At 33.5% G+C, this 140,699-nt stretch overlaps 1 protein-coding gene across 2 annotated transcripts; it reads right to left on the bottom strand.

The window, feature by feature from the left end:
• Positions 1-44,337: 44,337 nt before the first annotated feature.
• Positions 44,338-111,855, bottom strand: LOC143223196 (uncharacterized). Of its 2 annotated transcripts, none has more exons than XM_076450793.1 (10): positions 111,698-111,855; positions 96,946-97,078; positions 59,352-59,509; positions 58,999-59,071; positions 57,474-57,629; positions 56,068-56,266; positions 53,240-53,421; positions 49,200-49,287; positions 47,428-47,568; positions 44,338-46,699 (listed from the first exon to the last, which is right to left on the bottom strand). In XM_076450793.1, the coding sequence occupies exons 1-10, from the start codon at positions 111,730-111,732 to the stop codon at positions 46,584-46,586; spliced, it is 1,281 nt and encodes a 426-aa protein (XP_076306908.1). In that variant the 5' UTR covers positions 111,733-111,855; the 3' UTR covers positions 44,338-46,583. The 2 variants fall into 2 exon arrangements, with proteins under 2 accessions (XP_076306908.1, XP_076306909.1); XM_076450794.1 differs by lacking the exon at positions 111,698-111,855 and adding an exon at positions 99,494-99,666.
• Positions 111,856-140,699: the final 28,844 nt, after the last annotated feature.

The following is a 140,699-nucleotide window of genomic DNA, read 5'->3' as shown; positions in this document are numbered from 1 at the left end:
AATACATCCGATAATATTCTCAAAATTGTAATGTTAACATGAGAGAGTGATATTAAATAGTTTGTAAAAAATATTTTAGTTAATCAAAGTTGGTGCCTATGATTAAAGCTTTTATTTAGTCACTATGGCCACGTGAATTAAAGCGTTCGACTCGTAATCTGATGGTCCCGGGTTCGAATCTTCGTCGCACCAAACATGCTCGCCTTTTCAGTCGTGGGGGCGTATAATGTTTTGGTCAATCTCACTATTTGTTGTAAAAGAGTAGCCCAAGACTTGGCGGTTGGTGGTGATAACTAGCTGCCTTCGTTCTAGTCTTACACTGCTAAATTATAGACGGCTAGCGCAGATAGCCCTCGTGTAGCTTTGCGCGAGATTATAAAAAACAACAAACAACATTTAGTCACTAAACGATCACTATGAAGTATTTTCGGTTTAGATTTAAAGGTATCTAAGTCATGTATTCATTTAAACTATTGCTATTTATCATTATATTAATCTATTACAGAATGGAACCAAGTTACTCTGCAATTACTTAATAAAGAAAATAGTTTAACTTCTAACTATTGCTCTGAAATAAATAATTAATTAAGTTGGTTTCATTTGTTTTTATAATATTTTCTTTAGTGCTAACCTCATGATATCAACTTTATCAACCGTATAGTAACGTTTACCTTACCCTGTATAATTATCTACATTATGAAAACAAATTACAACGAATTGAATAGCAACTGAAACTTCAGTCTTTCCCGTGGGATTACTGTAACTTCGTGAACCCATTTGATCATTTAAAACTCCTCTAGCACGTAAGTAATACAGTCATTTCATCTAACACTAAATACTAATACCAATATGTTACGTTTTCTTTTTTTAATACGATTAAAACATGCAGGAAGATTAATTTTATTAATTTATGAATATGTGATATGCTATCACTTAATTAACCAAGGAATATATTGCATTGATTCCTTTTTCGTATATACAGTTTCACTTAGTTTTACTCATGTTGCATCTGCTATATAAGGATTCGTTAATCCCTACAAGTGAAACTCTTACTTTGATTAACACAGGTAATTCAAATGATATTTTATTGTGTATATCCAAATTTTCTAATCATAATAACATTGTTAGTTGTTGTTCATATCAGTATAACTTTTGTTATTAATACAAACAACTATTGCAATAACTTCAATCGAATCAAAAATATTCAAACAGAGTGGAATTGTATAGACTTTAAAAAATATTCTACTGAAAGTAAATTAACAAAATATAGAGAGTGGTAAATCATATATTGAATGAATACATTATATTCATATAAATTACAACTGGTAAAAAGCAGGAAATTGAAAGCTCTTACACTTGTGACATAAAAGTTTAAAGTTTACTTTGTTCGAAAAAGCCTTAAGTTGCTCACAAAAATGAAGATGTTTGATACTCAAACTGGCGTAAATAGAATATTCAAAAGCGTCAAGTTTCTGCGCAAAGCGAGATTCAAGCAGTATCAAATTAGATTAAAATCACGCTATCTGATTATTCAATATAGCATTGAAAATAGAAAAGGTTAAAACCTACATAAACAAGAATATTACATTTTTAGTCGTCCTAAGTTGATAAACAGAAGTGCATTTGTTAATTCTCGTACATAGTCGTAAGATGGCAAATATACACTCGATTAATGAGATTAAAGATTATAGGATATAAATGCATTATAGAAACAAAGAGTACGTCCATGATGAGTGCATTAGATGTATATGTGAAATACGATAAACTGTTATTTCTTATATTGATTTCTCTTGAAACGAGCACAATGCTCTTTTGTATACACTTTAAAATATATTATAATAATGTTCAGTTTGTTTCCGTCCTGAAAATGCGTATGTATCCTACTATTTAAACGCACGTGCACATGTACTTCAACAGCGGGATTAAATATGCTTTAAATTTATTAATGATTTTTTGTCAGTGTTCAGCTATCTCTAATTTCGATTTATAAGGCATACAAAAATATATGAAATACAACAGATAACATTGTCCACATGGGTTATCTTTAAGTTGTAACTATTAAAAATAATAATAACGTTACGTGATAACTTAATATAGTTTTAAATTTATTGCAGTGCCACCTATGGTCTTTTTACCGTATATCTCTTCTTCATATGTTTTAATACTGTTTTACCAAAGCTATAGACCGTATGGCTGTACCAATACCTTCACATTTATGCTGAAACTTATTTTGTGTCGATTTTGTATAATGAAAGTGTTTAATGAATCAATCATTTTGAAAAATGATAACTATACAATAGTAAAAAACAATAAACAGGTTATAAGATGTGTGAATTTCTTGATCTCACATTCCGTAATAAGAAAGTTTTTTTTTTTTTTTCAGTATCACATAAGCGAGAGTTCCATTATAGTATGATACAGTAAAATAAAGTTTCCAAATGAAATTGTACATTTTTTATAACTGTGTTGAACATTTTGTTATATCTAATACACAAGAGAAAGTGAAACTTCATCAGATATCACTGTGAGACTATTAGTGTTTTTCAAATAAATGTATTATAAATGTACTATTATTACTTATCCATAGACCATCACTTTTTATAATATAAAGTATTTTAGTCGTCTATAATATAAAACCAGTTCACATTTCAGAGTGTTACAACACAACTTGCCGTTTAAATGTTGTTGTTTTGAAATTAGCACAAAGCTACACAGTGGGCTATCTGTGCTCTGCCCACCACGAGTATCGAAACCCGGTTTTTAGCGTTGTAAGTTCGCAGACATATCGCTGAGCGACTGGGGGGCGCCGTTTAAATACTGTTCATTATACGTTTTTGGTCATCACAACTTATAATATTTCTCATTTTTACCCGTTAAAAATGACCCTTTGATTTTTAAAAACGAAGAACCAAATGTTTTACACTAGGATTACCTCTACAAGACTTCTTTGCATTAATTACCAATTACAAAGAAAATACATTTTTCTAAAACGTTTAAGATATAATAATTTTGGACCTGTAAAATAGTTTACACTTTTAATCAAAAAGCACTCTATAAATTATTTTCACACGATGTGTCATTTAAACACACGGTAGAAGGTTTTATCATTTCGGCTTAGAGTCAAAACACTTCAGTGTATAAGCATTACAAATCAACCAATATACATTATTGTATTAGTGTGCCTAATTTAAGAAACATTTGTCAAAATGTTCATCCTTTCGTGACACTTATGAAAAATAAACGATAATCCAACTGTTTAAATTCTAACGTTACTTATCGACGACAAGAACACTCAAGCTCAGCATCTCCCCGTGTCAACGCCCCCAGTGGGTCATCGGTATGTCTGCGGACTTACAACGCTAAAAACCGGGTTTCGATACCCGTGATGGGCAGATCACAGACAGCCCATTGTGTAGCTTTGTGCTTAATTCAAACAACAACGACGACGACCCAGTGTCAACATTATTTAGTGACCTTACTTTCTTAAGTCCTGGTATCACAGAGCAAGAGTAACTTAGTGGTTAGAAATCTAGATTATGTGTCAGAAGTGTTATGACTTGAACCGGGATGTGTCGTTGAATGCTTTCAAAACTTTCAGCCATGGAAACGTTCAAAAGTCCAATCCCGTTATTCTGCCATGAATAGTTGTGTAGGCGGGGGGTGATGTAAACTTTTTCTCATCAACCTAATTTTCTTTCATAAACGTATTTCAATTCCTTTGAGACTGCACTTCTGCAATTTAACGTTAGCGGTAATTGCAGCAAAACATTTTGTTTTTACTGAGCATCTCTAGCTGTTGCCAATGGTAACGTGCGCAGTAAAAAAAAAAAGACCTTAGCTATAAATGATTCTCATTAGATTACGTGTTTAATAGGACTTTAAAAGTCCGCACATAAAAAAAAAATTATTTAGTCAATACTCGACGTTGTAGCTTTCGATGTAAAGAATAAATAATTATATGTGATGTGTAGGTAGGCACGTGTGCCCAACAGATATCCAGAGAGAAATCACCCTTAAAGTTAGTTTGTAAAATTTGAATAACACAAGTTATAGGAGGCACATGATAGTTTATTATATTAGTTGATTGTGCATGTCCAGCTACACAAAAACAATAGCTTTAAGTTAAGATAAATGAATGATGAAAAGCAGTTGTTGAAATATTAAAACTTCGGGTTTTTAGACTAAACTTTGTTTGAACAACATTAATATTTAATATATCAGAAATCACTTCCATTTAAGAAAACAAAACCAGAGCTTGGTTTATTTACACTATATGTGAAAAATATTTAAATCAGAGGGACAACACATTGTAGTGCCTCTAAATCAGTTCCAGCAAATTGTATACAAAAAGCGAGAGTGAAGTACTTACATCTACCCAATCGCATGTATGTATTTTAACAGCTCATTTGGTCAACAGTTTTGTATTTGAAAATAAATTATAAATGTGTATATTGCATAAGTTCCCCCTTTTGTACTTAGTTATTGCGAATATAATTGTTTGTTAATTTCTGTTTATTCTACAGTTTCATATTTTATTTATTGTTGCTGAATAAATATTAATTAATTTGCGTTGTTAGCAACTTTATAAATGATAAGCTTTGTCTAATTTTGTATGTTTAAGAGATGAAGAAGAATTCAGAACCTAATATCCAACTAACACTTAACAACTTTCAGTTAAAACCTGAGTTAATGTATATGTTCAATGAAATATTATTGACCAACAGTAATAGTTAAATTAAACAGAGGGAAAATATGTTTCTTATAGTAAACATTCAAGAATTAAGTTTAAATTGAATGAACAATTTATATTTCGTTAGACCTGTATTATTCAAAAATGGTAAAATATTAATATGTCTATAAAGTTGCTCTATAAATAGTGTATTTGTAATAGAATAAGCAAGCATCCGTCAAAAAAGCGTATGTCAGCGTCACGTGAAAAACGCACGAGCCACTTGTATCGTCTATGTATCTTAGTCAGCCATTAAAAGCAAATATACTCAGTAAGGTTATGTAACGAAACATGGTACTAAGTTATACTGTTATGAAGTGAATGTTCGTTCATACTTCACTTTGAAAGGAAGTATACGAAAATGTTATTTATTTCGAACAAAATCTCCTAAGTACGTAGGCCAAAAATGATAAAAAAGTCATACTTACGCTTGTATTAAAGCGCAAAAAATCTTCTGTGTGTGTGTGCTAGTAATTTTTTATGCTAGTGATAAAACATATTGAACTGTCTACTGATTCAATTCTCTATTACCCATCCTACCTGATTTCTTTTGTTCTTTACCTGTCTCTTGTTTTATCCATATATTAGTTAAGATGACCAAATGATATCCACAGCTTCATGTTATATTTTGACTGACACTATCTTTAGATAAATATTTCGATATTTCCAAACTCCGTGCCTAAAAGCCAGATCGATAACCACCACTACTGTTTATATGTTAGTTGAAATAAGCTTCAAGCGAATAGTGAGAAATTAATTAATCAAGAGACGACAATCTGAAAACACAGCCACCCCATTAAACTACATAATTAATTAAAAGCAAATAATTTATTATATATATGGTACAACTAAGATTTTCATATAGAAATGTAATTTCTTCCAATAACTTATTTCTTTACATTTTATACGAAATAAAGAGAAACTATGCTACATTTATAGATAGAATTCAGATGATTCCTTCTTTTTAATTTTTTACGTGTTTTCCTTTTGGTTTTTATTTCAAATTTCAATTGAGATGAAAAAACAGTAATGACTTATTATTAAAGCTACAATACGCGTGAAACTAGGTTACAGCTTCTCAAATAAAACGTTTTTACATGAATTATTGGATAATTCGAAAACTGTGTACAAAACCGTTTGTATTTAAAATGGAAGAATAAACAACCAAATTAATAATATTCAAATGGGAAATCTTTTGTTATCTCTATATTAGGGTTATCTATATCTTATGTTAAGTTAATTATGTTAATTAGGTTTATTTAGAACTACACGTGTACATTGTAGGTGTTTGGTTTGTTTTGAATTTCACGCAAAGCTACAAGAGGACTATTTGCGCTAGCCGTCCCTAATTTAGCAGTGTAGGACTAGAGGGAAATAAGCTAATCGTCAACACACACCGCCAACTCTTGGACTACTCTTTTACCGACGAATAGCGGGATTGACTATTACATTATAACGCCCCTACGGCTTTAAGTGATTCAAACCCGCGACCGTCGAATTACTAGTCAAGTGCCTTGACCATCGGAGCTTTTAAGTGTAGTTTTAATTATTTATATATATATCTATGTTTTATGTCTATCTCTATTTTTTAGGTAAATACAGTAAAACATTTTCACGCTGCAAAGTTGAGTTTTGTTATTTCTGAAGGATAACCACGACATTTACAAAACTGCTAAATAAACATTATAAATGACTACGCAAATTCTGTATATTCACATATTCATAAGATCGACTACTAGTAACTTTAACAAAGAAAACTGTACAATTATCTACGATATTTATACGTGTTTCGTATGCTTAAATATAAAAGAGTTCATCTCTTGCACTTGCAACGCTAAAAAAAAATCCTTCAAGTGAACCATGCAATTTCCAAAGTTTCTGTGTTCCATGACAAAGCAAAGTAAAATATAATACTAAAATCCAAAACGTAGTATGATTCCCACGTTTCTCACATATATGTCAGGATGCCTCCAGATTGAAAACATTAAAAGAAAAACAAAAAAGGAGCCTATATCAGAAATTCGGAGAAAGAAAAAAAAATCTATAGAATAGTTCTCCAACAGCGTGCTTCTCGAGACGGATAGATTGCTCGCTTTCCAATATAAACCAATGCGCATTCACGTAGAACGCCTAGGGTCCCCAGCAAGGTACAAGACGCACGGCAAGAAAGCCTCATCTTTCTTGTGACATGTCTGCTTCGAAAACGTCGTATATCATACATGTGCCGAGTTGTGTATTGTTCGAAATTTGCTACGTACACGTATATAAAACCATGGATATCAGACTGCACTCTAATATAGCTCCGCCATCTTCGTTTCTTTCCAGGTATTTCAGATCACTAATGAAGTCCGACGTGTGGTATTAGATATTGCTATGGGACCACGTTCTCAGCCTCTTGACTCCGAAGTATTGCTGAATAACAAAAGCGTAATGTACGTTATCCTATAAGATACTTGGGTACTCGGATGTGACAAGAGCAATTAAATGTATATATGGTTTTGTTTATTGTTGATGCGTGCAGTTTCTCCTCTCTCTTAACTATTATTGTGCCTGGCAGCCACTCTCGCCAATGATATAATCAGACGAGTGGAATACGAGCGAAAGTATGTACCAGTTGTGATAAAGGCTGAATTTGGTATTCTTATATCATGAACGTGATATCTATCTGTAAACGAAACGTACGAGTTGAGAGTCTGCGCTACCTGCACGTGAAAAATAAAATTTTATAAAATGCCATCAGTCTCAAGTATTAACATATTATTGTTTTATTTTCCATAAATATCCGAGTTTGTCGGAAATATCTTCATATACAAGCAATCGGCGTCGAGTAAACGTTAGTAAAACTGTGAAAGAGTGACGTGAAATATAACTAAGATTGCAGCTTTAACAAAATTAGTGTGTTGTTTATGATATGTAAACCTTTCAAACGCTTTTAAAGACGCCTGTTCTCATGCTAACATAATACTATACGCATCAATCTAGTAATTTAATACCGAAACATGGGATAAATGAAGTTAACGTATGCTGCTTTAAACGTTAACGATAAAGTTATCGATTCATAATATCTTGTCACCCGCTGGTACAGCGGGAAGTCTATGGATTTACAACGCTAAAATCACGGGTTCGATTCCCCTCGGTTGACTCCGCAGATAGCCCGATGTAGCTTTGTTATAAGAAAGCACACATTACACAAATTTAGCAGAGAGAATTAAGTACAAATATTAAAAGTGTGCTATCTGTGCTACGTCCACCACAGGTATCAAAAGTGTTTTTTAGCATAATAAATCTTTAGAGTTACTGCTGAGTCGGGAGATTATTAAAATTTGTTTCGGAAAAGTCTGTTTTTGTTGTTAGTGTGTTGTTGTTCTTATTGTAAAGCCACATCGAAGTCCTGATTTTAGCGTTGTAAATCCGTATACTTAACGATGTTCTAGCAGGAGACTAGGAAAAGTCTCCGATTTATTATATTATATTGTGTACGTTACATATCACCATTTCAAATTACCAGAAATTTTAATTTTAATTTGGAAGTTAATTAAATGGTAATATGTATCAAATTTATGATATTTACCAACAAGATTAATACACACAATTTTCTTTCGCAGTACAAATATATTTTAATATGCAAACAATTATACAATTTATAATAAGAGACAAATGATTAGGTAGAAGGTGAGTTAGCGTCTCTTGGCTCGTTAGTTTATATAGTTTAAGGCGATTTCTAGAACGTTCAACAATGTTCAAACACGCTAGCGTTTTCGTAAAACAAATATTGTTGATTCTTACTCTCAAACATTTATAAAACGGAAGGAACTTGCGCAATACACATTTAACAATATATATTACGTGCATCAAATTGTAACACACGTAGGTATTAAATTAAACGTAAATGGTAAATCCGTTACTTACAGGGGCAAAGTTTGTTTTTTAAATCGGAAATTTTCTTGATATGTTTCAAAATAAGATTAAATGCCTGAGCAAAAGGAACTGGGGATAATATGGAAGCAAACAGAAACTATAAATTTATGGCAATTAACTAAATATTCCCAAAAACAACACCACAGTGATGCCTCGTTTGCTTATTTATAATGTGATTGTTATGACTTTCATTCACACTGTCTGACTTCTGAGATACGATAATGGTTAATTCTACACGAACGACATCTTGGTTATTTTTTAGTTGTTATAGTTCCCAAGTCAAAGCAATTTATTAATTTATATCAATTTAAAATATCTTGGATGGTTTGTAACTAGCAACTACTGTTAAATTGTTACGCCATTGTCATACACATTCTTGGCAGATTAGGGTAAACATTCACTAGGAAGTTTAAAGATAGAAAATTTTATTTTTCATGATTATGATTATGTTTATCGTTAATTCATTATTTCCTTTTATTGTTCTGTTTACCGGTGAATGTTGAATAGTAAATATGTATGTATGATGAAACTGACAACAGTTTCTCTAGTGGTGACATACAGATCCTAATAATGAGCAGAAGATTATGCAAATTTATTATCATATGAGTTGTATTCTCCTGACTTACTCAGTGAATAAATAGCCTACCTGAAGTTTCACTAAGAGAAAGAATCATGAGATAATTAGTGAACAATACAGTTAATGACTTCTTGCTGCTTATCACTCAACGTTGTCCTTAATATTGGAAGGTATTTGGGAAATATTGTGTTTTTTTTTGTTGTTTTTTTTGTTACGTTTAATCTTTGTGGTTCTTTTTCCTGGACCCGTTATTTCAAATGATATTGATATCTATGATATATTGTTTATTAACAATAGTGTTAAGTCTTGGCCAGACACGTGTTTATTAACTGTGTTTTGGTAAGTGTTGAATTTATTTCTAAATACTGTTATTGTTGAATAAATTGTTTGTTTTTGTTGTTGTTGTTGAACACTAATGATAGTGGCATGCTCATTTTAAACCATTACAAAGTCAATGTTTTATCATGCTAATACCTACTGAGCGTAATTTCTTCATTAGCTTACTTCATCTTTTTTTCTTTTTTAAAGCAGTTACCACTCATATAGTATATTAATGCAAATACGTTGCAACACCATTATTCATTTTCAATTTCAATTTCAACATTTTGCGGCATTCCTTCTACAGTCAGCTGAGCCAGAAATTGAAAAGTGTTTGCTGTGAACTCGGATAACATAGTTCTGTGCTTTCTCTTAGATATATGACATTCTTATCGAGCGTTTCTTGATGATGTCCTGTGACTCAGTAGCAAGTCAGTGGGCTTTTAACACTAAAAATCAGGTTTAGATACCTACGATTATAAAAGTACAGATAGTCCTTTGTGTACCTTTGTGCTTAACAGCAAACAAACCCTCAAACAACTTCAGATGTTCTAGTAGATGATCCTATTTCGCCTCTTCGCTGTGACGCTCGGCATGGCCAGGTGGTTAGGGTGCTCGACTCGTAATATGAATGCTACAGGATCGAATCCCCGTCACATCAAACCTGCTCAACGTTTTAGCCTTAGGGACGTTATAATGTTGCTGTCAATTCCACTATTCGTTGGTAAAACAGTAGCCCAAGAGTTGGCGATGGGTGATGATAACTAGCTGCCCTCCTTTTAGTCTTACATTTCTAAGTTAGAGGCGGCTAGCACAGATAGCTCTCGTGTAGCTTTGCGTGAAATTAAAAAAATAACAAACTTTTACTGTAGCGACATGAGTATTTACAAGACGTGGAACGCTTGAGTGACGGGATACTGTCTTTTATGTTGCAAAGACTTTGAACTGATATTTCTGTTTTAAAATAATTTTCATACTAATTTGTTTATAAGTCTTTTCAATAAATCATTTTAGCCCATTAATGTGCATAAAGTGTCATTCAGGTGAACGAACAAATGAAAATTTTAGTAGCGCCCTCAAACGGATATTTTAATTAACTTTATTGCATCCTATAAGTATATGCAGTTTTCACCATAGTTTGCCATAGTCCACTCTATAGCACAGAATGGTTCCTTTATTCAGACGTATTATGCCATATCGATCTTCGTGCTAAACAGCTTTCCAATACTTCAGTCACAAAGAATATTTCGATTTTTACATGAGATATGTTGCGGTTCCAGAGAAATGAGAACATAACTAGCAATATTGTATAAAACAGTGTAGCAGCAAAAACTAAACTAAAAGATTCAAGAAAAATGTCAGAATTGCAAGAAGATGGAAATCAAGTAAGTTAATTGAAGAAGAGTGAAGAAGATAGCTAATAGAGACATTAATAAAGTAGCGGAGATGAAATTTTTCTTATACAAAAATTATTTCCTAGAAAGAGGCCAAATGTCTTCTGTTTTAACCTCTCGCACCAATGTACAGTAATGTGTTGTCTGTAAGTCAGTCGGTAGACACTAAAATGACGTCACGTTGTAATTTATGCTGTCATGACTTCAGTAAAACGTACACGTGCCCTGAATCTCGAGAATAATTATGAACTCTGTTGGTTACAATGTAGCATGAAGTATGAACTTCAAAAGCAGGAAATAACAGTATTTGTTATTGTTAATTTTGGTTTTATTTGCTCTCGAAACAGAAAACTTTCGGGAGACCTACTGAGGTAAATCTAATTTAGTTTGCATACATAAAATGATCAAATTATTTGTTTTTATGGTTAATAGTACACTAAGTGTTAGTCTAACCTAAAGTAGTTCATTAAACTTTTGATCATGAAATATAATGTAACACCTTTTCTTAAAATGGATATAAGAAAATATATATTTTCGTTCCACTTATTTTGAAGATAAAATGTATGTGCTCATATTTTACGAAGTATACAAATATAAGTTGTTGCTATGGCGAACGTTTTCGGTATTAAATAAATTATGTCGGTGATAACTCAAGCCCCATTTGCAAGATTGCTTTCAAAGTTCTGATACATTTTATTGAAGCATACAGTTAGGAGTCAGTCACTTTCATTTGTTATTTTTTGAGCCATTAGATTATTGGCATAGTAAAATAAATAATGTTTTTACTGCAAATCTTAATAATCTAAAGCACCTCCTTTAGATTTATAGACGCCATTTTTGTTTTTTATTTTTTGCAAAAACGTGTTTTGTTAAAAAGAAATATTTTTAGCTGACTGATGGAAGACAAAAGGCAGACATATTTCAAATACTGTTCTATAAGCATATTTGTCTGTTAACCTGATCTTTAACGTTTTATGTACATTTAATTACTTTAATAGTAAAAACTGGCTTTTAGAGTTTTATCAATTGTTTTTAATGACGAACATTCTGTCATTACCAAAAACTGTAAGTTAATTATTAAACTGAAACTACTGTACTCCAAAAAAGAGGCAAGAATTAATTATTAAATTGTTCTGCAATCAAACAAACAAAAGAGTTAGAAGTAACAATATTTTAAGATAACAACATTTTATCTTTTTGCATTCTGTCCACCGTTTTGAGTCGAATCTGCTATTTTAGCATCTTGATTCCGTAAATTTGTCTCTGACTCAACAGGGGCACAGGCCCATGGAACATAAGTAATTTTAAATTATAAATGGCCAGAGTTACAATGTCGCTAATTATGTTAGTTTTCAATAATCACATTTAGCATAAAATCATGCTCAGGAACAAGAAAGGCCCTTCAACATTGACAAGGCTTTATTTCTATAGGGCATACTTCGGATCAGCAGTCGAACGGCCTTTATTGTAGTATCGGGTCCCATTCTTCAATCGTTACTGTTCCGAGCTGTCAGACGTCTCATATGGATTAAAATTTTGATGCCCACGTCGTCCAGGGTAGCCCTCCAGGTTAGTCATGTAGTTTCTATCAGAATATTTTACTCGCCGATTTATAACGTCAGTGGCTTCCTGTTCAAAGCAGTTTATCACAAGCCTAAGAGCGTCTGAATTATCTTGCCCTGTTTAGCCATATTGCACCCGGTAAAGATTAAAAAACACATCAGTATACAATCGAGCAGCAATTTTACACTTTGAAAAGACATTTATTCTATATTAAGTCATAATCAGTGGACTGACGAATACTAACGATCATGTTTCACAGACTGTGATCACCAACATAATTTCCACATTCTTTACCGGCTGTTAAATATACAAAACCAGTTTTTTGAGAACATGTTCCAATTTTATATTTATATATATGGGAACATTAAAATCAGCTTAAATATGTGCTTGTTCTCCATAAGAAAACCACAGCCTCCCACTAGTACGTAACGTATCGTATAGTGAAGTCACATCAAAACGTTGTTGCACAGGAACTTACTATGTATTTCCCATTGTTTTCATTATCGTGTAAATAATCTTATTTTTTAATTATTCGAATTTTTATAGTTCTCTTCTAAATAAGATAGGGCGCTCAAGTTACATTGTTTGTTTGTTTATTAAATTTCTTGCAAAGCTATCCCAAACTTAAAATTGGTAGATTTGAAGTAAAGCAGCTAGTCAACATTACTCACCCCCAACTTTGAACTATACCTTTACATAAACAAAAAGTGAAATTGATCGTATGTTCAGCGCAGAGTTTTGATGCTTCAACCCTCAGACTGTAAGTCAAGTGCTCTCACCATTATGCTATGTTAGGCCTCTCGCACAAGTTACTCAACTTTTTATTCCACTAGAAGCATGATGTAGATGCATTAGTAACTAACAAAACGGTATTGGTATCTTCCTATAAAAATATTACTCCTAAGGCGAATGAGATTATAGCTGAGGACAATCACAATCTTTATAAATAAGGCACGCTTCCTGACCATGTGCCACGGCTTTAGTTTTCTATGTATTCATTTACTGAACTGTATAGTCATATTTAAAGCCAGGTTTGCCCAAATAATATAGGGTGTTCAGATATTTTTGCGACTTGAAGCTTTTTAACAGTCTCTTCTGATTTTCTGGTTCCTTTAGTTAAGGATATTAGGTATTTTATATCTCTCGCAGAGTTTAGTGCAGACGTTCACCTTAAGCTAACAAACACATTAATAACTTGTTTCAGTTCGGATTCTCACGAATTACCATTTCAAAAGGAGTGAAAGTTCTGCGCATTAAACAAAGAATATTTACAGTATACTTAACTTGGTTTCAACTTATTTATATAGTTTAATTTAACTCAAGTATATGTGTGTGTTGGGAAGGGAAGTATTCAGGAAGTAATGAGAGCTTCAATTGAGGCTCGTCGTATTTACTCTCACAGTTCTACAGTTACTGAGAGGAGATTTTGTATTGTACTTCAGTGTATTGATTAGTTTTTCTTTCTCTAAATACTTGTGACTTATGTAGTGATTTTGACTCTTTTTTTTTCTTTCATTGTATAGTGTATCTCATTGTAGATTGACAGGAAACATACTTCAGTACCTGAACATTTTTAGGGTGAATGTTAGAGGAAGCGGTGAAAACAATACACAGAAGTTCACCATACCTGCACGAAAAAAATAGTTTGAGCTGTGTTTCACAGGTTCAGCTAATGGCACTTCAGTAGGTCAAACTGAAAAGTAAATGAAATTGAAGTGAAATTTCCTGTAAAAAACAAAGCAAAATCATAACCAGTATCATTGAATATAACAAACGTACACTAGGCGCATCCAATGTTTTATTTGTTATTTAAAATAATATTGATCGTACAGATAGAAATATTTCCAAAAAACGCTCTTTTTCTGCACATTTCTGAGTATTCCTCAGTACAAGGTTAGTTAGAATGCATAAAAATGCCCACTGTGCATGTAATGCTGTAGCGTTACATGTAATATGTGAAATGTAGCTATTCTCTTCTGTAGTGAAGTTGAAGCTGAAGAAAGTCGCATAGGAAAAGAGATGTAAATAGTAACCAATTTCCGAGAAATCAGGTGAGTAACTAATAGATGTCTGGTCTGTATTGGATACAAGTGTGAGCACTTTCACCTACACCCCCACCCATTTCATTTCTACAAGATCTAAATTTGTTTGTTCAACAACCAGATTGCAGTATATGTCAATGTCGGATCAGTGACAAGACCTTGACAATATCGGAAAGTACAACTGAGGTTTAGGTTCAGCTCGAAACCCAATAATTCCTGTGTTAAATATAAACCGCAAAATTAGATCTATGGCGGTTTAAAATTTTGTTCTGATGGGTAATCCAGAACAAAATACTTTCGTAGATTTGTCATTTGTTTTGGAATTTCGCACAAAGCTACTCGAGGGCTATCCGTCCCTAATTTAGTAGTGTAAGACTAGAGGGAAGGCAGCTAGTCATCACCACCCAGCGCCAACTCTTGGGCTACTCTTTTACCAACGAATAGTGGGATTAACCGTCACATTATAACGCCCCCACGGCTGGGAGGGCGAGCATGTTTGGCGCGACTAGGGCGCGAACTCGCGACCCTCAGATTACGAAGTGCACGCCTTAACGTTCCCCCCGCTAGTACAGCGGTATGTCTCCGGATTTACAACGCTAAAATCAGGGGTTCGATTCCCCCTCGGTGGGCTGAGCAGATAGCCCTTTGTGGCTTTGCTATAAGAAAACACACAAACACACGCCTTAACGCGCTAGGCCATGCCGGGCCATTAGATTTGTCATAATGATTTTAATCAACATTCTTGGCCAAGTGTTTCTGACCTGTCAGAATTCTTTTGGCTTTACGTTTTCAATCATGTCTTTCCCTAATTAAGATCAAGTTCATATTTCTCCTGAACATTTTCATTGCTTAAACTTTGTGTTGAAAATCCTGACCCCTATTTCCTGCTGAAACACTAGGAACATAAAGAGCGTTTTTCGTGTTTTTTTTTTTTTTTTAGTGATGTTACAGAGTGTTTGGTGTTGCCTTCTCCTTTTACGGCAGGGGTTGGCCTTACTTTTACATCTTCAAAGCCCATGAATGAAGACACATGTGAGGTCTGGAGTTAGTAACTGTGGTGTTAGCCTTTCAAACTTTGCAGCATAAAGAAGCAGCTCTAGCTATCTCACTATTAGCTCTCCATTGATGAATTTTAAGGGGTCAAGGATTTGGGTCACATAAGGTCATCATGTTCAGCGTGCCGATCGTTCAGCCAGTATGTAGTAAGACCATCCCTCAGTTGTTGTTTATAAAGTTCTTAAAATCTCATTATTAGTTGAGACAAGAGTGTACAATGACTACTGCTAATTAGCTGTCTGCAATTCCAAATTAGGAACAGCTGAGTGGAGATAAACCTTGTGTAGCTTTGCACGAAATACTTATGCAAACAAACAAACAGTTACAAACAATTTTATAACAAATAACTTGCTTTAAAAGCTAGTTAACTGCAAACTTTTTTTTTTCCAATTTCCTCCTATTTTCTTCAATCCGGCTCAAAAATTACATATGTGTAAAATTATCATTTGAGATCGATCTTTCGTTACTTTTAAGTCATTGTTCAAAGAAGCTTTTCGACAACAAAAAGCATCGCGTTAACCAAAGATGAATGATGTATGAAGAAAAAGCATGTTAAAAGGTTACTTGTTAATATTGTGGTTGCTCTCACTCCCACCCACCCCACTTCTTGCTTATCAGTCTCGAGTTTGGTAGATTAACAGAAGTGTAATGGTTTCCAACAGCTCAACCCGTAAATTACAGAATAATAATAAAAACAGAAAAATACTTAAGGACAAATTAACAATCATCTCACTAGGAAAAGTTTATCAAAAAGACATTAATTGTACTGTGTAAATACAGTAAGTGGCACTTCATAAAATAAGAGTTATTTTGTTGGTAGTAAAAACTGTTTCATGTAGAAATGAAGTTACAAAATATTCAAATATCCTGCAACATTTCGTTAATGGAAAGAGGAAATGCCTAACGTTTATAATTATTAGTGCGTGCCTATTAAACAAGAAACAACTTAACTATTTATGTTTACATAAATAACAATCTTAATCTATAACTGTAAGATACACCTTCTTATATTTTATACTTGATTTTCAAAACTTGTATATATTTTTATTTATTTGTTATTTAAAACTTTTCTACAGGTTAGGCTATCCATAACTGCCCAAGTAAAAAAAAAAAAAAAAAAGCTGAATATAACACTAGACATCACAAGACATATCACAGTTAATAATAGTTAACTGGAAACAAGCAATAAAACTTTTCCCTATATTTTGCTGTTATTTTCTGTAATGTATTTTTTTCTTTTTTATAAACCTAAAATTTTCATGCGCAAATTCCACGTGAACGTGTAGTCGTACACGCAACTATAGTCACGCTATTGTTTAGCAACCGGACGAGTTAAAGAAAGTTCTTATTAAGTAAATATAAGGATGTTATTTTCTTTATGAAAAGTAAATACAGTACATTATCATCATAAACCAAAATAGATATTAAACAAATCGTCAATCAGACGACTACAGCGATATAAAAATGGTTTATCTTGATTACTTCCCGAAAGATTGTTTTTTATTAAAAAAATAGGATACTTACGATCTCACATTGCGGATGTCGAATTCCAATTTTCAGCGGTATAATATAAACCCATAGCCTTACTGCTGAGTCGTTAGGATAAAATTTATTACAGCGCATTCTGTCTTATCTGATATTGGTGGAAATTGATTAACATCAGTATAATATATCACGTGATATTATTATACACTTTATATTACTTGACCAGAAATTGGCCTCTTTTGAGAAAAGCTTCGTGTAACAGCGGTTTCCCTTCCAACTTGGTCATACACTCAGATAATAAAGATGTGTACAGATGGGGATATCCTTTCATTTGTGCTTAATGAATTTGGGAAACAAAAGAACATGGATCAGATTGAAAAGTCACATCCGTCCGGAAGTAGACCTGTAATAAGTCATCCCCAGCATGGGAAGCAAAGTGTGGCGTCTTCTGACAGGTGGGAATCCACGAACACAAAGATCAATGGCAAAATTCGAGACCCAGACAACAGCACACAACAAAAATAAGAAGGAAAAATGTCTGGAAAAGCAAAACGCTACACAAACTGCTTCGACGACAAATCCGTTCAACCTCGTATTTCTCAAACACCTGAGAATGAAACGGACACTCTTGCTATTCTATAGAATGAAATGTTAGTCAAGTTGTCGTAAGTAATATTTATAGATTTCTATATGATTGGACAGTTGAAACGGGTGTGGGAAATCCATCTTATTATTACTGTAGATGGATTATGGAAAGCAAAGAAGAGGAGATGTATGCTTTGAAAAAGACAGTCTTATGACAGAACTTTTGCAATGAAACTATGTTGCAGAGTTTTTGTCAAGATGCACGGTCGACAGATAATAGGACGGACTTGGTGAGATGGACTGTAACAGAGTAGTGAGGCTTCAAAATCGTTTTAATACAACGTGCTGCATCATTGTCGTCGAATGCATATTGAATTTTTATTGACATCCAGAACTTTGAATTAAAATTAAAGTTGTGATATAGATATATGATTTTGTGTCTTTAATTGTTGTGAAGAAATACTAATTTAATGTTCTTCATCTGTTTTTAACGAAAGAAGAGAGAATTAATTTAAGAAACAAAACAACAGAAACCTTTCGGAAAATAATGTTTTGTCATACGTTTTGAAGAATTTGCTGTGAAAGGCATTACTGGTTGTTTTTTGAATTACTGCAGTATTTTTGTCTAGTTGTTGATTGAAAAGAAATAAAATTCATTAATATAAACATCAAGGCTTTATATATAAAACAAAAATATACAATTTTGCTGCTTCGTTGAGAATGCTTAACACTATACGTAGTTAAGATTCTACACGTAACATTGCATCCTGATATACCAAAGGCTAACCGTTAAACGAGTGTTGCTTAGACTAACATAGAGAGTAGATGCCATTGGACTTTCCGGCGGTAATGTGACGTAAAGATCAACAAAACATTTTGCTTGGAGAGGGTGAGAAAAAAGAAAAATTATTTCTTCATGTTGTAGGACATTTATGTTATCATAATACATTTTTATAACACATTCGCTGTTTTATTTGGCGAATAATACTCGTCATAATACCCACATGTTATTTTTAAAGATGCCCTCTGATATAACTATAATATTCGTACGGTACACACAGATACGTCATATATCTTCAGTTCATGTCTTTTTATCTCAAGCTTTTGAATTTAACGACCTTTGAAAAGAGCATAATCGGCTGTGTTTTTTCGCTCCGTGCAAGTCAGTGTACTCTAAAAAGCGCCAACACCATGAAATATAATCTTCGCGTTGATAAACGTGGTTTAATTTAATGTCGCGTCGATGAAGACATTATACAATTTTTTATTTCGTGTTGTACTAAAATAATCTAATAATGAAAACGCTGTAAAAAATTAATCTAGCGACTTTGGTTTTCAAAGAACTGAGAATTTCTTTGTTTTTGGATTTTTGGCAAAGCAACACGAGGGCTATCTGCACTAGCCGTTTTTAATTTAGCAGTGTAAGACTAGAGGGAAGGCAGCTAGCTTGTCATCACCACCCACCGTCAACTCTTGAGCTACTCTTTTACCAACGATATAATTGGATTAATTATAAAGGGTGAGCATCTTTCGTTTCACGGGGATTCGAACTCACGACCCTCGGATTATGAGTCGAGCGCCCTAACCACCTGACTATGACGGGCCACGTTTACAAAAAATAAAAATATATGGTAACACAGAATTACAGGTGGTTGAGAAGCTAAATTCGCAACCTGCATGACACGAGTTAGAATCCCTGTCCAATCGAACATGTTTGCTCTTTCAGATGTGGAGGCGTTATAACTTTACGATCAATCTCACTATTCGTTAATAAAAGGGTAACCCAACAGTTGGCAGTCGGTGCTGATGAGTAGCTGTCTTCCCTTTTATCTTCCGTTGCTACATTAGGGACGGATAGCGCAGATAAGCCTCGTGTAGCTATGCGCGAAATTCACAGCAAATCAGATCACAGTAGCTTTACAACAATGCATTGTCTGGTCGAACTTGGCGAAGATAATGCTTTTTATTCAATGCCAGAACTTCGCAGGTAAACTACGCTACAACATCTATATTGCTACTAGAAAATCGTACTGTACAGTGTTTGAAAATTCATTTATGCTTTATCGTATTTGATGTATTTAATATTCAGCTAAGTCATCAGGTTATTCAGGACGGTGGTATAAAGAAATGCATAATTTTATTTACTTTGCTGACTTCGTCATCATATTTTCTTAAGTTTAAGATTCTTTTTATTCACAAATATACCTAACATATTTTATTACTAACATAATTTCTTATTTAATTAATCTATTGGAAAACTATAAAACCCAAGGCTAAGAAAAAAATACGTAAAAATCATTTTTAGGTGTCGTGCGTCAACTTGTAGAATAAACTCAGCTATACAATTCCTCTTTTTTTACAGAATTAGCTTTTCCCTGTTGAAACATAAAAATCATCACATGTCTTCTTAGACAAAATTTTTGAAGCATGGTTGAAACACAGAATCAGAAATAGTAAAAAGTTTACACTGTACCCATATTTATATGTGTGGGGAGGTCGGGAGTTGTGTAAATAAGTGTTTATTAAGTAAAAATCATTCCCTTTTAACCATTCGTTGTAAATTAAAATAAAGTTTCTGCTGCAAGACCTTTGCACATTATGTACATAAATATTACATTATCCATCATCCAAGTTAACAGATTCAGTTACCAAAATGAAACTCCACGATCCGGGAGGTTTCAGTTTTGTTTAGTTTTTTAACTACGTGATGAAGCTACTTTAAACAAATTGGTTTATAAGATAATCATTATTTATATTTTGTTATGTTTATATGATTTTCTTCTTATTACTAGGAAACAAACCTGAATCATTACGAGCTGACTTGAGATTAAAATACATGAACTTCATTAAATAAACCTGCATGAACATTACTATAAATATAGTTTTTAATACTGAAAATTTTGAATTAACTTATGCCTTTGGGTACTAAAGAAATGGTAAACAACGTCACTATTAAGTTATACACACACGACGAAACAATGGATTATGTACTAACCATTGGAGTGAACACTTCAAGGGACTTCCCAGCAATGGCCCTGCATGGCTAGGTGGATAAGGCACTCGACTCGCAGTGATGACGAGCTACCTTCCCTTCACTCTTACACTGCTAAATTAGGGACGGCTAGCGCAGATAGTCCTCGTGTAGCTTTACATGAAATTCAAAACCAACAAACGGCCTCAAAACGCGACTCGCAATCTGAGTATTACGGTTTCAAGTCCTCATCACCAAATATACTCGCTCTTCCAAGCGTGGGAGTGTTATAATGTGATGGCGAATTCTTTAGTAAACAGAGAACCCCAAGAGTTGGTGGTAGGTAATGTAGACCAGCTGCATACCGTCAGCCAGCACCTGTAATCTTCGTGTCGCTTTGCGCGAAATTCAAACTTTAAGAAACAATCAACGAACTTCTAAAATTGTTTTCATAAAACCGAAAAAACATCTTCAAATGTTGCCAAAAATCAGAAAACATAAAATAGGTACCACCTTATTGAATCTAAACATTTTGGCATGTGAAAGAAGAGACGACCGTTCTTTAAGTAATTCACAAAGACGATTGTAAACGTAAACACTCATACATTGACCCAAGAACACGAATTTTTTGAAAAACAAACAAAGTATTGATACATGGTTTATTTTTGTAGAAATCAAATACATTGGCTTTCATCTCATCCACACATTAGGTGCTAAACATAACCAGACCAAAACAGAGTCACGCATGCGTATATATATATATATATATATTCGTGTCTGTGTTCGCACGATAGGCGGTAGTTTCCTTTCACAGTTCTAGATGTATTACCTTATAAAAGAAACACCTGGCCATTTTGGTTTTATTTTTTCCAGAATAACGCCAGTCCGTATATCAAATCAATAATTGTGGACTTCACAATATTTTTTAACTTCACTTTGCAGCGCTATCAACACGAAACGTTCTAAAGTTGTATTTACACGCATGGTTACTGCGAATTAGAATCGAGAAAACCAATTTTGGATGTTTGCAAAATAAAAGTTATCAGAAGTAGGTTGTATAATAACTAACTTTAAAACCCTCTTAACGTATATTCGATCAAAAAAAAAAAGGCCAACTTGTTTAAAATAAATTTTTCTCATAACTACATTTTCAAAGTTTCACTGCCACGTAGTAATTACAGTAATCCAACTGTAAAATAGCTATCATAAAATAAATAATGCGGCTTAAATTTCGATCCATCTTGAAACATTCTCTTTATCGTGTTTCCTTCTCATTGTATGTCAGAAATAACCCGTAGACTCTTTTTGTTTAATGTTCGCAACGACACCTAGCATTTGACAACAGTTTGGAAAACCATACTGAAGGTCATCAATTACGTTAAGCATATTGTATTTTACTTTTATTAAGCTTAACGTTGATGTAAAAGTAAAATGAAATAAAAAACGTAGTTCTTGTTTTGTGTGTTTTCATATAGCAAAGCCACATCGGGCTATCTGCTGAGTCCACCGAGGGGAATCGAACCGCTGATTTTAGCGTTGTAAATTCGAAGACTTACCGCTATACCAGCGGGGGACTGTTTTTATTTTAAAAGTAATTTGACTCACTGAAGTTAAATACTTTATATTTAAATCCCATGATCTATGTTTCAAGTTTAAGAAAAAATAACGTAAATACATTGGTATCGTGGTAATTATGGAGAAATTAATTAATTTTTTCAGGTTCCATGCTTGATAAAATGCATATAAAAATTTCAGCAAATAAAACCAGCATCACTTGTAGATAGCATATACTGAATTATGAGCATGTGTTTAGTGACAGTCAAAATCGTAGTAGGCTTATCTGTAAAGAAAACATGACTAATAAATGATAACATGTATAATATGTCATCTGTTGGGGATTGGGTGAGGTATATTAATTATCTGAGAACTAACAACAAAAAAGGAGAAAGAAGTTTAAGTTATGTCCAGATGGAACGACAAAAGAGCATATCTTGAAATAAAGCAACAGTCTCGTCTGCAAAAGTAATAACCTAGCTTCTCCTTACAGACTTTTATAAATTAGATATCAACGTTCTATTTTAAAAAAAAAATACGTCTACGGGATAATAAAGTTGTCTTTTCAAATGCGTTACCATGGCAATTTTTGTTATCTATATCTTGAGTTACATATTTAGAACGTTTTTGGAAATGTCTACCAAGGGAGACGAAACGAACATTAGTAAATACTTTATTGGATTACAACGTGCTTTGGTGTTAAATTAGTTGCTCTTGTTGTTGTTTTTTAAATATAATTCAATTATTATTTTTAGTTGCCTAGTAAACATGTGTGTATGTCTTTCTTATAGCAAAGCCACATCAGACTATCTGCTGAGCCCACCGAGGGGAATCGAACCCCTGATTTTAGCATTGTAAATCTCTAGACTTACTCCTGTACTAACTGGAGCCGTTAAACACTTTATTTCTGCACAGACAGAACGTAGGGTTTAACTTATGTTTACTAAAGTCAAAAGTAGTCAAATAAAAAGATAAAAATACTAAGAAATGGAGAGCACGAGGAAAGGTAACGTTTATGAGGTACATAGGCGCAGAAAAACTTCTAAAGTTATAATAAATAAGCTCTTGTAGACTGTCTTATTTCATATGATGTAAAACTCGGCTAAAATTGTTCTTCTGCGAGTTTTCTATTCATTATATTGCGTATTTTAACGTTTCAGTAATCCAACTAACTGGAAAGTTCAATTTATATAAAATTTATGATATTTGCCAACAATACTGATACAAACAATTTTTTAACACAAATGTATTTTAATATACAAATAAAAAACAATATAATTTACAGTAATGGTTATTACTTAGAGTTATTACAAATAATGGTTTATATAAAAACTTTCACAATTAAACATTCTCATGGCTGAAAGGGTTAGCATGTTCGGTGACATATATTGATCCCGCGATATTTATATTGCGAGTTAAAGACATAAATCATTAAGCAATGCTAGCCCTATTTATCTCTTTGCAAGATCTGCATTTTTTCTTACTTTGTTGGGCTTTTTAAAACCATGTGTTGAGGAATATGAGCTCTTAATACACTGTAAGTAAAAATGCAAAGATTTTCAATTAGTCATTGCAACTATACAGTCACTTATTTTAAGTACGGTAGCACTAAATAGTAAAGATCGACAAATAATTCACGCGCCGACAAATCATTCTATAGAATCCTAAGTGAAACAACCGACCACTTAAAGTATTAGTTACCACATATTATGCGCATATATATTCATAAGATGCTGAAAAAACCGCTAACATTTCCAGTATAACAATTCAAAAAGGTCTGAAATTTTCCCCTACCTTGGACTATCACTACAAGATATCTTTAGCTTACTAGTTTGGTATGTTTTATCCGCTATTGGTATTCCGATACAAATCTGCATATAATATAGATCGTAAACATATCATGTAATACTTAAATATCATTTCAACCGAACAGATGGCGCTACACGTCGGAGGCTGAACATGCGACAGTTTGTTTTTTGAGCAAAGCAACATCAGAGTTATCTGTACCAGCCATCTCTAATTTTGCAGTTCATATTACTCTTGGGCTACTCTTCTACCAACGAATAGTGGGGTTTATCGTCACTTTATAATACCCCTACGGCTAAAAGGACGAACACATTTGGTGTGAAGGGGATTCGAACCCGTGACTCTCAAGTTACGAGTCGATCCCCTAACCACCAAGCCATGCTGGGTCTGACACGTGACACTTCATAAATGTAAAGCACAGTTATGCTTTATTCATGTATAACATTATAAGTAAACAAATGAAACTATTTTAAAAATATGGATTTTAAAATTAATTACGGATCCTCTTATAAAAATAATTAAACAAGGATTAAAAGGAAAATTTATAAAATCTGATCCCTACTCTAACAGATTTATACACTTATCTGTAGGCTAAAGAGTATTATTAGTATATATATATATATATTCTCATTATATATTAAAATAAATATTTTCACAGGTCGATTTTGCGCTTAGAAATTCAATAGGGTGTTTTCTTTTTGGCGCATGAATTATTTAGAATTTTTAGCAGTCCTTACTATTAAATACTACTGTGCTTAAATTGATATTCCTATCAGACACGCCAAATGTATTATTTGAAAAACTACACTTATCTTATTTCTTGCTTTTATATTTAATTTAAAGATAACGGGTTGTTAGAGCTTAAGCTGTGACGTAATGGTTTGGAACAAGGTAAATGATCTGAAAATCACAAAGCACAATCCTATGGAATCAGCTTAGTGTACGAGACTTAAAGTTACCTATTATTTTACCAATGCCACTGGCAAGGAAAACTACCACTAGATACGTTTAGCACCTTATGTTTTTTAAAGCCATATTTAAAATTCATATTTAATTGCTTAATGGATTTGATCATTATTTGTGGTGTGACCAGGTCGTCTATAAAATCGAAATGAAGTCCTTTTAATCCTTTCACACGTGGTTTTATAGCGAAGATATTTATAAAAAAATATCTTATGATAACCAGATATTATTCATTTTCAGCAAAGAGCTGTTTCATGAGTTTCAGAAAATGACACAAATGATTACTTGTTTGTTTGTTTTGGAATTTCGCGCAAAGCTACACGAGGGCTATTTGCGTTAGCCGTTTCTAATTTAGTAGTGTAAGACTAGAGGGAAGGCAGCTTGTCATCACCACTCATCGCTAACTCTTGGGCTACTCTTTTACCAACGAATAGTGGAATTGACCGTAACTTATAACGCCCTCACGGCTGAAAAGACGAGCATGTTTGGTGTGACGGATATTCGAACCCGGGACCCTCAGATTACGAGTCGAACGTCTTAACCCACCTGGTCATGCTGGGCCCAAATGATTACTGAATTATTATTCCAGTTATTCAAATACAATTTGCATACAAAGCATTTGTAATGTTTCTAGTTTGGTTAAGATCATATTTACTTCAAATTGAAGAAATTTGCAAGAATTGTTACCCAAAAAAAAGATTAGATAATTTATAAAATGCATAAGGATATCTGTAGTAAGTGTCTACGTTTATCTGGGCAAATAAAATAAAATATTGAGTTTGACATCATAATTTAATGATTTCGATTTCGAGGTTTCCACTTGGGCAAATGTTTTTGATACTGTGGTGTTTGAGGAGTAATTTTGGACGATATGATGAACCGATCTTATTTCGTGCTAGAGTGATACGACATTTCATCTTCTATGATGAGGTCTTATTCGACCTGAAGACAACTTTATATGAAATGTCGAATCATAGTCCCATTCAATGTACGGGAAGAATCAATCCATTATATTCAAACCTTTATTACAAACATAATTTGAGTATATAAAAACGTTCTTCTAACACTTAACTTGTTTGTATACATATAAATGTATCAAAAGTATCTTTATGATCTGAAATTTATTTTCAAGTATTCTTTCTTGCTAGTTAACGTCTTGATTATGACCTATATAAAAGCAACTGAAAACTTGCCAGTCATGTAACGCTTATGATAAACTCCTCACGTCTATTGCTATTGTGTTTTATACATTCTTCGAAACAGCAACATCAAGAAGTTCATAAAAGAGTGGTTAACGCTAAATGTTGAGTCTAAATACTACACGACAAAAATCTGAAATAGCGAAATGATTGTAAATATAAATTTCTGTACAAACATTTAATAATTCAAACGCACATTATATTTTTATTTGGTTATGGCACCCGTCATAGCCAAGCGTGTTAAGGCGTGCGACTCGTAATCTGAGGGTCTCGGGTTCGTATCCCCGTCGCGCCAAACATGCTCGCCCTTCCAGCTGTGGGGGCGTTATAATGTGACGGTCAATTTCACTATTCGTTGGTAAAAGAGTAGCCCAAGAGTTGGTGGTGAGTGATGATGACTAGCTGCCTTCCCTCTAGTCTTACACTGCTAAATTAGGGACGGCTAGCACAGGTAGCCCTCGAGTAGCTTTGTGCGAAGTTCAAAAACAAACAAACAAACAATTGGTTATGGCGTGTATAGATAAAGTAACTATTAGTAAAGTTAAATCAATGGAAAAAACTCATTACAATTATTTATTTATCTATCTAGGCGCTGCAATCACCATTAGCTAAATGTAGCTTTCCATCAGACCAGTCCAGTATTTCCTATTCTTAACATACTGCGTCCATCCCATTTCTACTTCCTCCACTACATCGTTTCTCTGTCTTCTCTTTTGTCTTCCCTTAGATCTTTTACCTATCTTAGGTTGTCATTCCATTGTTTTTAATGTCCACCAACTATTGGAATACATTTCCACATGCTCAGCACATTTCCATTTAGTTCTTAGAATTAGCCTTACTGCGTCTATTATATTTGTTGTTTTCTCTATCTGTCTTGTAGTGTTATATAAAGTACTTTTTATTTCCATAGTTCTTTCCATAGTTTCTATCTTCTTCCTTATTTCTTTTATTAGTACCTCATGTTTGACCGACATATATTGAAATTGGTGATACACACTGATTCACGATCTTTTTCTCCAAAATAATGGAGACATCTTGATTCCCTAAACTTATTTAAATTTTAATAAATGGAGTTTATATAACATATGTAACAGTATCTCTGGATTTGTCAAGAAAAATCACGTTACAATTATTTCGTTAACATCATCCACATGGTCCTGATGTTGGACACCTCGATGTATGACAACTTGATTACAGCCATGTTTGTGAATTACTTCATTTTAACAAGTGATATTAAATTTATTCGTTGACATCAGAGTAATCTTGAATTTTTCAACTTATTTTTACCTGTTTAAGTTTAAACAGTATAAATAATCACTTTGATGTCAAAATGAGAAATTCAGTAACTCCAAAATATCATTCCTTGCTCGAAATATCTGGCAAATAAATTGAATAAATTGAGTCTCGATTAGTTTAACTTTGGGATTATTAACTATGTAGTCATTAAAAAATGGCAGTTTAGAAAAAAGATATTAGTATGAAATCTAATCTTTTGCTTTGTTGAAGCATTATCTGATACGGCTATATTAATTCATCTGCTTACAGTACGTTTCAACGACGAAGAATAATTAACAAAACAGTGCAAATGTCGTGTGTTTTGAAGTTTCAATAAAAGAAAAAAATTAATTACATACGAACGAGAAAATAAACGAAACCACTAAGTCCAGTCGTAGAACATTAAAATGGTTTATTTAGAATAACATTTCTTCTAATTTGCACTTTTTGAAACTTTATTCCATTTTGCTTCATATCTCAAAAACAAATCAAATAGTGAAGATACGATATAATAAATTAAACTTATGCTTAACGTTTTAACTTCTAGCTATATTCGCGAACGTGCACAACACACGATCTAAATACAAATTAAAACGATATTCTTTTGTTTGTTTGTTTTTGAATTTTGCACAAAGTTACTGGCGGGCTATCTGTGCTAGCCGTCCCTGATTTAGTAGTGTAAGATTAGAGGGAAGGCATCTAGACAACACCACCCACCGCCAACTCTTGGGTTACTCTTTTACCAACAAATAGTGGGATTGATCGTAACATTATAACGCCCCCACGGCTAAAAGGGCAATCATGCTTGGCGCGACGGGGATGCGAACCAGTGACCCCTAGATTACGAATCGTACGCCTTAACTTAACACGCTTGACCATGCCGGCCCATATTCTTTTGAAACGAAGATAAAATAACGTGGGTGTTAAGTAGTAATCTCGTGCCATTGTGCGAGATAACTCAGTCAGAATATATTGTTATAACGTCAGGAAGTGTTATTGAGGAGACAACAATTTCCAAATTTATTACATAGAAATGAGTTTTAAAAAGAATAACTGGGTAAAAGAAGTTATGATGTTAATCATAAAATAAAAATTATTATATTTTCACTTCTGAATAATAAAAAACACAACACGAAAATATGTAAAATATAAAGCATTGAGTAAAACATGGAAAATAGTTTTTATTAAAGTGGACAGCTAGTATTCAAGTGGGCTTGACTTAGCCTAGCGCATTAAGGCGTGCGCTTCGTAATCTGAGGGTCGCCAAAATCAGGGGTACAATTCCCCTCGGTGGGCTCAACAGATAGCCAGATGTGGCTTTAATATAAAAAAACACACACTTTTTGGCCCAGCATGGCCAAGTGTGTTAAGGCATTCGACTCGTAATCCGAGAGTTGCGGATTCGAATCCCGGTCGCAACAAACATGCTCGCCCTCCCAGCCGTGGGGGCGTTATAATGTGACGGTCAATCCCACTATTCGTTGGTAAAAGAGTAGCCCAAGAGTTGGCGGTGGGTGGTGATGACTAGCTGCCTTCCCTATAGTCTTACACTGCTAAATTAGGGATGGCTAGCACAGATAGCCCTCGAGTAGCTTTGTGCAAAATTCCAAAACAAACAAAAGTATTCAAGCTGTATTTATGAATATACCTGCTTGACGTCTGCAGCTTGTTTATATTTCCTGTCCAACAAATTATAGAATTTGTGCGGTATACGAAATGTGAAAGAAGTTTCTGAGAAAGGAAGGTGGTGTTTATCTGCAAAACATTTCACCATGGTGTTTTTTTTTTCTGTTTCGAGATATCGTAGGTTTCTTATGTGCTTAGTAAACCTGTCATGCAGTGGTAAGTCTGTTCCTCCAATATTCATTCTTTTCTCTTTATTCTAGCGTATTTCAGTATTATTTGTTGCCCTGATCATGTATGCTGCAAGCTAACGAAGTGTGAAAGAAGTAGAATGTAGCGCAAAACATGCAATGTAAAAACCTTGATTCTTACTCAGTTCACATCTTCATAATTGAAAGAAAAAAGTTGTTGAGCTTTTGAATGAAATCATAAATGATCTTTCACGCAAGATGCTGCTTAAACAGTATGAGTTCTGATTTGGTGGGCAGAATGAAAATGATCCCATCCATTCCTTAGAGCACTCGAGAAAAGAGTATAATCGAACGGTTGTTATAAACTTCTTATTCTATATTTCCTACTACAATGACCCTTGATATATGAACTCGTGTCAATAAAACAAACCCAGAATTATACTATATGCTCAAATATCTTGTTTTCGTAACAAAAGTCGATTCTACATAACTTTGTTGTTTTTTTTGCAATATTGAATCAACTGTGAGGATTATTCAGGTCTAACGTAATTGAACTTTTATAGAGCTGTCTGTATAGCATTTTAATTCGGAGATTTACCATTTGCCGCAATTAGAAACAAATGCTTTTGGTTTTACATTTCAAACTGTGATTGACCTCAATAATTGAGTTATGTTTATGGTAAGGATGTAAAGTCAAATAACGCTCAAGCAATATAATGCCCTTTATTTTGCATAAAAAACAACTTTAATTTAGATATTTGAAGAGTAATATATAAAATTCTATTTAATTCTGCTACATTGTCTATGGGGCGAACTATTTAAGATATTGTGTTTATTTGGCTTTTCTTCCCTATGTCTTTTCCTTGTCAAGGGTTACTAATGAGAAACGGAATTACTTGAAACTGGTATAACTCATTGTAACGCGACAAACCAGAAAAAAAACTGAGATTTTAGCTTTTGAACACAAAAAATGTCATTTTTCAAGAACAAAAGTAGAATAATTTTTCACATTATGGTTTAATCAATTTTTTGTTAAGAAATTGTGTAACAGTACTTTTGAAATTTAAAATAATGCTATCCGCCTACACCATAGCCTATGATTAATCTGTTTTTGTCCACAGCTAAGTTTTAAAGAAATGTGAATAACATTTTCTGTACATGAGTTTATAAAGTTTTTCAAAAGGTGATCTTCTCCCTTCATGTTTGTTGTTAATAAGTTAGTACTTAAGCCTCTAAATATAGATAATGTGAAACATTCTCTTTGTGACATTGATTGTAATTTTTAATATTTTTTAAATATGAAATCATTTTAACATCACTTTAATTTACATCAATATCTTATATCTGTTATTTGTTATCTTCAATATCAAAGAAATGTTCTATATTATAAATAATTAAGTCACCATACCGTTCGAACAAAGGTTTAGAATACCAAAAAATACTCAAGCCTTGACATGCAATTTGATGATCCGTCTGGTATTTCTGGTAAATCATTGTTGCTGCTCAAGAAATTGGCTGAAGTGAGAACAGTTTCATATTTTGCATTTAAAAAAACAACAAGAAAACAAACATTATATAACAGCAAGCTGTTTGTAAAATAATTATTGTTATTGCTATTTAAACAACTACAGTTTCTAGATAGGTTTCAAGATGTATAAAACAACACCCAGAACTTGAGCACATTAAAACATATCATTGAGTGTTTTGATATGCATTGTTTATTGTATTTAAACATTCTTTAAAAACAACAATATTTACATAACAACAAAGTGATGTAGAAATGATTAAATAATTGACATAACTAGTCTCACAGGCGAATACTTAATAAACACATAATATAACTGAATACCCAAATATTTAGGGTACACCTTTGTATTACATACATCTTTATTGAAATTATATACTATATACGTAAATGCTTCTGTGTTTGTGATCGCAGAGAATGTGTAACTTGTACGTTAACTTGCATGTACCTTTACTATACAAATCGTGTTCATAAACACATTTTCAATAAATATTGTTACCTTTATGCGTTTAAAATATTGCTGAAACTATTGTTACGCTGGCGTTTCTTTGGTGAACTTTGGAAGTAGATCGTATCAGCCGCTAATTAACAGTTTATTTAAGATGAATAAGGAAAACTTACTTGTTACAATTAAAAAAAAAAGTATTTATTTAATTTACTTTGAAGTATACACTTAAGTAAATATATATATGTTAATTATATATATATATATATACTGTGTTTATACATTTGGCCACAGACCATACATCTCTCCATGAGCACACTTTCACATAAAGACCCTATGATAAGATCGGACACAATAAGGTAGTGATAACTATGGTTATTTTTTAGCACAAAGCTGTACAATGGGTTATCTGCGTTCTCTCCGCCATGGGGCATAGATTCTCAGATTTCAGTGTCGTAAGTCTGTAAGCTTACTACTAACCCACCAGGGAGCGAGGTAGTAAATAGTAATGACTGGTAGGTTTGCTTTAAAAAACCTAATTGGTTTCCCACAAGGAATATTATATTGATAACGATTTCGTGAAAAACTGTGAAGCATTATGAAGATGAATTAGGGTTAAGCTTACTGCTTGTCGTATAACTTATACAGAATATTTCACCTATGTATTTTTATATATAACAGTTAGTTGTAGTACGTTTAGAGCTTGTCCAGAAAACATTTAGAAAAAAACTTAAAATCTTCCTGTGTGAATTCAGTGCAAGTTTATCGCTTTTAACGCCATCTCTTGATAATTTGATTAGAAACACCTTTACCTTCTTCAAATGTATTTTGTTTCGCCACAACTCTTGTCAAAACCTAACTAACTAAATTTACAATAAAAACCTGCAAGAGTTGGAATTCCTGCTGCACACAAAAGGATAACAAAATCTCTCTATCTGTGTTAAATTACAAATATTGTTCTGTAATTGAAAAAGAAACATTCCACAAATATTTCTCTATATTGTTCCACTTCAACTATTTGACACTATTATATGTCAGTTGATAGAACTTGTTCCTTTGATTCATGTTTTCATAATCATCTTCACACCTGTTTCAGTTGAGTTGATTGCAGTGTGGAAATTCCAAAGTCGCAGAACATTCCACCCAGTTTCAGTACGGTAACTTTTGAGAACACTTGATTAAAAACAACAACAACCACAAATTAGTATAATACAGAACGAGAAGAAAAAATACAATGGCATAATGTTAAAAACATGTTTGTTTGAATGGCGCGGATCGAAAAACACTGAAATTATTTGCTTCAAGCAAGAGTTTAAAGTTTAATAAGTGGAAGGAACATCCGAGAAATCAGTAATAGTAAATATCATTATCAAATCAATACAAAATATCCACAGGAATGCATTATATGTTCATGGAATTCGATATGACAACAAAATTGTTGAAATACGTTTATGCAAAAATTATGCAACCATAAAATTAGTTTGTTTTTTTACATGGTTCATCCAAAATGTTTTATAAACATGATTTCACTAATGTAATTTCAAACATATTATCATATGCAGTCCGTTATGACATTTTTCTCATAGTTATAGTTTACTACAGTACTTATTAATATCTTAATTGAAGGGTTGAATTATTCAGATGATATATTTTATTTATGTTATTTTCATATAAATCACTTTTTTTTTATGGAATGCAAAATAGCAGGGATTAGTTGACGTTACAAGGTTACTACTCAGCACGCGACCCACGCGAGAACATCAGTCTCGCATGGGATGGGCAGGGTGGAGTCCCAGAAAGAAGGGGTACCTAACATTTTAATAGTTCTACAGTGGGATGTTATTGGCCTAACCAAGGACAATCATAAGAACTCATTACTTTTAGAGGAATTCTAAACAAACATTATACACGAGAAAACCTGAAACTTTGATAAAAATGACGGTCCATCACACTATTCGTTGGTAAAAGAGTAGTCCAAGAGTTGGCGGTACATAGTGATGATTAACTGCCTTCCCTCTAGTCTTACACTGCTAAATTAGGGACGGCTTGCACAGATAGCCATCGTTTAGCCTTGCGCGAAATTCAAAAACAAAGAAACAAACAAAACTTACTACATGCAAACTGTACAAGATTGTGTGAACATTTTATCTGAATATACGCTGTTAAATGTATTTGTAAACCGATACAAAACGGGAATTAAGAGCCCTAGTATGAAAGCCTCATAAAATGTTAACATCAACTTTTAAACATTGCCAACTGGAAAAAACACAAAAACTAAGACTATACACAAGGAAATTGACATCGACATTAAAATCAAGTAAAAGTTATCAGAAAAACGTACAGGTCTGTTAGTAAGAACCTATAACAAGACTAACAGTCTGGTAAGGAACGATAATCTTTCTGTTAGTAAGAACCTATAACAAGACTAACAGTTTGGTAAGGAATGATAATGTTTCTGTTAGTAAGAACCTATAACAAGACTAACAGTTTGGTAAGGAGTAATAATGTTTCTGTTAGTAAGAACCTATAACAAGACTAACAGTTTGGTAAGGAGTGACAATGTTTCTGTTAGTAAGAACCTATACAAGACTAACAGTTTGGTAAGGAATGATTACCAAATCAATATAATATTTATATAACGTGGTATTGATAATATTAGTATCAAATGTACTATATGTAACAATTATATAGTCGCAGATCTGGTAGTCTATATATATTTAACCCTACTGAAAATATATTATTGACTTATTATTTACCAGTGATTCTCTTAATTAATTTCGTTCATTATTGTGACTTGGTGTCTAAGTATTACGCGAAAATGTTTATTTTGTTTTTTTGTTTTATCGTATTTTATTTATGGGTGTATCAAACACATTGCTTTACTAAAATAACTGAAACAGTATGCAGTGTAAAGGGAATGTCGTGTATCGCTCCTGATGTCTCATTTAATAGGAAGAAGAGCTATCTTTTGTATTTAATTATAAACTGTATTCTGTCACTAACACTTTGAATAGACTACACTTGTTCTGAAAGACGACTGGGAGTGAATTGAGAAGTACGGGTCTGCTATATAAAACTTTCAAAGTAGCTTTGGTTGATTGATAATGTATCGAACTTCTTGGTAAACTAATGATGATTCTGAACGTTATTTTGGTCAGACTGAGCATTACGTATAATACATCATGGCATTTATCAGTTTAAAAGATATACGGTGTTTTTCAACGAATGTCATCACACTAAGAAACAGAATTGCCCAGAAATACTATAAATCATTTATGACTTTACTTTTATTGCTGAATTAATTCCCAACAAACTTTCGCTACTTTCCACAGATGAGACAACCCAGTCATAACAAAAAAGTGTTTCCACACCCATACTCTTCTATCCAAATCAAATAATGAACCGCAATTCACTGCTCAATATATTTTTTTTTTATTTCTTATCATATCATTACTCTTAAATCCGGCATCATGAATGTACTGACCTGCACTCTTGAATTATCCTTAAAGTTCTGCATGATTAATGGTTTCGCAACATCTTTTACATTATCATGGATCCTGGATTATTACAAAATGTCTCTTCATACCAGAATCTTTGGTCTTCAATAAATTAGTTATAATGACTTCAATGCCTTTTATTCATTTTCATTTCGCAACATCTTTCAAACTTCTTATGAACCGCGAATGATTACAAAATGTCTCACATTAACACAGTCATTGATCTTCAATAAATTAGTCACACTGAACTTATGCATGAATAAGTAAAATTAAAGGCCTCAATGACTTGTAACCATCGTTGCTGTATTAAATAATCTTTCTTTATTGAAGTCCCTGGGTACCTTTCCTTGTAGCATTTTGATTCCAAATGGTTGTCAGTTACAGATGCTGGTCTTTAAGAACACTTGAACTGTAGTTTATATAAAAATATTATCTACTTTGAAAATTGAGTTTAAAACATATTTCGCAACAAACATGTTTAAAAATCACAGGTCGGTATTTCTGTTGCTCATTTTATTTTTTACGCATTTAACCTTCAGTTGTATTATATACATACATGAACTACAATTCAAGGATTCATCTCAATATTGACATGTATAACAACAAGTTAGTCCTCTTTTGCCAAAATGATTTTTTATTAAGCCGTTTTCGTATCATAACAGAAGAACTGTTTTTCTTTATTTCCAGTATGTCTATGACAAACAAAAATAAAACGATAGATTTAGATATTTGATATTACGTTTTGTATTCTGTGACGATTTTGGAGAAAAATCAATCATTAGATCTTTAAACATTTTACTACAACTTTATTTTTTGTCTGAAGATGGCGAGAAGACAGAGAAGCTGAAGAAGTATGTACTACAGGCAGCCCACAGAAACATGAAATACGTGCTTTTACACGTGTATAATATTTTGACTAGTCAAATATATAATGTACGTACATCTATTTCCATATTAAACAAAAAACTAATTAGTTGATGGATATTTTGGCTTCTTAAATTCAAGTATCCTGACAGAACTCGAAATATCAAATGTTCACATGTAGGTTGTAACAATATCGCTGTCTTCAGCAAAGTTACACCGTATTATACACTTGAAGACAACTACTATAACACCGTACCTCACACTGAATAAAGTTATTTTGTGGGTTTCATTGCACCTTTAAATATGCAACCTATATATATATGTTTCTAGCTGGAAGAGCGCGTTAAACGCTTTACAATTTACTGTGAAAGCTGCGAAAGATCAGCAAGCCAATGGATTTCAACATCCAAAGATTTAGTTATAAATTAGTTGTGAACTAAAAGATTGCACTTATTATCATGATATTTCATCACTTTTTCTGAAGTAAAAATGTGAATGTCTCAATGTGGTCCACATTTGTCGTCAGTTCCGTCACTGTATGTCCAGAATGCTACCTCAGTATTGTTGACATCTTGATAGTACAGCTGTACCAGTAAGGTGTGTTATTACGAACTTAATATAGTGTTGTGTTCCAAAAGACAGGTCAACAGTTATCAGCTGTACACCGTTCTTATTTAATAACCTCATTTGCACACGCTATAATTCTTAGTACCAAAAACAGTGGAATACATTTTCCATGATCTCTTCTACAAGTATACAAAATGCTTAGTACATAAATATTACGGTTTGTCTTAAAGACTGCTCTAGTGCTTATACAGGGTGTTCGGAAAGTCACTGTGAGTTTTTTCTGTAATATATAATATATTTTCTGTAATATATAAGTGCACAGTGAATTTCCGAACACCCTGTATTAACTTCATAACGTCCTTTTATGTCACAAAAACACCAACGTAAATGAGAACGATTCCTAACAGTGAAAAGGTGGATAATATAAATATGTAGAAAATAAATAAAATCGGAGAAAATCCTTCAAAGCAGACTTAAAAAATAATTTCAAGCATATCCTGTGTATACGGTAAGGAGTTTTACCTAAAATATTTTAGCATTATAAGTATTGAAGCTTATCGCTGAGGCACATGAGGCGGATTCTGGAGTAAGCAAGCCTAGTAAAATAATTTATAAAATAAAGAAGTTTTTACACTTTATATGAGCTCGCAAAAATTAAATAATTGTTATAAAATCCGCAATTCCTGGTAAAAAAATTATTTGTAATATAATTAAAAAAATCTTTTTCACATCATCCCAGAAGACCTTTTTTATTCGCTAGATAGCGCTCACTGATTTCTTTCAAGATATTGTGGTTAAACCTAAATTACTAAAATAAGTAAGAAATATATATATAAACCATAACATTTCTAAGCTATAATTAACAACGAAATATGATTTTCATTAATATATTGGTCAGAAACCTATTTTATGATAAATTTCTGAAAGTGATTTTTCAAAGATAGTTTTAGACAACAAATATACATAAAAAATATATAATTTTCCTTGATTTAGATGTTTGTGAGAGCAAAGACAGGATTAGCTAACACGACATTGTTGTTATATAGGCCAAACAAACCCTTTGTGTGAATAATATATTATATTTAAGTACCGTTAGGCCTACGCGTTCAACCCATTTGACTTAACTAGTTTAAATGAATCAGTACTATTTTCCAGTAGGAATAGGTTCTCTAACTTAAAGGCATTTAGTTCAATGATATGTTTCTAATGCGAAAAAATTTAATGCGATTATTTCAGTTTATTCCTTTTTTTCACACTTGTTACTTATGGACTACTTTGAACTGATAGTGATTAATTAAAGATTAATGCCTGTTGTCGCTAATTTTTCATTTCTAAGTTACTTTTACAACATGCTAATGGACAGAATAGCGTATCACTATAAAATAGACGTCAAGAAATTTAGGCTTAATAATCCCTAAACTGTTACTGTAAATAGTTAAGTCGAATCGTTGTTGATCTTATTTCTTAACGATAAGCTCGACATGGCCAGGTGGGTTAAGGCGTTCGTATTCCGAGTGTTTCGAAACCCCGTTGCATCAAATATGCTCGTCTTTTAAATCGTAGGGGCGTTATAAAATGATGGTCAATCCCATTATTCGTTGGTAAAAGGGTATCCCAAGAGTTGACGGTGGGTGGTGATGACTAGCTGCCTTCCCTCTAGTCTTACACTACTAAATTATGGATGGCTAGCGCACATAGCTCTCCAGTATCTTTGCGCGAAATTCAAAAAAACAAACAAAAACATTCTTAACGATAGCTGCTACATACATAGAATCTTAATAACACTTTAATCTTATCCTAAATATCTGTATCCATTTAGCTACTAAAATTGTTGATTTCCTAATGCTTGGTGCGCATTCTACATTTTTTTGCATTGATTAATCAAAACTAGCATTCTAAAATTCACCGTTTTTTCTTTTAGTTGCTTATCCAGTAAAAAATTAAAATATTTTTATTAATTTTCAGAAAGGATCTATAGCTTAGCAGGTTTGTTATCGACTCATACAAGATAATATTGAAATGACAAAGATAAAAGGTGAAATTGTGTTATGTTAGATATACATTCTTCTTTATTTATTTTTATTAAACAGGTGATTCAAGGTGATCGTGTTAAATATAATTTCATTCCGCCAGATGGCGAAAAATGGTTAGTGTGCTTTTCAAGTGACATCATACTCATCAAAGACCTTGGAACCAATAGGATGCTTTACTTCAACTGTGGCTTCATATTTAGTTATTAGTGATTAGAAGTACTATCACGCATACAGGTTATTTCAAACAAAATGTAGTTATGTTGGTTCATTCGAGCGGTGATCCTGTGTTTGATTAATACAAATTCATCTACCAGAAAGATAGCTTGTGTCACACCCAATTAAACAATGAAATGTCATTTCTTTACTTTATTAATGTCGTTTTTGACATACTCGTGTTCCATTTTAGCGGAATGTCTTTTTCTCTCTCTGGTTAATATAATGGATTTTCCAACGATACATTCAGGAAAATTATGTTGTAATTTAGGATTTGTAATAACACGTTAATTGCAATTGAAGGCAAATAATGTTTAGTAACGCCTACGATTAAGTAATCGAAAACAAAAATGAATACCACTGTTTTCTGGGAAACGTAGAAATACTTGGCGTTGTAACGTTTTATTGTTAGAATGGTGCTCGTGACGCCACAGAAAATTGTTTGTAATTTTTCCTCTTTTAAAATTAGTACAGGATATTTTGATATTAATTCTACGTTTCTGAATTATACAAATCATATAGTTTCGGGACTGTGGGTCTTTGTGAATAGTATATTTATGAGCATCATAACAGAGATGTGTAAGTGGTTTCTGTTGCCTTTACCAATCGTACGCGACACACACAAAAACAAATTTATAAATCATTTACAAACGTTAAAACAAATCATTCCATCAAAAATTTATTCTAAACTGAATCAGTAAAAAGAACTATTCAGTTCTCAAGTTAAACTTTCAGATTTTATTTTAATAACTATAATGCATTGCAGTTATCACGAAATACCAATGTGTACACTAGATTTAGCTGTTGGTGGATTTTGATTGATTAGAAGCAAGTTAAGGAACGAGACAATATCCATCTTAACCAATTTTAATTAGAAAGCAATAATGTGGTACATCACTATTCTAGTAGTATTTTATTTTATTAAAACCAGTCTAAATGATAACCTTTGATGATGAATGGAAAGTATTGTTGTTCGCAGCCAGTCGTGTCTTGTGCAATTATCTTGTGTAATGCATCTGGAGATATATGATGAATTTTCTATGAACTCCATAAAACACTTAAAACATATCTTAAATTTATAAAATTACAGTTATAACAGAGCCAAATCACTGTTACGAAATAATGTCAACCACACACCTAACTTTATTATCATGCAAATTAGGCATCTGTTGATTAAACACGTGACTTGAAATACATGTATAAATATTTTAATGATTTGTTATTCAGCTTATATGTACACAGGTCTCGAGTAAATGTGTTTATGTTTTCACTTTGAATTAAATTACAGTTTAAAATGCTCTACGTTGTTCAATTGTTTATAACTACACCTCAAAGAAATTTTTCGTGTGATTTACTGACGTGAAAAATTATTGGAATAATGAAAACAGGCTAGTCATATCAAATTGTTGCATAGTGCAAACTACTTTTAAACCAATGGTGCAATTTCTCAGACACCTGAACAAGGCAAACTATAATCCACAACACAAGCTGACAGTCTTTGCCTATCATTTCTGGTTGGCCACAATTTTCGAGCGAAACTAAATCAGAAATTTGCAGCTGCAAATAGACAACGTGTATACAAAAGCTAGAAAGAAACTTCACAACGTGAATTTGTTTATTTTGGCGCAAAGTCACTTCAGCTTAATGGATGATAACTCTTGCCCCACCTTTACACACATACGTTGCTTTAGTAGACAAAGTACGTCTTTAAAGAAAAGAAGATTAACTAAACAGGATTGCCTTCATTCTCACTGGACTTAAATTCCATCGACATTTATGGATTCCTATAAACAGACGCGTCGCAAACCATTCAGATAGTCCAGGAATTAAAATGTCACGAAAACGCTTCTTTTGGAGAAATAGTCGATGGTACCTCAGGTATCAATATCAACACTTTGATTTTAGGCTTGCAACATCAATGCAAGAATGTTCTTGATGTTCGAAATGACCATACTTCATATTAAAGTAAACGGTCATGAAATGTAAATTCGTCTTCACCAAGCGTTCATTTAAAAGAGTAAACCAAATAGCATTTTAAATCATGTAAATGATTGACATAGCAATTAACTGAAGGTGTAGTTAACACTATAACAGATTTTTTGTCTTATCGTAAGTTCCAGTTAACCTTTAACTGTTTTGTGTATCTTTGCCACATTATGGGTTTTTTCTGAATTTTGCGCAAAGCTACACGAGGGCTATTTGCGCTAGCCGTCACTAAGTTAACAGTGTAAGACTAGAGGGAAGGCAGCTAGTCATCCCATTCCCAACTCTTGAGCAACTCTTTACCAGCGAATAGTGGGATTGACTGTCACATTATAACGCTCCCATGGCTGAAAGGACAAGCATGTTTGGTGTGACGGGGATTCGAACTCTCGACCCTTGGATTACGAGTCGAGTGCCTTATTCACCTAGCCATGCCGGGCCTACCACATTAAGCATTGAAACAAAAAGATAAGTTATATATTTTAAAATAGGTAGGGACACTACGTTTTTAACTACTGTATCTCACAATTATTATTTGGAAACGTTATTTTGTGTGTGTATGTGTGTTTTCTTATAGTAAAACCACATCGGGCTATCTGCTGAGCCCACCGAGGGGAACCCAACCCCTGATTTTAGTGTTGTAAATCCGTAAACTTACCGTTGTACTAGCGGGAAACCGTTTGTTTGTAAGCTCAATATGTAGAACATGGAACTTATGTAATAACCTATTATTATACTGACTGTCCTTATCTTGAAAATATCTGTGTAAGTGAAGGGAAACTAGTGATTAATTTGTAGTTTTACCAAATATTCGTCCGCAAAGCGTTCGACAGAGTACGTCAACAGAATGAGTAAATGTACCTGTACGAAGCACTAAACTGAGACTTTTTTAGACCAGTCTGAGAATAATGTTACATCATCTGAAATGATTGAAAAGTAGTCATTTGCAGTAACCATGTTTAAGTCTACTTTGTTTATGTAAGGCAACCACAGCAGAATTAAATAACCTTGTCCAAAATATAAACCCATTTTCCAGTCACCATGATATGGATGTTGATATTAGATTTTAAAGTAGAGTTTACTTTTAAACCTCAGTCGTTATATATCATAATGTTTCTTCTTAATTGCATATTTTCAATGAAAATTTTGTCAATATAGCGAGTCTTCAAAACATTAAACCAAAAGCTATCCTAACTTAATACATGTATAACTTTTAGTTCTTTTGCTTCACCTTGTAAACAACTGTTTCACGGACTCCGATTACAAGGAAGTTATCGCAAACAAAGAATCTGGCACTTAAACCCAAAATGTTTCGATGAATCTAAAAAAAGCTAACGGCTTTGATTATTACATGCAAATAGCACCAGGAAATATTCCTGAAACATAAATAGCAAGCTAAAGTTCACAGTCACTGCCCAATGTTTCTTCTCTAATAAGTAGCAAGTATGGTGCTTAATAACCAAATGACGTTTCGTTTTGGTTCCATAAAGAAAAGAAAGAGAAGACTAATATTATTAACAAGCAATCTGAGTCATTATTTTTCTCCGAAGTATTTTTGACAAAAACATTTCATTTAAACGAAAATAACAAATTATCAACTGTGTGTGTTTTCTTACAGCAAAGCCACGTCAGGCTATCTGCTCAGTCCACCGAGGGGAATCGAATCCCTCATTTTTAGCGTTGTGAATCCATAGACTTACTACTATACCAGCGGGGAACATGATCAACTGAAGAACAATTGTGGGGTAGGTTGGTTGGTGTTTTTTTTCGTGAAAATATCCGTATTTAAAAAAAGTTTTATCGTATTCCTACATCCCAGACAAACTAAAAATTTCTAAGAAATCCAATGATATTCAATACTAAACCAAACAAAGACGGCTAAGTGTTGGCGGACATGTTTAAATGTTTCATAAAAAAAAATCTGGGCTGTCATTTTTTAAACTTGAGCACTGCAATATTTAACCCTTAAATTACGTATTTGTTTATTAACTACTGGTGTTGGTCACATTGTCCACTATAGAGAATATTATGATTTTGAATGTTTGGACACTCAGTGTATGGAACTGATCAAACAACTGATATTCATTTTCTATGTAAGATATGTAAGGATGAGAATAGTAATTATAATTAATTGCAATGTTGATGAGTTTCTTTTTGTTCTTTGTATACCATAGCTTGTTAGAAACAGTCATGAGCAACAAGTAATATTATAGTTTATAAAAATGAGTTTTAAAAGTAGATGGGGTAAAATGATGGTTGGTTGCAGAATTAAAATGTCTACTCAATTTCTGTAGTAGCAAAACTTTTAAAGGCAGAATTGTATAAAAGATCTATCTATATATAATATATTCTGACAGAGTGTATTCTATTTTTGTTTTCTTTTTTTATACTCAAACAAAGAAGAAAATCTATCTTATGCCCATGCGAAGTTGTGTTTTAAAAGTAGTTATAAATCTGTATTTGGAAGTTTATTTTTCTGACAAGTGATGGCATGTAAAAGTATATGACCCAAATATCGGTTAATAAAAGAAAATATTGACCATATTTATACTATACAGAAATAATGTCTAAAATTCAGTAATGTCATTAAACTTAAATGTCTAACCAAGAATAGAAAAAAGGTTAACAATTTAATAAATCTAATAAAGATTTGATTTTTTCTTCTTTATTAAGCGGAAACTGGATAATGGGCTATGTTCGCTGTTCTCTGACAGAGATCGAACCCCAAATTTCACAGTTATAAGTTATCAAGCTTACCACAGACATTTTTAGAGAGAGCGAGAATTCACTCAAAAAATTAATTAATTAACAAGAGATACAATAATAGATAAGATTTAATTTTATATACGTGTGTATGGAAACTTCCTAATTATATCATTACTTAAAACCTGATGCACGTTTTCCACAAGTGTAAGATAAACGAATTAATAAACTCTAGAATTTATTAACTCAAACATCAAACCGTAATTCCGCGTTTAATGCTTGTAGGTTGTTACGTCAAAAATATGAGTTTTGTTAATAAGTTTTGTCTCATTACTGAAAAGCAAATGTATCCGACATGTTGTAAAGACATGACAACTAAATTAAAAACAAAATAATAGAATTTTGTGCTATACAATTTCCTCCAGCATGAAATATCCAATATATTTATCACATCAAAACCTCACCGACTTTAAACCATATATACAGTTAACTGCATTTAAGTGTTTTAGAAACCGGTTGTGGAGGACTAAATTTATTAACGATTGATTCTGTTTAGGATGTAAATAGGCTTAATAAGGTTTCATGGATATGCTCGCTATCTGAACAACATCGACGTTCTCGAGAAACAACAATAACAATGATATATATACATATAAATATTAATGATCGATTTTTTCAATGGAAGTATATAAAATGTGAAAACACGAGATTCAAGTAACTTACAGTATTTAGCACTTACGTTTAATTTAACGGAATATTTTTAAAATTCGAGCATAATTCTACTGCAAATATGGGGATATAATACTAAAACTATCATAATAAATTTATATTTCAATATAAGGATATTTAACGCAGGTTTTGCTTTTGCTTAAGCTACATGCAAGTTGCAATTTACCAGACTTATTGCCCCTCGCTAGTACAACGGTAAACCTACGGATTTACAACATTAAAATCATGGGTTCGATATACCTCGGTTGGCTCAGCAGATAGCCCTATGTGGCTTTGCTATAAGAAAACACACACACACCTATGTTATTACATTAAATTTTGGGAAATAAAAACAAACTACAAAAAATTGTGTTCTTTTAACCGTGACATTTTCCAACATAAAGAGTTACAGAGTAGTAACAAAAAAATCGAACTGTTTAAATAACTAGAACAAGTTATTCAGGATTTACAGTGAATCGAATGTTGTAATATTCGTGTACTTGTTTGCGATACAAGTATATAAATTCAGAAATGTAACGTGCAATAAGAAAAATGTTTCAAAAAATTTATTTAGAAAAATAAAAAATCCATCAAATCAAAAACATAAATGAACAAACGCACACACACACATATATATATATTTATATATATACACACATTTAAACAAAATCACCTTAGCACTATTTCTTATCTACGTATTTATATAAAATTTTACGCATCACATAAATTATGAATTATTTTTGTTTAGAGAAATTAGCTGCACCATATGTCATATTATGATTTATCTAGTATAATTACCATTCGTAACACCTGGCTATACCAGTGTTTTTTTGGTTTGGAAATACTTTTGGGAACTGCATTCTGTAAATACCTTATACAGTGAAAGACAAACAACATAACAATATGAATGAACCTGGTCCTAAAATTTTAAATGAAAAGCTTAAGCAAAGAGAATATAGAAAGATACAAACACAGGGAAATAAAATTGTTTTGTGTTTAAATGCAAAGCTATACAATGGGTTATTATCGATATAGATCCCATATATCTAGTGTTATAAGTTCTCAAGCTTATCAACAAGCCGTAGGAGGAGAAGTAATAAATATGTAAAAAATTCATAATATCACTCAATTAATCTAATAGTGTCGAGATAGCGCTGTTTTTTGTTTCTATCTGAAAAACTAGTAGTTAAGGGTCATCTCTGAAAGCATCATGAATTTAATACTGTTGTTCATTTACCTTCATGAAATGTCAGAACATATAGATAACACTTTTTGTTGAATTTTACCAAGATCTACATATTGTTATAAGAACCAAATACGTAGTGAGCATATATCAGATTTGTGTCTTCAATATGCAAGTTATTACAATATGTACCACCTAATGTTTCTCAGCAATTTCAGATATCTATTATAAGGCGTATTTACAAGTGTCTGATATATACATATATATAATCATATATGTACATTTTTTTCAACGGTTTGATGTTGTCTTTCAAAACTTAATGTTTCCTACATGATCGATGGCATTCATTTTGTGACTAATACAATAATAAAACATTATCGATAGCACTGAATAAAAAACATCAACATTATAATCACTGTTCTATGGGTATTTTCCAATAATGCTTATAATTCAGTCAACGCTAAATCAAGGCAAGAGTTTTTGTGAAAAGTTATATACATGTTATCCGTCTTAAACTTTATTAACCAGTATGTGGATTATACCAAGAAGATTACTTCACGTACTGTGGTAAAATTAATTATTTATCTATAATTTTTATAATATTTCAGAAGGAGGTGATTAGTATCTAGAAAATTTAGTGTCTTATTTTTGCTTTAAAGGCAAAAACATTTTAGTTAATGCAAATATTTTTTAAGTTATTAGATTAATAATTGTGTAAAGAAATTCACATATTTAAAATATTTTAAAGTTATTTCAGGTTTTTACAGAAAGAAAGCTTAAGTAGTTCCATCTTTTAAGTCATTGAGTATTTATAAGCCTGAGAAACCTAGCAATGCTTAACAGTTTTAGTAAAATCACTATAATTAAGCTTTGCTGGTGGAGCTATAAGGCACTATATAACTGAATTTATTTAGTTTTACAGTAGAAAGGTAATTAAATGAAGCATTTTCAAGTCATTTCTAACTTTCATTTCTATTAATGCTGCTGTTATTTTGAATTAAGCACAAAGCTACACAATGGGGTATCTGTGCTCTGCCCACCACGGGTATCAAAACCCGGTTTTTAGCGTTGTAAGTCCGCAGACATACCGCTGAGCTACTGGGGGGCTTTCTATTAATGCAATAAAACGGAAACAAAGAGTCAAACAACCGTTATAACTCAACTTTTGAGAAATAATAATTACAAGTCATTAATTAAAAACTTGTCATATTTAGAGCATTTTGTGATTTAGTTCATAAAAATACCATATCAAAAGAAGAATATCCATTTAAAATTAATTCTAAAGCCTATTCTTAAAAGAGTACCAGGAAATTTCAAGATAGTACGGTCTCCTATGTTCATTTAAAAGATAATCTGAAAGCTACGTATACGAGAGTTGAATTAAGAACAGATAAGATTATTAAATTATAATAATTCCACTATTAAAAATACCATTTCACATTCTATTATCCAGTAGAGAAGGCAATACAGATCTCATAATATCCAATAATTCTACCTATCACAAAGGCACGATAGAACAGAAAAAATAACTGGAAATTAACGATAAAGTATCTGAGAAGTTCATTGTTTCCTAATTATTTATCAATAACATATTTTTTTTCTACAAGAATAACTTATTCCCATTGTCCGACGTGCATTTCTTTCGGAGGATAATGATGGTGAGGTGGCGCTCGAAGTCTGCTGTAAATGCGTTTGTATTCCTCCTCGTTAGAAATTAGTTCCTCAGGACCTTAAACACGAAATTATATAGTTATTGTATTTTGAAGCTCTGATGGTTACGTTACTTACAGCATAATAAAAATTCTCTTTATGGCATATAAGTAACAAAACATATGGATATTATCAACGAAAGGATTTTAAAACCTGCTAAGTTGAATCGGCACAAATATAAATATAATAGATCCACGTTCATTAGAAGGATATATAAGTGTGTGTGTGTATTATATATTTTATTCCTCTCCATAAATGATAATATTTTTATGCCCATTAAAACAGAAATAAAAATATTAATTTATTCCGGAACTTTTGTCACAATGGAATTCTACTTTACAACTATTACATTATGCGCTGTAAAGTGAATAGATAAATGCTTAATGACATGTGTAAACGCTTACACATAAATAAATAAATTCAATAAATGCTCATTATACGTATTTTATAATTCATAAACATATGCTCATCATTACTCTGAATTTCTACGATGTTTCACAGATTTCCTCTGCCAAGAATTTCTACGATGTTTCACAGATTTCCTCTGCCAAGAATTTCTACGATATTTCACAGATTTCCTCTGCCAAATGTATAATAACTTTACATAATATCTAAAGCATGTAGAACAATTGATCGTCTGAGCGAAACGCTAACGTCCACAAATGTAGAGATATTTTAAGCTAATGTACCATGATATTTACTTCTCATTAATAAGCTTTTCTCTTCTTATGTTTCATAATTGCTTACCAAGAGTAGAGGAAAAAGATGTCCGTTCTTGGGATCGCAGAAGACCAATGTAGCCAGCGCTATGAGTCTTCTTCATATGGTCCTCATCATGTTTGGCAAAATTGGGCACGCGGGCTCGGAGTCCACAGTAGTAAGGATCGTCTATAAATACACCTTGATATGAATGTCACTTTTATTGACTGGTAATATCATGGTACAATTCGTGCAAATTTTAGGTTTCAGTAGGAAAAATATTAAGGTAAATAAACTATAGAAAACATGTATAGTGTATTATAAATGTGAATAAATGTATTGAAGTGTTAGGACAAATTATAAAAAAAATAATTTAGACGGTAAGCTATGCCTAAATCTACACAAGTAAAATTACGTGATAGCACTATGATAACTCCATTTTGACTAATAGCATTCTTCATTTTTAGTTTTTATAGTTGTTTATACAAAGCTCTAAAGAGTGTTTCACGGTAACTTCATCAGTTTTTGTTCTTGAAATGTTTTTAACAGATCTATACTCTATGTGTTTGGTTTTCACAAGTATATATTTTGTACATGATATGTTTTATTAAACTGAAATTTTATTTTATATTATCATAACTATGAATAACCTGAAATGAAGAAATTGTAAGGCAAAAAATGCATGACTGATGACGCGATAAAATGTACAACTGATAAGTGACAAACAATTGTGAAGGAATGGTTGGCGCAAAGAAACAGCAAAAGATTAGAAATTTAAGACATGAAGAAATCGTGAATGAGTTGGTTGCATGATAAAACGGTTCAGAACACGAAACAATGAAAGAATATAACATGAAGAAATAACGAAACAATGAATTACGCAAAGAAATATTTCGAAATTAGTTACACGAAATAATAGTAACGAAAAAATGGCCTGAATGATAATGCAGAGAGAGGGTGAGACAAAGAAGTATTGTAAAGTGATGATACGGAAAAACTGTGCAAGAGTGGGTAATACAGATCACTAGAGCAACAATTCAGTGCAAAAACTGTAAATAGTGCAAGCATGCCGAAACAGGGAAGTTTCTTTTATTTACGCTATACAAAAATTGTTTTAAAATCAACAAAACTCATATTCTGTGGAATACTTATATGCCTTTTGAATGTCTACGAAATAAGTTTAGGTTGAAAACAACATAACAAGTATGAACTAACGAAACATATCACAAACGTATTAGAAAATACACAATTTTTTTTATACAAGATATGTACACGCTATAAAAAAATGTGATTTTGCAACATATACACGTGTTTAAACAAACACAGTTTTGCATTCAAAACCGTACGTCGTGTAAGTTCAAGAAAACAAACCTAACCCGTGTTCATATCACTGCAACGAGAGTGTTGTAGTTTGTAGGAGTGTGTTTAGGAAAACACAGTTTGTGTTATGAAATGACAATTTTTGTGTTGATATAAAAAAACTTTTGTTTTTACATAGTACATTATCAAAGAAAGTTTTTGTGAGTTGATGTTATCTTATTATATAGTCGTAGTTAACTTATCTTGCGATAGTCACGAATAAATCATGTGTCTGATTTTTAAAAGTAAATAACAACAGAAAAACATCTTGGCGCGACTTGGTTTTGTCATTGTCAACAGAATCATGTGAACATTTGTCTTTTCCTTCCGGTTGCAACATTTAACGTTATGGTGTCTGGATAAGATATTATGATTAAATATTATCTTCCAGTATACATTGTAAGGTTTAAGAACTATAACACACAATACAGGTATTATCTTCAAGGAAAGTGAATATTCACCGGGATATTCTGACTTTTTGTTACGACTGAATGACTGTACTGGTGGAAGTTTGACAGCTTCAGATTGTTTCTCATCATCGTAATCTGGCTGCAAAAACAAAAGTGATAGAAAATACACAAGTTATTACATGATTTAAATGTATATTGCTTTACTCACCACTAATAATCTAAAATAGTTAAGGTATTTGGATAACACGTGACATCTTGTCCTAATTAGTCATTTTTTTTATTATTCAGCGGACTAAATGGTTATTTACTTACATATCTGTTAATTTATTTTATTCACCTAAACGTAATTAACAAGTAAGTAAATAGGAGCGTTTACTAGAAATAAGTAATTATCATAACATTACTTGCTGGTTGTTAAATTAACTCTTAGAGTATTCTCCACAGTGAATTAGTACTTATAGCATAACGACAAACGTTATCGAAACAATTATGTTAAAGAAAATAAAACCTGGCAAAGCTTGATGGTTATTACTCAATCTCCGAACAGGTATAGAAGAACTAATATATCACCCTCACAAACTGCCTGCTCCTTCAGCCGTGGAAGCATTATAACACGTCTACTCCTAGCCGGTTTTCGTCTGGTTGAGAATTCAAAATTAGGGACAGCAGCAAAGAGTCTTAGCTTTACCATAATCAAAAACAAACAAAAAAAGCGGGGAAATCAAACATTTATAATTTGAAGGTGGATTAAAAGATCTGTTCGATTTTTTGTTTAATATCGCAGAAACAATTTGAAGACTATTTGCATTAGCAATTCCACATTTTGAAGAAATAAATTTGCGAGAAAGTAGTTTTTGTTGGATTTTTTTTTTTTTTTTTGCAGTAAGAGGGGTGCGAAGCTTGGAAATTCAATCCCCTGAATTAATCATTATGCCACTGTCGTCCGGGATTTTTATCAGGTAATACGTGTGTATGCTTGTGTGCGTTTTCCTTATAGCAAAGCTACATCAAGCTATCTGTTGTATCCACCGAGAGGAATCGAACATTTGATTTTATTGTAAATCGGAAGACTTACCGCTTTCTCAGCAGGGGATATTCGATAATACAATACTAGCTTATCTCATTTAATAAATTAAATCATATAGAGAGCATAACAAAATTGCAAAAATATTATGAACTAGAGTTTTTCAGAGTCATAACACGGTAAATTAAGCATTAGGAACAGAGAGCTCACCATAAACTAAAAATAAACAGAAGATTTAAAAAATCCTAAAGTTTATCGTTTCTGTACTGTTGCATTATATCAATATTTACTTTCTCTTTTTTTGATAACCTAAAATTGTAATTCTCTGTTACATCAACATAATAGTACAATACACTTTTATATCAATCAATGTTTTATTTGATATTCTTACTTAAATAGATCTAAATTGTTTGTTTTTGAATTTCGCGCAAAGCTACACGAGGGTTATCTGCTTTAGTTGTCCCTAATTTAGTAGTGTAAGACTAGAGGGAAGGTAGCTATTCATCACCACCCACCGCCAACTCTTGGACTACTCTTATACCAACGAATAGTGGGATTGATATTAACATTATAATGGCTCCACGGCTGAAAAGACGAGCATGTTTCGTGTGACGGGGATTCGAATCCGCGACACTCAGATTATAAGCCAAGCGCCCTAACCATCTGCTCATGCCAGGTCCAAGATTTAAATTGCACAAAAAATGTTTTTGGGAAATATATTTTGTTAAGTTACAAATGGGTGCGATACCTGGAAATAATACTGTTCAACTGAGGAAGCAACGAAAATAATTCTGTGATTTATCTAGATTATTACATGGGACCAAAACCATTTAACTACAGGGTTGAAGCAACTTATACGCGTATCAAGCAACAAACATAACCTTACTATCTCTATGTAACAAATGAATTTTTTCTTTAAATTCATTGAACTTGTGAATATGTATATCGGATAAATATGATCTACTAATCAAACTCTATTAATGTTTTTTATAAATATTTGGCTCATCAATAACTGCTGTTTTCAACGTATAAATTCTGGTGCATAAGATAGTGAACTGTAACTACAACCTTACATTAGTACTACTGAGTAATTTTATAAACTGTTAATTAGCTCTAATAAGTTGTAAAGTCTACAAACAACAATGATAATTAGTTTGTTGGCAACATTTTTCCCTTTAACTTTTCCTTCACTGAAAATACATTTTAGGTTGGCCGTAAAGTATTCCTTCAACTTTCCTTTGTCGTTTGCACTTACAAATTAAAAAATATTTAAAAAATAGATAATTATCGTGTCAGTATTTTTACATAGCCAGTCTTACTTACAGAACAATTATTAGCTTTCTAAAATAGATACCTGTTCTTGCGCCTAAATAAGAGTGTTCAACTGATGAGAGCTAAGTGCTATAATTTAGATTGCAAAGGTGGCCTCTCTAGAGTCGAAGTTTGGAGGAGATATTGGAATACGTTTCTGACTAAATCAGTAGAAGACCATTTCATAACATTCTATGTCAAGATCAGCTTTCTTCAGAAGATACATAAATTACTTGATTGTCTGGTAAATACTTGAAAGTTTTTAGGGTAACCAACTGCACGTGTTTCTAGTTTTTCGGAGGACCGTGGGGACCGTTCAATATTAAATCGATACAGACCTTTTCTAAAGTTTCTTCCACCTTATTTACCATATATTTTTTCCATTTTTGTTTTAGCCGTTGACGCATGACTTGAATAACTAAACGTTTAAATATTCAGGTAACGTGTTGGGTCAATCAGCCAACTCCCAGGTTTGCCAGATTAAAGATCAGAGGTCGGAACGTAAGGCATATGTTTGTATGTGCCTGTTGTGAAACAGGTTTCGCAAAAAAAAATTGTTGAATGTTTTTGCTGTTTGTTTGTCTTTTCAAACAAAACAGAAATAATTTTAAAATGTAAAAGTTTAGTTACAAATGAAACCAAAAATGTAAACAATATTCTGAAAAATAATTTAACGATATTACCAAAATTCTTTTTTCATGCCTAATTTGTTAGAAACGGCAATTAATTAGGTTTCCAAACACTCGCTTTTCATTTCAAGCTCCTGACAGCAAATGACCCTCAGTGTCCCCTTTCTTCGTTCATATAATTTGGTAAATCTAGCTATCAGTCTATACTGTACTAACTACATTCACAACGAATTATCAAGAAACAGAATATTGCATTAAGAAACCATAGAATTCGCAATAACTAATGCAAGATAATGAAATAGGAATTCTTATTATGATGGCTGCTCTTTCATTTCGCTACTTTTTTCGAGAAGTATTTGACATCTAAGGATTTTATGAAACTTCTATATCAAAGTCCTGAGTGATCATCCTGTCTTTTATTGTAAGGTTCGTACTGACGTTGAAGTAATACGACAGAACGCTGTTAAACTGCTCTGAAGTCAATAGCTTACACGTATGATTATCTTTTTATCAATCATCTTGGATTTGGAAAACTTTATGACTTCAGTTTTATAGATAGTTTTGACAGCAAATGATACCTTATAGACTCCGATACTTGTGAAAATGTACATTCAAACTGTAGTTCCACAAAAAGCCGTGTTTCAAGTGTTTGATATTAAATTGTCTGTTGTCTATATTTAGTTTTAAACTTTTTAATGGTTATTTGCTTATAATTATCGCTCAGAATTTTTTTTTCGTTTCTATCAAATGAAATTGTATGAAACTAAGAATACCTACACAGCACTAAAATAAGTATTGCTCTACACAGATGAAAAAAGGCGTTTGACAATTGTATTAAAAATGTTGACAATATATATACATTAATATCGTTCTTAACTAGGCACTCAATCCAGAATAAAACTTGAAAACATTAGAGCCATGTTTCATGTATGTTTACCTAAATATATCTGTAAATGTAAGATTTTGAATGCTGAAGGGAAGTGAAGCGTTGAAAATCAATAAGATAAATATTTATGATAAAAATCACACGAGACTATAGATTTTTTTTTAAAAAAATTCAGTTTTCTCATTACATGTATCTTTTTTTTTAGACAGTCAAATAAGCAAAAGCTTTTGTATATTCTCACCTTGGGTACAGAGACATGTGATGAGTCACGTGGTGGCAGCTTGGGAGGTTTATCTCGTGGAATACTCGAAGAACGTGAGGACGTTCTTGGATGAGGCACGCTATATGGGTCCTCCTCAGGAACAGGGAGTCGAGGACGGTCGAACATAGTTGTTAAATTGGGGACGCTCTGTTTCTTAGAAACTACAAAATATATTTAAAAAATAAAATAAAACAAACATTAATCGTTGCATTGACTGAGGTGGTCATAATTGCACGAAACAATATGTATGTACGAGGGCTGTTCAAAAAATACGTGGACTGACGTCATAAAACAAAATGTACTTTATTTAGAAGTTACAGGTCTGAGATCCCTTCAAAGTACTCTCCTCCCCAACGCACACACTTATCCCAACGGTGTTTCCACTTGTTGAAACAGTCCTGGTACGCTTCTTTTGTAATGTCCTCCAACTCCTTCGTCGCATTTGCCCTAATCTCGGGAATCGTCTCAAATCTTCTTCCTTTCAAGGGTCTTTTGAGTTTGGGGAACAAGAAAAATTGCAAGGAGCAAGGTCAGGTGAGTAGGGGGGTGGGAAAGAACAGTGATCGAGTGTTTGGCCAAAAACTCACGAGTTCTAAGGCACAAATTTTGCAGCAACGCGGTGCATCTTCAATTTTTCGGTCAAAATCTCGTAACAAGATCCAACTGATATCCCACTCTTCAGCAAGCTCCCTGACAGTCAGTCGTCGATTTGCCCGCACCAGGGTGTTGATTTTGTCGACGTGTGGGTCGTCAGTTGACGTGGAAGGACGTTCAAGACGCTCGTCATCTTCAATGGACTGTCGGCCATCCTTAAAACGTTCATACCACTTGAAACATGCCGTACGCTTCATAGCAACATCCCCGTAAGCCATGTTAAGCATAGCAAAAGTTTCAGTCGCAGATTTTTCAAGTTTAACACAAAATTTCACAGCAAGTCGTTGCTCCTTCAGGTCATTCATTTTGAAATCTGCCAAACGAAAAAATCGCACTTCACTTAAAACCGCGTAGCTAATACACAAATGAAGATATCTGCAATCGGAAAATGGCGTCTTAATCAGCTGATCTGTGCAAACCTAGCGACACCAAGCGGATTCCCCTGGAACCAACTGGAGCCGCGCAATTCAAACAGTCCGCGTATTTTTTGAACAGACCTCGTATGTATGTATGTATATACACACACACACACACACACACAAAGGAGTTTACAATTAGAATGTGTGAATATTTGTATCGGGCAATATCCATGATGACATAGATTGTCGGTACACTGAAGCTTCAGACAAGCTATATCACACCAATAGCTGCAAAGCAGGCTTACTGTAAACAAGGCTAACTTGTATTAACTACTTTCTCGTATGGTTTCAACATTCTTGAACTCAAAAGTTTCAACTAATAGATTTTCAAACCGGGTTAAGATATATTTTAGGTTTATACTTAAATGTAGATGTTTATTAACAATTAAGAACATGAATAAGAGGATTATAACGTTTGTTGCTGCTCATGGCAAAAAAAGATGATAATAAGTAATGGATAATTAAATCAATAAATAAACCAAATATATTTACATATAAGTGTACGTGGGACTAATACGCAGTTTAAAAAGCAGAAGCTTTATGAAAGAAAGAAAGTACCCAGCATGGTCACATGGTTTCCGTGCTCGACTCGTCGCGAGTTCGAATCCCCGTCACACAAAATACGCGTTATAATGTGACGATTAATCCAATTATTCATTGATAAAAAAGTTATCTAAGAGTTGGCAGTGGGTGGTGATGACTAGACGTCTTCCGTTTAGCCCTACAGTGCTAAATTAGGGACGGCTAGCACAGATAACCCTCGTGTATCTTTGCGCAAAATTCAAAAACAAAGTCGAATAGTGCAAGATAACGAACTCATTAACCTGAACAGATTTTTCTTGTACCGACTGTGAACATTTAATTAAAACAAAATCCAAAATACTACAAGTGATATTCTATAACATAAAAACTGTATCTGAAAAATTATAAGCTTCAACACCTTCGACACAAGTGTGGGCTAAAGTTGTTACGTATTATAATACAATTTTTGTGGACATCAAGCGCACGTAAAGAGCAGTCCTAGAAATACTAAGCCTTAAACGTCACTATTACAAGAGCATGAAAAATAGATTTATAGTTGTTTTTCATAAGAGTACTTTCTAAAAATTAAGATGAATAAAATGATCACCATTCATATATTTCACAAACGAGAAGAAAGCTGTTTTGAAATTATATACATCTGTGCTTATTGAGTTAATATTTCCTGAAGTTAATTATTACATATTTATTTTAATCAAGAAAACGTATTTTATTTACTTAATAAGTTGCGTATTTTAAGGTAAATAGAATTTATCATTAAACATCTTCATTGTCTTTTTTTGCAGAAACAGCAAAACAAATTTCGGTTTCTCCATTTTTCACCATTAATTAAAAATATGCAGATATTATCCGAAATAAAACAGGAAAAACATGATCATCAGATGAACTGAAGCACGTTCATTTCTTTGATTCAATAACTGTTTCTCAAAGAATTGAGCTAAATATACTATGTCAATAAACACCATGCTTAATACATTAATGAAAATAAATAAAATAAAATAAAAAAGGTTTGACGTGAAATTCTGATTGAAATGCTATTAATAAAACTGTTACTATTCTAATAATTTCAAATTGTTCTTCAATTTATTAAGAACTTTTAAATAATTAGGAACCAAAAATACAATAACTTTACTCAAAATCGAGAAACTATGAGCAAAAAGTACTTAACTTACAAATATGAAAGAATAGACTTACTTAGTGGCAGTTTAGATTTAAGCATGTCCAGTGCTACGATATTTATTATCATTACCCAACAAGGACATTCTAGGATTTCTGAAGAATCTTTAACAAACGACACAGCAGAGATGCATTGACTTTCTAATTTTCTACGGTCGGGATAAGCTCTTCTAATTTCTCTACTAACATTATTTTGGAACTTTTTCATGTCAAACAACTGAAAAAAGAATAGAAAAAAATAACAAAACTGCGAAAAGAGAAGTTTTATATCAGAAGATACACATGACGAGAATAAATCAACTCAGTATGTTTGAATCATGTTGAAAAACCAAAATAACAAATATTGAAATAATTTTGGTCTTCAGGATTAGTTTATCACTTTCAACGAACAAAACACTATTCCTTTTAAAATGCCCCCAGTGGCATAGCAAGATGTCTACGGACTTACAACGCTAGAAACTGGGTTTCAAAGCCCGTGGTGGGTAGAGCACAGCTAGCCCATTGTGTAGCTTTGTTTGTGTTTTGTACTTCAGCATGAACCTACATAAAGAGCTACTTGTGCTCTGCCCACCACGAGTATCGAAACCCAGTTGTTTCTAGCGTTGTAAGTCCACAAATGTATCTCTATGCCGCTGAAGAGGTAGCTTTGTGCAAAGAAAGAATACAAAACATTTTAATATACAACTTAATTTCATACTGTAGCTATTAAATATCAACAAGTATGTTTACTAAAACAGTTTCTACTCACGTAATAAATAATACTTAAATATTCATAAGTTAAATGACAAAATACAAACTATTATGGAGATAAAGTGATCAGAAAATATTGGCAACACAAACATTTATATGTCAAAAATTGAATCTTCCGTGATACTTGATTGATAAGATCACTGTTAATTATTTACGCTAGTAAGTAATTATATTTTAAAACTAATCTAATCAGTACCATATGTATTATTGTTCTGTCCTACCCCAATACAGCGGCTACGGTCTTAAAGTACAAGCGAATTATGTTAGTTTTTGTGGCAATGAGACTCGAAACTTGAACCCTCGAGTTTAGTCACGTCAGTTATGAATCCATACCAAGTTGTAGTAAGGCCCGTCATGGCCAGGTGGTTAAAGCACTCGACTCGTAATCCGAGGGTCGCGGGTTCGAAACCTCGCCACACCAAATATGCTCGTCCTTTCAACCGTGTGGACATTATAAAGTGACAGTGAATCCCACTATTCGTTGGTAAAAGAGAAGCCCAAAAGTTGACGGTGGGTGGTGATGACCAGCTGCCTTCCCTCTAGTCTTACACTGCTAAATTAGGGACGGTTAGCGCAGATAGCCCTCGTGTTGCTTTGCGCAAAATTCAAAACAAACCAAACAAGCTGTAGTTCTAAATATATAATTTTGTCTGATATTATAAATCGCATTTTACCTTCACCGCTTTCTCTAATTCCAGTTGTCCGTTATTCTTTATAATATCGGAGGATATTGACGTTTCTGCATTGCTGAATTCTTTAACGTATACATTACATTTGCTGACTCGTTTCATCATGATATTACCACCGTCGTCCATCTTGAATTTCACCCCCTGATGATGTGGAAAAAACAAAAGAAATTTGTGTTATTTCAAGATAGCTAAACATTTTTTAGACTGAAATTGTATACCTCGATTCAAAAGACAGCTTCAACTCTTCCACTTAAGTAACTAAAGGTACACCTTCAATAAATACAATTGATATCATAATGTTTAATAAACAATAGATATGAGCACGTACGAAGTGCTGCTATGTTAAACAATAAATGATAGCCATTTTATTAGATTTTTTTAAGACTGATAATTAGTATGTATAATTATTATATACGGACTTTTCTCTCCGTTAAAATAATTTTATTTGTGAGCCTTAGGCCCTCTTACCGAAGCCTTCATCTGTCAACAATGCATTGAGCGAGAAAGGATCCAGTAAGAAGACCAAAGGCTCGCAAATAAAACTATTTTAACTTAGAAAAAAGATTGTGTATAATTCTACGCATTTTATTAGATGTTAAATATGCAAATCTATATTCAAGTTTACTCAGTGAAATAGTTTTCAACAATTTATTTTAATAGTATGTCATGATGGTTCCCTGACAAAGTACGTTAAGAAAATAATCGATACAAGTGATTCGCTCTTACATTTTGTGTGTGTATTTGTGTAAAATCTTATTTCATTTTCTTTTCTTTTTTAAAATACCGTAATAATGTGTATTAGACTAGTATATTACTGTATATTTTTAATTGACAAAATTCTCTTTTGAAACGAACATATATTTTTGAACATTTTTTAAGACGACATTATGTGTCTTCAGCTGCACAACTTATATAAATGATAAATCGCTCAGTAATAAATGTTGACCTAGTAGGTATGTCTGCATGAGACGCCTACGTGTAAGTTTCGAGACACGTGGTGTCCGGCACGTGACACTAGTCAGTGCACCCAGCACAGCACCGCCTATCAGCGAAGTAATGATTGACTGTGTTGTCACTCTCACAAAAAGTACACCAGAAATTTTTTTAAAAATGTTGATAACCCCGTTACGTAGTTTAACCTTCACATGACCGAATAACTCTGGCTAAAAAAGTAATACTAAAAAAAAAAAGAAATCCTAACTGCATCCAGGTTTATTTTAACCACTTAACTAACTGGTTAGTTAGTTTCACTGGCATGGGTGAACGTAATTAGGGAGTATTGAACTGATCTAGCTATTTTACTAGTAAATTAAAATTCCGACAAGTTCTAGGTGATTATTAGTTAAAGGATCTGCTCGTGGTTTACGTAAATAACATATCTGGCCCTATTATGGTACATAATGACAAAATATTGGTTCATAATTTCAGTCTAACTTTATTATACATTGTAGTCTAACCTCACAGAAAAAGAAGTTTAACAAGTCAAGAAGATGTAAATTTTAACACTTACGTTGCCAATATGTCGTTTAACTTCCTCGGTTTCAGAATCCCTCATAGGATTGTCAAATCCACAGAGGCCAATTCTGTGAAATGTTTAAAATATGAATATTTTGTTAATTAAAATAACGTGTCTACAGCACAAAATTCGATACAAATGTGGACGTTATATTTTGAGTAAGATACTCTTTCATAAGACGAGGTCACTGATAAAACAAGACTTCACTGTTGACAAGAGATTTAATTGTGTTCATCAAATAAATTACATTTGTAGATATAATTGATAATGCAAAACTTTGCTTTCATAGACATTGCAATGTTTTACTTTCCTAATAAAACAAAATATAAGCTATTGAAATAACTAACCTATAACCATCGAACCCATCATCCGATCCATTAACAGTTAAGACAGGCGTTCTTGCGTATGCCTTGGCTACTCGTCGATTCCTTTCCATACATATCACTTTTGCCCAGATTTCGTCATCAATCTGGCCCCACTTGTTTAGAACTTCTTGTATGTGATCCTAAAATAAAGAGCTGGTGATAGAACTTTTGTCTCGCTTTAAGTGATTGTAACTAGTTTTATATTAATCATTCTTTGACTTGGTGTTACTTTTTACTGCTAAAAAAGATGACGCTGCCTTTTTAGTATAACATTTTTATTATTGCTTTTGTGTAGAAATATATAAATCCTTAATAGGTAAACATTTCAACTTACATTTTTCTGTTATCACAAACGCTCTGTTTCTCTCTTCATTTGTTGTTATTTTTTATTTTAATTAGTTTAGCTTTAATAACTTAAGAATAGTTTGCAGTTAAAAATTAAGACGTATCTCTCACGTTTAATAATTTTTCACGATATATAAAATTACTGTACAACAGTGTCAAAACACGTTTACAGAGTAGCTGAAAATACATTTTATCTATTACCAATGAGTAATTCTCTGAAATGAAAAATATTTTATAAAAAAATCTCGAATTTCTAAGTTTTTATATAATATTGAAATATAAATACAAAATGAAGAACATAATTTGAAGAAAATTATATGATCAGATTTTTATTGATTTCTTATGTTAAGTTACTTTTCTTTATTCTATCATATACTACAATATCAAACGTATAAGAACATCACACCCACGTCCAATCTTGGGCCTAAACTCACAGAATTTGGATTTTAATATTATGGTGCATTCTACGTTAGGATTGTGGAAATTTTACACTGAAATAGAAAACAGTTAAATAAAATATCGCAGATAAAAGTGCTCAAGGAACTTTAAAGTGGAATGCGCAAGCAACATTGGTGGTGTGAATTTCTAAGACATTTTCAGAGTACTTGCACATTTCCACTGTAGGTTGTACTGAAGAAATGGAACACCACTGAATACATTTATGTGAAATGTTGCTACGTTCATCCAGAATTATGCATTTCTTGGTATATGCGAAATTCGTAACGTGAGTGAGGCGAAAACCACACAACTAACATTAAATCTATCATCTAGAACTTTTGGTAGGGTAGAAAAGTAGAACATAAATGAACAACACTCTAATTGTCGGACTCACAAGACAGACTGAGGTTCATAAGCTTCTCGTCAGAACAATGACTGCAAGAAGCCAACTCAGCTGTCATAATTGAAGAACAATGGAAATTCATTACATAACGTTCACTGTTTATTTCGAACTGAGAAGCTAAGATTTTATGACAACCTAGACAACATACTGAACATGGATGAGTGTTTCCATCTTTGTGGAATCGTAGCATCGTGGATTATAAATTGCTGTAATTTAGTTATCTGCTAATGATAAACAGATTTATGAGTGTTCACACCTTGCCTGCAGTGTAGGATTTATATGGAGTAGGACCATTTCTTTTCCTGAATGATAGTGCTCCGAATTATAGAAAATGGCTGGATTGTGCACCTGGTAGTTAGCGTGAGAAACAGTGAATTCGAGTGTTCAGAGTTTTTAACCAGTTGCTGCCACATCGCTTCCCGCACTTCACGTCCTTGTGTAACTGACCTGGCAGGGCCTGCAAGTTAGTGCACTCGACTCAAAATCTGAGAGTCGTGCGTTTGAATCTCTGTTATTGAACATCTTCGTCTTTTAAGCTGAAGGAATGTTATAACTGACGTCAATCCCACTATACGTTGGTAAACGACTAGCCCAAATGTTGGAGGTCGATGATGATGACCAGCTTGCTACTATCTAATTTATCATTACTAAAATAGAAATAGATAGCGCAGAAAACCCTCGTGTAGCTTTGGACAAAATTAAAGAAAAACTTTGTGTAGCTTTGAGCGAAATCCAAAACAAGGAAATCATAAAATGAGCTATATTCAGCACTATGGCTCGAGATAAACGATGATTGGATTTCAAACTTCCTGAATCCAACTGAGTCACTCTGAAATGTCTTCAAATACGACCAAGGGTAAGAACGATTTTGTTTGTCTGTATTTGAATTTTGCGCAAAGTTATAAGAAGGCTATTTGCGCTAGCCGTCCCTAATTTAGCAGTGTAAGAATAAAGGGAAGGCAGCTAGTCATCACCACCCACCGCCAACTTTTGGGCTACTCTTTTGTCATCGAATAGTGGGATTGACCGTCATATTATAGCTCTCCCATGGCTGAAAGAACGAGAATATTTGGGGTGACAAGGACTCGAAATCACGAACCTCATTTTACAGGACGAGCGCCGTAACCACCTGGCCATGCCGGGCCTAGGTAAAAATGAAGATAGTTAATTACTATTACACTTGAACCGAACTGCAAGGGTAAAGCTATTGGAGAATGTCTAAGGGCTCGAACTGTGAAACAAATCACTACGTTTTGAAATGTACTACCCCATTACCTTTGGTAGCATGATGTTCACTTATTATGGATATCACTCAACACGTGGATTGAAACAACACTTAAAGTGGGTCTGGCTCAACACTGTATTAAAATAGCATATAATCTGTGTCAATTATCTAAATACATTTGTGGAAAGCATGAGATAATTTCACATACAGTCCACGAGATCTTGCTATGCTTTATTTAATTTGTGTGATCCTTAAATAATATTTTAACGCTAGCCTTTGTATAATTTATTGTATTTGCCATTCTTAACCACCTCTATTGTCATTACCTCTCTGGTCTTCTTCAAAAGATGGCGAGTGTTCATAGAACGCGTCAGTGAGCAATAATCTTACACGTTTATGACACGCTTCATCATAACAAATAGAAAAAAACAATTCATTTTATTCTTTACTAACAATGCTCTGATCATTATAAAGTTTGAAGTTTAATGAATCAAGTGTGGCAGGTTTCGTCATTAAAGAGCTACAAAATGTCAAGTAAACCACATTTAACGCTAACAAGCACAGAAACTTTCAATTGACCACATTGACCATAAGGTCACGCCTCTTGCCTTTCTAAGCTCATTTTTAATTGGGTTACATGGAAAAAGCAGCGCTCTCTATTGCTAGTTATTCATAGCTCGAGGCGTCACGTACTAGCCACGTTCGTTCACAAAGCTGGATCTCTAAAATTAGGTTTGTAAAATAAAAGTGAAAATGTATATTTTATTAAACAATTTTTCTTAAACCTACTTCACTGCGATGAGAAAACTCACATTAAATAATGGTCAAACTACTGATATGTGCTTAAAATTAAGTTTCGTAAGTGCTTCTAAACAATTTGAAAACAAACAAAAACACTCGAAGTAACAATTTTTGGCGACACTGAAAATATCTACTGGTTAAATATGTACAACTTGTGATTTATTTAACTATTCATGCTTCATAAAGTAATTTCAGTATAAAGATTAGTTAAAGCCCATGGCAAAAGGTATCTTAAATTCTTTCGCAAATATTTTCAAAACTAACAGAGCTCAACGTTTATATTTTAACAGATCTAAGCTGTCTTGCTCCAATTGAACTGTTAATGGAAAATGTTTCGAGCCATAAATATTACAACTAAATTTGATGGCTGTACTACCATGCAATCATCAAAATGTGCAATTTTACTAATCTGGGCGACTGCCCGTTTCGGATAGTTGACCAAGTAAGGCCAACAGCTGAAATACATCTGCCCCGGAGGAACAGTTTAAACACATCTAATAAATTTCCAGTTTTATATATTTTGTGAAGTTGGCATGAATACTACAGTAGAATTAGATCTGCAAAGCAAAACAAAGTAGCACCCAAGTACTAATATATTTGCACAGATAATATATTAGTCAAACTATCTAATCCAAATGTTATTACGAAACTTGTTTTTGTAGTTTGTTTGATTTTTAATTCTTTTTTCTGTAAAAATTTTGTGCACAGCAGCTTTAGGGCTACCTACTGCTTTGCACAGAATCCATGAATGTAAAAACAATAGATGAAACAGGAGGCAGCTAGTCAAAACAATCCAACCCAACGCTTGGCTATAATTTACCAACAAAAAATGGAATTGATCAGAATATTATAACGCTCACCGTGGCTGAAAATATGAGAATGTTCTGTGACATAATTCACGAAATACAGAAATATAGAGATATGTATATCATTCTACGTTACTGAATGAAGTAAAAGAAGCTAAGAAAGTTGTATAAAAAATATACCAGTGCGAATGAGCTTATTCAATATAACTACCATTTCTGGCAGAATAAATACACGGTTAATTTTCATCATGTAACAATTATGTTAAACTCGCCAATATTTCCATCGTGTACTAATCAGTGTAAGGAAAACCTCTACACCAATGATTTTCGTTCGTGTTACATCACTCTTGAATAAAAGCCTTTGACTACAATTTTTTTCTTTAATAGTTATCATGGGAACGTATATAAATGCCTGATCACAAACAAAATGGAGATACGATAAGCGTCAATTTTTCATTTCAGAGTGGACGACCTTCGAGAGATAACGGGAAATAGTACAAACTTGTTGTACCTTGACCCAATTTTTTGGTAGCTTTAGAACTGCTCGAGTTCAACCGGAACTTTCAGCCAAAAACCACACAATGTTTTGCCAAGGATATCTTCTTTCTAGATTTCACCACAAGGTGGTCGGGGCAGGTTTTAAATTAAAATTACTCACTTGGCTTAGGTCTCATGACTTCTAGTCCGTGATAACATGATGGTGGGGTTAAATGGCTTTGTCATTAAAACTCACAATTTACCTGAACTTTCACACCGAAAATCACACAAACATATTAAATTGGTTGAAACAAAATCAGTTAAGCCTTCACCTGCATATTTCCCAATTATAAGTAAATATATTTTGAACAATAACAAGATCAGACAAGCCCATAGAAAACTTCAAATTTACTAATTAAACAATGACATGAAAAAGTAAACTTCTGCAAGAAGAACAATTATCTTTGTCAATGGCGCAAATTGATGGGAATGGGGTCTGGGCACTGCAACCGCCTTAATTTTTTAATTTTTTTTTAGAAATGTAAAACGTGTGGTTAATAAGATATATTAATAATTTCTCATAAACATTAATATGTACAAAGTATCAATTTCCATGTGTGTCTGTTTTTGTTGTTGTTTTGTTCCTTATAGGTCTCCCCTGGCTCTTGTGTAGTTATTACAGTTGTTATATGAATTCCGAAACTAGCTACGTCATCAACAGTTCATATATTTTGAAGGAATTTTCAGTGATAAACACTGACTCCCTAAGGTATTGCTGAAATGGTGCTAGTTATCCTCGTTGATTTCATTTACTGTGCAAAAGGCATTTAAGTTTTATCACTAAGTGAGAAAATCAAACCTTTATTAAAACACCTCGAAGTGTGCGCGATTTTATCACAGTGACATTTTTTTGTATGTGTTAGTATATTAGTTCTGAGGCTAATCTTGTTATCTTTAAAAAAGGTTGCTAGAATTATTATAATAGCTAGAAACCAAAGGTTTATTTGATTTTCACGTCTTTCTTTCTATGCTCTCGAATTCGATTTAATATTCTTATAAACTGCAAAGAAGTTTTGTACCTTTTAATACTCAACAATCTGCAGCAGATTTTCGTTAAGTCAGACATCGTAAACTGTTGCTACGTACGTACATACTTAATTTAGCCTACGTTACAAAATGTAGGCATAATAATTTTAACAAAATGGACATTTATACTTGACTATATATGTACAAAATATGTTTCAGTCTTAAACATTTATTTTTGAGGCTGTGAATTTTATTCCTTGTAAAAAAAATCCTTGTTTTTCAGCAAATTTAATATTTAATAGCATACATTCCACAAAGAAAATGCCCTAGTTTTCACAAATAATGCTCTACCCTTTATACATTTAGAATCTTACGTTTGCGTTTCAATATATTGTTTAGAGTCCATAATTCGTTACAAAAATTCAGATAAAGAGAGCTTTTTCTCATAATTAGTTTCGTAATTTTTTTGCTTCATTTGTTTTCTCAGAGTTATAATATTTGTTATGACCAAATAATTTACTATATCGTTCGTGATTGTTAAATCACTACCTTGTCAACTTTTGGCAAAGTTATATTTAAGTTAATTGTTAAGTATACAAGGACGGATAAAAAGTGATATATGCATACATACATTTCTGGCACTATACGAAACGTAAAAGAGGTTAATCAAAGCACAAATTTTACCTATAACGCCCTTGTTCTTTGGCAAGGTGTGGCTTGCATAATATTGAACTGGTCTGCTGATATATTTAAGACAATTACATACAATAATACACATAGCACAAGTTGTAGAACGAGGTACGCTAATTCTCTGTTGTAAGTTTAGTTTTTTATATGGTTACCTAAATATTGTTCTACACATTGTTGCACACTGTTATTTACAAACACAAGATGGTTCCTTCAAACGTAGTAATAAACTGAAACGTAAAAATAACACAAATAAAGGAAAATATTAATTACTATACGTTAAATATTCTTTTGCAAGACTTTTTGTGGCAAATAAAAATTAGTTTGTATTGGTAGTTTTATTACAGATAACGAACATTTTTTACCCAGTAAAAAGTATTGTTTCATTGTACTTTATAGAATATGCTTAAATTGTTCTATTTCAAAAAAATATATTATTATGCTTAATATTTGTATATTTGGCTCTACGTTCATTTACCTGCTTCAGAAAAGAACGGAAATTTGTAAATTAAAACACGAGTTGTTTTGTCCATACCTCACCTATAATTATCTTAATGATAAGTGTTCAAACGGTTACCTTAGGGCCTTATTTTCTTACGTAACTTTCAAGGTTTAAATAAGAGGCAGACAAGATTCCATTTTAATAACTTACGTAGCCTAACGAAATGCAAGCATTATGTTTAACGTCATATTAAATACATCATTAGATCAACTAGTGAATACAACCACGATGACCCACCTTTTTTTTTTTTTTTCAGTTTTCACAAATAGATAGGCAAAAATCATCATGCCCTTAGTGTCAGAAGAACTGCTCGCAATCAGCGCATTAGGTTAAAATTTTAAATTTAAGCTAACACAATAATTTGTTTTGTAAAAGGCCGAGTTATATTATAATCTTCACATGCATTTAATGAATTACCAATGAAACATTGAACCTAAACATTCTTAGAAACAAAATACGCTAAATATCAAGCTACTGTTTATGAGATGGTCAAAATTGGATTAACTGTTGATTAGTTATAAGTAGTTATCACCATTTGTAACTCACATCCACCAATGACTCTGTGATAAGCTTGAGAGCTCATATTTCTAAAAATTTTGAGTAAGATAATCGCTAAGCTTACATCGCAAGTATTTTATTGTGCAGCTTTGAGGAAAACGAATAAAATTTATAAGAAAAAATTCTAAAGTCATGCTATATTTTTTATTTAAAAAAGACAAATCTATAGTAATTTTGTCAATTCTACAACTAGCATATACCTAATTTTAAAATAAAAACAAAAGTGAAATAGCTACCATACTATCTGAAACTTTGACGTACGTAAATTACTGATATGATTCATAAAGATGTTAGGTAGACTTAGGCCAAATTGAGATTATAAATATTTTAAGTTTTCGAAATTCCAGTCTATAAATGAAAATGTTGTAATAATTACATTTTTGTTTTGCCAAGACTTTATAAATTGTGTTACTTGCTACTTGTGTAAAGAATCGTGAAAAATGAAACAATTTGTTAACCTATGAAAAATATTTAGAAAGTTCCATTAAATGTAAAATTATATGCAAATATACATAATTTAAATACGTGCGAGTATATGACTTGCTGGACGTCTTTATATTACGATAGTAAAGAATATACAAAGAAAACATTAAATAAAAATAATTATTATTCAATTATTTCTAAACGAAGACAGGGTATGTTCGAAATAAATATATTTTAAAGAATGAGGTCTACGACACGAAAATTCCTTATTAATTACTATTCGGCGACCACTAGATGTCGCTACTGGGTTATTCGGGAGGTCCCGGATAGGAAGGTTTAGAAGGTATGCGAATAATGAAAGTTAGTACTGTTCTTGGAGACTGTCCAGAAAGCACAAACAGATAATGGCCTTGAGGGCGATGTATAGTCTTTTTATTTTAACTTCTCTAATCCGCATATTTTACCTTTTTTCTTCACGCACTCGTGTAAATATAACTCAAATGATATGGATATAAACATGATTCAAATAACGACATGACTTTATTGAGCAAACAAAATTGGTAGTTTTGATGTACTTTAATTAACCAAGTGGTTTCTAGACATTTAAGGGCAAGAATTTTCTATTATTATTATTCAAAGACTTAAAACAAATACTTATCGACAATATATGTAGAAATGCAGTTGTTTTTAAACAATAGAATGGGATTCAAGCTGCTAGTATTCCAATCAAAACACCTTAGATGTGAAGAAAAGGTGCGGCTAATAAAGGTTTGAGTGTGTGACTTAAAGGAATGAAATAAAAAACATTGGCAGCAAAACTGGTAGTTACAATTATAGCATTGATACAAATTTTACGAAAATATTCATTCATGAATGAGTCAGGCTGCATTTTCAGATCAACTGGGGTATCACGGCGTATAAAACAAAATATGCGGCCTAGCTAACTAATAATAGGGCATTGACTGTAAAATCTGTATAAGTTCTATGAGTAACTACCAGTCTGGCTTCCAGTTTTGATTTCATTTCTTTAAGTTGCACACTCAATCTTTTTTTTTTTTCCCACACACAAGATTTTTTTTTGATTTGATATTATGACTTTTGTTAATACACACCAACAAACTACAACAAGTAAGAAATTAACACTCGATAGTAACCCACATTATTTGGAAAAGACCCATACTTTAAAGAACCAACCAGTTTCTTTAAAACATGTGGTAGTTTTCCTCTCTAAAACAGTGTAATTAGCTTTTTTTTATAGTAAGATCATGAAATTTGAATTAACAACCTCTTGTCATAGACCTCATGCAATCGGTACAGCCATGTCAAATATCATTATTTATGCTAAAGCTACTATCATGTGACGATAAACACTCTTTAATTAGGATGATTTAATAAGATTTCATAAATTTTGCTGAAAGTTTGATAATAAATAATAGCCGTCCACATGTATGATTCTTTTGTAAACGTAATCTAGAAACTGTTAATCCAGTTTGCTTGGTCTAATCAATAGTTGTGTATCTGCACGGCCTTACCTCATATTTTTGCTGCTATGAATCAACTAATTAATCCCAATCACAAAAAAATTAAAAATCGTCCAATTTTACACTTAGAAGAAGATGTAGTAAAAATTTAGACCGATACCTCACGTGAGTTTTTGCGAAGAACGGTTTTTGTTGAATAACTGTACACGTGGCTTGCCCCCCAGTGACTCAGCGGTATGTCTGCGAACTTACAACACTAAAACCGGGTTTCGATACCCGTGGTGGGCAGAATACGGATAGCCCATTGAGTAGCGTTTTGCTTAATTCAAAACAACAACAACATGTGGCTTATATTTACAGAAGTTGAGACTGAAGGTTGAAAACATGTATTAATGTACCAAATGTGAAAGAAAAAATCATAAAAGTTTTTTTGTCAAGTAAAGTTTCTGTACTTTGGTGCGAGAAAAGAAAAATAGAAAGAAACTCAACCAATATTTGTAATGTTATATCTCGGATATTTCTTAATAAATTACCTTGAAATCTGACATGTGAAACAAGAATCCAATAGAGCACATTCACTGAATGTATGTGATACTTTGGATTACCACAGTCCGGTATACAGAAAATGGATATTCACTAAACTATCATATTACTCCAGTTTAATAACACTGTGGGTACTGCAACAGATCGTTTTGGCCGCTCGGCACACTATTGTGTCTTGTTCCAAATGTCATCAGTAAAATAATGCCCTTTGCTAGTACAGCGGTAAGTCTATGGATTTACAACTCTAAAATCAGGGGTTTAATTCCCCTCGGTGGGCTCACCTCAGCAGGTAGCCCCATGTGGCTTTGCTATAGGAAAACACAAAACACACAAATAGTAAAATAATAACTATACAAAATGGTTTAACTCAGCTGCCCTTGTTGTATATGCTACGCTTTAAATTGACTACCATTGTTGCGTATCGTGTGCTATAACTTAGCTGCATTTGTTCGATATTCTAACTTAAGATGCCACTGTTTGTACATTATACGCTTTGTTATTGGTACGCACTCTATAATCTAACTGTAACGTCATATTCATGAAGATTTGTTTGTTCAAAAAGATTAGCTATTAAATAATTTTTAGAAATTACTCAACAATACGTTTATTCAATAATTACTTAAATTATTCAATACCGCAGTTACTATACTGAGTATTCATTGTAAAACTAAATACGCAGCATTGTTACTTTCAAAACGTTTCTTAAAATATACATAGAACTTTATTTTTCGAAAGCTTGTTAGATATTGCAGGTAGAGTTAATACAACAAAACCTGATAGGTCTTAAATAAAATTTTCTCCAAGATATCACAATTATAATGATATAGCTACTCTCAACATTAGAGCATTCATTGTGGTTAATTATAAAGTATAAACGACTTCTAAGAATAAAGAAATTTTCTCTTAAGTGTCCCCAGTGATTCAGCTGTAAACCTACAGACTTACAAGTCCAGGGTTATATTCACTGCGCAGAGCACAGCGAATAGCCTAATTTAACTTTGCTCTAAAAACAAACACACTTTTAAAATGTTTACATAATTAGAACATACTTTGTTACATTAAATCGCGACTTCTATTTCGAAATATAAAAATTCAAATTAGAATAAATTATTAAAGTGGGGGGTCGTTAAATAACTGTTTTTGTTTTATAACAAGTAGTTAAATTTCCGTTTCAAAGCAGGCAATTCAGTAATTTTGGAGAATTAGATATGTTATATTAACAAAAAGTTTGTAAATATAAATTATAAAGTCATGTAACAACCACAACCGATTTAATATTTCCAAAACTGGAATATTCCTCGCAAGTTATGGCGTTGGCAAACAAATGAATATGGATCGACCTTTAGTAGCTGGTGACCCACTGGGACAGCAGTAACTCTACGGATTTACAGCGCTAAGATCAATGGTTCGATTTCCATGATGGACACAACAGATAGCCCGATGTAGTTTTTGCTATAAGAAAAAAAAACACAGCGTAGTAGTAAAACCATTCCGAAAAAACAACTGCAACAAGCAGTACTCCAGTCATGATAAGGAAAGTGTAGTGTTGAGAATCCACATACACAAAGCAGTCCAGGGCCCCATGCAAGCATGCTGCAATATAATAAAAAAGGATCTCCACCTGAAAAGGGGATACAAGTCACGTATAGACAAATTGCTTTCACAACATACCCTTTCAGTAATCGCATACTTTAAGCAGCTGGAGAATAAAACAAGTACCCATATGAAGATAAATCGGTCAAGTCCCCTGACGCAGCGCCTATAGTTTTATGCGTGACCAGACGTTCAAACTGACGTTAGGAAACCTTCCTCTACGTTCCAAGGATAGTTAGTGGAAAGCATACAGAGAGAAGAGGCGTACTTTGGACGTGACAGTCTTCCGATGGAGCATTTTCCAAAGGCATTTACGCTGCAGGGGTATGTATTTTCAAGATGCCTTATTGTCAAGCAGAGCAGAGACTCATGTAACGACATAGATTTCAACGACATTGTACTGCTCAGGCTCAGAAATTCTTTAAATATAACGTACTCAACCTCCATACAAAAGGATGCCAGAAATAAACAAAAGAAAGATGCTCGTTATCTTTTTGATCATCATAATTACACCTGGTGTTCTGTTTTGATATAGCTTACATAATTTAACATGAAATGGTGACTAATAAATTGAAAATAAAAGTAACAAAAATACAAATATGCTACATCGTGAAATTACCGTGGTTTACAGGTTAAATGAATACATAATTTAACAATTTCTAAGAAGCAGGGATATAATAGAACTTGTCAGGAAAATGTTACTCAGAAGTAATTTGCATTGTATTATACTTGCGAAGTTATTCCGCTAGATCGATTACTTAATATTAAAACGGGTCAAAGTATTTACAACCTAATGAAGGAATTTGTAATTCAAATGAAGGTTTCTCTAGCATAAGGTGATAGTATAAAAAAGCGCGTGTTTCAAGAAGTAAAAATAAATCACCGGTTAGTAAATATACATGACAAAATTCTACCTAAACGGAAGGAAAATTAGGGAACGTCTACTAACAAGCATGGGTTAAAAGATAAACATGACAAAGGTAAACACGCAAAGAAATCAAAATAATCATCCCACATAAAGATGAGACACGTGACCAAGAAAATCATTTTCCGATTGGATAACTAAAATGGCGAGAGAGGGTCAGCGGCGGGGTTATCGAACAACATACCAAATGAATATAGTAAGCTATAAAAATATATGTGATATACCTAAACCGAGTTCTAATATTCGATGTAACTTGATTTAAGAGGTTCACTTTCACATTTATTTATAGGAATAATAAAATATTATGGTGTCACTCTTATCATTGAAATTGGCCGATGTTTTTAAAAGACACCACAACGTTTGAAGGCATAAAATTCCTAATCACGTATAATATTTTTTGGTAATTATCCATGAAATGTCGTTTTATCTAAGTACAGTCGAGACTATAATCGCAACATTGAAATAATTCTTACTTCAACAAGTTGCTTAAATTATATATATATATATATATTATACATTTCGGTTTTAAAACGAAAACAATAAGCTGATAACTTCAATTTATTAATATTGCCATCCAAACTTTCTCATTAAGTCAAATAATAAATTATATTTTATGGGAAAAATTAAGTTCATGGTTTTCTGAAGGTTTTTGGTGTAATTTTGTACTGCCGTACTACCGTAAATATTTATTTATCGAGTATACATTACTCTGTTTCTTAATGTTGGGCCTGGCATGGCCAAGCGCGTAAGGCGTGCGACTCGTAATCCGAGGTCGCGGGTTCGAGCCCGCGTCGCGCTAAACATGCTCGCCCTCCCTGCCGTGGGGGCGTATAAATGACGGTCAATCCTATTATTCGTTGGTAAAAGAGTAGCCTAACGGTTGGTGGTGTTGAATAGCTGCCTTCCCTCTCGTCTTACACTGCTAAATTAGGGACGGCTAGCACAGATAGCCCTCAAGTAGCTTTGTGCAAAATTCCAAAACAAACAAACAAAACAATTCTTAATGTTTTTGTGAATGACATGAAATGGAGAATTTTAAACTGCTTTTGGTCTTTTGTCTCTTCTCATTTTATTCTGTTTTAAATGGATGTGAAAACAGGTAAACAGGACAAAGAATACAACTAAGCGATTTTGGAGTTCCCTTTGGCATTTGCTTCTTTAAGTTATTATTTCTAGCCATCTATCGGTGATATATTACTTCTTAAGTAGTTTGATTTATTTTAAATTTCGCGCAAAGTTACGCTAAAGGTATCTGCGTTAGCGGTCCCTAATTCAGCAGCGTAAGACTAGAGGGAAGGTAGCTACCTAGTCATCACCACCCACCGCCAGTTCTTGGGCTACTCTTTTACCAACAAATAGTGGGACTGACCGTCACATTATAAAGCTCTCACGGCTGAAAGGGCAAGCATGTTTAGAGTGATGGAATTCGAACCCGCGATCTTCATATTACAAGTCGAGTGCTTTAACCACCTGGCCATGCCGGGACCTTTTTTATTAAGAAGCTTACATGAACCAACTTCAATTTGCAGTAATAACTACTGACCATATAACAATAGTAACTACGTACCATGTAACAAAGAAAGTTAAAACACGCCTGTTTTTGACAGCAATCGAAGCAAGAAATCTGTCTTTTACACCAGCAAGAACACAAGTGCGATCTTTGAACCTACGCTTTCGTCATTAACGTTTCTGACGCGACCAGTAAAGGCGAGATTGACAGTGGAAGATGGTATTTGAGACGTAAAACAAAAAGTAAACAAACTGAGTAAAAAAGTTGTTTTTGAATTAAGCATAAAGCTACTCAATGGGCTATCTGTGCTCTGCCCACCACGGGTATCGAAACCCGGTTTTTAGCGTTATAAGTCCGCAGACATACCGCTGAGCCACTGGGTGGCCTGAGTAAAATATATGACCGGCTAAAAACGATTGTTTGTTTGTTTTTTGAATTTCGCACAAAGCTACTCAAGGGTTATCTGTGCTAGCCGTCCCTAATTTAGCAGTGTAAGACTAGAGGGAAGGCAGCTATTTATCACCACCCACCGCCAGCTCTTGGGCTACTCTTTTACCAACGAATAGTGCGATTGACCGTCACATTATAACGCCCCCACGGCTGAAAGAGCGACTATGTTTGGCGCGACGAGGATGCGAACCCGCGACCCTCAGATTACGAGTCGCACGCCTTAACATGCTTGGCCATGCCGGGCCCAGGCTAAAAACGAAACCAAAAGTTCTCGCGCAAGACGTACATTTTAGCTTTTTTGCTACTATTGCATTACATAAATAACCACACAAATAACAAGTCGATAAACTCAGCCACCGAAATTTACTCGTGGCTAAGAAATTTCAGAAATGTCAATTTTATTAGAAGTAAAATTCTTAACTGAAAATTTAGGTAAGAATAACTTTATAACTGTCAGACTTAAACACTCCATATAATTGCAAATAAAACAAATTTCCCATTTGGTACTTTAAAGTTAAAGCTACGCAATGGTCTACCTGTGTTCTGCCCACCACAGATAGCGACACCTGGTTTCTAGTGTTGTAAGTCAATGTAAGTTATTAATCATGACATCATAATAATACAATGACACTGTAGTTTTGTTTTTTCATTAACCATGATATCACAATAATATGATAAAACTGGAGAAAGTACTTTTATCTATCTATCTTGTATAATAAAAATAGTATTAGTATAAATATTTAATAATATTTATTAAATATTATTAAATATTTATTAAATATTATTAAATATTTATTAAATATTATTAAATTCAGAATTAAATAAGAAAATGTTTTGTTTTTTTGGAATTAAGAACAAAGCTACACAATGGTCTATCTGTGATCTACCCACCACAAATATCGAAACCTGGTTTCTAGTGTTGCAAGTCCATAGACATTCCGCTGTGCCATTTTGAGGAATGAAAGATATTTTTCCAGTAAACTCCTTCTAGGTTGCATTAGTAGTTCCACTGAACTTCCAGCAAAAATACACGAGACTAGTCACGTTTCATTTAAGATAGTAGACAGTTTATATTAAACTACATAACTTTAACACTAGGCCTTAAGCCTTTTAGTGGAATTTTATGTTTTTCTCTCTCTGATGCTAAATATATTTATCTTATTTTGTATTTAAAAAAGTACACACTCGTTTTTATAAGCGGTTGTCACATATTAATTATAAATACGTAACTTTACACTTTTTTTGATGTGACGGAGATTCGAATCCGTAACCCTCATATTACGAGTCGAGTGCCTTAACCGTCTATCCATGCTGGGCCGCTTAAATATAACCGGAGTTACAATAAAATTTTGAAATCGTGACCACTGTCCATGCCGGGCCAGTTAGGAAATAAAATAACTCAGAGTTTGACTTCTGTTTTATTATAAAAGTGTGACAATCCGTATTGTTCTCTTTTAGATTAATAATAAATTTAGTGTTATTTATGCTTATTTTAAACAAATCTTGGTTATGGAAATACTACTGTTGATTTATTCCATACGTGGCCAGGTAGTTAGGGCACTCGTCTCGCTCTCTGATGGTCGCGAGTTCGAATCCTCGTCACACCAAACATGCTCGCCCTTTAAGCCGTGGTGGCATAATGTTACGGTCAACCCTAATATTCGTTGGTAAAAGGGTGGCCCAAGAGTTGGCGGGTGATGACTAGTTGCCTTCCCTCTAGTCTTACACTAATAAATTATGGACGGTTAGCTTTGAGCGAAATTCCAAAACAAAACAAAAAACCTTACGCATTTGACAAATTCACAGAGCACTAGTAACGATGTATGCAAAAACGGCTCGTTTGGGTTGAGAAAATATTTTACGTAGAAGAGCGAACAACGTTTCGGCTTTCTTCGGTCATCGTCAGGTTCACTAAGAAAGAGGTAACTGACTGGAAGCTGACCACATGTTTGGAAGGGGTTGTGTAACTGAGTGTCGGAATGTAGAGGGCGGTGTTAAATGTTTGAATATATAATTTTATTTTATTATATTTAATATAAGTATAAAGGCGTTCTTTTATATTGGTTTATTTTGGGTTTAAGTTGTTGTATATGTAAGGCTTCTTTAATTTTGCGTTTGTTTATGTTTGTTTCTTTATTTAATATTTGAGTGTTTTCTATGGTTATGTTGTGTTTATTTGACTTGCATATTTGACCTCATAGAATTCACCACGATAAAGACAAACTTCATGTTCAACAACCACAACTATATACAAACAAATGGCTTAAGCATGGGCAACCCAGTATCACCAGTTCTAGCCAATATTTTTATGACACAAGTTGAAATACAAGCAATTAACACAGCATTACATCCACCACTATACTGATACAGATATGTAGATGACACGGTTGCGGGATTCAGATCTACAGAACACACACTTAATTTTTTCAATCACATTAACTCTATACATCCCAACATTAACTTCACATGTGAACAGGAAGAAAGCAATCAAATATCATTTCTTAACCTCAAAATTACAAGAACCAACACACAATTTAAAACAGAAATCCACCAAAAAATCACCCATACTGGACTATACATTCCTTGGGACTCAGCACATGAAACAAAACAAAAACTCAACATACTAAGAAACCAAATAAACAGCCATAAAACTATGCTCACCAGATAAAATTAACGATGAATTAGACAAAATAAAACAATACTTCATCAACATCAATAAGTTTCCTCCACAAACCGTAGAAAACATTATACGCACACACCTGGACAGAAAGCAAAATCGACCAACAAAAGTAAATATATCTCACGAATCAAAAAATCACGAAACCATATACTGCTGCATACCATATATTCCTGACATCAGCAGACAAATAACCAACATTTGGCAAAAACTAGTAACAAAATATGACATTCCAGTTAATACCAAATTTATTCAAAAACCAGGCACAAAACTGAGGTCTATACTATGTAAAAACTACATTGACAAACACCACACCAACATTATTTATAAAATACAATGTGATAACTGCCACGACTTCTATATTGGAGAAAAGTAGAAAAATGGAAACCAGATTCAAAGAACATAAAAAGTCACCTTCACACGTTTTCGAACACTGCAAGTCAAATAAACACAACATAACCATAGAAAACACTCAAATACTAAATAAAGAAACAAACATAAACAAACGCAAAATTAAAGAAGCCTTACTTATACAACAAAATAAACCAATATAAAGGAACGCCTTTATACCTATAATAAATATAATAAAATAAAATTATATATTCAAACATCTAACACCGCCTTCTACATTCCGACACTCAGTTACACAACCCCTTCCAAACATGTGGTCAGCTTCCGGTCAGTTACCTCTTTCTTTTTTTGTGAACCTGACAATGACCGAAAAAGGTTGAAACGTTGTTCGCTCTTCTACGTAAAATATTTTCTCAACCCAAACGAGCCATTTTTGCATATATATTTCTCTACAAGTGGGTTTTCTCGACATCACTGAGCACTAGTAACTACCTATCATGCTAAAACTGACCATCGGAAATAAGCATTGCCTTTAATAAAGTATAACAAGAAATAATTAAAATGACTCAGTGTCATAAAACTAGGTTGTTGTTTTTCATAGATAACTACACTGATTTTAATAAATATCATCAAACAAAACTACACAAAACGCACAATTGCCAGTTTCTTCATGGTGAATTAATTACTTATGAAAAATAATACATTGTAGTCGGCTGTTTACTTTTCTAGCTGAGAAAGTCATGTTAACGTTCAGTTGTTATAACAGCTCTTATAAATGTATGAATGTGCCATCGATAGTGGATATAAATGGCTTGAAGAAACAGGTAGTGTCCATCCATTAAAAGTTTCTTACTAATTTAAATAACACTGGCTATAGTTTAAAAACTTTTTTTTTGTAATTAACTTTTCGCTGTTTGACATAATATCATTGGATTTTGTCCGTGATAATATGAAACTGTGTATACTTGTTATCCAGTGAGCTAGTCTAATGACCTACATTTCAAAGTGTTCTGAAATATCCTGTTTTCTAAACGTTTAACAGCAGGCAACCAGCTCTTATGAGCTATGATCAGATGAGATTACTCTCTATATAAACTAAAATTTTTTTTGTATTATATTCGCTTCATCAAAGTTGGACTTGACAAAAGATTTTTACGCAGTTCGTGAGATTTTCTTATCATTGTTATGTTCAGAGAATAGCTGTGAGCTCTTCTACCTTTCAAACTAGGAACGAATATAAATATAAGTGATGAACTTTGGCATGCTTAACAAATAAATAAGATGTTAGCAATTATTTACTCTCAAGCTATTATACTGTGCGTCTTAATATGCTGTATATTGATTCAGCGTTAAATTTAATTGATTGCAACACTAAATTCCGAGGTTCGATCTCTGCGGCTGTCATAATTCAAATAGCTCACTGAACAAGGCATTTTAATAGAAACATAAACTAAGATTAAAGTAAATGTTTACGGTTTCTTGTTTGGAATGTGGGAAAAAAAGGACCTTCTGTCTTAAGCTTTCGAGTTAAATTTAGCCAATAAAGGTTTACATACAAACTTATTGCTTTATGCTATGCAATCTATCGAATTCCAGGGTGGCCTCTATTGATTAAGATAGCCTGAAAACAGCAGCTATATTATTTGATTGTGCATTAAAATCTGTTTTTATCAACTGTTATGTATGTATAAATTTCAAAATTTCTTACACATCTTAAGAATTCTTATTTCATCAAGAGTTCAAAGTGCAAGGTATAGGCGTTACTTAGTTGAAATTTTTTATCACTAAATTTGACGTGGAATTGCAGAAGAATTAATGTTTCGTTCTACACAGGAAATAAAGAATCTTGTATAAGAAGATACTTTGGGCATGTCGAATTTTTCGTTTCTTAAGGTCAAAGGAGGTCAGGGATTAAGGTCTCGAAAGTCGGGAATCACCCAGGAACTATTTTTTTGGGTGGAAAAAGCGCGACTCTCTTGCTTTGTGGTCGTTCAAATTAGCTGTCTGGCATGGCCAGGTGGTGAGGATGTTGGACTCGTAATCCGAGAGGCGCAGATGTGAATCCCTTTTATTCCTTGGGGCGTATAATATGACGTCAATATCATTATTCATTGATAAAAAGAGTAGTTCAAGAGTTGGCGGTAGGTGGTGATGACTAGCTGCCTGTAGTGTAGTCTTCTGCTTAGTTAGGGACGGCTAGTGCAGACAGCTCTCGTACAACTTTGCGCAAAATTCAAAACAAATAAACAAACAAGAAATATTGGCTGAAAAATAAAACATGCGATGGTGTATAATAAGCAAGATAAGCTTACGCAGGTGTTTTATTTATTTATTTATAACTTTCTGCAAGTTTATATAAGCGTGTGTATTTCGTATTTTTAGTATACAGATGTTTTATGTTTTTCTACAATTTTTTGTTGTCTTTAAATAACTTTTAAGAGTCTATTACGGTATTTTTATTTTATTTAACAAAATACTTCACAACTATTGTAAATAAAAGCCACGATTTTCTTGTTTTCCAAATCAATATTCTAATTATTTCTGAACAAAATGAAACAACTTATACATATAAAATATTCTAATGTAAAATAGTTAATTCTTAAGCCTAAGTTACGGCAATAAATTTTAGTTTGTTAGTTGAATTTTCGCGTGATGTTACTCAAGAGCTGTCTGCGTTAATCGTTCCTAATTTTGAATAAACAGACTAGAAGGAAACTTGTTAGTCATTACCACTCACTGCTAACTCTTGGCTACCCTTTTATCATGAATAGTGGGATTGTTCGTAGCACTATGACGCCCCCCATGTGCAGTGACGAGTTTCGCTCTCGTTATCCGTAGAGTGGAGTCAACCTCCTCGCCACCAAGCCATGCTAGATTATACTAAATGTTTGAATTATTCATATTTTTGGTAAGTAATTTGAAAACAACAATCATGTGAAAGATCTATTTTAAAGTTAAAAATAATACAACGTTAAAATGCTACAATCTACATTTAGAAACACTTTTAATTTTCAACTATTATTTTATATAATCAATAAAACTAAAACAGACTTTAATATTTTTTAAGGTTCAAGAAAACTTAACAGCATATCCCATTTACCAATTCTTAAAACTGGTAAAAATTCAGCCGATTTCAAATTGTTCAACTTAATAGTTACATTTTAATGTTGACTCCTCTTGAACAATAAAATTGAACTCAACAATCAACAACTACAATATTATAAAGATAAGCTTAACACTCCTACGAAAAAACGTTTCTAGTCCTGATTTCTCCAAGCCCGTTCCCCTGGCTATGGTTTCGCTAGATAGTAGATAGGGACAGTGGGAATCTCGTTAATCCATTCATTAATGGATTTAAATGGCAATTCATTTAAATACAAAATTATTAGCCTAATATTAATAACCTTTCAAGTTGCTCTGGGGCCTATTAGGCCCCACTTTTCGTAGGAGTGTTAATGTAAAAATTTTCAATATTTACATGTTTTCCTAAATTTTGATAGTAAATGTAATACGGTAGATAAAATTCTACACCTTGAAAATGGCTGTGTTTACAAATGTGTTGTTTTGTAAGCTTCGTTTAAGGTTCCTACTTCTTCACTATTTATTATTCTTTTATTACTCAAATTTGATCATTTTCCTTTTCATGTTTAAACCTCCCTTGGTATTTCTATGTTAGATGACTAGCGTGACAGGAAAAGTTGGATTGAAGGTGGTTCTCAAACAACAGTTTTATGTTGAAATCCCAATTTTTACCGTTTCAGCGACTTTTACGAGCATCTAACCGTAACGTAATTATCTAGTCAAGAATATCATAAAGCAAGTTAACAATACAAAAATTAAACATAAGCCTGTTGTAGATCAAATATCTCTGTTTTGAGTGGCATCTATTTGTTTTATATGGCCATACAATGAGATTTCTCGACAACCAAATCTTTTGCATTTTCTGTATTTACACACAACTGTGTATGGTGACGTTGGCATGATATTATGGCCGTAGCCTTCGTTCGATAGCCACGGTAATGGATGAATTAAACGTTTCTCCTTCCTTGAACTCTGCCTTCCTCGGTGCTTTCAACTATTTACCATAACCCAAACCTAAAGAAAGGCTAGAACTTTAGAAATGGTAGAAATGCCAAACACTAAGTATCATACAGAGAGAGGGTAATATTGTTTATATATGATCTTATTTTTAACTATTTTTCCATAACTTGGAGATAATTATCAACTGTATATTTTAAACAAAAGAAGGGTCACAGGTGTTGCTGGTATTGCCTATAACCTGTAATATTGAACACCTGTGGAACCAGTTATTTAAACGTTGGTGCATGCATCGTATTAAAATATTTCTGAATTCTTGTTTTTTGTGTTATAATGCGGCGTTAATCTTTTGAATTCTGGACCAATTTAATGTTTTCTTTCATGATACCAAATTCTTAAATGTGAAAACAAATGTATCGTAACTAATGAAACTACTACGAGAAGAGAGTGACTTTAGTTGAAAGTTTTACACATCTAAGCTGTCTACTTCCACATTTTACTATATTGGTAAAATGATTTAGTAATGCATTAACAAAAGCACTTTAATTAAGTCTTGTAAATTTTGTAATTTCATGAAAATTTTAGTGAAATATTTGCATATTTACTCATAATATGTAATTGATTTATACACAAATCTATGTTATCATCTCAGTTATATTTACTTAATGACCCTCTGCGAGATTATTATCCAACAGACAAATTAGTATGATGCAAAATTATTAAAATATACAAAAGAGGCAGGGAAAAATAAAATCGTGAAACTATAGAAACGTTAACAGTTTTGATGAATAGGGTATTGTGTGAATCAAATGGTGTTCGATAACATGTACATCAGAAACGGTCCCCTGCTGCGACAACGGTAAGTCTACAGACTTACAACGCTAAATTCCGTGGTTCGATTCCTGTCAGTGAACACAACAGATTGCCTAACGAGGATTTGTTTTAAAAAATCAGAAACGAGTGGAAGAAAAGCTCAAAGAAAACAAATTTGTGAAACAGAAGCAAAAATAAAACAGCGCATATATAAGATTAACTGCTATTTTCGTTTTTTAAATATTATCTCCACAGAACTGTGACTATTGAAACTTATTAATACAAGACTGGTGAATCTAGAGCTATAACTAAATGAGCCTTCCCAGTAACACAGCGGCAAGTCTGCGGACTTACAACTCTAAAATCCAGGTTTCGATGCCTGTTTTGGGCAGAGCACGGATAGTCATTATGTAGCTTAGTGCTTAATTACAAACGAACAAACAAACATACAATAACTAAACATGAACAAACAAGTTACAAAAATTCACATTACTAAAATCTGGTTGACACGTCTATTTACGTACTGAAAAATAACATTCAGCGAAATTTATTGCCGTGGTACCATCATTTCCTGACCCATCTAAGATCTAATTACAGTTTTAAATTCAGGAGGTTAAACCCGTTTGATTGATGAATTTTATCACGCCCACAATCTCATAGATTTAGTTTAATAATGTCTGAAATAATTTCAACTGCCTCGACTACTGAGGATTCCCTCTTCTTGGTCTAATAAAGGGGAGGAATAGTATCAGTATGAAAAAAAAATTCACTTGCGACAAATAAGTCGTAGAAATAATTTGAAAGTCCGCGTAATCATTCGCTGCGTTTGTGTGTTTGTAGTTGAATAAAATGAACAGCTGAGTGTGTGGAAAAAGAACTACGTGGGACGAAAAACGAGTTTGATACGTGTTAACCTCTGGTACCACTAACCAGTTTAGAAGGAAAATAGGTGAGTTATGAAGTCATACTGTCTTCACATTTAGTTCTTTACAAAGATAAAAGTACACAATTGAAACTTTGTGTGATAATTCAACGAATAACATTAAACAGAGAGAGGTAAACCCGTTGGAGATTGCAGATGTTAACCATTAACGCAAACACCAGGCATGAGACGGATCTCAAGATCTATCACAATGCCTCCAAATAGTTAATCCAACATTTAATGAGATGTTCTGTGTTCTACATTCGCTTTGAAAACATTAGTTATTATTCAATTTATAAATTGAAAGTCAAGATGTGAATTTTATTAGCCAATACTACAGCACGTTTTATTTTCCTGTTTAATCCCTGCAAAGTCCCTCTGTGGCTCAGCGGTAAATTTAATGAGTTATAAAGCTAAAACCCAAGGTTTGATACCTCTGCGTTTGACAAAGTGCAGCCATCGAAAACAATTAAATTTCTCCAAAATGGAAGAAAAATACCAAAAGACCAATATTAGATACTGACTGCGAAAACAAAACACTGCTTGTTTCGTTTTATTGAAAAGTATCTTGTCTTGTTACAAGTCACAATTAAGCATTATAAAGTGGCATTTAATTTTCAGATGTCGGACATTTCTAGAGATCATTGTTTTACGTCTGCTCGAGAAGTTCAAATGTTACATACTTCTATTGCTATAATAAAAACAGTAACATTAAACCTACGATTTACACTGATTTGCGTAAAAATAAGAATAATTCTGTTTATCATCATTACAAACAATTCGGCTGAAACAACAGTAACATGCACGGTATTCAACAGCAGTTAACTATAGCTATAACATAAACCGTCCTTCAGCCAATTCACTAATACAACAAAAAATACTGTCTGCTATTCATTACAGCATTACTACTATGATACTTCAATATAAAGAGGATAATTTGAAGCTATAACTACATTTAAGACTTGTTTATTAGGAATAAATTTTGGAAGACTGAAAGATGCGAAGATTATTATTTTCTTTTCACTGAAGCCACAACCTGATTTTACAAGTATAGTAAGTTAATTAGGACAAGTTTAAAGAGGGCAAAATCAAACAAAGTTCTAACAGAAGGTAAAAAAAGTTCATAAAACTTTTACCTGAAGGTGTTTTGATGCAATCCTTACCTTAAAAGGGATTTTGAACTTAAAATTAACAGGACTTGCCCGCTACAATGTTGTAGCGAAGCAGCAATACCATATAATGCAGGTCAAATATCATTAACCCAGATGGTGAAAAGTACTGTGTTCCAGGTTCGGGAGTATGTAAAATAGGAGGTGTTGTCAAGGGAACACAGTAATGTGGTTGCACTTTAAATATCTTATCATTTCATTTTGTAAACCACAGTGATGCACATGAATTAATTTTTATTACTTTATTATATGTAGTTCTGTAGAAGTGTAATTTTATTAAATTATTGGCAATGTCCTTCTTATTCTCTGTTATCAACGAGTAAGTTGAAAAGGGTGTGTGAGTATTTTCCACATTGGGCTATCTGCTGAATCCACCGAGGAAAATCGAATTCCTAATTTTAGCGTTGTAAATCCGTAGACTTACCGCTGTACCAGCGAGGTATAAGTTACAAAGGAAATAAGTAAAGCTACTTAGCCTTCTCCTGACCAGTATAATGTTTAGTTTAGTAACCTAATCATAGATGTTGAATTAACTGTATATTTTAAAGTAGAGAGCAATCCAACACTAAAACACAGAATATTCCCGTTACGATACGGAGTTTGCTTGTTTGAATTATGTGCGCTCTGCTCATCACAGGTATCGAACCCCGGTTTCTAGCGGTGGTAGTCCGCAGACATACCGCTGTGCCACTGGAAGCCACGAGATAGAAAAAAAAAATTCGAGTGTTTATCTCATTGTACAATTTTTTATTTTTTTATTCAAAATATGCGCAGTGTTACTGAACAAAATATTGTAGTTTAGACCAACTGCGGTGTTAGTTTTAAACCACTGATCACATTATAATCGCTCTAATTTGCACATAACGTGTCTTTATGTCTAGACACTTTTAGGCTTATTAACTGATAGGAACTTCAAGGCCTCGCCAATACAAATACCGAGCTAAACAGTTAAGTCAATACATTTGTACAATTTAAAGTCTATAATTTATTTCAACTCAAAGTTAAAGAGGGTTAAATGATATAATAACCAAAATCTTAATGGATAGAGCCAAACAGCTAAAACAAACTATTACTCTTGCTTTTCATCCACAAAACTTAAGCATTTTAATGTGGTCCACGAAATCTAGAAAAACACAAACCTGAGTAAAATCTATCCAAGTTCATTTATTAAGTGTGTACCATTCATCGTTTACTATTAACGAAGTTTTATCTCATACTTCCTACAATATTATCAATTTTAAACTATCAGGCTATTTATTATTTAAAATTTTATGTTCTTTTCATTAAGCTTAAATTACCATACGAAAACAATCGACCTATATTCTTTAAATATACAGTTAACATTCTTCATGCACAAACACAAGGTTTACAGAATTTCTAAACAGATCCTTTAGTAATTTTTTAGGTACTTTAAATGTTGAATGCTCCTTGGGAGCATTAGGCAGTGTTTACGATGGAAAAATGCTTAATGATTTATTACCGAAAATAACGTTATTTTTGGCAACAGAAGAAATGCTGACCTTTATAGAAAACATGTTCATACACAGTAATTATATATATTATAAAAATATGGTTTAAAATAGATATTTACAAACTCGAATTCAACTGGAACTAGTGGCAATGATGGAAAAATGCATGCATAGGTAGAGTATACACGCAGGTGTATACAACTTACAGATCTGTTTAGTTATATAAACAACGGTTACGTACACTGCAGTTATTACAATAAACTCCTAGCGCCTTTACTACTTCAGAACAGCCTGGCTTTTTTGTAGTAGAACGAATTTAATTTTCAAATACACTGATGTTGCGAAAGTTTTACTTAACTTTGAACCTAAGAACGCAAGTGTAATAAGTAGATGTACATCCGTAGGGTCGCCGAAAGTGTTCTGTTTCAACAGTGAATAAAATCAAAATTAAGAGTAACAAATATTTTTATTTTTTTGCTTTTAAAGTTCATATATCATGCTGTGTTATAGCCTACAGAGTACATAATTCTTCTCGTGATTCATAGCAAAAGCACGTTTTACTGACGTCACAACAGTATATATTGCAACATTAAGCGTTAATGGCTACTGACTGACGGACAGACAACACACAGTCGCTCGAGCGGTAAAAATAGGCGACCTCTCCAGGCGGTTTCGGGGAAACAAATAAGTTCGATATGCAAGTTTACTTTTTAATGTTTTCTGTTAAAAGCTGGACAAGGTAAATTTAGAACAGGCTATTTTCTTTTTATGTTTATCTAAGTTCATTCAGTTCGAGGGTGAATTTCAAAGCTGCTGTCTTTTAACGAGAAACGAAAGTAAAATATTTGCGGATTATTACTTGATTCTCGTGACCCTGTACTTAAACACCAACTAAAATTCAAAACTAGAAGTTTGATTTGAAGAAAAGGCTTGTTATTCAACACAAGAGGTTTTGACCTATTTGTATATGGGTTTATTTACCAGGTAAGTGGGTAAATACGAATTCCACCAAGATGTCAATGCCCGACAGACTTGACTTTTTATTCAAATCCCAGTCACGGCTGTCATATGCAAATCGAGCGACTACTCCACCAAAAATCATTTAAATCTACCACCAACCGCGATTATATCGAGGCCCTGAACCTGCAAGTCTGTGTTTACCAAAGAAACTAACAGAATAAATTACAGCGTTATCCATTAACTTCTTTTGTGAACTACATACGGAAATGGCACAACTCATCTAACAAATAATTATGTCCCGAAGACTTTTTTCTTGCAAATTCCTTACAAAACAACGATCTAATTGCTAAAATGTGATTTTTTATACCCAAAACAATAAGTAAATATATTTATTATCAATGGACGGTACAGATATTTTCACCTTCCAAACCTTTCACTCTCGCGACCACAATGAAGTTTCACATACTTTAGAGATAATTCTATTGACTTTTTAAGTCAGCGTTGTGATTGTTTGTTTGTTTTGAATTTTGTGAAAAGCTACTCAAGGGCTATCTAAGTGTAAGACTAGAGGGAAAGCAGCTAGTCATCACCACCCACCGCCAACTCTTGGGCTTCTATTTTAACAACGAATAGTGGGATTGACCGTCACTTTATAACGTCCCCACGGCTAAAAGGGCGAGCATATTTGGTTCGACGGGGATTCGAACCGCTACCCTCGGATTAGGAGTCGAACGCCTTAACCCACTTGGCCATGCCGGGCCTTCCGGCATTGTGAAAGATATACTTAAGTTTATTCAAAATGTTTCGATTATTCGCGCAAAGCTACATGAAAGTAATCTAAGCTAGCCACCCTAATTTTGAAATGATGGACTAGAGGGAAGTCAACTAGTCAAGAGCACTCGCCATCACCTCTTGAACAACCTTAAGAGAATAGTGATATTTGGATTTGAGTGTCACTCTCATGATACATTTGCAGTCCCAAGTTCGCGTGCAAAGTTTCCTTTTACATGATAGAAAACTCTCGAATTCACAGTCCGATCCGATACTCATACTACTAGGTCTCAAGCGTGTGAAGAAAAAAAAGATAAATTTATCTAATTTCTATTTTTCCAAGTTATTTTTACTACTGTTAAGTAATGAGAGTGTAGTTGTTCTGAAGTTTTAAGTCTACGCCAACTTTAGATACCAATGTTATTCAATTAACTAAAGTGTTTAGTTCTATGACCTTGGCCCAGCATGGCCAGATGGCCTGGGCGCTTGACTTCTAGTCTGAGGGCCGCGAGCTCGAATCCCATCACACTAAACATGCTCACCCTTTCAGCCGTGATAGCGTTATAAGGTACGATCGATCCCACTATTCGTTTCTATAAAGGGTAGCCCAAGAGTTGGCGGTGGGTGGAGAGACTAGCTGCATACTCTCTAGTCTTACGCTGCATAATTAGGGACGGCGATCGCAGATAGCTCTCGGGTTATTTCAAAATAAACATCTGTAAATTTATCGCTAGATCGTGACTAAAATGTCACAATCGTGTTTTATCATTTCTATGTAAACCCACGAAAATCTCTTCCTCCCCTCATTGGAACAGCGGTATGATTACAATAGTAACATCTGGCGAACTGTTCCCTCCAGTGGATACAACAGGGAGCCAATATGGTTTCACTCCAAAACAAACAAATATTTTAAACGATTCTCATTGCTGTTGACTCAGATCATAACTCATAAACTACACTCTAGTACCTCATTCAATTAGGACTAAAAAAATCGCTAAATGATATCTAAAATAGCGATTATTGTGTGTTTTATCATCCGCAAAGAAATACAATATAAGGATAGTTGATTTGTCAGTATTTTTGATACGTTTTTTATCCTAATAAATACATACATTACTGGCTCATGGCTCAACAAGATGCATAATTTTACTTATAATTTGAATAACTATTGAACTGTTTGTTTGTTTGTTTTTTGAATTTCGCACAAAGCTACTCGAGGGCTATGTGTGCTAGCTGTCCCTAATTTAGCAATGTAAGACTAGAGGGAAGGCAGCTAGTTATCACCACCCACCGCCAACTCTTGGATTTTTCCTTTAGCAACGAATAGTAGAATTGACCGTAACATTGTAACGCCCCCACGGCCATAAGGGCGAGCATGTTTGGCACGACAGGGATGCGAACCCGCGACCCTCAGATTACGAGTCGCACGCCTTACCACGCTTGGCCATGCCAGGCCTCTATTGAACTGTTTTATTAAACGTACGGCCCATAAATATATGGAAACGATCGTGATTTTTCTTCTGACGTTTTCTTATCGTTTCACATTTTCTCATTGTGTAGATACCGGCTGTGCTACTTAACCGGACAAGCCCACGTATGTCCACCCACGTTCTACCCAAGACTATGTAGACACCTACGATACTAGATTATCACGGAATACAGATTACAACTCACGAGAATTCGTGTCCGACGTGTAGATTTAAACACATATGTAAGAAAGAGTCTGAAAGTAATCTTGCTTAAACAATAAAAGTAGCTTGTCATCGCCGTTAACTGCGTATTGTACAGATTCGCCCCAATAACACTTTTATGACTAATACGGGCATTTTATAACAAAAAAAAACACTGTCAAAACATGCTAGCAACATGTTACTGCGACACAGTGACTTAAGTTTCCGTGTTTTAAATATTTCAAACATAAGGACATATAAAAGTTCCCAGTAATCTTGTAATGGCTAAAATATTGTACACTCGACATTTAATAAATTTAAAGCCATTCAAATCACAAACTAGGTTGCGACAAGATTGTAAAACTTGTTGGTTCACAAAAGCACACAGGTGGTAAACAACTTCGTAGAAAATAAAGATTACAAAAAAACGAGAAAATGAGATACGTACATGCATGAGATTGGGAGAAAAACAACTAATGACTGTAGCAAAAAATTAAGGCGTAAACATCGTACAACTTTGTGCGCTAATAAATATTCGCTAAGAAATACTTTTCATAGAAACATTTTTCCCATTTTGGTGATAAAGATCTTCGACAAAAATATTGTTATCACATGTAGGACTGCAAAGTTGAAAAACCTAATAATTTGAACAAATATCAAAAACATTTTTTTTTAAACATAAAATATTCATTTGGCTATCAAACCTGTCAAGTTGCTACGCTTGTTTTGGCTTATATCTCAACTACGGATGTTAAGAGTGTGACATAAACATATTAATTAAATTATTTACTGTTCTAAAGTTCAAATTCACTTTGCCGATGTATAAAATACAAAAAAATGGAGTGTATCTTTCTTTCTAGTATGTCGATATTTTACATAAAAGTACATGTATAATTAAAATTAAGTCTGAACCAACAACGAGTGTTTTATTATATGATAAATATGAAACTGGTTTAACTGAAAATATGGTTTGAAAATTTACCGACATTACCTGTGTTTGTGATTTATAATTTCGATATTTGCCACATACATTTTGCTAATAAACAATATAAAAACCATAGAATTAACCTTCAGAATGTCACTAGTTAAAAAAAAAACGTATGAACTATATCGATCACGTTTTATCTTCTTATTTTTGTCAAATCATAAAGCTACATAAACTGAAACAATATTTTTTTTCATATTTGTTAATGTTATCTCAGAATGTCCGATTCTGTTTCAAACTGCGACAATCTTTAAAAAAAAGTTATACAATTTTGCCGTCTTTTAATCATAAACTTAAATAAAGTATTCAAAATAATAACACACATAAAGAAGACCAAATAAAATTCAAATAAAAACTGCTTAAATTACACCCACTTGCTCCAGATTCGGAATTATCTGCATTACAGAGAAATTGTATGTTTGATTAAAAATAACGCATACTACTGGAGCGGTTTAAAGTCGACTTTTAGGTCAAACCTAGGTAAATTGAGGAACATATAACTGTATGTTGTTAGCTATATGAAACAGTAACGCTTGTTCCACAGAATATAATTTTAATGAGAGGTAACACTTTTCTTTTCACAATACAACCATAGTTAGCGGATTTCAACACAAGCAGGTCAATGTTCCGGAAGAAAGGTTCACAAAAACTTAAATTACCAGTCTATTGTGATCTAGGACTGGTCCATACAGATAACATAAAAGTATTTTTTTTTCTTTCATCAAAACATAAAAATTAAAAACAACAAGTACTGTAAACATGACCCTCTGCATGATATATTATTCAGTAGCAATGCATAAATTTCTTTCATTTTTATGGTGACATATTTCTCATGAACGAAATCAGTCGGTCGACACAAAAAAATCTCTTGTTCTTTAACTGAAATTAAATAGTTGACTTTCGGCCTGTTGCTTAATATAGTGTTACATGCATTTTAATTTATCTGCGAAAATCGAGTTGCCTTTAAATTAAATGCATAATAACAAAGATTTCATTGTAAAGTTTTTAATACTTTTGTTCCTTAACGTTTAAAGAATACAAGGCTTATAGTGGACATCATATATTTCCTTGCACTTAACGTTAGAATTAATTTACTAAAAACATGTGTCAAAGTTAGATGGCTCTTTTATATATATTGAATTATTATATTTCACAAAGATATTAACATAAACAATTATAAAGTTATTCCATGTTACCTTTGTAAACTTTATAGTTTTTATATGTCATTAAATGTTTAGCAATTCCCTGAGTTGACGTAAAATACGAAACTTTTGTAAAGCCTGGCATATTATAAAATTCTGAGCACATTGTACCTATAGTAAAACTACGGAAATTTCGGGACAATAGTTTTATTAAAGCTGAACAATGCTCAAAGACTATAAGGCCAGAATCTTGTGCTGATGGTGATTTATTTGAAAATAGTATATATAAGTTTTAATGTCTCAAGTAAGATCTTTCATGCAAGGATAAATATATTAGACTACCTATCCTATATTTATACTTATATATGTTATAAGATATTAGCTATGGTGACTTTTACAAGATTAAAAAAAAACTGGATTTCTCTTTAAATATCAGAAAACAAATTGTTGCAACAACTTCATACACAATATATTTTTGTGATCATACCAGTTATATCTTCATTGAAAATTTATTACCTTATAAATGAAACAAGCCAAATTCTTTGTTTCTCTGTTTTATTGATGTCGAGAAATTAGATGGCGACTTTTGGATAGGACCATTTATTGAACGGTATCGGGGTGTTTTACAAAATCAAGACTAAATTATAGTCAGACTAAGCCATAAAGCAAGCCATTTATAACAAGCAGAAAACAAGAACACAATAATATATTATTCATCTAACACTCTTCAAATCTGATGCTTTTTTTTTTTTTTTTGAGTGTGAAAGAATACTAACTGTTCAGAAATAAGGTTACTTCCAGATTTGAAAAATACATAATACAGCTGGTAACAAACTAATTGATGATTACCCAAAGATTGAAAATAAATTAGTATCATGATATCATACTCAGTTAAGATATTTTAGTTGATGATAATTAAAAAACTTGAAATTTACGGTCACCTTTGTATTTATACATCATTAAATTTAGAGGGCTCTCATAATCATTTTCTTTACAAGTTATTTTATTCTGCAGTTCAGTGAATTTCTGTTACAGTTAATTCGTTAATAACCCACATCTAATTTTCTTCTATATAATTCCTCGAGTCCATAAAATCATGTGAATAATATACACTGGTGCTCCAGCTTACATGTCTCTGCTCAGAAATTAGCAGTTTGTAAAGTTAGAATGAATATTCTATAATGGCTTTCTACTAATATCTCAACTGAATTTGGTAATTTTGACACAAGGAGTTATATATTGAGCAGTGGCCCCAGGGGTACACTGTGTCTCGTTCCAATGCGTGAAGTTGCCCCACTTAGCCAGCTAGAACCATGAGCTGATTGAGAACAGGCAGATAACGCATTAAACTTAGGTCCCATGTAAACACCTCCACCTATTTACATACAAAACAATTACAATTTTTTGCAAGTCTGTTGCACTTTATCTGTGTTTGAACGGTTATAAATATATAAACGCATGCGTGTAGAGATATGGTTATGAAAGAAATGACTAATAAATGTATATATTTTCAGGTACATAGTCTATAAATGGATACAGATATGATCACGTATATATACATACATACATAGAGGTATTAGATAGGGCTTAGACCTTTCGAGCAGAACAAATAGAAAAAGCAGGAATTCTTGAAAGTTTTAACATTGATCTCATGAAATGTTAATACATTGAATAATTGTATATTTTAATACAAATATAAATTAATGCGCAACCCATTTTCCTGGCAATACGGAATATGAGTAATTGGAAAAGTTCAATAGTAAATACAATATCGTGAATAAATCTATCAGTGTATAATATCATTTAATCAATTAAGTTTCCTCTCACTCTTATAACACTATGACTTCTTTATTTTTATCTCCATTGAAGCACGCATGCATCTCAGTAAGTACAATCTACCAAGAGTAATTTTTCATACATTTCATGTATATTTAATAGGATTACTTGAAATGTGGTATCATAGTGTAAGATAACAACGAGATAAAATATTATGAAATTTTCAATCAGTCTCCATTAATCTTATCTAAAGTAATATATGCTGTCAGATGAAGAAAATATTATTTAGATGGAAAAATGAAAACTTTGAAAGCTAAATGAATTTAAAATATTCAGAAACAAGAGGAAGTTATGGCGTACATTTGTACCGGTATCTAATACATCACTTGTTCGTGGCCCGACACGGCCAGGTGGTTAAACCGCTCTACTCGTAATCTTAGGGTCACGGGTTCGAATCCCCGTCACACTAAACATGCTGTCTTTTCAGCCGTGGAGGCGTTATAGTGTGACGATCAATCCCACTATTCTTTGGTAAAAGAGCAACCCTATAGCCCTGTACTGCTAAATTAGGGACGGCTAATGCAGATAGCTCTCATGTAGCTTTGCGCAAAATTCAAAGAACAAACAAACACTTGTTCATTTTAAAGCAGACAAAAATTCTCTACATTTCACATATTTTATGATAAAATTGTTCAAGAGAAGAGCTTCGTCTGAAGAAAGTAATTTTTGCTAAATTTATTTTAACGATGGTATATTTAAAACTATGTTTAGATACCTGAATGTTATATGATTAAGATTGAATTTCATTTTTAAAATACAGGACGAAAACTAAGCCACTTTAATTCCTTTTAAGCCGAAATACATTAGGTTGAGACTGATCAATTATTTGGTTATTCAACATGGCTGATGAAGACATTATTGTTACGATTATTGTCACTGTAAACCTAATTTCTGAGGAAGTGCAACACTTAAAAATTTAAATTGGTTTCGTAAACCTAAGCCTAACAAGAGATGAAAAAGGTGCTTGTAATGGTATGACCACTGTAGCGTAACTGATGGTACAATTATAATCTAAATCATGCATTAACAAAGTTATTTTCTCACAGTAAGCTTCATATTTGAATGACATATCGTTGTTTATAAATATAGGAAGAGCAATTTATAGCACAAAAGACAGATGTTGCTTGGATTAAAGTCCATTCAACGTATACGTAGACAATAACACTTATCTCCATCTAACCATGTGATTCGAAAATCCACGACAAAGTTAAATACATAATTCACCAAAAATCTGCGTATTTGTTTTCGCTGTACATACATAAATACCGTTAAAAATCCTGTTTTTTTTTCAGTTTAAAACGAAACCTAAGGTAAAAAGTGAAGAAAGACGAAACATTTATACACTGATTATTCTTGGATAGCCACAGGGTAGCGAGTATTTTATTTTACTTTCTAAAAGATTGAACTGCGTACAGTAATGTCTAAAAGTACAAAATATGTAAAACTTGGACTATAGTAAAAACCAGAAAGGCTTTCGAATGGTTTAATATATTAAGTTTTTATACTTGCATTTTCATGAAACCAGGCTACGAAATCGGTCATAATAGTAAAGCTAGTCCTAAATTCTATACCTGTATATTTACATCAATGGTGAAAATTCTGTAAAATAATTGTGTTTAACATCTTGTTTCTTTGGTCTTTGCAAATACAAACAGGGTAAATTGAATTACATTTGATTGAACGTCATATACGTTATTTAAACTTACAATAAAAACCTTTAATCTTGGTCTTAAATTTCTTTGAGATTATTACACTATAAAGAAATGATAAAATTAAAGTGTTCGTAGTTAGTAACTCGTTGTTTACTTAACTGGATGCTGTGACAGTACTGCTTCTAACTTTAAAAGTAGTAATCAGTATTCATGTGATATACAGAAAAGTTCTCATTGCTAAAGTTGCAACTCTGACCTTAATTACGTTTGAGTTACACGGAGTTTAATTACGCAGACACAGTAATAAATAAACATACGAGGTCTGTTCAAAAAATACGCGGACTGTTTGAATTGCGCGGCTCCAGTTGGTTCCAGGGGAATTCGCTTGGTGTCGCTAGGTTTGCACAGATCAGCTGATTAAGACGCCATTTCCCGATTGCAGATATCTTTATTTGTGTATTAGCTACGCGGTTTTAAGTGAAGTGCGAATTTTTCGTTTGGCGGATTTCAAAATGAATGACCTGAAGGAGCAACGACTTGCTGTGAAATTTTGTGTTAAACTTGGAAAATCTGCGACTGAAACTTTTGCTATGCTTAACACGGCTTACGGTGATGTTGCTATGAAGCGTTCGGCATGTTTCAAGTGGCAAGAACGTTTTAATGATGGTCGACAGTCCATTGAAGATGATGAGCGTCCTGGACGTCCTTCCACGTCAACTGAAGACCCACGCGTCGACAAAATCAACACCCTGGTGCGGGAAATCGACGTCTGACTGTCAGGAAGCTTGCTGAAGAGTGTGGGATATCAGTTGGATCTTGTTACGAGATTTTGACCGAAAAATTGAAGATGCACCGCGTTGCTGCGAAATTTGTGCCTCAGAACTCGTGAGTTTTTGGCCAAACACTCGATCACTGTTCTTCCCACCCCTACTCACCTGACCTTGCTCTTTGCGATTTTTTCTTGTTCCCCAAACTCAAAAGATCCTCGAAAGGATGAAGATTTGAGACGATTTTCGAGATTAAGGCAAATGCGACGAAGGAGCTGGAGGACATTACAAAAGAAGCGTACCAGGACTGTTTCAACAAGTGGAAACACCGTTGGGATAAGTGTGTGCGTTGGGGAGGAGAGTACTTTGAAGGGGTCCCAGACCTGTAACTTCTAAATAAAGTACATTTTGTTTTATGACGTCAGTCAGCGTATTTTTTGAACAGCCCTCGTACACAACGATAACAAACTCCAGGTAAGTCAAATGGGTCACTAATATTAACGCGAGTAAAACATTACAATGTAATATACTTTCTGAAACTTATAAACTTGGGGTGATTATTTTAAGTGATTAGTTATTAAGATGTTTTGAAAACTAAGCTCTTGCGAATACTTGTTTACTGGTTTTGATGTCTGTAAAAATCAGATGATTTTAGTCTCGTGAATAGTTCAGGCATTTGATTTGGTTTAATAGATATAAATAATATCGCCCGGCATGTCCAGGTGGTTGAGGTACTCGACTCCCAATCACACCAAACATGCTCGCTATTTCAGCCGTGGGGGCGTTATAATGTTACGATTAATCACCACTATATTTTTGGTAAAAGAGTAGCCCAAAGAGGTCGCGGGGAATGTTGATGATTAGCTTTCTTTCCTCTAGTCTTAAATTGCTAAATTAGAGACGGCTAGCTAAGATGGCCGTCAAGTAGCTTTGGGTGAAATTCAAAACAAACTATAAGTAATAATAAAGAGCTATGTTCAGAAAAAGATTTAACAGTCTTTAAGATCCAAGCGTGTTTATCTGTTTATTATTCTAAACTGGAATGTAGTATTTAAAACCTCAATAACTGAACACGAACTTCATTTGTTTGTAATTTAAAAATTACACAAGCATATTGTATGGTGTCCAACATCTTACTTTTATGTACTTTTATGTTGTGCAAATGACTAGATAAAGTTTTCTTATGTTTGTTTCTTGATCGTGCCAATGTAGAGAATCTCATATGTTAAAATACTGTATTAGTAGGTCGCATCAGGTTTAAAACAAGCCAAAACAGACTAATTGTTTAAATTAGAATACTTAGTGAGTAATTATAATAAAATGAGTTATAAACAAAATAAGTAAAATTAATCACTGTTTTTTTATCTACAGAGATCTCACAAAGGAACTACTAAAAACAGATGTTATCTATCAAACACCTAATCTTATGCAGATACTCTAACAAATATCGCATTCAAGCTACATAATGGACTATCTGTGCTCTGCTCCCCACGAATATTGAAACCCGGTTTCTAGTAGCGTAAGTCTGCTGATGTACCGTTGCGCCACTGAAAGGAGTAGTAAATGGGTGTGAGCTGATAACCAAAACAATTAAAACAGCAGTCATTTATTATTTACCAGTATGTTTCTGAAAATTGTCGGTAAGATACTCAATGGAACTAATAGACAGAAAGTCAACAGCACAAATCGCCAACTTTTGGCCTACTCTTGTCTGACTGATTAGTAATATTTAATTGTAGCTCTTATAATGCAAGACAGGTCCAAAATTTAAAGCACGTTTTTGCGGAAATGGGCAACGGACAATAAACCCTCGGATTCATAGCTCTAGTATGTCACTACAAGGCCACGCACGCCTTGTGTGTGCAAACTTATAAGAGAGCAAATCTGTTAACGTGCACCAAATAACAGTTGTCAGTAAAAATTCTGACTGCTGTATTTATTTCTGGTAATATGTTAACATCGATATTTAAACACAACGAATTTGCTTGAAACGTCCACCAGGTAGCTCAGCGGTAAGTCCGAGTGTTCATAATATGGGTTTCCATATTTTTGTGGTGTGCACGCCACTGATTGCCCATTTAGCTCTGTGCTAAACTACGAACAAACCCTGTTTATAAGTTGGTTGAAGAAGGTATAAACGTCGGTGTGTTTAAACTAGTACCTTGAACAATTTATCCTTCTGGTACCAGACGTCCTCTTCCTCCTCCACACCATAGTCTGAAGTCAAGTCGTCCCTCGACCTTGACAGAATCTTCCGTCGGCTTATCATATCAGTCTGAGTTCCCTGCTTTGCACTGAAATAAAAAAAATGCGAAAAAAGTAGTCGGAAAATTCTAAATAACAAACTTTATTCAATGTATACAAATTTTGTTGTTGTATTTTAACATGATATTGATAACATCATATTTTAACATGATATTGGTTGTGTGTTTTTTCTTATAGCAAACCCACGTTGGGCAATCTACTCAATCCACAACAGGGAATCGAACAGCTGATTTTAGCGTTGTAAATCCGTAGACTTACCGTTGTACCAGCGGGGTACAACATGAGATTGGAAAGAGTGAAAAATTAGTGGAAAGAGGAAAAACAAACAAACCAGAACATATTGATTTTACCAACTGGATTACCATTTTTCAAGATTCGCAAGTTGATCTTAATGTAATAACGCAGAACAAAGGATAAGCTTCAAAAGGATGAAAACAACGTGTCACTTACTATATGAAAAACAAAACTTTTATTTGTGTAAAAAGTTAAAGTTGATTAAATCTCAAACCGAACAAAAATGAAAACATTTTTCATTACATACCATAGAATTTCAAACAAATGTTATAAAAGTCCCATGTTTTGCATAGACCTGCCATCTGGAGCGCGACTTCGTGCTTGTAAGCAAGGCGGAAGTAATGTGCAACGTGGTCAACTTGTTTCAAACATTTTGAAGTAGTCATTATTTTTTTGGTACCACTTTTTACTTCATTCCTGTGTTATATACCTTCTTGAACTGTTTGTTGTATGTTAAGTAACGGAATCGTTTTTTTCTTTTATTTACCACTCCTTACAAATGGCGTCTTGCCCAAAACGTCGTACTATTATTTAATATATTTTCAAGTGTCATAACAATCACTACATTTCTTCAATGCCATTTTCTACCAACACATCATTTTATCTCTTATCTTTAATTGTTTTTCTTACTAATATCCAAGAGCTAAATAAATAAAAAAATCATTGTATGCGCTCTTTGTTAAACATAAGTACATCAGCCTCTGTTGTTAGTGCTTTAAAAGTTGGCGAGGGTTAGCATTTCGTCATCGCATAATTATGTCTTTTATTAAACGGTTGTGATTCAACTAGATCAAGTTCGATTTAAATCAATAGCGTAGCAGTTCAAAGTAAGGTAAATGATAAACAAAGTGTGTATGTGAAATACAACTAGAGTTCCGCCAATTATTCTTTCCTTTTTTGATTAATTCTACACAATAACTGAAAACCGTTAAATCAATGAAACGAATCTTTAGTTATAACGTAAGATCGTTAGTCAATGTTGCATGACAATAAAATTCAGATAAGGTCAATAAAATTACGAAAGCTGACTTTTAGTGTAATATCAGCTTAAACCTGGTACGTGAGTTACGCCCCGAGTAAAAGGAAGACATGGTAAATGCAGGATGAATGTTATTTGTGTCTTGGGTCAGGGAGCAGGCGTGACTTGCGTATTAATATGTTGGATTGTTGGTTGGAGCCGCGACACATAGATTAACATACTTCGTCCTATCAGGTCTGGTGCTGTACGACCATCACAGTCGACGCTGTTGTTTGTTTTAGAGTAGCCAAGTAGATGACAGTTGCTTCTGACTGGATGTTCTCTCTGTAGTCAGCAATTTGAACTACATAAGATCGCTGCCCTGACCGTTTAGCTCATATGTCACATAAGGTAATATTTAAGTTGAAAATGACAAATACCAAACAAACTTTCTTGGATAATGTTATGCTTCTAGTTAAAAACCAACGCTTCCCGGGAAAGCATTTCAATTACCATTAACTATTCCTTTATAGTGACGCAATGTCCCTACCTAATATACACAAACATGTATATAAACAATAAAAAGTATTATTAAATTAGATATAGTAAGATGAAAAATACAACTATCTTTGAAATTTACTTTAAGAAAATTTAAGTACAATCACATTTACGAAAAAAGAAAAATCAAAAACGGTAAAAAAATTAAATAAGTAAAGAGAAAATTGATGCAATTAACCATTTAAGTAAAAAAACAAATAAATATACTTAAACCAAATTATGTTAGTGGTTACACTAATGTTTGAAGAAATCAAACTTAGTAAATTTAATTTTTTTAATCTTACAAAGAAAGCGAATAAATATTTTAGTGGAAAGGTTCACCCAGAAGTATAAACTTTAATTAAATGTAATGGTATTAGTATTCAACCATATGTTCATATAGACAGTGTAAAATATATAACTTTTAATTTCTTTAAATATTTTATATTTTACTTTATGATGTTTTTAGGTACCTTTATGCAAAATTAAATGGTATTATTTATTAACCATGTTCTCATATAAACTGTGGTAAATATATAATATAAAAGTACATACCTACATATTTAATTTCACTTAAATATAGTGTTTTATTATTTTAGCATGTTGCTAAGTATGCTAGCTGCTAGATTATGTTTTATAAACTAATTAAACTTACCTATAATACTTTAAAGAGTAATCAATCAAAGATAGTAATGTATATCGAAAACTCTTTTGCACGTTCTCGACTGGTTACGTTCTATGACCCCATACAGTCACAGCACGCGCCACGAGAAGCCGTTTTACCTAGTAACCAGCACCTTCTCAACGTCAATAGACAACTAACTGTACATGCATTCTATGTCTCAGACCTGCCTTCGAAGTGCAACGTCATCGATGACGTTTTATTTAGCACGTTGCCTTGGTGTCCTATTAAGAAAAGACGGTAGACTTTCATATACTTTTTTTCTTATAGCAAAGCCACATCAAGCTATCTGCTGCATCTACCGAGGGGAATTGAATCCCTCATTTTAACGTTTTAAATCCGTAGACTTACCGCTGTCCCAGCGGGGGACTATACTCGTGAGGAAGGTTTTAGATAAATTAAAAACAAACCTTTTCGGACACGACATACTTAACAGGCAACTATCTGACACGTCATGTAAATTTTCAGTAACTGAAATGATCAAGGAAAATCCTAGTAGTGCTTTACATTCATGGGAACTTGTAACGAAGAATTTCAAAGATTTTATAAGTAGTAATAGGGCAGAATGCTATAACATACGTGAACCACACTATATATGCAATAACCAGTGGCGACGAAGTTTCGTGCCCCCACAAACAGTTAAGATAAGAGTACAAAATTACTCAACAAATATTTAAAACATGTAATGTTTTTTTTCAGCTTATTTAACCGGCTGGGGGCCTTCAAGCCATTTGTTTGTTAACTGTATGCTGATGTTTGAAAAGTATACCACGCACCTGCGCAAGAGAGGGGGTTCGAGAAGGGTCTACGAAAACCCCTATTTTTGTAATGTAAAAATTATACATATGTAGTTATAGCGCAGCTGCTAGTGGTATTTAACGTTTTTTACGCTATCTAGATTCTTCTGACGAACCATTAGCAAGTTTACGTGCTGATTGTGCTTGCACAATGTGTTGACTTCTATCTCACAAATTAGAAGAACTCCCCCCTTTCAAACATTTAGCAAACAGCCCTATATACATTCCAGTAACTGGTGCTCTGCTTTAGTTTTACTTTTGAATGCTAGTTTATTTCAATAACTGGTTTCTGGAGTGGAAAAATGTAGTTTTCCTCCACCTCATTACAAGTGTGTTTATTAAGATAAACATTTACCAGATTTTCTCTTTAAAGTGATAATACTGTGTGTTAATATATAAAATCACTCTGATGTAAATTATTTATATATGATATATCATAATATATACTTTTCCATATGAATCCTATATCAATTCACATTTGTAACTGTGAATTTGTTTGTTTGTTCGCAAACTATTCTCAGTGTTTTAGAGTTTGGAGCTAGCAGAATCAAACATTGTAGGTGGACTGAGATATTCCAGTGTGTTTTCTTATTTATATGGCATAGTCCTCGAATGAAAGGGAATCAAGAGAGCTAAACACCCACAAAAGCTATCCAGGTGTGATGCAGCCTAGTGTTAGGTTTTCAGGGTCGCCAAGACCTAATATGGCATTAATTGTTGTCGGGTTTTTTTATCCCCTTTGGCCTGAACGGGTGCCATTTTTTAAAATGTGTTCACACCTCTCTTTCTCTACAGAAACCAAATGTAGTGCATGTACTTAGATACCACTGATGAGTTTTTCCAATGGATTTTTGTTTAATACGAATTCCCTTAGGTATCCTTACCCCTCCTTATAGGGGCACCCCAGTGGCACAACGGTATACTTGCCCAGTCACACTGCTGGAAACCGGATTTAGATGCTCGTGGTAGGCAGAGTACAGATAGCCCACTGTGTAGTTTTGTGTTTAATTCCAAACAAGCAATCTTACCAAAGGGGTTTAGATTTTTTTTTTTATTTCGCGCTAAGCTAGACAAGGGCTATCTGCACCGTCCCTAATTTAGCAGTGTAAGACTAGAGGGAAGGCAGCTAGTCATCACCACCCACAGCCAACTCTTGGGCTACTCTTTTACCAATGAATAGTGGGATTGACCGTCATATCATAACGCCCCCACGGCTGAAAGGTCGAGCATGTTTGGCGCAACGGGCATGCGAACCCGCCACCCTCAGATTACGAGTCGCACGCCTTCACACGCTTGGCCATGCCGGGCAGAACGTACTAGAAAGATCACACTTGAAAAGACGTGATGAAAATTGGATAGCACGTTAAAAATTAAATTGATGTTGGATTCTTTTTCAAATGTGACCAAAAATTTAGAAAGCTGTTAAAAAGATATTACAAAGAAAACAATTTTGTTTATTCACGAATTTTTATCCAGCTCCATCGACTCAGTAGGAAGTATGCAGGCTTACAGCAATAAAAATCTGGCTTAGACGTCCGTGATGGGCAGAACACACGTAGCCCATTGAGTAGCTCTTTGTTTAACAACAACCAAAACTCAATAAATGTTCGAGCAAAGCTACTCGAGTTCTATCTTCACACTACTCAATAGCACCCACCACCTGTTCTTGGGTGATTCATGTCTGACTAAATAGTGATATTTGTCTGTCACTTTCATAACCTATTAGCGACCTCAAAATGGGGAGTGCATTTTTGTGGCAGTGGAACGTAAACCACAGATTCATGGTTTGGAAACGCTGAACATTAGGATACGACTGACCTGAAAACATAATGAAAATTATGATAAAAGATATTCAAAATCCATGAAGTTCTAAACAAAAGAATAACATTATCTTTCTGAAAGCTATGAAAAAAATGGTGAATCCAACATTATTATTTTTGTTAAGAAAAATTGTACAATAAATGCAAAGACCCTCACAACATAAAAAACACACACATTAATTTTGGTATTGCAGTTGCAAAAGTGATTACCAAGGTTTCTGTTGTTATGGACCTAAATAATATCACCTAAAGACCTCGACATTAAACTGGACCAATGCGTGATTAACTAACAAGTATGACGATCCAGGATTTTATGTCTTTTTAGATGGTCCTCAAGAGACACAATATAGGGTGAATCAACCAGTTGTCTCGCATATACAGTTTGGAGTAATAAGGCATACCTGGACTAACAGAGCCACTAGAGCCATGATTTTCGAAAAAGCACATTCACCCTATGAGGATCTCAAGAAAAATCGTTCGTGAATATATCTATCCACCCAATAACAGTTCTAAATTTAAACAGATTATAAGGAAATTGTTTTAAACACAACAATTGAAGTTTAGTTTCTTGATATTATTATTTAAACGACTGGATGAAATCATGGAAAGTGTCAGCTACCGACTCTAAAGAACCAATCATAAAGACATTGAACAATTTGCTACAAGGAAGTCTGCATAATCATCAATCAGTTGCGTTATCTTTTTCCAGCCATTTTGAAACTCACTCGTGTAGAGTTGGTTGCCGAAGATAGAGAATACATCAATGTAATGATACTATGAGTATATTTAATGGAACAACGATATATGAAGAAATGTTCGTTTTACAGCTTTACTTCATTAAACCTTATTTGGAGCAAATCTGTAATCAGATCCAACCTCATTATCATACATATATGTAGTGCGTATAGTAGTAATACAAACAATGTGTAGGCAGGAATAGCATTGGGTACTGGTGGACATACAGGCTTTTACACCCGCAGAATGGTACCAGCCATGTCATACGACCTTTTATTCCATCACATACTAGGCAACTGCCCCTGACATGCGCCTAATTATGAATAATGTTAGTTCCACCACGCTCAAGTGACCAAGACATTTCTTGAAGGAAAGGAAATTGAATAAATGGAGCGGCTTGCCCTCTCACCAGACTTCAAGACCACTGAGTACTTACCGTGTCTTTTGGAGACTCCAAACGCTAAGATACTAAAATCAAGCAAACAAATATAAACATTTCTTTCAGAGGAGTAATCGAAAATGCCCCAAAATGTTATAAACACTTTAGAGAAAATAACTCACATTTTCTTCACAGGGTGTATCATTAGATGTTAATGTTACATAAAAATGAAGTGAAAGAGATGAATTACATTATCTTATAGCAGTGATTTTTCCTTCTCGTTACTGAAAATTATTATAAATTCAAGTTATACTGGTACAGGGTGAATTATAAGAAAAATATATATGACTTGAGTTTGATTCCAATAAACACACTATTTGTTGTTGTTGGCAAGATGAGAATGCATACTCTTAAAGATGTAACTTTAGACCAACAAAAAACTCACGTTCCCTTAAAATTTGTAAGTATTTGAAACCATAAGCAGAACTGAAAGACGTGAAAGTGGTATGTGAAAATGAAATTTGGAAAATAAAACCCATTACATTATGATAACTATAAAAACTTATTATTAAAATATTTGCGAAGATTGACACTTCAAAATGTATATATTTTCAGCTTGAGTTACTGGCTTACAGTACGACTTTTTAAAATTATTAATATCGGATATTTTGTAATTACATTGTTTACCAAACAAACATATTTTCCACATCCTTGTAACAAGAAAAACAACATCAGACTGAAATCTTATGTATAATATAAGCACCTGTTTGAAATAAACACGTCCTTATCAGCTGAGAACCAATCTTTATCCAAATATTGCGCTAAATAAAAAGTGGATATGAATAAACAGGTTTCTCAGTCGATTAAAATATTCATGAATATTTTTAAAATAAAAAGAAGTTTGAACAGTTTTAGGATCACGTTGTCAGTGTAAGTGCCGTGAGGCTAAATGAAGTCCCTGGTTGCATTTTTAAACTCGATTCTCATGTACGCCAGGACGTGGAAAAACCTGCTTTTGCCTAAACTGAACAGGCTTGGCATAGCCTTGCGATTATGGAGCTTTAATCGCAATCTGTGAACCGCGGCTTCGAATCCTGTCACTGAACATGCTTACCCTTTCAACCGTAAGAGAATTATTGTGTTACGGTCAATCCCACTCGTAATGGATTTAATATTATATTAATATCTATGTTTCTTTAAGTTTAATATATATTTAGAAATGCTTGTAATGTATATTGTTAAATGTGTATTGCGGAAGTCCCGCCTGTTTTCTAAATTTGTAGAAAATTCTCGAGAGTAAGAATCAATAATGTACTACGTGTATATGTAATACTAGTGATTGACAGTATTGTTGTCAAGCGAACTTTCAAAAAAGTCTCCTAAAAAGGTTTATAACTCGAAATGCTAAGACACAATAGAACATTGTTGGTAGCTACAGTCTCTATACTACAAGCCTCGTAAGCTATAATGGTGATTAATGCTTATTAATCGGAAAACTACAAATAATTGACCAGGAACGTTTATAGATTTCGAACATCACGAACCGTTCAACTTCAAATAATTAACTTTGGGCATCACCATTTCTACGCGGAATTTATATATATCTATCTTCCTCTGTGAAAAGTGAGCTTGTAAACCACGTTAGGCTAAACAAGAATAGAGCTAGCTAGCATTCCCTTCAAGTGAGGCGTATGTGTGTGTAAACATAAAATTAATTCACTCCTCGTGGACTTGGACCGTCAATAGAACGTTCAGTTCCAGACCAAATAGAAGACTGAATATTGTTTGTGAGCCTGTAAAGATTTTCTACATAAATCATTATTTGCAATAACTATTTATAATAATCGTTATTATAAATTGTATTGTTGTTTGTATATTAAGATATACTTGTGTTAAGAAAGAAAATTGTTTGTATAAGTCTTGTTGGCGAATATCATAAGTTTGATGCATATTGACATTCAATTAACTTCTAACCTAAAATTAAAATTTCAAGCTATTTGAAATTTAATGCGTAATTTACGTAACATAATAAATCGAAGGCTCGTCCGAGATACATTATAATACGTAACACATTGTTGTTAGAAAATAGTAAATGAACAGTTAGCGGTGGGCAGCATTAATTGGCTGCCTTTCCTCTGGTCTATCGTTTCTAAATTGTGAACTGATTGCACAGATAACCCTCAGATGGCTTTGCGCAAAATCCAAAAAACAAATAAGCAAGCAGTTAAACCGATACTTAGTGTTCATATCTGTTTGAAACAGCTTGCCTATTGCTTCCTTGAAGAACTCTTACTAAGAACTTTTTGTTTTTGTTTTAAATTTCGCGCAAAGCTACACGAGGACTATCTGCACTAGCCGTCCCTAATTTAGCAGTGTAAGACTAGAGGGAAAGCAGCTAGTCATCACCACCCACCGCAAACTCTTGGGCTACTATTTTATTAACGAATAGTGAGATTGACTGTAACTTTATAACGCCCTCACGGCTGAAAAGGTGAGCATGTTTGGCGTGATGGGGACCCGAACTCGCTACCCTCAGATTACAAGTCGAGTGCCTTAACCACCTGGCTATGCCGGGCCCTAAACCTACTGATAGAACTAAGTTACTGTTGTAAATTATTTCTATGTACAGGTGAATGTGCGAGCTACGTCGGTGATTGTTTTTATTTCAAATTGGGTAAAAAAAAAAAAAAGTTGTGAAAATTTAGGTTATTGGTTAAATATATTGTAAGCTGTCAACTGTCTTAATCGTTTCATATACTGTATTTGCGTATAATTATGGAAACGGCAAAACAAAAGCATATAAAATGCACAGCCTCATGCGATTAAAAATCAACTGCACCAGAGTACAGTCACATGTAGATAGTTTACACTGTGAGTGGTTGTAATGTAATCAACCAGAAAGTGCCACACCAGTAAGCCTACAAAACGTCAGGCATTTATTCTGAACCAATAGTAGCAATGGGGTTTGGCTGTCACTCTTATTGCGCACTTGAGTTTCCCAAAATGTGGTCTGCAAACCATGAATCCATAGATTCACTGTCTGAGCACGTTAATTATTGAGTCACACCTGGTCTTGAGGCACAAAAGAATAAGCCACAATACTGCGTTAATAAAATGTACGACAGCATGAAAAATAAGGTCTAATGCTCACGTTCAAAACACAAGCATATTTTACTATCTGCTCGCATTTATTTTGTTTACTGAAATACTGTTTTGTGCCATAAACAAGTTAAGTATCTAGTTACAATTACTCCTTGATTTAGTACTTACTTTTAAAGCACAGATATGAAAGAACAGGTTTTCCGTAGGATAACGGAAGTAGCAGTACATGAAAAGGTGAATTTTTCTTTATTCGATGGTTCACCATATTTTCGTCATCAAGCTGAAACTAAACGGTAGATGGCAGCACCATGTTTCAGTTTTCAATTGCACGAAAAGTGAATCTTATCTCAGGTTTACTAATGTTCCAATCATCTTTGATATCCAAGATTTATAAGTTACCAGCAACAAAGGAAATTTAGTCGAGATTTCCTGGATGTGGGTTTTAATAAAAGGATCTGTGCTTCATTTATGTAATGATGAAATGTCTGTTATGCACAGGAAAATGTAATATAAAGAGGGGAAGTACAAGTTCTTATTTAATGGAAAACCTAACTATATCATACTTAGACTGTCCTATTGTGGCATCAGCCATCAAAGTACTAATAGATTGTAACTAACAACTAACACATATAACTGGGTTCGTTAGTTCTTATGACAAGACTAATAAATATAAATAGAATATCAGTGCTTTATGGATGGAATTAATATAACAAAGTTTTCAGAAGTCTGAGGTGCTTTTTTCCCCTAGTTACTGAGATTACATTTTGTTCGAAGGTTAAAGTGAAAACAACTTTATACCTTACAAATTAAATGGCATAAATTTCGTTGCTGTCTGTCAAATATGGCAATATTGTGAACTGACAATGCTAGAAGCCAGGTTTCGATGCCCATGATAGACAGAGCACAGAAAGACTATTGTATGGTTTTGTACTTAACTTTAAACAACCAGATTAGAGTGCGAGTTGTATGAAAACACTTCAAGGTATTTTACGAAATATATAGCCTAGAGTAACACTGATAGCAGCAGTGCTTGGGAAAAATATTAGCATATAAATAGTCCGAGTACGAAAATAACCTAATTTTTGTATACATAGGCAACTTTATTACTTCGAACATATCAAACAAACAAGAAAGTTTGTCCTTAAGCTATTGATGCAAGTTTGTTTTAGACGCAACCAAAAACTTTAACCAGATATTTTGTGGTAGGTCACATTTTTTTCATTATCAGAGGTATATTAAAAATTAAACATTATATATTCATTTATCTTCACACAAATGCATATATTGTGAAACTGTCAGGAGAAAAGCACATAAATTACGTTGGCTATATATACGACTGGTACATTTATCTTGATAATAGAAAGACTTTTTTCACATTTCCTATGTTTTTATCTGCAAAGTTTCCTCTATTTCGGTTATTCTTAATAAGAATTTACATTTCTTCGACAGAAAGTGAACACTCGTTATATACAAAGTTACCTGTTCATCATGCAAAGAAAATTATTATAAAACCACGCCTTTAGAGAAGTAAAAGTTTCCAGTCTTAAACATATACACAGAATATAATGTTTTATGTAAAGTTACAACGTGAACTTTACAAACATCGTATAGTTTTAACACAACAGTTTCACGCATCAGGGTTGTGACGTCATCTCTACTAGCGTGCGCTTCCTATTAACAAGGGTATCACAACGTGAATAAAACCGAATTTCTTGAATGACGTCACAGTTCCAAAAGTTAACTTTAGGATTAATGTTAGTTGCTTCTGCATTATGTCAGTAACAAGACCGGAAACAATGAGTGATTTAACATATTATATATGTGTTCAAAGCCTTCAGTATTTCTTCATTAAACGTTTAATTTGCGTATTTAAAAATGGAATGTAAAAGTAAAATAAAACAGTATGAAATTTATTTGTAACCAGAAGTTTTATGGTGCATGTGATCAAACTTAAACCTACCACATTTTTTAAATCAACTATTTTTGCAGTTATTTTTCCGTGGTAAATTTCATTAGTTATCCAAAGGATTGATTGCATTATAAAATTAATCTTATTAGTTTGATAAAAAATATCAGATAAAAACAAGATTTTCAACTGCTCGGTTTATTTGTTTGTTTTTGTTTTGTTTTTGAATTTCGCACAAAGCTACTCGAAGGCTATGTGTGCTAGCTGTCCCTAATTTAGCAGTGTAAGACTAGAGGGAAGGCAGCTAGTCATCACCACCCACCGCCAACTCTTGGGCTACTCTTTTACCAACGAATAGTGGGATTGACCGTCACATTATAACGCCCCCACGGCTGAAAGGGCGAGCATGTTTGGCGCGACGGGGATGCGCACCCGCGACCCTCAGATTACGAGTCGCACGCCTTCACACGCTTAGCCATGCCGGGCCTAACTGTTCAGTTCATTTTTGGAACTTGTTAAAAAGAAAAATACTTCTATTTAGTGGTATTTAATTGTATATCTCGATATCAAATTGTTATATACGGAAATAATGTCAGTTGTACGTGAAACAATTAACATAAAAGTTTGTAATAATTCCAGATACTCTTTAATTGTACTAGAGAACATTAAAAATCACATCTTACTTACTAATAAATAATCAAGTGATAAAAATATTAATTTTTCCTAGATTTTTGTTTTTTTTTATAATTGGATTTGGGTGGAGCTTAAACACAATAAAAAAATTGAAAGCTGAAAATCCATTGTCCTGGTGACAATTAACATAAAAAAATATTAGCAACATCATTGAGTTATGTATTTTGTAAGCTAAAACATTTGTTGCTAGATGACGACACTATACTTATATTATTAAGGTTTTTCTATATACTTCGATACTAAAACTACATTGTAAAAATTTGGTACTAAAAAATAAAATTCTGTGTCCGTTAAAATAAGGTGCTAACAGCATGAGAAATTGATAAAATTATGCTTAAAGTATTTTCAAAATTATTGGTAACATTCAAAATGAATTTTCGTAAAATAAAGTTGTTATATCACCCAAATAGTTTATAAGATTTGTATTTGTGTGGAAATTGAAATTAATTTAATTTTTTTTCCCAGTCAAAACTTTAAGTGAGTTTATTTCAACCTTGATTCGAAGTAGAAACTGTAATTTTTTTCACTTTTATTTCAACCTTGATTCGAAGTAGAAACTGTAATTTTTTTCACTTTTATTTCAACCTTGATTCGAAGTAGAAACTGTAATTTTTTTCACTTTTATTTCAACCTTGATTCGAAGTAGAAACTGTAATTTTTTTCACTTTTATTTCTCTAACTTGCTTTTTGATTGATAAAATAAAAATGATTGAGTTATTTATACTAAAGTGACTGAATATGGATATCAGAAAGTCAAGATGGAACGGCTTGATCAGAACTGTATTTTAACATTGTCTACCGTTTCTTATGATGCGTAATGTTATCGAAAATCATGTCTTGAAAAGGGTGTGTAAGAGCCCTTTCAGAAGCAAACTGTTCATAAACTCAGATAATAAGGATTTGTTCAGAGTGGTATTTAGAAGTAACATGACGGTGATGTCCCTCGGCATTAGATAGCAAAGGTATATGGATCAACCTGAGGAACTAGAACTTGTTTGTTTTGGAATTTCGCACAAAGCTACTCGAGGGCTATCTGTGCTAGCCGTCCCTAATTTAGCAGTGTAAGACTAAAGGGAAGGCAGCTGGTCATCATCACCCACCGCCACCTCTTGGGCTACTCTTTTACCAACGAAAAGTTGGATTGACCGTTACATTATAACGCCCCCACGGCTGGGAGGGCGAGCATGTTTTGAAACGACTCGGGCGCGAACCCGCGACCCTCAGATTACGAGTCGCACACCTTAACGCGCTAGGCCATGCCAGGCCAAGTAACTAGAATTATCCAGGGAAGGACATGCAATAGTTCTTACTTCAGTCCTGTAAGCAAAGTCTTGTAAAAGGTGAGATCTGTGAACACAAGGTCAGTGGCAAAAGCCGTTCGCGTAACCTATACAACAGAAAACAATAAATATTTCCGTCTGAAAACGAAGTCAAGAAGATATAGGTTCACCTGAAACAGCTAAAGGATGACGTTTGTTTATGTTATTCCATACGAAGACATACCAGTCACGTTTTCGAACACACTGCTTATAGCTTTTGTCCGTTAAAACTGTTGAAAGAAGTACTGGGTAACCGTCGTCTTCATACAATATATGACTTAAAGAAAGCACCACAGAAGCAGTGGTGTACTTTTACACGGTAAGCTTACTATGTAGTATTTTACTATGACAACTAAAGTGTAGGGCTATTATCAATATTGAATTTCTAGAGATTAGCAGCCAAAATACGTAAAGTAAAATCTGGTTGTTTAAAAAACATGAACAGAACAGCTAATTTTGGATATAACTCTTTCTATAAAAAATGCACCGTTGTTTTCTCATACACGTGTAATAAAACCAATTCATTTGTTCAACGTGTTCAACATATAAAGCAATATTTCACAATACATTTTGAATAAATTACCGAATCCTACATAATTTTACTAGTTTATATGAACGTTTAAGAAGAATGTTTGACATACTAGTTTGCTCTTTATATGTTATATTATACAGTAGCATTGAAATCAAAGCACTTTTCGTATGGTTCAGATCAAGACGGCAATCTGAAACATTTGTGTACATATACCTCAATATTCTAATGGTTTGAATATCAGAGCTGTATAAACCATGTAACATTTCTGATAAGCATATTACGTTAACACAAATCTTGAAAGGACGTTTCATAATGTTTCTTTACAGGCATACCTATCTATTAAAAGGGAAAAGGAAGAGGCACTGTCCAGTATTTGAATTTTGAGCCTCGTTGTGAGTACCAGTTCCAACCATCGTAATCAAGATACTGTATCACCAAACACTTATATCAAATTTTTCACAACACTATACGTTGAAGTATCTCTGAAATTTTCAGTCTAGGTAAACGTTAAACACACCACAAATGAATTCCAATACTGATAGCTACAGTAAAATACATAATGCATACAAACTATTATTAATATTAATAGTGTTAACGAAACTTCAATAACTTGAAACAATCTAGTTCTTTCACATATATGTATTTATAAAGCTGACTTATTAATATTCAATATTCGTCAGGTACTATGAATACGGGGTCTACATTGCGTTAGCAAACTGAGCTATTCTGTAAAAATGTAAATAAATATTTCAAGTTATGGCATGTAATAACAAGACAATTTGACAATTTACAAAATTTAAACATTTTACAGTCGTTACACAACATACTTATTATAAACCTGGCATTATAAATTGAAAGCAGTGTGTTATGGCTAATTAAAATATGCGTCCTTACCGAGGCCTTGACTTCAACAACCGTACGATCTTCATAGCCAGAACACAAGCAGAATGTTCCTGACAGGAATGATATTGCCAAACCTTGGATGACTACTTTCACTAGTGGTCTGGAAGAAAGTGAAGCTATTCCGTTTGTAACATACGAGTACAGGCGTGTAATTTCATACGACTAAACCGTCACGTCATCGTGAAGATCACCTAAATGATGTGGGTGAACAAGTCAATGCCGATGGCAAGGCAGTCTGGAATGACCCAAGGCCCATCCCACAAAACCTACCGGAATTCCACGGGCTTTACCTCACGAAGTATCACTTTCATGCCGTAGATAACCTGTTTTATGAGATATAAAGCTGCTATGTAGAACCATCGTGATTGTGAGATAAAATGTGTGGGAGGAGTGAAATGCCATTACTTCCGGATAAAGATCCCGTTTCTGCTCATATAGAATAAAATAAATTCAGCCATAACTTTAACGGTTTCATTAAATGTTTTTTGCTTGTTTTGTTTTAATATTTCTCGTGAAGCTACATGAGAGCTATCTGCGCTAACCGTCCCTAATTTAGCAGCGTACGACTAGAGAGAAGGCAGCTAGTCATCACCACCCACCCATCAACTTTTGGGCTACTCTTTTACTAACGAATAGTGGGATTGACTGTACAATTATAGCCTCCCCAAGGCTGAAAGGGCGGTCATGTCTGGTGTGACTGGGATTTTAACTCGCGACTCTTAACTTACGAGTCGAACACCCTGATCATAGTTAATCATATTAATAGTTTATTTACCATAAAAACAATATCAGCTATATCTCTTTCAAATATAACAGTACAAAGTTACACAATGGGTTATCTGTCTTCTGGTCATCACGGATATCAAAACTCAGTTTCTAGTGTTGTATGTCCGGAGACATACAGCTATGCCACTAGGGGATAAGTGATAAGTAAAGTTTATTTTGAAGCATAAAACTACATAATATGTAACCTTCAGTGTGTCTATCGCTGTTATCAAAACTCGAGCTTTATTATCCCTCAAAGGTACCTCTTGGTCACGATAAGTTAAGAAAATATTAAAAAATAAAAGTTAATTTGAAATAATTTATTAAAAAGTAAGGGAATGGTAAATAACAATAATAATAAAATAATAAAGAATAAATAAAACGAAAAATCGATATATTTTATAAAATAGTAAAAAGTTTAAAAGAGGCATGTGTCATAAGGTGGGTAAAGGAGACATAAACCATCCAAAACATAAAATAAAAATCCTTGATGAATACAAGATATTTTCAACAATGAAAATTCTTTTATGTATTTTACAAAATGGTTTTGTTAAAATGGATCCGACTACTCAAAACCGTACTTTTAAAGTATACAATTCAGTGTTAATCCATAATTAGATGCATAGGGAACTGAATGGAATGAGCTTAGCAACGAGTATTACTATTAATTTAAAAAGTGGTTAATATTTCAAAAATTCCAAGTACGAAAAATTTAAAGGTTAAATAAATATCATAATTGCTATCTTCACGCCAGCTGTAGGTATCGTTATAACTATAACATCAAAATCAGCCTATTTAGTTAGTTAGCTAGTTACAAGGTAAGATCGATAAAATGTGGCAATGGTCAATAGAAAATAAGAACGTGCCGTTAACGATGACTTCTCTGCTGATGCCACAATGGCTGACATTCTCTGAAAAACTGACTCGTCATTATTTAATAATTTGTTTTTACTCCAAGGACTTCTCTTACTTTTAACTAGGAATTGTTACAGTTATATGATCAAAGTCGGTCTATATCCTATCATGGTTAGTTGAAGGGTAAGATCAAGAAAAGGTGGATGGTCAACAGAAGATAGGCACGTTGAACTTTATCTTAGAAGGTGAAAGGGCTCCATCTTAGCTGCCCTTGTCGTTGGCGTTGACTCTTTTGCTGTTCTGACATAAAGGCTGCCATCTTTGATAAACATACAAAGTTTTGTTTTTACTTTAACTTAGAGACAGAGGATGAACGGTTTAAATAACGCTAATTTAATATTTCCAACCTTGGCAAGGCCTAGTGGTTAAGGCGCTTTACCAGCAAGCTGAAGGTCGTGGAATCGGAATCCTTTACCAAACATGCTCGCCTTTTCAACTGTAGGATGGTATAATGTGACTGTCAGTCCTATTATTCGTTACTAAAACGTAGCCCAAACGTTGAAGATGGGTGACGTTGAATAGCTCTTTTCCCTTTAACCTCTCATTTCAAACATGGAGACGATTACCGCAGATAACCCTTGAGTAACTTTACTCGAAATTGAATAAACGGACTTTCGTGACTAATTTCGATCTACTAAGTTTTGTCAAGTTTTCATGTTCAGGTATGTCCACTTCATTTATTAGTCATCGATCGAATGCACTCGTGCATGGGAAACCCCTGATGAGAAACCTGTTTAAACAGTTTATACGTGGGTTTATTTCTTAGCTCTAGTACAATAAGAGATGATTCATATGACCTGTTAGCAAACACATTGGCTGTTCTAAAAGTTTTGAAAACTACATAGACAATCAAAGAAACCTGATCTAATTACTCTTCAGTGAAAGTTATTCTAATCTAAGCCTGTGAAAGCAGAAATATTTAAGTCATTTTCGTCTGTTGTTTTGCACCAAGCTGCATAATTGTCTATTTTTAGCGTTATAAGCTTTCAGAATTACTATTAAGCCACTTTTCTTTAAGGGGGGACGTTGAGAATATGCACTATTGTAATGTTTAGAACTTAACTGCGAAAGATGTACAGTCTACAACACAGGACACAATGAGAGCTGATAACATTAACTTGTATTTCAGTTTTACAAACTATTTGCCCCCCAGTAACACAGCGGAATGTATGAGAGCTTACAACGCTATAATCTGGGTTTTAATACCCGTGGTGGGCAGAGCACAAGTAGCCCACCATAAAAACTATTTTCATACACCACTATTCAGTGAAACAAGAGTAGAATAAGAGTTTGCGGTATGTGTTACTGACAAACTGCCTTCCTTCTGGTCTACCAGTTCAAAATCAAGGATCGCTAACTCTGGTTCTTAAGTATCTTTGTAGAACGTCCGAAAACAATATTTTTTTGCAATACATTTTACTTTAGGAAGACTATTGTTGTGTTTTTTTTTACGAAAGACAAGTTTAATAATAACACACTTAACAGAGGAATCATTTTGTTTATCTTTCTTATTACTTTTAAATGAGGTAATTGTTTTATATTTGAATTATAAAAATAAACCAAACTTTGTTTTCTGGTGCATATCGTTGACAGGTAGTTTTGAAATCCGCGTGTGACAAAAGTGTTTCTAAAATGAAGGACGTAAGAGGGAAATTTTATAATCAAAATTGTGGGCACGCAATACGTAACTCAATATCAATTATGAACTTCAAAGCCGGTGTAATTCATATCAGTGTTTAAGATCAATATGCATCATAATCATGTTCTTAGTATATTTCAACTGAAGTACTTAAGTTCTGGTATTTATCAGTTAATTGGAGTTAAAGAAAAGCGAGATAGCAAATTGTTTCTTTGAATCAGCTACCTTGTCAGACAGTTATTGTCTTATGATTTGGTTTGTTCTGAATTTCGCGCAAAACTACACGAAGGCTATCTACACTAGCTGTCCCTAATTTAGCAGTGTAAGACTAGAGAGAAGGCAGCTAATCATCACCACCTACCGCCAACTCTTGGGCTACTCTCTTACCAACGAATAGTGAGGTTAACCGTCACATTATAACGCCTCCACGGCTGAAAGGGCAAGCATGTTTGGTGTAACGGGGACCCGAACCCGCGACCCTCGGATTAGGAGTCGAGTGCCTTAACCACATGGTCATGCCTGACCTATTGTCTTAGGGACGATTATTAAACAAGCCGTGACGAATATGAAGTTCTCTATCACACAAGTAGACATATGTGATTCCTTTTAATATCTTATTCAACAAACAAGATTTGTTGCTAAGTGATTTAAGTGGCACTTATTTGCTTCCTAATAAAAAAAAAAAAGAAACAGAAAACTTTCTTGTCTTTGATTTCATCATTTATTTGTCCTTTGTAACTTGATGGGGTAAGATTTTCCTAAAAGTCGTTCAAATTAACTGAAATGAAAACCAAGGGGCACTTCTGTTGATCTTAGCAAACACAACCTGTTTACTTTTCACGTATTTTGCTGTATGAAACTAGTATGATAATCACGTGAGACCTTTGAACGATTGAGGAGATAGGAAAAGATAGAGAAATTTCAATTTTTTTGCACTAGATACCTTCAATAAATTGAATCGTTGTATGATTTGATGTATTTTATTTGTCTCTTTCTGATTACAGGACTGCAGTACTCATACGAGTAGTATTGGCTGACTACATGTAGCTAAGATTTCAAGATATTTTCGGGTCAATGAACAATGTAACTTCTTAGTCCAGAGCTACCCACCAAGTTTGCTTTTTTTACTTTTTTTAGTATCTGTATCTCTACTTTACTAGAATTGGTGTTTAATTTCCAATAGAAACTGTTTCTAATTAAAAAACTTGTTCAAAAGAGGAGTCTTTCTTAAAGACCGCTCTCTATTGGCGCCCGGCATGGCCAGGTGGGTTAAGGCATTCGACTCGTAATCTGAGAGTCACAGGTTCGAATCCCCGTCGTACCGAACATGCTCGTACTTTCAGCCATGGAAACGTTATAATGTAACGGTCAATTTTACCATTCGTTGAGTAGCCCAAGAGTTGGGGGTGGGTGGTGATGACTAGCTGTCTTCCTTCTAGTCTTACACTGCAACATTAGGGACAACTAACGCAGAATGCCCTCGTCTAGCTTTCCGAGAAATTTAAATAAACAAAACAAACGCTCTCTAAATGATACAGGCCAATAGTGGTGTTGGAAACAAAGAGCCCGTCCTCACCTGATCTTGACATAAGTGAGTGTATTACTTTCTATACTTTCTTGTTCTAAAATTTATACTTATTGGGATAATGTGTATTTTAAAGTCAAAGTCCTGTTAATGGATAAAACAAGACATATGTTTTTAGAACTTATTTTTTAATTATAGTTTTTATAAAATTACGTTTCGGTAGGTTTAACTAGCATTGTTTAGTGTTATGTTTGTTATTAAGTGCGAAAGTAAACAATGGGCTATCTGTGCTGCACCGACTGTTCGTATTTTCGAGCTATAAGTTTTCAGGCTTACCATTGAGCCACTGGAGGGCTTCGTCAGGGGTATAAAATTAAACAATGGAAAAAACCGTTATATTTTCAATAATGATACTATAAACGAATAAAACGAAAGCAAGTCAAACACAATATGGAAAATTATAATAAGTATAATTTCACTTATGAATACTAGTTAATACTAAGGTTTTGTTTTTAATGTGGAGAACTGTTTTAGCTTTTTACTATTTGTATTGTTTTCAATCTCTCCAGTCGACAACTTTTATTTAAAGAATCTCAATTTGTGATTACTCCTAAGCAAATTCCCAAAATGAAAATAAAAACCAGGATCAAAAGACCTAGCTAGAAAGACTTCTATTCATTAACTTTGGAAAACTGAAAAACAAAATTATAGTTCCTGTCGAAATAATTTTTTTCAGAAAACTTTGTTGATTTGTTAATTTATCTTCAATTATTGAAAGCATTTGTTCTTACCTTCTGGATAGTATCCTATCTTAAAACTATTCCAGGGTTTCACCACAAAGTACTGAACTAGTTGATTAACGGTAAGTTTATAACCCAGTTTTAAACCTGAAAATGTTAAAGTCTTGTGATCTCTAAAAATGATAAAGACATTGATTTATTAAGATCAAATAAAAGCAGTTATATTGCTGTTATGGATAACTGCAAATACCTCAGTGACACAAACACTGTTTTAAACTATTCAGTTGACTTTGTAAAATTAAATACTGATTTAACATCCAAGTAAAAATGAAAAGTAAATCATCTTGAGTTCAGTTGAACAAATCTGATATCCTTCCCAATGACTTGTTTTATGTGTTACTATCTTCAGACTCTCGTACACACACACACACACACACATAAATATATATATATACATGGCCTAAGTAAAAATCCATAAATGCTCCTTTACGTCCTATAGTATATGCTTTTAAATATTTACTTATAATCTCGGAAAATTCCTGGCCTGAGTATTTGCCATTTTTTGCTACAGTTTGTTTTTTTTTGTCAAAAACTCTGAATCTTTTGTCACAGAAATATAGAATTCTGGCCTCGCAACCTTTGTGGTCATCTTAAGCTTAATATATATTCACACAAGTGCTTGTTGAAGAAGCTATTTACTATTCTCAGGAAAGTTTTCAAAATATCTTCTTCTCTGATCATGTTTCGCATATTTGAGATAATTTATTCAGAGTCATAATTGGTTATTTCTTTGCTACTTTCTTTATCTGTAGTTAAGCACAAAGTGACACAAAGAGCTGTCTGTGATTCATGCGCCAAGGGTATCGAAACTCGGTTTCTAGCGGTATAAGTACACAGACATACAGCTGTTTCACTGGGCAGCTGTTTGAAATCGAAGAAATTGCCATTTTCATTTCACTCCATTCTGTGTTATTTAGATGACATTCTTGGACTTTCATGTAAAATTTTTACATTGATATTTTTCCTTCACATTAGAATATGGTCCACCCTAACACCACACGTATAATTGAAGATTAAGTCGATGGGAAAAATTATTTTTCAAATGTTTTGATTGAAAGAAGGGAAAAAGGATTTTATACCATAAACTTCCTTTATACAGCTATTAATTTTTTTTTCTCATTGAGCTTTTTAGAACGAGATAAATGTGTTAAAATCACACTTAAATTGCAAAAAAAAAGTTATTCTTCACAGTCATAGATAAAACTTTGTTATTTCTTTAAAAAATAATCAAAACCTTATAATACAATCAACGATTTTTTTTTTTTTTCTTAGACTATATATCCCCAGGGTCTTTCATGTAATCCAAAAATACTTGGTTAAAATCAACTAAAGATTGCAACATATACTTCGATGTGATATTTGCCTTCAAAAATCTCGCCTTCTAAATTCGGAACAGACAAGTTAAGAAAGGATGTAAAAAAATATGCAGTGCACGTGATTTTCTTCACCAAATGTAGGCCCATTTGTGTCTATTGCTTCAATAAATTTAGTGTTTAACGCGTGGTATAAAATGTGGTTCTATGTAATGTAACACCACAACAATATAAATAAAAATTCCCTAAACAGTTGTAAAATAAACTCTGAGAGTGAAAAAAAAATATTATTATTTACATTTTAGATAGGTAATGGTTCTGGAACAATACCTTATTTTTTTTCTTAAATAAAAAAGATATTTACAAGTGTCAGGTTTTTATTTATGAACCGAATTCTTTACAGTAATTGTCTGTAACCTGTTGACGATTAATTTCAACAACAAGTAAACATCATGTAGTCCACCTATTTTAAAATAAGATATTAAAACAAATCAAAACGTATATATAAATATTTTTAAACTGCTTGGTATCACAGTTGCATTCAGAGCTTTAAATAATCGCTTTTTATAGTTAAAGTAAACACAGATTGGTTCATTTACTTTAAAACACAATTGATAAGACGAATTATTCTTCTTCACTTTGTTATTTCGATACAATCTATGATAATTTTACTTTACAAGTCACCAGTGTATACTCTTTATGGCTAAACTCAAAAATACGCAGTCCAGTTCTGGCTGTTTATTTAATTATATGTACATATCTATCTAACTAGTAACTCTTAACAGAGTCAGTTGTGTATATTTAACAAAAAAAAAAACATATATACTGCATCACAATCAACAATTAATGTCTGATGCCAAAAAAGTTCTAAAATTGTTTACTAACTACATAATTTCCCTGTCCACAAGTGGCACAGAGCTGTGACTTCAGAATTAGTACGCTAAAAACAGGGTTTCTATACCCATGGTAAACAGAGCACAGTGCAAATTAATGGAAACAAATGGTCATTTTACAATATTTTCAGCATAGCGGCCGGTGTAGGCTCGCTGGACCCACTGATTTCCTTTAATAGTCATTTTTTCACACAGACCGCGTGAAGGTTGGAAGGCATTGAGGTTGGAAGAAAATATTTCTCAGTACTTTCATTCATCTATCAAAGTTGAAGTCATTCAAAATTGCGTTAGAAGGGCAAGGAGACCAGTCAAAAAACAACTTCTTACCAACTAAATGAAGGAAACACGGTATCAATGGGGTCTGAAATACAAGAACTGGACGCAAGAACAACTGAGGAAGGTGTTATTCAGTGACGAAACTCATTTCTTCGTACAGGGTCAAAGAAGTCTGCATGTTCGTAGATCTCCAGGTGAGAAACTTTGAGAATCTCAAATCAATCAGTTCGTAAAACATCCCTTGAAGAAGATGTTTTGGGGCTTTTTCAGCTACTATGGCGTCGGAGGCTTACATGTCGTAGAAGGTATGATGCGAGGACCACAGTACATGGAAGTTTTGCAGAGAAGAGTCGTTCCAAAATTGAAAAAGAGATTTCCAGATGGATCTGGCATTTTTCAGCAAGATCTGGCTCCGTGCCACACATCGAAACTTGTGAAGAGTTTTATGATTACAACGCGAATAAAGGTGCTGGACTGGCGTGAAAACTCTCCGGACTTAAATCCTATTGAAAATCTTTGGGCAATTTGTAAAGAAAGACTTCGGGGAAAAGACTGTACTACGAAAAATAAGCAAATTGAGGCCATAATTGAGGTGTTGTCCAAAAATTAGTAAAGACTGCAGTCAACTCGCGGACTCGATGCCAAAGCGGATTAATGATCTTCCGAAAAATAAAGGCGGTCATATCATGTATTAATTTGCGAGTAATTTTTGAATTCTCAAAAATAAAACGCAAAAAATTGAAAAAAATTGTAATTTTACGTCTTGTTTCAATTAGTTTGCACAAGGGTGTGGCTTCAATTAAACAAACAAAATTTCCATAAAAGGAAACAAGTGGCTGCTTGGAGGGATCACTTGTTTTAACCACTGTCAGCACTATGCAGCAGTATGTTGTCTGTCACTGAGTCAGTAGACAGTAAAATGACATTACTCAAGGGAAGTTTAACATTGTAGTTTTACTTTCGGGTCGTCATACACATACCATAAATAAGAAGAGTTATGCACTTTGTAGGCACACAATGGGACATATAGACCTCAAAAGCAAGAAAAAGAAATATTTGTTATTCTTAGCTTTGGTTTCATTTGCTCTTAAAACAGAACACTTTCGGGAACCATGCGCAAGCTTCTAGTATGTATATCTATTCTAATATCAAGTGTAGTATTTCTTTCCACATATATTTCGATAATGCATAATATAATTTAAATATATTTCTGCAAAGAAACTATATAATATTAAATTAGGATTATTATTATTATAGAAATACTTCATAGTAAGTAATATTTTACTTTCAATATAAAGTTATTTTAAAGTATTCGAGAGACTATACCACATTATTGGTTAATTCAAATTGACATTAAATGAACACTTTTAACTTATATTGTATCTGAAACTATATTTAGAACAAAATAAATACATTTTCTATTAGCGCTGACATATTTTAACATTTAAGTACTGTTTTAGAGAACATGCCAACAATAAAACTTTGCAACAGAATGACTATATTTATTGAAACAGATTCGTACTGAACACTGCATTTTGGCGTTTTTAGACATAGAATACGGACACAAGATTGTTAGAAATAAAACTAAAATATAGCTCATTAAAGTCAGTCGTTTTCAAAGTGTAATTAGTTTTATTTCAGTTTTTCTATCTCATATAATTTTTCTTGCCCCGAGAAGGAAATTATCTTTCATCATTTATCTCAAAAATGAAGACAATGTTGTAAAAAAAAAAAAGATGGTGTTAATACGTTATTAATATGTTAATACTGGTCATGAACAGTGAAAACGTTTGTATACAATCGCACAAATATTAAAACCATTAAGTTTGTCAATTGTGAATATTATATAAATCTTAAATAAGTCTTGTTAAAAAAATTGCGAAAATAGTCTTTCAGTACTTAGCCCATACAGATAAAAACGTTTCATAGAAGCAAAGCAAAATACTGACAATAGTTTTAATCGCACCTTCCTTTAACAGTCCTATAGAGTTTCAGGTAAAGATCCTGACGTTTGGTCCACATTGAACATGGCAGGTGTAGTTTCATCAACATATCTATAAGATGTTATCCTTTGCTTACACCCACGTGTTTTTAGGATTAATATAAAAGGCAAGCAAAGCACGATATAATTACTTAATTGTAATTGAACTTAACAAATAAACTCAATTTAATAATTTTATCTTCTTTATTTAAACGAGGGTTTTTTTGTTTTTTGAATTTCGCGCAAAGCTACACGAGAACTATCTTCGCTAGCCGTCCCTAATTTAGTACTGTAAAACTAGAGGGAATGCAGCTAGTCATCACCACCCATCGTCAACTTTTGGGCTACATTTTACCAACGAATAGTGGGATTAACTGTTACATTATAACGCCCCCACTGCTGAAATGGCGAGCATGTTTGGTGCGACGGGGATTCGAACCCGTAACCCTCGGATTGCGAGTCGAATGCCTTAACCACCTGGTCATGCTGGGCCCTTTAAACAAGGAAACCAGAAACATAAAACAAATTTGAATTTCAGTTACCTATGATAAAGATGTGAGTATGCATGTTTTCAACATCAAATTAGTAAATACAACTTGTTTTGTGTTAAACAATTATAATTGATAAATTTAATTACAAAGGAACTTATATCTTATCTTATAATTCCTAAACTAACTTTCTCAGGATAGATTCATAATGGAGTTTGATATTTCAAATATCTTTAATAAACAGGTTTAATTTTATTTTTCAAAACGAATTGGATTATAATTATTTATATAATGATTATTTCGTACACATATATATATATTCTAAATTTCTTAATCGAAACATACAGAAGTTACATTTGCAAGCATGCTACTTAAAATGGAGAATTATATAATATTATGTTAACTCGAAAATTGCAATATTCTATGATAAATGTTTCCTATAGCATAAATTTTGAATACATTACGATCCACTGAGAAATTAGTGCTTACGAAATTACGACTATTTCAGCGTATTTAAAATAGTTTTTTTTATGCCAGAATGTAATGGAACTGGAAGAAATAATGTATTCCATTGTTATCGTGTGATGAATCCACTTTATATTTTACATCGCCAGATTCGACTTATTTAGAACTTGGTTTTTCAGAACTTTACTCATTATTTTTAATTTGCTACCCTAACTCGTGATCATTCATGTGGAAAGCGATATGAAATGATTTTGTTCTGAAAATGCTTCCACAAGACGTTTTATTTGGTTATCAATATGCTAAGGGCCACCATCCAACATGAAAACCACAGTGTCTATCACATTTCTTTGCTGGTTTGGTTGTGAACACTACATGGCACTATATAGCAATGACTGTGCAGTTTTGCATTACATGTGCTGATGGTGGCTTAAGAAAGGTAAAGTCCGACAAAAAAGCCATTTGTGAAAACATACTACACTGTCACATTGGCATCATGGAGCTGTGTAGAAAATAGTAACCATGGTTTAGTTTCTACCCAGATAATGTAGTGGCGCGTGTTGACACTTCCACGTGTGTTTCATCAATTCATACGACATTGACAATCCATTGGTCATCGACTTCCACTTCTTCCAAGACTTACCGCACAAACTAAAACGTAGAGATACATTTGCCTCATTCAGTGCTTAAACATGATCCAACTTGAAAGAAAACATTCACAATGTTGACCGAAGAGTTCTAAAAAAACATGTTGACCGCAGCTGATAGTTTGAGTTGGTGCTGGTGGTCTGTCTGTTCGTGGCTTATCATAAATGCAACCTGTTTCGTCAAGTTTTTATGAACTTACACACAACAACAGCCCATCTGTTTTGTTATATTCTCTGAAAGCTGCCTCGATATTGTAACAACATTTAATTATTTCATCTCTCGTCTCACTTTTCAATTTCATGATTCTTAAATTAGTTGCACAATTTTTTTCTTTCCGTGAAAGTTATTCACGGTTGCCCCCAGGCAGTCAGAAATGAATTGCTCATCTTCATCTTATGAACTGCACTGCGATCCACAGGTCCACTTATATTTCTGGAAAATCTGTGAGACAAACAACAGTGATGCCATTGGTGATAACATGTTACTACTGTGGTATATTTGTATCTGCTTGCTACACAACGGGCTATTTGTATCTGCATCATACTCTTAACATCAGTATGATGTAATAAACACAGTATCTTTTATCGACTAGATACTCGGATTTAACAAATAAGTACACAATTAATTAAAACAAATGGGATATTATATGATTGTCTTTTCATACCATCGGCCCGGCATGGCCAAGCGTGTTAAGGCGTGCGACTCGTAATCTGAGGGTCGCATGTTCGCATCCCCGTCGCGCCAAACATGCTCACCCTTTCAGCCGTGGAGGCGTTATAATGTGACGGTCAATCCCACTATTCGTTGGTAAAAGAGTAGCCCAAAAGTTGGCGGCGGGTGGTGATGACTAGCTGCCTTCCCTCTAGTCTTACACTGCTAAATTAGGGACGGCTAGCGCAGATAGCCCTCGATTAGCTTTGCGCGAAATTAAAAAATACCAAAAACCAAACCATTTTCATACCAGTATGCTTAGCTTTGACAGAGAGACTTGGAATTATTAACTGTTGTGTTTTTTTTCCTGCTCTTGTTTCGTTCTCTTTAGACGAGGTCAACGAAACCATTATTAATGATGGTGTTAAAAGGATATATTATTCATCACAACTAAACCTAAATTCCTGTAACAATTGTTAACATAATTCATGTATATGCTACATAATACTATATGACTAACATCATTGTCCAAAAGTTGGTTTGGTTTTGGTTTTTTTGGAATTTCGCACAAAGCTACTCGAGGGCTATCTGTGCTAGCCGTCCCTAATTTAGTAGTGTAAGACTAGAGGGAAGGCAGCTAGTCATCACCACCCACCGCCAACTCTTGGGCTACTCTTTTACCAACGAATAATGGAATTGACCGTAACATTATACACCCCCACGGCTGGGAGGGCGAGCATGTTTGGCGCGACTCGGGCGCGAACCCGCGACCCTCAGATTACGAAGCGCACGCCTTAACGCGCTAGGCCATGCCGGGCCTCAGAAAGTTGGAAACTTCAATTAGTCCGAAATTATGCAAACATTTTTGAATAAAAGAACATTTGTTGATCTCAAACATAACACATACTAAAGTTAAATATGCTTCAAACACATTTTAAAGTGAGGTAAAAAGTACATGAAATAAAACATGGTTTAGCAACAATAAGTGCTGAATAACAAAACATTTTGTATTTTTTTTTGTTAATTCTTCAATTGGTATTGTTCATACAGCAGAAAATTATAATGCACATTTCCACTCATTTGTTCTTAATTCTAATCAGAAAATACTAGTTGTAATACATTCACTAATAGGAAAGGATTGGCTGGCCAGACAGATGATGGCGGTCATGTTCGAATATTCCATAAATGTAGATAGGCACCTTTGTACTTAAAGAATGCTGCTTTCAGAAGCTAACAAAAAATATATTTATTTTAGTTTAAGTCTGCAACGTCAGCTAACTGAGCTCTACTCACTACGCATATCGAACACGAATTCTAACGTTATAAGACCCAAACTTTACCGCTGAATCACCATGCAGGTGACATTAAACACAATAAAGTGTAAAAACTGTATATCTGTAATGACACACTACTTTTGTCATATGGTAATCACTGGAAATATATTTTTGTAATGAACTAAGAAACATCTGTTATCACCGGTTCCATTCCAGTTTGTTTTCTTTTCTAAGATACCTTTGTGAAATTAATTTAATAATTGAAGACATTCATCATATCATACATTTACTTATTCCTAAACCGTGGGTCATATACAAGCATACAAATGTCATGCCATAAAATTTCATAACTACATGAATTTTCCCACAATGTATATAAGTATTTTCGAAACAATATATTTAAATCATAGGCAGAAGAAAGGACAAACGACATGTGGTTTCAACGTTTCATTTTATTTCTTCTTGCGGATTTAAAAATTTGCGTTCGAGAGTAGAATGCAAAGAACACAGATAAATATAGATCAGTAAGAAAAACATGATCTTATCATATATAAAATCTGATTTATAACAAAAGGCATAATAGTGATCCGAATTCATCCACTGTGGCAATGAGCAAAAGGCCTCATTTTGTAGCAATGTGCAGCTTTCACAGTGTGGAGTTAAAGTGTTATTATACAATGTGTTATGGCTCGGCATGGCCAAGTGTGTTAAGGCGTTCGACTCGTAATCCGAGCGTCGCGGGTTTGAATCCCGGTCGCACCAAACATGCTAGCCCTTTCAGCCGTGGGGCGTTATAATGTGACGGTCAATCCAACTATTCGTTGGTAAATGAGTAGCCCAAGAGTTGGCGGTGGGTGGTGATGACTAGCTGTCTTCCCTCTAGCCTTACAATGCTAAATTAGGGACGGCTAGCGCAGATGGCTCTCGAGTAGCTTTGCGCAAAATTCCAAAACGAAACAATGTGTTACACTTGAAACTCCTACAAAATCAATAAGGAAAGGTATGATTAAAATTACTGTTGATCAACTACTTATTAAAAGTGTATTTTAAGAAAATAAGCACACTTATAAATATAAGTAATTTTCTTGAGTACCATGTAATGAATTCACTTAAAAAGTAATAATGGCCATAACTGTATTAAACGAGTGTCTAAAAATGTGTCGAAATGGCCATAAAGGCACGTGAGATGGTAAGCCTCTCGTATTATTTATACTTAATTTAAGAAGAAATTTAGGTAAGTTTCACAATTTGAAAAAATCTAAAATTAGGAAGCCTTTTTCCAGCATTTTACAGTAGCTGAAAGAATGGCAGATAGTACTGACATCACTTTGTTGGAATTCCGCACTAGAAATGTTTTCTGTATAATTAATCCACGTTTTAAAACTGGTGTCATACTAAGTGATAAATATCATTACTAAGTCGCTTCTTTTATGAAGTATGTAGTTTGATGCTGAGTGCGTTTGATGTACTTTGATTCAGAGTTTACAAACACAAAGAAAATCCTATGATCCAAGTTATGACCTCCATCTTTGTATGTGAAATCATTTGTAATCTTGGGGTATCTGAATCACTGATCAGGGATCTGAACAAATTGTCTACTCGATCGAGCATGTCCCCCAGTAGCACAGCAGTATGTCTGCCGACTTACAACGTTAGAAACTAGATTTCGATACCTAAAGTGAGCAGAGCAGAGATAGTCCATTGTGCAGCCTTGTGCTTAACTTCAAACAAACAAACAAACTATGGGGTATAGAGGGCTTCTAGCCTCCAAAGTTGAAAGGAACTTGTGTTTACTTTCATATGGCAAAGGAGGGGCTCTTTGAAATGCATTCAGTTTGGTTTATCGCTTGATTTTACCTTTAAGAACACTCTTTTTCTGTGTTAAATCTTGTCCACAGTAAACACCTTAACACCATGACGGATCAGCATCTAAATAAATTGATTGTGTTGTCAGTTTGAGTCAGAATGAATGAAGTCGATCATGTTAGATATCATTCATGATCGCTTCTGGAAACATGTTTCTGTTGATTGTCGATAAAGACAGTTGTTCACTTATCCTTGCATAAAATGTTCACTGAGTACAATGCTGTGTTAGATATTTATACTATTGTCATACATACTCTGGTGTACGTATTGTGCTCCATGTGCTATAGATACTACAGTACCTTGTAAGTCTTCACCCGATGTGCTGGTAATAACTTTTAGGTATTTTCTTGCGGGGCTCGGCATGGCCAAGCGTGTTAAGGCGTGCGACTCGTATTCTGAGAGTAACGGGTTCGCATCCCCGTTGCGCCAAACATCCTCGCCCTTTCAGCCGTGGGGGCGTTATAATTTTACGGTTAATCCCACTATTCGTTGGTAAGAGAGTAGCCCAAGAGTTGGCGGTGGGTGGTGATGACTAGCTGCCTTCCCTCTAGTCTTACACTGCTAAATTAGGGACGGCTAGCACAGATAGCCCTCGAGTAGCTTTGTGCGAAATTCAAAAAACAAACAAACATTTTCTTGTGAAATACATAACTCGAAAACCAATATTTTTCATTATATTAATCTCAGACCATTTTCTACTGATTACAAAGGATAAAAGATGCATTGTCGCTTACTTTAGTGACATAACGTTAAAAATTATTAAAAATACATGTTGAAAAAGTCTTCACCCCCTAACATAATTATGCAGTTAATATCTGGTTGAAGATCGTTAGGCAGCAATAACAGCTGAAGGTCGTTTTGGATAACCCTCCACAAGCTTTACACAGTATTTAGAAGATATTATTGGCCACTCCTGCTTGCAGATATCCTCCAGTTCTTGTAAGTTGGAAGGATATATTCAATGCACAGATGTTCGAGTAGGTTTAGATCTGGGCTTTAGTTTGGCAGCTCAATGACTTAATTTTGTTTATCTGAAACCATCGTTAGGTTGCCTTTAATCCGTGTTTGGAATCATCGTCCTGTTGAAATATAAACGTTTGATCAAGTTATAGTTTTTCAACTGACTTCTTCAGGTTTACCTCCATCATTAGTTTATATTTCCCCTTGCTCATGATTCCTTGAATGTACAAGTTCTCTAAGTCTAGCTGCAAAAAAACATCCTCACAGTATTTGTACAGTTGAAATTCGTCTAAATGAATAAGTTTATGTAGGTAGATGTTAAAAAACAGTACTTAATATTATAAAAATTCTATTTCAGAATTGATAAATATGTGTATTTACTAGAATATTCTTTTTTCTTTCATTATTTCTTACTAGGTCTATATATATGTGTTAAAAATATTGAAGTTAAAATATAATTGTGCAATTGAAAAAATCTTCAGGGAAAACTCTGACCAAACTATAGCTAATAAAATGGAAAAAAATCTCAGAGATGAGTTTACTCTAGTCCTGACTAAAAGAATTTCAAGTGTCCTGATTAATGAGATTTCCCTCTTGTTTATTACTCTCTGAATCGTTAACGAAGTTTTGTTGGTACTTACCAAACTGGCCTGGCATGGCCACGCGCGTAAGGCGTGCGACTCGTAATTTGAGGGTCGCGGGTTCGCGCCCGCGTCGCGCTAAACATGCTCGCCCTCCCAGCCGTGGGGGCGTATAATGTGACGGTCAATCCCACTATTCGTTGGTAAAAGAGTAGCCTAAGAGTTGGCGGTGGGTGGTGATTACTAGCTGCCTTCCCTCTAGTCTTACACTGCTAAATTAGGGACGGCTAGCACAGATAGCCCTCGAGTAGCTTTGTGCGAAATTCCAAAAACAAACAAAACTTACCAAACTATTTTACATGCAGATGGAGAAACCCGACAAAAGTTGTATTTGAACGATCAATGAGCGTCTTCACACAGAAGTTCTCGCACATTTCAAAATATTTATTTTAACCAACAAATTTCGAGCGTGAACAAAATTATAAATAATTCAAGCACATTTAATTTCGTCGTGAACAATTTTGTGAAAAATGTAAAACCCTAGCTCTATTACCGACATATAACGCATGCTAATGAGTGAAATAGGAATCAAAAGGTAGGCTTAACTTCTATGAAAAAAAACTGGAATTATAATCTGTATTAGAGTTATTACGCTCCAAGCCAATGTCTTGCGAGATTATCCTTCGTCTTCGATTCTCAGACTAAGTACAGGGTGGCTCGTAAGTCTCTACCCATCCATATATCTTATGTATCCAGTGTATCTGTATGGGGTCACCAGTATTCTTGCGCTTATGTACCCACGTACTTGGCCCGGCATGGCCAAGCGCGTAAGGCGTGCGACTTGTAATCCGAGGGTCGCGGGTTCGTGCTCGCGTCGCGCTAAACATGCTCGCCCTCCCAGCCGTGGGGGTGCATAATGTAACGGTCAATCCCACTATTCGTTGGTAAAAGAGTAGCCCAAGAGTTGGCGGTGGGTGGTGATGACTAGCTGCCTTCCCTCTAGTCTTACACTGCTAAATTAGGGACGACTAGCACAGATAGCCCTCGAGTAGCTTTGTGCGAAATTCCAAAACAAACAAACAAACAAACCCACGTACTTGTCACAATACGCTCTTCAAGTGTAAATGGGCTTACATCGGCCATATTTCTTTGAAAAAAAAAAAGAAACAAATTTATAATACATGCGTAAGTGACTATAAGATAATAACATATGGATGGGTAGGGACTTACGGGCCACCCTGCAGTTAACTACTTTTGTTACACATACACTTTTCTAAACCTAATTTTTTTAACAATATTTCGCACAATAATAAGAAATTTTTTTATACTGTTTAGCAGTGGTTGTTCCACTTTGAATATTTGATTAATCTGAAATGTATTTCACCAGTAAATGGACATTTTATATATCAACGGTTTTCAGCACTTTAGCTTTGATATAGAATACGTTAATATATTCTTGCGTGATTATTTTTCCCGCATTAGATTCTGGATGTGTCTGTCGTGTTTTGTATTGTATTTTTGTAAAGGATATGCTCAGTTACGTTAAACTGAAAGTAGAAGAAAACATTGAAATTTGAAACATGCTAATAAATGATTTATAATCCGTTTGTTACAGTTAGTTAACAAAATTTTATTACGTTTATTAGTAATTTCCAAGGGGCTCTAACACTTTTCATATACTGGATAATCTTAACTTCCCATCCTTTGTCCAGATTATGAACTTTAAAAAAATATGGGTGGAAACTATGATAAATAACACAAAATCCTAACTTTCATACAATTTATTTATAACATAACATATTATTACAGTATTCGTTATTACCTCACCAAAGGTTTTGTACCAATTTTAATAACTCAATATGTATGACTTAAAACATGTATACACTGAGCGATGGTAAGGATGAATTTGATAGCTGTCAAAAGAGATAGCTGTCAAAATAATGGCTTTAGAGGTGCTTTCAACACTGTTAATGCTTTTTTCACAGTATTTCTCTTGGTTAATTAATTGACGGTCATTGACCGCGAAAATATCTTAAGGGCCAAGGTTGAAAGGTCACGAAGCAAAGTAGAAAGTAGACGTAACTCATTAAACGACCTAATGTAGGAAGAGACTTCAGATAAGTTTATATATTATTACAAGTGGCGGGCATTTTTTTCATTGTATGCTTCCGCAGATAGTGTTGGTGCACTATCTGAGATATATTAGATGTTTGTGTGTCTTTACCACAGTGTGTATATGTTGTGTTGTATAAAATGTTGTATATAAACCGCGTTTTGATACCCGTGGTAAGCAAAGTACAAATAGCTCTTTGTGTACTTTTTGTGCTTAACTACAAACAAATTACTGTAAAGACGTGGCGTCATCTATAAATGTGGTTAATGTTAACTTATGTCAAATATAATAAATGCTAAATAACAGTAATAATAAGATAGATGAGTTGTAAACCCCCTTTTAACATGCCTCTTGTTCCAAACTATCATCCCACAATGTTTGTTCGAGATTGGCTCAGCAACCTAGGAGTAGTTATATAACGAACAGACAAACACATTTTTGATGCTGCATGTATACAGAAACTTCTGACAACAAACTCTGCCACTACATATTCTTGTGAAAATTATGCCAGGTATATCTCTTTTAGATTTTTATATTGACTGATATCTTTCTTATTTTTCGAAAAGGATTGTTTCTTATTATCATCTAAAATGATTAAAAAGCAAAATTTGTTATACCTGGAACTATGAACCAAGTTAATTTGTTCTTACAACTTATCACTTACAGAAAATGAATCCCATTAATTTAATCACCTGGATTCTACCACGCTGTAAACTTAACTAAGATGTTACAACTCTATTTCCTCAAATCCTAGCATTTTAAGCTTTAATACACAAGAGCTTAAGGCAAGAAGAAAAGTCCGCATTCAGATATCCTGTGGGAACATCTCCGACATTTGTCCTTCCTTTCCACCTAGTTATATTTTCAGATAGCTCTGATTTCTCCTAAGAGTGACAAGACAGGTCTGTCATGTAGCGAGAGATCCGTTTAAATGTTTACTGCAAAACAATTCTGAATTACATTTGACTTTTTTTTTTCTGCAAAAAGTAGAGAGATTGATCATAAATATATAACTGGAATAAATAATCGTTATTTAAAATAAACGCAATGAAAAATCTATTTTACTTACAACAACACAGTGTCGCCTTTATTTGAGAGATAAGTTTGAAGTTACTCAACTTTCTAAGCTAGACAAACTATAACAAAAAAGAGAAGCCCACGCAGTCATTTGATTTGTCACTCGTTAATAGCTTGTTGGCTCAATAACTTATATGAAGCCTAATCTTATTCTTTCGATTTGCCCTTATTCATGGTTATTGATAATGAAGGGTAGAAATTCTCAAAATTAGTATAAATCAGTAACAAGTTGTAAATTTTAAAATACACTGAACTTCGCACTTAGGCCTGGCATGGCCTAGCGCGTTAAGGCGTGAGCTTCGTAATCTGAGGGTCGCGGGTTCGCGCCCGAGTCGCGCCAAAACATGCTCGCCCTCACAGCCGTGGGGGCGTTATAATGTGACGGTCAATCCCACTATTCGTTGGTAAAAGAGTAGCCCAAGAGTTGGCGGTGGGTGGTGATGACTAGCTGCCTTCCCTCTAGTCTTACACTGCTAAATTAGGGACGGCTAGCACAGATAGCCCTCGAGTTGCTTTGTGCGAAATTCCAAAAAACAAAACATCAAACCTTCGCACTTATTTATTTCAGTATTCTTAACAGCTTGTTCGCAATAATGGACATTAATAAATTTGTTTTTTTGTTTTGAATTTCGCACAAAGCTACACGAGGGCTATCTGCACTAGCCGTCCCTAATTTAGCAGTATAAGACTGGAGAGAAGGCAGCTAGCTATCACCACTCACCGCCAACTCTTAGGCTACTCTTTTACCAACAAATAGTGGGATTGGCCATCACATTATAACGCCCCCACGGCTGTAATGACGAATATGTTTGGTGTGACAGGGATTCCAACCCGCGATCCTCAGATTACGAGTCGAATGCCTAAACCCGCCTGGCCATGCCGGGCCAATAAATTAGTAGCATTAGTTTTGAATGTTCTTGAAAATATAAGATTACTGCCGTGTATAAGCATTTCAAAACACCATAATATATGATAGTATGTTAATATTTGTTGGTAAAAGAGTAGCCCAAGAGTTGACGGTGGGTGGCGATGATTAGTCTAACACTGCTAAATTAGGGACAGCTAGAGCAGATAGCACTCGTGTAGCTTTGGGCGAAATTCAGAAACAAACAAACAAACAAACAGACTATATCACGTTTCAGACTGAATAAATGTCATTTTATTTCTTTAACGCGATAATGTAAAATTCTTCCAAGGTCAATTATCACTCCAACATGACTAGTCATCCTCAAAGAAACATGAAAAAAAAATTACTTCAAGAGGTTACCTGACTACTGCCAATATAAAAGATAACTGTCTTACTTCGCATATTACACGTAACTTTTGAACTATTTTTAACAGAGAAGGCAAAAGATACTATTCTAGGGAAGCGAAACAAAATAATAGGTTGATATAGCAAAAGAAGGTTAACGACCTTCTTAACCAGTACGTTACCTGAAAACTGCCATACCTGTACACTAAAAAAAACAAATTCTAAAATTTTCATGGAAAATACACGGTTTGCTTATAAAGCAAATAATGTCAATGTGTAGTTCTGATATATTCCGTTCCGACATGTCTTCATGTGGGTTATGGTTACCATATGATTTGGAATTTCAAAATCATTTTAATACAGCATACCCAACTTAAAATTAAAATTGTAATTAAGATCGTTGTAGAAAATCAGTGAAAACAAAACTTAGCATTTCGTCCTGAGAAAAAAGGTTATGGATTTATCATTATAGGGAGTCTGAACATAAAAAAGGAAAATAAAATAACACAAATGTTTCATAAACAGTATGCAAACTGGTCACTAGTCGACAGATGTTCTCATGAAATTTCGTAAGTTGGTTTATGCTACGTGTTGGAACTACAATGGTACAGTTTTACGGTTTGTTACAAAGCTTCATTTGAAACTACACAGATGATATTTTCTGCGCGTACACCTTTCCAATTTTGAGCCGATCGACTCCTGTGTGATCAAATAGTGGGATTTGGCTGTCATTCATATACAGTACATTCACGATCCTACAATGAGAAACGTTGTTCTGCAGTAACATGGTGCGAACTGGAAATTCTCGGATTCACTCTAACCACCAACTAGCCTTTATTATTCAAGTAATAATAGTAATAATAATGAACGTTATTCCAGTCAGCATTTTGTCATTAGGACTAGTATGTCGAAAACAGTTTCATGTGAAAAATATTTTTTTATTTTATTTTCAAAATGCCTGAATCCTCCAGTATGCACTACAAGTTCTGAAAAATATCTTACTCTAATTTCACAGTTTCTCTCGTTTACAGAGTTTTTATTTTTAATTTATTTGAAAATTTCGTACTGTGCAAATAAGTATTTTTATTTGCACACGATTTTGGTACATATATATAAAATTAATATATATTAAAAGTTGTGATTGGTTTCTTAAAAGAGGAAATGTTAAGTAATGCGCACAGGATAAGATGCAGAAGCTTTATATAGATGTTTATAATTCTATGGAGGGTGAGGAGAAACTGATTTAGTTTACTCTGCATGCTATAAGTGATAGCACGTAACAGTTTCTCTCATTAAATGTCACATCTCAGAGTTCCGAAAGCCAAGTTGTAAGTTTAAGTATCACTATGTTCTTAACTTATTGTCTATCTAAGTTATATAAAGAGTGTTACTATTACAATTATTATATAGTAACTTGTAGACAAAATCTGTAATACAGTCACAAGGAGAAGCCGCACACATACGTTGAAATTTATTAGTGAAATTAGAAATTTTACTCAATTGTCATTTTCAAAATGTTTCGTATGTAAAAATGCGTGTTGTAAACAAACTCATGAGCTAATATTGAAAAATAGAGTATTTTATTAATAGAAAGATTTTGTTATCATATTTAGTTCAATTTTATATTTTAAATTTATTGAAAGATTGTTAGCATTGCATGCATCATTAGTTTAAATCATGGCACTCAATATATATATATATATAGCGTTTCTCAAATCATGAAATAATAGCTAGTCATATTCATAGACTATTAGGTCCAATATTTTTCTCTTAATAGACCAGTCATTATTTTCTCTTAATTTTAAAAATAACGTAAACAACAACGGTATAATTAATCACAATCTTGTAATTAAGATATTTATTTATTTATAAGTGTATTGCTACTCTAGCCTTGGCATGCTTATCTTTAACAAGTTTATCAAACCGACAAACACAATATAAATCGTGATAACAGTAGTTAAAGCATGGCGGTATACTCAAAGGTCACTTCACTTCAAATGAATCGAATCTTTTCATTATCTTACAGTGTTGACACGTAATACAACCGAACAAAGGAGTTTCGAAAATCAGGTGTGAAGAGATAAAAACTATTTCTTACAAACTAAAATAGCAATAACTAGGACAGAACAAGAAACATATTGTTACGAAACAAAAATGTGGCATGAATTTGAAATGAAATAAGAAAAAAAAAGTCTTACTATTGCTTAACCTGGCCTTGCCACAAGGCTTTTGTAAATATAAAGACAGCAGAAAAACAACATATCTTAAAATGTCATAACCCGAAAAGAGACAATGATAATTGCACATTGAAGAACACAGAACAGACAAGTCCGTGTCTTTCATAAGCAATACAAATTAAATAATTGTCATATTTACAATGTAAAACTTATTTTTGCTCTTTCCGAGCAAACAGAAAGTCTGTTTGATACGTGTTAATAAAACTGGACAATACCAAAAATTATAAGTCACAAATCTAACGGCATTGGGATATATCCAGTTCTGAACTTTACTTACTTTAAAATATAACACTTAAGAATTCAAAGAACATCCTGTTTAAAAAAAAAAAGTTCGAGTATTTTCGAATAGTTGTCTGTTTCTCTGAAGAACATTAGTCAACTACTCGAAAGTGCTTGAGTTTTGGGTCATTTTCTGAAATTCTTTGTGTGATTCTGGGTACTAGCTATTTTATCAGAATCAAGAAGCAACGTGATAGAATGGTGGTTTGGTAATATTTTGTAAAAGTGCACTATATCATGAGTAATTATTGAAAAGAAAGTTTGACTGAAAGTAAAAGAAGGTTGTATAATAATATATTAATCGCATAATACCTGCTACATCCAGTGCCAAAGACTGTGGTTGGGATACTAGCGGACTAATAAAGGTTAATAAAACACCAAAGTGAAAGATCAATAAGACTACAATAAAAATGCATCTTGTTTTGTATGCAATAGTTAGGGTTACTGTATATTTTCCCAAACGCTACACAAGTTACAGGTATGACAAGAAACGTTTAATGTGATTAACCCACCATTTTGTGTCTTATTATGATACTTATCTCCGTTTGAAGAATGGCATTCAATGATAAAGAGTTTGGTTGTATCTATCGCTATATAACAGTAAGTAAGTTATAAATACCACGATGAAAAGGACTTTCTATACGTATTAGTTATTTATACGTAACGCCAATTACAGAATTATCAGTTAACTGATAATTAACTTCAACTATTACTCATAACAGTCTAACATATCTTAAGGAGATAAAAGAAAATTGCCATAATTAGTGATATTGCAGAATAACTTTTGCATTACATGTTTGAATCATTAAATCAATATATGTAGTAGAATTTCTCTTTTCTAATTAAGTATTTTTAGCTTACTTATATAAACTTAAACTAATTTACTCAAAATTAATCGTTACTCTAAGAAAATACCTGATCATGAGGAAAACAGTATATTTTGGGTTGTTATCCCTGAAACAGATCTGTTACATAAGAGTTAAACTATTTCGTCACTGGTATTTTGATTACTTCGTCTGAAAATTATTAACCTTATAATAGCTATATCAAAATCGTTTAACGCATGTCAGGCTATTAAACTATTCATAGATATATTATGTTCTTTTAAGCACCTTTAACTTTGTATTATACAGTAATGTGCAAAAGTGTTATGACAAATTCAACAATTAGACTTTAGACTAATTTCAGAGAACAGTGGAAGGTAAAGCACAGATGAAACATCAAAGTTTTATTAATTTTCATATGAAGTGTAATAGAAACTCAATGGAAGTGCTTGAGTTAAGCAAACAGTTTTTTTTGTGTGGTTCCTTTTGTTTTAATAACTGCAGACAGTATTTCAGGCATTGTTGTAACAGATTTAATCAAAGTGTCTCTTGGGATTTTACTAAAAATATACTTGATATACTCCCATAAAGTTTCTTTGGAAGTAACTTTTAATTTGTCAAATATTTGATATATCAAATCCCATATTTGTCAATTTGGTTGAGATGGTGACTCTGTATGGACCACTAAATCAGTTGAATGAGTCCAGCAGCTTCTTTCTTAGCTCAGTAAGTTCTGCATAGGTTAGATGAGTGTTTAGGGTTATTACATTTTAGGCAATAAAATCTGTTACCAATAATACGTAAACCACTGGGTATACCATGACGGATCCGTATTTCATGGTACTTGCTCTGGTCCATATTCCATCTATCTTGTTCTGTCGCCTCAGCAGAAAAAAACTCCAAACAACTACACTGCATTCCTCATGTTTCGTGGTAGGTGCTATGCATTTAGGTATCTTTCACCTTCTTCCGCCGAACGTACAACCTATGCTTTGAATAAGATATTTCAAATTTGGATTCATCCATCCATAATACTCTTTTCCAGTTATCAACAGCTCAGTTTTGTATTTTCGAGCAAATTTCAGTCTCTTGACAGTATTTAGACTTCAAAGTAAAGGTTTCTCAACTGCCATACTCCCAAATATTCCACTATGGTAGAGTTTTCTTGATACTGTATATCTGGACACCTTTCTGTTTATAGGTACATGGTCGTTTATCTCATGTTTGCGTTCAGTGACAGCCTTCCTTCCGTCTTGAAGGTTGCGTAAACGAAAATACTTAACATCAGTGCCATTGAGTTTAGGTGTTCAGTCTCTTTCTTTACTATTTTCATATTTATCTGTCTCGGTCTAACGATTTAGTGTGTACTGACAGTATTTGGTGAACATTTCACGTCTGCAGCAATTTGACCAAGAGTCCAACCAGCATCATGTAAAACTTTTATGCGAACTCTCTGCTTTACTGACAATTCTCTACTTTCTTTGGGCCGTGGCATGACAATAAATTTTAATATATAGTGTGAAACATTGATTTTATCAAAGTTTTTGTGGAGTATTATTAAATTGATTTATTCTAGCATATATTAATATCACTTGTTAGCTTCTTTCTGCATAGTTAAGACAGTGCACGGGGTAAAATGACAGCTATTTCAAGCCTTAACTTTGATCAGTATGTCACTCAAGCAGAATCGCTTAGTCATTCCCTTGGTATAGGTACATGGGAATCCTAAAAAATGATAAGTATTCTCACTCTGGCTTTGTTCAGTTGTTAACAGAGATCAATGAAATGTTACTATAATGTTTAAATGTACGTAATCTAATAGCATGGAAGTCTCATAAAATGGAAAGAATAACAGAATATTTTCTTGTCCTCAAACTTTTGAAAAGTAACATATATATATATATACACACACAACACACAGTATTTAAGGACAACAAAGGACATTTTAGCCTATCTAGGCCATCACATCCACCAAAGTAAAACACTCAAAGTGAACTCTTATGGTTTATATATTTATCACGTCTATCCTTAAACTCCCTTTAAATTAACTACATCCATCACATCTGGCGGTCCGGCATGGCCAAGCGCGTAAGGCGCGCGACTCGTAATCCGAAGGTCGCGGGTTCGAGCCCGCGTCGCGCCAAACGTGCTCGCCCTCCCAGCCGTTATAATGTGACGGTCAATCCCACTATTCGTTGCTAAAAGAGTAGCCCAAGTGTTGTCGGTGGGTGGTGATGACTAGCTGCCTTCCTTCTAGTCATACACTGCTAAATTAGGGACGGATAGTGTAGATAGCCCTCGAGTAGCTTTGTGCGAAATTCTAAAAAACAAAACAAATATACAAACCATCACATCTGAAGTCCAACCCATTCCAAAAATAAACCATCCTGTTAGATAAATAAAGCTGTCTTTTCTCAAGATGATTACTACCCTGCCAAAATTTATATTTGTGTCTCTTAATTCTACCATTATCACAATTAAGTAGAAAACAAAAGATAATGTATCAACACTTTCAATTTCTTTAACGATCTTAAAAGTCTCAATCGGGATATTTTTAAATTCATTTGTTTTTTCAACAGAAATGCCTCTAGTGACTTAGCTGTAAACTTAAAGGCTTACAACGCTAAACATTTGGTTTCAAAACTCCTAGTTGGCACAGCACATACCCTATTGTACAGTTTTGCGCTTAACAACAAAGAAACAAACGAACAAGAGAAAACGGTTTCAGCGATCCTATTCCAAACCATTTCCAACAATTAAACGTTTTCTTAAAATAAATTACCTAAGATTAAATACAAAACTTCAAATGTGGCCTAACCATTAACTTCTACAATTTAAATATAATCTCTTTATACTTGTATTCGATATTTTTGCAGATACAACATAAAATTCTATTTGCTCCGCCATTGGCAATATTATTTGTATGACTTACGAGACTGGTCAAACAGAGCACCAAAATTCTCTTCTTCCGTAACACTATTAAGACTTTTCCATCAAGATTAAACACATAATTCAAATTAAGATATCTTGCGTACATTACTCTGCATTTATTGTTAAAAAGGCCAAACAATCCAAACTGTTTTATAAAGTGAAATCATCATCCTCACAGCAGCAACACCCAAATCCTTGATTACACATGCACTAATCCTGCCTGTAAACCTAAAAAAATGCTATACTGTTAAAGCTGTAAAAATACTTGTATATATGTTGTTTTATAATGATATTTAATAAACACTGTTGAGTTATTTGTTTAACATTGAGTCAACATATTTAATGAAGTCTCTCCTTTTTAATTAATATTTTCAACTTATTGCCTTTGATGTTTAAAGTACATTTAAGCTACAAAGTAACAGAAATCTATTCCATCTATAAAAGTTGTTATTTGTTCAGAAAAATATTAAAACCAAATTAAATATAGTTAATTACACCCATTCTATTAGTCTGTGTTGTACTTTTTAAACAAAAGAAATTTCTTTTTCAGCAGAAGAATCACAAAAGTTCTTATCAGACGATGCTTCATCGGAGTTAATTTCAAGATTACGATAACCTTCCGTTTTATTTCAAATTCAAAATACATATGAATAGAATTTAAAACATTATTTGATTTTTACTACCTTTAAATATTCATCGATAGCTTTAAGGTTTTTATCTACGATTACACCTAAGTTCTCTCTCTCTTCCTTTCTTTCTTTTTTTGTTAGTTCATAACATCAACGTTCCTCTGTCACAATAAGTCTCACAAATTCTCCTACCACATGTGCCTAAATTACACTTTGCTATATTAAAATTTATCTTTCTCTTTCTGGTTCTTTTACTAAAACTGTCAAAGACCTTTATATAAGAGACGTATTCAAAAGAGAATAAATTCTCTCCTGAATTTTATATCATAAAGAGACTTTAAAATATCTTCATTCGTAAAGGTACAAACATCATTTAATACTAAATGATAAGGATTCTGAAAGAAAGAAAAAAACATGCGTACTCTCCTAGTCACATTCTCCCATCTGAAAAAAAATGTAAATCACAATCTTTCTTTGTTTTCCACCATTAAGTTAATTTTCTAACCACTTCTAAACTTTTCTATCCGTTCAAAAACATTCTGTTTATTAATTTGTTAAAAGCTGTTAAAAATCAAGCATCAGCACTGTTTCGGTAGCTTAAGTGACGATTTCAT

This window comes from Tachypleus tridentatus, chromosome 8 (genome assembly GCF_004210375.1).
Source record: "Tachypleus tridentatus isolate NWPU-2018 chromosome 8, ASM421037v1, whole genome shotgun sequence".
In the NCBI taxonomy this organism is placed as follows: Eukaryota; Metazoa; Arthropoda; class Merostomata; order Xiphosura; family Limulidae; genus Tachypleus; species Tachypleus tridentatus.
This window is presented reverse-complemented; position numbering and strand designations above follow the sequence as displayed.

What these genes read in the sequence shown, in the direction of transcription:
- LOC143223196 (XM_076450793.1), bottom strand. Translation starts at nt 111,732, where the DNA reads ATGAAGATCGTACGGTTGTTGAAGTCAAGGCCTCG. An exon ending in TTAAACGACATATTGGCAAC is followed by an intron (nt 57,630 to 58,998) that starts GTAAGTGTTAAA and finishes CCACATCATCAG; the next exon opens with GGGGTGAAATTCAAGATGGA. An exon ending in CACATGTCTCTGTACCCAAG is followed by an intron (nt 49,288 to 53,239) that starts GTGAGAATATAC and finishes TTGTTTTTGCAG; the next exon opens with CCAGATTACGATGATGAGAA.